Genomic DNA, 144179 nt, shown 5'->3' with positions numbered 1-144179 from the left:
CAGGGTATTAGCCTCTGGGGGGTCTGGCTCTTCACGTTGTGTATTAGGTTATATTAATTTGGAGAGTGGTATCTCTTGCAGGGGGGGGGGGGGGGGGGGGGGGGGCTTTCTTTGATGTGCTCTCCTCTGCGGTTTCCCTCTGAACCATTTTTCATGTAGGTGCTCCACTCCGTATTGATTAGGCCTCATAAATTGTGAAAGAGTATAGGGGCGATGGAGAGGCCTAAAAGCCGCCCTAAATAGGTTAATGCTGGGCAGCGAGAGCCAGCAGGGAGTAGAGCAGCAACTCATCTCAGAGCGGCTCATTTGAAGGCACTGCTGAGACCATGTATAATCCCCTTATGAAATTAACTAAACGCGCAACCAGCTCTTTATCCATGTCTGCCTTTGTCTCGTACAAATACAGACACGTGCACACTGCTGCTGAGAGTCTGCAAAGATTTCTGCTCTCAGATTTACTGCAGATTGGATGTTTAATCGTCAGTGTGAAAAGTGTTTGAGTTTTTCAATTCCACGCTGGAACAAATGAATGCAGGATCCCAACACACTGACACGTTTAGTCGAACCCTTAGGCTGTGTCCTAAATGGGCCGTTCTACAGAACTGGTTCAGTTTCAGAGTTGGAAACATCTTGAAATAAAAGTGTCTTTATATGTAAATTATTTAACATCCAAGGTGCATATTTCCAGTAATTGTACCATTAATTCTCTTCTAGACATTTCTAGAATATTTTTTTGTCATTCTGAAACATAATAATATATAACATAATAAGGGTTATATTGAGATATTAAGATTTTGTTCACATCTACCTTGTAAGATTTAAATTTTTAAAGTTTCACAAGTTTATTCATAAAAATTACAATTTAAACCATTTTATAAGCAGAATTTATTAGATTGATTGCACTATTTTAAAAAGGAGCTTTGAATCCAACTAAGGCTCTCAACTAAAACAAGTTTTGAGATTTAGTTGAGATTATTTACTTTTCTTTTTTCAGTTGAACTTGAGTCTTAGAGTTTAGAAATAGAAATACACAAAAATGTATTTCAAAAATATGTCACAGTGAACTTATTTGTCACTGTTTAGGTGATTAAACAATTAAATGGTTTTGATTGAAAATATTAAAACAGTAACCATTATTCTCTTTCACTTTAATGACTTTATACAATCATTTTTGAAATAGATTGTTTTTTGGAGTTTCTAGAGAACAAAAGTAAATTATCACAGCAAAAGACTAGCAGTTGGAAAAAACTTTTCAAAATAAAAAAGTCTGAGTTAGGCTCAAAAATCTATTGCAGTAAGCTGCCTTGAAATCTTGTGTTTTCTCAAACTTTTTTGTTTTTACAGTAAATCCAGATTTTCTTGATAGATTTACTGACACATGAACCAAACATATATATATATACTTTATTCTTCATAAAACAAGTTTCAGCTGTGACTGTTTCAGTATACTGACAGCTTTAAAAGTGTCATTTTTCAGCTCATATTCAAACAACAGAACTTTAAGTAAAATGGAGTTTATAATAAAATACTTACAATTTGCATAACGGCAAAAAAATTGTTTATTTTTACTCAAATAAAGGATTAAAAGTCATTTGTTCATAGAATTTTTATTTTTTAATTCTAGTATCATTGTCATAATTTGAAGTTTAGGGGTTAGGGTTTGGGACAGTCACCTCCTAATTAATGCTCTTTAGTGCTTAAACTTATTGCTACTTCAAACATTATTTTGGATTGATTTCACACTTTAAATAGTTTTCTGTTTGTGGGACAGCAGATGGCACCAATTTGATAGCGTGACCCAAATCACTCTCCTGTTCACTATTCCCTATTAAAAAGACACTCAGTAGTTTATTGAGCAGTAAACTGTGACCCTCATGGATCATGGTTGGCGGAAAGTACTGCATGTGCTGTGTGGACAATACTTTTTTGTTCTCCTGTGAGAGTTTTTTTAGGGCACTAAAATGTCAAATAATAAATATACTGCACTATATAGTAAGTAGGGAGTGGTTTTACACACAAGTGTGAGCTCACAGATGCCTTTTGCTAACTCAAACTGACATTTGGCAGTGTTACCATAGAAACAAGCAAATACCGTGGCATTTTTGTTGCTCGGGGTGCGAGTGTCTGTTTTAAAACTATATTTTGGTTATTTCTGGCAGTGTTTGTTCTGGGTCCATCTGTCCTCCTCTTCATCGATTTCATGTTAATCATTTGTCAGACTTGCTCTGTTTAATCTGAAAAAGAGACGTTAGATATATAGAATTTGATAAGGCACATCCACAGATTGTCTATGACGATTTGTGAGGTTGAACTTTAAAATTAGTAAAGAAACTAACACAATTTTGATAATACTGTCCTCAAGTTGTATAGAAATGGTTTCTCCTTTTAATGTTACAGGAGTCAACTAATTTTTGCCACAAGCAGGCAAAAATATTTTTGTTTTGTTTTTTTCTTGCACTGGTTAATTTTGAGATTTTGGGCTATTTGGCTTCCTTTGCATGTCTGCTTTCATTCTAGTGGGGAAAAAAATGTCCAAAATACACATTTAGTACTTTGCTGTATGTATAAAATGTAGGAAATGAGGCATAGAATCAGTGGAGGACTCTGAGTGAGGAGTGAATAAAGAAAAAAGGCATCAGCTGTATGTGGTGGGGCAAAAAATGTTGTGATGCATTCATGGTGAAATAGTTGCAATCCCTGGATTCATTATGTGACTTAAAGTGCAACAGCCTCTACACTTCTGTTATAAAAACATGCTGGGAGCTATTAGCTATTTAACCAACAAAGGCACCTATAGGCCAACTTATTTAATGAAAAGCAGCCTGTATGTTCTGTTCTGTTCTGATGTCTGTTACTTCAAAAATGAGGACCCAGCACCGCTTTTGAATCCAGTGTATAAGATGAGAGGGACTGATTAATTAGATACTGGGCCTGTAAATACTGAAAAGAAGAACAATCACCATTTCAGTAGCACTTACAGACACCAAACTTACAGACACCAAACTTTTTTCAAGTTCTACAGGGTTTCAGAAAGGGTTTTGTTCAAAATACAGATATACTATATATAAAGTATGTGTACCTTATCCTTGCCACATGCTAAAGATTTGATTTGAAGATAGATATTAATTTGTAAATAGTGGTTTCCAATGAAAATGTATAGAATAAGACAATACATATCTTTAAAGGCTGTATCTTTTTCAAAAGTCATTTTTTTGCCTCATACTTTAAGCTAGAAATCTCCACTTCAGTTGGACTTACATACATCAGACTCCATTACAGACTTTAGAGTTTTACAGGTTACAGGTTTGTTCATATATCATTCATAGCCTGATTTATATGAGACTTTACTCATCAAAACATGGCAAAAAAAATGTGGCTCTTGACAGTATTTCCTGATTTATGGAGTGATAAAAAGATATTTCCCAAACTGCTTCTGTAAAAACCTTCGACTCTCATATATCAACAAAATGAAACAAGCATTGAGAACCTGGCTTTATCAAATGTTTAGATTTCTGTGCTGGAAATATATGCAAAGCATCAAATTTCTGAAAATATGTAATACAAAAAATAATTATCTTAATGTAAATAATCAGCTGAGGAATGTCCACAGTTAGCTTATAATTTTTAGCCCACTCCCGTAGTGTCTCATCTCAATATAAGTCACTCTTTCACTGGTGGGTAGATTGCCTATCTTTCTCAAAATGATTGTGGAGCAGATATAGCCATAGCTATGAAATATTTAATCTACTGCTGGATTTCTTTTTTTTATTATTAAATTCTATTCACTAGAGACAATTATCATTTTGGTGGTCTGGTATTTGCCTACACCAGTGTTAGCACATGACAATAGAAAAAGAAGAAAAACCTTCAGTGCTTGAATGCAGTAAAAGCCTGTTATATCCACCTGCATGCCTCTTTTCAACATCATATAAAGCGGGCTACCTTGTTCAATAGAAAAATTCATTCATTCAGACCTGTCAGATATAAGCATCAGCTTGGAATTGAACCGCATACACACACATATATATATGTGTATATATATATATATATATATATATCAGTCATGTGTGCTACTGTATATCTCTCCTGCAGTTTATCTCATCTGTCAGAACTGAATATATGTTTACAGTCATGTGTTGTGATCCTGCAGATACTGACATATTTAGATTAAAAACACCTCTTTATCACACTAGACTGCAGGCTGTCACTGCTATGTGAGTGTGCAGAGGACAAAAAGATGAATGTCTGTGTTTATTTTGGTACAGTGTACAGCATATTAGAGCGCTGGCTGTATATGTTTCCCCATGTGTTTGTGGTGAATGTCCCACATGTGTGTACGTGCACGTGTGTGAGTCCTCCGCCTCGTCCCGTGCATGGAAATAAGGTGTGAGTAAAGGCGAAGCAGGGAGCCACAGTCATCTGTCTTTGTTCAACACTGATGTCCTGTTATATATCAGAGGCAAAGATGAATGCAGTTAATAGACTGTGACACAGCCATTAACTACAGCTGTAATAGAAGTGTAATGGAATCAAACAGCCATTTCTTCCCTCAGCATAGGCAGGCACAGGTAAATGTTTAAAGACCAGTCCCTGCCGAGGCACCTGTCTCTTCCTGTCTCACTCTCCTTCTTATGTTTCTCTTTTATCTCATCTGCTCCGTGCTCTTTCCTCATGCATACGTGCACTTTTTCTCCTTTCCCCCCCGCTCCGATGCATCAGCCCCACCTGTCCCACCCCTCCTCCATGGTGTTGCGGTTGTCCTTGAACCTCCATCACCAGCCTCCTCAACAACATCAAAGCCCGCAGATAAAAGTGTCCAGTTGTCCATTTTTCCTCCTGATACTCAACGCCGCCAGACATATCCACTGATGTCTGCTTTTATTCCCTGTGTCTTGGGGATAAAATGTGACATATCTCCCTGCACAGCCCCTCTATAACCCCATTTGCAACTTCTTGTATATTCCTGTATGAAATTACCGTATTGATTGGCGAAATTGTCGTTTATGGTCGAGCTCTTAAGTTTCAGCAGATAATGGAAGGCGTGTTATGCTCCAACCTGGACAGAAAATCATTGGAAAATGGAGAGCAGTTATATCTGCACAATGATAATATCCATGTATGAACAATTCTGAGGCTCTTTGTGAGCTTATATGGCTTTTTCCTCTCATATGAAAGCATAAAAAAATGCTCATTATTGATGGTGAATCCTTCTTTCACGTGATTCTGTCTTAATATTGTCTTAACTTTTGTGTGGCCTATTTGAGTTCAGTTTTAAGCTTGACTTGACGTCAACAAATCATGTGACATTTTCATTTAAAGCCAGAACATTAGCAGAACATTTTCTCGGAGTTCACACAGCGTTCTATATATAGTCTACTGTATCATGGAGACTTCACTGTTACTGTAGATACAGGAATACAGTTGCAGTAGATGACACAGCCTATGAAAATCCTTTTTTTATTTTTGCAATATGATTTACCATATTAGAGGGAATCATAATTTTTACATTACTATAATCATTTTAATTGAAAAACAAGGATGTTTTCTGAATTTTGCAGAATATGTGTGTAGGCCAAGACATCTCTGCACCACAACTGTATTAATTTTAAAACTAGACATGCATTTTGTCTTTAGCAAATATTGCAATGATTTGAAAATTGCAGGAGGCCATATTGTGATTTCAATTAAATTTAAATTAATTGTTCAGCCCTAAATGTAACTTACGTGCATTAAGTAAATGAAAAAGAAGTCAACGTATATACTATAACTCACTGTATAAATGTATAAACAAAAGTTTTCTTTAAATTCAGCGTGAAACCAATGCATACATGAGTCCTTGTGCGCACTCATGATAAAAACAACGCAAGGGCCTGTTTGTAAAAACATTATTTTGTAGTGCTACCAGTGGTCAAAACCTCCACATGTGTGTGTGTGTGTGTGTGTGTGTGTGTGTGTGTGTGTGTGTGTGTGTGTGTGTGTGTGTGTGTGTGTGTGTGTGTGTGTGCACATGTGTGTGCGCACATGTGTGTGTGTGTGAGAGAGAGAGACATTTCTGTGGTGAACAGCATCTAATTAAAAAACAAGACATTTTTGGAAGCACTTACGCTTTTGGACTTTTTTTCGTTTTTCATTGTTGGCATGTGTCATTAGTTCTGTACCAGAAATGAAAATTATGCACATTATCAGCTTTTTTCCAAATGAACAGACACACAGCACCTCATTAAGAAATGAGATGTGTGACAGGTTGCTTAATTTCCTGTGTCTAATCCTCAACTATCTTACTCTTGACATAAAAAGTCTGATTTGGTTTGCGGTGTAAATTGGAGAGATACTGAGCCGGCCAAAACACATACAGTAACTGTACCTCAACCATTATTCTGATCTGTGTTTGGGTATCTCACTGTGAACTCACTTTTACCCTTCCCTGTTTTCCCACCTTTTGCCATCACACCAATCGATTATGACCAAAACACTGTCATTTTCCTGACTGTCACCTGGCGTGCCTGTGTGTGCAACTCTCCATTACAGCGCAGGATCACTCGGAAATCACATCTCCTAAACATATTGATGTTAGCTCTGTAATCAGACACGCCTTTGGCCATTGACCACTGCCTCGGCTCTTGTCAGTTCATGGATAAACTGAGAAATATTTTTAAAATGAAACACTGTTGATACGTCATGTGGGCTGTCGTCCTTGGAGGCGTGCTAGAAATAACCTCAGCTTGAATCTGTATGTATCTCATTACAATATTAGAAGAAATGTGCTGAAAAGATAAGATTTGTGTGACTTTTGCAGGGCCATTGGCCTTGAAGAACAGTATCGGTTGTCAGTGGCTTGTGAAGCAGTTGATGAGATTTTTGTCAAAATCAACTTGCATGATGGGAAAATATTATCTGAACTGCTCCAAAGTGGCTGGAGTTACGCTTTAAAGGTAACGTTTCAGACAAAATACACAATCACTCTCCACAAGCACAACCTCTGAAAAGAGATTTTCGTCTTTGCATGCTAACAGGGACATATTTCAGCAATGATTGAGGGTGAATAAGCTCCATCCTATCCAGCTGAGAACAATCACGCAGTGATATATGAATTGTGTCTGCTTGGTGTTTACCAGAGCTGTGTAGCTGCCTCTTGATTAATCAGACTCACCTGTTTTCGGCCCTGTCTGGGACTGGACAAACCGAGCAGCACATCATTACCTGGTCTGATTAGACGTGAATGGCTGCAGACGGCCACCACGGGGCTCTGCACCTGCCTCATCTGCCAGGTAAAACTGCATCATAACTTTCTGCTTCTCCTTCATTTAGCTAGTTTTCTGATTGGTTTGTTCATTTTTCTTTTGCTCTTTTCTTCATTCTTTAAAACTTTTAATTTCACCACTGTCTCACTGTCAAACGTGTGCTCTGCATTTTCTGCAATGAATATTTGGTAACACTTTATTTGAAGGGGTGTGCATAAGACACTGTCATAACTGTGTAATGACACCTGTCATGACCATAAGGAAGTTTTTATGAATGTTTATATGTTTTTAATGCAAGGTTGACTTTGTTTGAGATGTCATTAATCAAGCCAATAATGTCTTTGTTATGACAATCTGCCAATAACCAAGACAATTTAGCCTGTTATTGTCTTTGTCATGGCAACTTGACATTGTCAGACTTAAAGAAACTGTTCAGTTTCATGTTTTAACCGACCAGTAGCCAGTTTGACAACAGGGAATACAGTACTGAGGTGGTTTTCTTGTTGGGCTGAGTCAGCTAATTATGCAGCTCGCTCCATGGCTACTGTGCTAGCTAATACCAGCTACAGATAACAGCAGCGCATACTTAGCCTACTTTAGCAACAAGTAAACCAGCTAACCATTATCTGTTCATCAGGAAACTCTGCAAGCTAAAGCACCTTGGTATTGTAAACTTTCATTAAATTGTCCTTATAACATTTAATGACATCACTGACTGAATGACACTTAATGACAACATTCATAAACATTAATAAAGATTCCCATGTTTATGATATCATGTAATTGACAACAAAGAACAGGGCCGAGGTGATTTAGCTTACAGAGTTACCTGATGAACAGATAATGGTTAGCTAGCTTACTTGTTGCTAAAGTAGGCTAACGACTGTCAGCTGGCTGGATCTGGAGCTGGCGTTAGTTCGTTAGCTCGGTTAGCCTTTGAGCTAACCAATTAATTAGCCAACTCAGCCCCATGGTGCCGAACCCGGCAAGAAAACCACCTTGGTACTGTATTCACTGTGGTCAAAAATTACACAACATAACACTAAATTGTTTCTTTAAGTTTGATAATGTGAAGTTGTCATGACAAAGACACTTACAGGTTATGTTGTCTTGGCTAATATCAAGTCATAACAAAGACATTATTAGCTTGATTAATGTCAAGTTGTCATAATAAAGACACTTCAGATAATGTCAACTTAGCATTAAAAATCACAAAAATGACCAAATGACACGTCATAAAAATGGCCGAAAACATTCATTAAGACTTCTTTATTTCCATGACAGGAAGCACGACATGGTTATGACAGTTTAATGGCAGTCTTATGCACACCCCTTCAAATAAAGTGTTACCGGCAGTTTAGATGGAAACAAGACTGAAACATGAACTGAAAACTGTTAACATCTCAGCAGGCAGAGCAGCTGCAATGTTGGCTGAGGAGTAAATCAAGCTCAACTTGTCCTTCCACCTACTGTCCCTCCCATCAGTGTTACGAGTCATTGCTCTCTGGAGCACAATCCACCATTCTGGCTGCTTATGTGGCTGCCTGCTCAGGATTTAGTGGACTTGTAAATGATGTCATCCATAGTACACACACATACACACTCAAGGCCTCTGTCGTTCCTCGTGTCGAAAAGTCCTGTTAGTCAGACAGATGGAGAATTACAGCCCCTGAAAACTGTGGATTGCTCACATTCTGCAAACAGTCACGCACACGAAAACACACTTCGACTCAGAGCAGAGAGCACAGGTGGAGTCAGATTGAGATGTTTTTGTGTCAAAAACATGAAGTCAAATGCAGGGTTAGAAATGACATGGGCACAAAAATACCCTTAACTAAGATCCTGTAAAAATTCTTACTTAAAGGTCCAGTGTGTAAGATTTATGGGTATCTATTGGCAGAATATGGCAAAAATGGAAAATAACATTCTTAAGTATGTTTTTGTGAGTATATAATTGCCTGAAAGTAAGTATCACATGATTTTGTTACCTTAGAATGAGACATTTTTTTACCTACAGACAGAGTAGACAGATCTTCAACTGCAAGCAGGCTCTCAGGAAGTGACATGATATGTGCTGAGCAGTGTGCCTGAAAAGATACATACTGCTCTTTATTTACGCAAAAGTATGTTGAACGATAGTACATAGCGCATAGTATATGATTTCAGCACAGCTTTAGAGAGAAACGTTTTCTGAGAATCTCATGGCCAAAATATGTTTACCTCCATGCTTGGAAGGGGAGGGTGTGACAAGTTGTTTGCAGTGTGCAAGCTCACCACGAGATGCCAAAAAATCCTACACACTGGTCCTTTAATATAAGGAATGATCTTTTTTCCATTACACCCTGTTCATATTTTATTCATTACACTGTCATTATTTACATCAGGTAATTCAGTCAAGCCTGTACAATCCAGGGCTTCCTCTTCCTCTACAGGCCGAGTACTTTTGTTCAGAACCAAACGAGTATGCAGTCTGAAGTGGTAGGAAATGCTGGCACCATTTCGGTGGGAGGGAAACGCACACTCAACACAAACCAATTTGCAAGCAAAAAATAACGAACCAGTGTGGTTATAACACTTAAAGAAGATAGTTGGTGCGAGAGAAAAACAACACCATCCTATCCTACTCAGCCTGCTGGGAGATGAGCTTTTATTTGCTTGTGCGCAATGCACATATGAATGAAACAAACCATATGGCATCAGGCAGAAATCATGTTCATAGATGAGGTATTTTCCTGGAAGTTATAACAACTATCTAGCAATGGCTAGCAGGAAAGGCACATTTACCTTGACTAAATTAAAGATTTCTCTGCATTTGAACATTGTTGGACACATTTGGGACAGCTAGATAACAAAATAGATAACAAAATATATAACATGTCTAGTGTTTTTAGACGTTTTACAGCAGAAATGTTACAGTATAGTTTTAAAGGTTATTGTGGAACTTTTGCCCCATGACACCAAAAATAAACTGCCTACCCCTGTGTTAATATTGCATAGTAGAAAGTAGCTCTTTTCTATTACACCTTGTTCATAATTTATTTATTAAACTTTCAATAATTACATCAGGTAATTCATTCAAGCCAATTTAATCCAGGGCTTCCTCTTCCTCTACAGGCTAGAGTACTTTTTTGATCAGAAAAAAACTGAGTATGCAGTCTGAAGTGGTGGGAAATGTTGGCACCGTTTCAGTGAGAAGAAAGTGCCAACTCCACACAATCCACTTCGCTAGCAAAAAATAACCAACCAGTATGGTTATAAAACTTAAAGAAGATAGCTGGTGGCAGAGAAAAACAACACCATCCTATTCTGCAAGGCCTGCTGGGAAGTGAACTTTTACTTGCTTATGTGCCATGCATACAAATTAAATCATACTGTAAAAAAAAGCCGCCTAAAAACCTGTTGCAGACATCTGCGTGCACAAACAAACGAAGAGAGGAGACATGCTGTATAATAAAGAATGAAAAGCGAGCGCACACTCACACACGTGCAGATGGAAGCAGTGAGGCAGGCAGGCTCACCTTGCTGTGTACTCTGTGAATGAGATGTAAATGTGCTGCTCACCTTGCCACCGCAGGATCCCGCTGTGATCAAAGCGTTTTAGAGACATGACTGCTCTGCTCGCTGTGAAAATCTGCTCAGAAGAATATCACTGCAGGTGGAGGCACAGGCATTTTAATTACATTGTTTGTGTGAATTATGAGTGTGTTTGTGCACGTGTTTTGTGCGCTCGCAATCTAGAATTTCTTATGTGTGTTTCCGTACAGTATGTGTGTGTGTGTCTGATGCAGAGAGTGTGTGTTTATGTGCATATGCTAGAGCAGGCTAAAGTGTGACTCCGGGCTGCCAATGATATCTCAAAGAGGCAGGTGGATCTCTTAGAAGCATCTTTTTTTTTTTCCTTGCCGCAGCAGCCACCGTGCTCAGAGGCTCAGCCACCTGCTGTTTACATTACAAGCCTCTGGACCATAAAGCATGTCATGCAGGTCTTTGTGTCAGCATATTTGACGATGTTTCATACTCCTCAAATGCAGCATTTTGGCCCCTTTGACATATTTTGTGGTTCACCTTTGCAAATTCATTTGAGTGTGAAAGGCTGGGCAAAATATATCTGGCCGGCGATGGATATTAGCAACTTCATAAATGGTTTATGACACCGACACAACAACAGTATATGAAGCCCATGACTCAGAGGGAGCCCAGAGAGAGAAAGAAAAAGAGCACTGCCACAAAACTCTGCGGTGTCTTGAAGATAGTCAAACAATTTTCAAGACCAGCAACTTTCAAGTCTATAAAAATTGATCTGTTTGTCATGAGAGGAGACCCATTTGGGATTCCTCAAGCGTGAAATCTTTGTGAAATGGGTGTATCAATCAGAAAAACAGAGACAGAGATTGAAAGATGATATAGGGAAAGAGCGAGATGAGAAAGAAAGAAAGGAGTGTGTGGAAGAGCCGGAGAGGGAAGAAAGAAAGACAGTAGCGCTTTAATTTAGTCATTGTTCCAGCTTTCCCAAATCCTCTCAAGAAGAAAGGCAGTTTTCCAGCCGTCTCTCTCAGAGCTAAGAAGAGCAGAATATCACTGCACTGTCACAGCATGAAAAGCATTCGGCTGCCGTTACATGTACAAGTGTATGATATCTTGTATCTTCTTTATGTTTCTAATAACGCAGAGCTACTGGGGTTCAGCATCCGATAGGGTGGGACCAAAGCATCTTCTCAGAAAACACTATTCACCGTCTGATTTTTAGTGAACTGTGGTGCATGAAAGCTCCAATCATGAGCTGCATTTACATCTCAGTTAACATGATTCAGCAAGAACTAATTAAATTAAACTGTAATTTAAGGGAACAGCATGTAACAAGTGTGCTTCCAAAAATGAGTTCTGCAGTCCAAGTGAATTAGAGACGTAGACATAGACACAGGGATATTAAACAGGTTGAAATCATATTCAGAATACAGTCTACTTGAGGCAGGCTGCAGGAACATTGCAGGAGTGCAAGAGTTGCTCAGTTTGACAGTTATAAATATCTACTTTTTCTAAACGATAATTAATAATTTCCTATGATTTATAAACAGACACTTACTAATCGGCATTAATTCAAGCTCTACAATACATGAAATGGGCAACAAATACAGACGTTCCACACCAGAATGTAAATTTCAGGATGTGTACAACCATTGCTACAAATACACACAGGATGCAAAGGGGTTCCCTTATTCTTTGATGAAATATCATGGTAATTTTATGATTTACTACAGTAAATATATTACAGATTTCTCCTTTAATTATATATGTTTTTTTCTCAGTAACTGTAATGGATTATTTTGAGATTTAACTAGTTAGTCCTGGGCTCAGAATGCAGCAATGGTGTGGCTGCAAAATACGAACGTGTTCGTGTTTTGGTGGAACATTTGTACTTCGGGAGGTGAGCTCTGACATTAAAATGACTACATCACTGGAAAAGAAAAGGTAACAGCTGTTGGCTTGTTTACATTTGTACTATTATTTATTTGCCGTTGTCAGTGTGTAGGTTGCAGCTCGGCACCTGTTCTTGTTTCCCAGGGACTTTGAAAATGTAGATAGCTGACACCACGATGCTGTTTGAAACAAGCGACCGATGGTAGACTTATACCTGCAGTGTGTATTTGGTGAGTCAGACTAATGTTAGAACAGATAAACACACTGTTATACTTTTCTTGTGTTTCTTGTGTCTTGGAAAGTCTGTTAAAAAAAAAAAACATCCAAAATTTAAATACAGAGACCATTACTCTTATTAGAGCTACATGCACAGCGCTTCAGCACGGGGAGTAAGGAGGAATGGAATAACTGTGGGTTTTAAGTGTAGTGGATTAAAACCATTACAAGTTTCTGACTTATTTAACATAATGTGCAAAAATTGGAAATTACATACAGCAACATTTTGAATTAAAGATACTGTAAAACAATACTAAATGTATGTACTGAATTTATCACACCACAGAAACAATCACCCAGCTAAATTTGAATGATTAAAAAATGCTAAGTATATAAAATTAGGTCTCAAAATCGTGTAAAAATGAGCTGTGTTTTTTTGTTCTGAACTGCTGGGTGTGTGTCCACTCTGCTGTCTGAATCAAACACCGCTACAACCTGAAGCATGGATGCTCAGCCTAGCAGCTAATGATGTCCAGACATGTTTGAGCCACCAGACCCAGAAGATGGTGACAGGATGTTATTTTTTTTTCTTCTGTGTTGGGTTGTTGGAATTGAAGTGAACTGAAGTGAACTGCTCCGGCACGACACCGAGCCATGTTTCAGGTCCGCCCAAAAAATCCTGAAAACAGGAATCACAAACAATATACTGGTCTAACAACTACATAGCTCTCTGTCTTTTCACATGTTTTCAGAACTATGTTCTCACTTGTATAATTAAACTTGCCACTAGTTTATATATTCAACAAGAAGCAGCTTGAGATATGAGCGACTCATGATCCCTACTGTTAACCTTATTCATATTTAATATATTTTGGATTTGTGGATGTTGATATTATTTTTTATATTGAATCTTTATTGCTTTTTTTTATATTCCTCTCCTACTTTACACTCCAACTGCTGCACAACAATTTCCCTGAGGATAAATAAAGTACTATCCTAGAAATCAAAGTATAGACACTTCTGTGTAGAATGAATAAAAATCCTTTATTATGCAAGCAAAGGACTAAAACACATAGGCATTCAACTGTTGATGTCTTCAGAACTTAAACACATCTTTTAACTGTCTGTCTTCTTTTTTTTATTGTTTTATGCACCCATCACCACCTGTCATGTTCAGTCAAGTCGATTTTATTTGCATAGCACAAAATTACAGGTTAGTCACAGAGGGAATTACAGTCTATACAACATGTGACACACTATCTTTTGATGCTCAGAAACAAGGAAAAACCGAACAAAATACCTTTAACCTAAAAAGGAAGTGGAAAAACCAGAACAGGACACCTCACCTGGCAGTTGCAAGTGTATTGTTTGAGACTGCATGGCAAACAGTGGCATGTAAACAATTTAATTCACCCACTTTTCATTTTCAGTTTCTGCACAAACCCCGGTGCACACAGCTTTAGACTGAGTGCATGTTCTTATTTTGTGATGTGATCTTGTACCAGATTGTTTGTTCTTCACTCCTTTGTCACTCCTGACACACCTGGAGTACTTCAGTAATCTATTCAAGTGCTGCTCAAAAACACCTTAAAAACTTCAAACTGCAGAACAGAGCAGCCAGATTTGTACTTCAGTGCTCTTTCTTTGCTAATGTGTGTGAGATGCATACTTGTTTATCTTGGCTCTAACTGTGGAGGCTAAATTACAACCTGGTCTAAAGTGTTTTTTTTATTATGGAAATCTGACACATAAACAAAAATTGTATGATAACTGTTCTTTGGAGGGTTTCCAGCATGAAATATGTCCCCACCAACAGTGGACAGATCAAAAACATGTTCCTTCAGAAAGTCACCACAACAAAACTTAATGAATCAGATTTTTCAATATGACCTCCTGGTTACTATTGTTTTGGTTACTTATTCTGTCTTGCTATCCACTTGCCGCTGTTACACTGCAAACCCTTTTTTAAAATTGACATTATGCGTTTGCCTTTTTTGAACCTTTTTCCTCAGTGACAACTTGGTTTTTGTTTCTTTTAGGTTACTGCTATTCATTGCTTTATGTGTAGAGTTATGTCAACTGTTTTGTGATCTGCATTTTAAGCTTATATTGCATTTTATTGTCTTGTTAATGTTTGATTTTTTATTGTCATATTGTTTTTATGTGGACCCATGGAAGACTACTTTGTGGAAGCTAATGGGTATCCAAATAAAGAATGATCTGTCATGGTACACTATTAATGACTTCAGTCAAGAAGTTTGCAGGCACACTCAGATTGGTTGAAAAGACCAAAAGAAACTTCAGGTTTTACAGAGGGCCTCTGTAACGGGCAAAGACTGAGACCAGCTGCAGCACACTGGACGTCGGGGACAGTTAGTAATAACCTTTATTTTTACACTTGCAAAACAGGACTTGGAGCTGGTAACGCAGCACAGAATAAAATTTGTCTCTCAGGCAAAGAGCCAATACAAAGTCTCTGTGGTTTCGATTAGTTTGACAAACTGAAATGTAGGGAATGTAAGCAGTGATCATCTTCTTTTGCAGGTGACGGTACCATAAGGGAGCGGGCAGGAGACGTGGTTGAGGCAGGGGATCCGGAACCAGGTGAGTAGACAAATGGAACAGACAGGCAAACGAGGAATCAGTCTGGAGACGCGGGAAAGTCCTGCATTGGTACAAGGAACAGTCTGGCAGAAAATGGCTAGGCAGGGGAGGCTATATACCGGCTGCAGCTGTGTGCATAGGTGAGTGGAGGTGAGCTGATGGGATGGGCGTGGCTGGCAGGTAGAGTGGAGCAGAGGTGGGGTGAGTGGAAAAATACTGAGGGAGATGGAGAGCAGGGGAAGCTCAATGCCTGGAGCTGTGACATCCTCATTCTTAAAGGTTTGCTGGCCTGCTGAAGAAAGAATGTGGTGAGTCTTGCTTGGCTCGCCACATATGCAACAGAAGAAAGCAAACAGGAAAATAACACTGGCAGGAGAACAAGGAAGAGTCAAATGTCGCGAAGCCTGAGAACTAGTTCAAGCAGTCAACTCAAACCACACTGCTAATGACATGTAACATGCTTCACACTCTGTAGTACAAACCAAATGCACCCTTTCAATCTGGTGGTCTAGTTAAAATGCTAAATCCTCCCATCTCTCCCTCTGCCTTTCAATGCCATTGCTGCCTTGCAGCAGCATCAGTGCCCGTTCTTTCAGCTCCACCACCGACACCACTGCATCATCCACCTGCAAACTCAGTCAGGGGGTTCAGCATATTTGTTCATCACTCCTCAATATCTCTGTGTAAACATAATCTGCATGGTTGTGATGAGGTCGGAGCCTAGATGCCAAACTCTAACTATGTTCCGCTGCTGCAATAAACATGCTAAAATGTGAGCTGTGTGACTGAACTTGTGTCGTGAACTATGTGTGGTCATCATTCCAACAGTCACGTAGTGTCACATAAATTCTTAGCTTTCTGCACCTTTGTAAGGATGGAAATAATTTCCATCGTATCATTAGCTGCATTTGCAAAGGCTGGCCTAATCAGGTCGAGAGGGGTGGTGTTTAATATCGTGCAATATTACATTTGATATCAGGTGCAATATTATGTTGATTATCAGTTGCAATATTACTTTTTAACATCACTGGCAGTATTACTTTTAATGTCATTGCCAGTGCTACTTTTGCTATTTTTGTTTATTTTAACTTTTTTTTTTTTTTTTTTACTTCTCTTGTGACTTTTATTGTTATTCTTTTAGGCACTGTTGTTTTGCATTCACCCCTATACACTTTATATTTTGTATTTCACTTCATATTTAATATTCTGTAGTTCTTTGTTCTGTGTTACTGTAATTTTGGAAACTTCTCTGGCACAATAGTTTCCTTAATAAAGTTCTTAATAAATAAAGTTAAAAATCTTAAACCTTTGATAATCAGTTCATTGTGACAACTTGAGCACATAATAATCATGTAAATGCTTAAACCAATTGCTTCTCTCTGGTTGGAATAATAATAATAGTAAATATATTTTCTCTGCACATGTTTGCCCTATGTGAGGGTAACATAGTCGAGGGTTATAAGTTGTGTCTACCTGTGAGGATGATAATAACACAGAGGCTCTGTAGTCTGAATTAGATGGCACAGTTTTTATTTGTTTCCACCATTGGCAGCACATTACAAATACCCTCCTTCCATTTTCTATCTTTCACAATAAAAGCTCTTGACATACAGGCTGTGCAACTGCTTATCAGAGGGAACTTAAACTCACTTAGAGCATTTCACTAAAGGGCGACTCAGTAAAATAGTTCACAGGATATATACATAGAATATTTTTTACAGCAACATTAGGTGAAGTGAAGGAGGTTGAACCACTTCTTCTTTTATATTTCTGACAGAGAGGCTCTTAACTGTGAGCTTTGTGAGGTCAACCACTTTGCACATATTAAAAAAGTTATATTCTGATTAAATGCTTTGGAAAATGAAACACACATCTTGTATGTGTAAGTGTAACAGCAGCTACTCAGACTTTGAATGTAGTTAAGCATTTTGTCTCAGCAAGCCAGAAGAAGCAACTAGATAACCTACAGAAAATGCTGTAAACCTGCTTTAATTTGTCTTAAGACAACAAGGCAGTAATTAATGTATCCCAATTGCTTGTAATCATTAGACCCATGGGCACTATGGTGCTTTCAGGAGACATTCTGAATGACTGGATTTTGGAGCCTTGACTGTTTTTTTTTTTTATATCAAGTATCAGATAATATCTTAATCCTAATATCTTTTTACATACAGCTGCAAGTCATCATCAAATCACACAGTATTTTCTTTTATTCAAGATTTTTACACCAGTCCATCAACATCTTGTCATGCATATGTAGAGGCTGAAGGCAGACAGAAAGACATGAGAATTTCTGTTCTTAATTGACACTGTTGCTTTCTGTTATTCATGAGGAGTGGCTGTGGTCCTCTGTGCTGACACAGCTTCACTTTGAATGTCTGTCATGCTCTCTCATGTCAGGATCAGCAGCGTGATGGTCATATCCTGCCTCTGTCTGAGAGGAACACTCAGTGGATAACAATACATCCACCTGGGGCAGACATGGAGACATAATGACAAGCCGTAACCACATTCTGCAGCCATTATGGTCACAGAAAGCACCATGGTGTCCGTGAGACCTCATATAGTTTCATGCAGATGGGTAAAACAATTGAACAACTGAGAAACTTGACCTTGAAAGGTATTAGGATTGTATGCGTCTGTTGTTAAAAAACATTATTACCACTACAATGATATCGCTGTTACAGCTATTATTGCATTATTATTGTTGACAGTAATATTAAATGGTCCATTCACTGTCAGAATATTATATACACCTCCAATACAATGGTGGTAAATGGAATAGAAAAATTACAATTAAATTTAAAACCTCATTGTGCAAGTGACAACTATTGATGTCATTGAGAGACTTCTGATTGTTAAGTTCTTTTGAAAGTTGAACTTGTCACTTTTTATGCAAAGAAAAATAAACAATATTGATGTTACAGCTATTGTGCATAATTACTGATGAACATGATGTTGTATAGCCTATGAATGTTTTTACAAGGATATTTCCTGTTTTTTCAATATACTGTTAGCAATTTAAAGTTTGTGACCTCACTTGGCAAAGTTAGCACTGATTCTTATGCGCTATTTTATTTTTTACTTTATTTTGACACCTTCTGAGTCATCAGTGTGCATCTGAGTCTCCTGCACACTGCTGTCTATACAAAGTAGAGTAGTATGCCTCTACCAACCAGACAAGTTGCATTTTACATCCACATCTGTCCAGTCTCATATAATATATAATGTGAATATTTTTGTTTCCAGTGAACAGTTTTACAGAGAAAAACACTTAACTTAGAGGCTAACAGAGGAGCACACAGTCACAGTGAAGATGATCTTTGACCTTTGACATCCCCCTCCCCATTTAACTGATTGAACATGTATTAAGTGATAATTAATCAATAGTCTAAAAATGGCATTAATTGTGCCTCATTTGATATTGTTTTGTCTGGTGGAGCCATTCATTGGATAAGGAAACTTAAAATCAAAACAAAAACAAAACAAAGAAAAAGCACAATAACACCTGATTTATTGTGATGAAAAGGTGAAGTCATCATTTTGTGTATAAATATGTAATTTACTACAGCTGTAAGGTGCTGGAAAAGACTGAAAATGCATCTTGAAAATGCTTGAAAAGTGCTTGAATTTGAATTTGGAAAAAGTGCACAAATCCTGAAATTACGATTCTAGTTGACATGAGCAAATCTGACTTTGAGGACCTCAGAAGAGACAGTGTCTTGGGGACCCCCTGTGATTTCTGGTGCCTCCCTAAGGGAGTCCCAGACCCCAGGTTGGGAACCAATTATCTAACCCATAGGCGATAACAGTGTAGCTTACAGGTAGGAATGCTAGTCCTTGCTGCCCTCTAATAATCAGGAGAATTAATTCCTATCAGTGATAAAGGGTATAATAATAGATCAAATTTCAACAGTTGTCACTAAAGTAATATGAGGCAGACATGTAAAAGTAACACAAACTAATTTCTCTTATATGTAGCAATTGGTAAAGTAATTCAGTTACTTTTGAGAGATGTAGCAAGTAACAGTAACTGATTTTTTTTATTATATGTCAGTAACTTACATAAAACTGGTCTTCACAAGGTTCAAATGTGGTGATGGCAAATAAGTAATTAATGTAATGAGTCACAAAGTAACATAGGAAGAGCTCAAATCACAGATGGGACTAAGCGGCAGCTCATAACTGTGAACAGCTGGTTAACTATCTGTGTGACTGTGCAAGTGATTCTAGTGAACTATATTTTAGTGCCGGCACAGATAGATATTGTACCAAATTACCCATACAGAAATTGTCAGTTGGTTGCAATAATTCAGGCCTTTCTGTAGGCATTTTGAGTAATGAATGTTTTGATGAAATGCTGTTAATTTTTATTTCAGTTTGACTGGGAATGTCAGATTTATCCAAACTGCTCTATAGGTAGTGTGCTGTGGAGGTAAGTGAGAAAATATGTTCTTTCGTGTTTTGGGTGAGCAGACCTTTTAACTGGTCTATTCATGGGTGCAGAGGCACTCGGTTACAGGGTCAGTTGCGGGATAGGAGAGGTGCACAGCTCAACCAGAAAAAGATCTCAGTCAGGAAGCAGAGTATGACGGCCGGCTCTGTAATGTAGCCATTAAGTCTGATTTCAGGAGTGAGGAGTGGCAGCTAAAAGCCTGAAAAACTGTCAGTGACTGTGGTCAACGCTGCTCCCCCACCATAACATGGGCTGAAATGAAGCATGATCTCCCTCCCCCCCCCCCCCCCCCCCCCCACCCACCACCATCACACCATCAGCACCTGCAGCTCTGCTCCTCTTCCTCCATTTGTCATCAGCCTGGAAGAACAGAGAGAGAGAGGGAGCACCTGAAAATGAGTGTGGTGGTAGAGATATAATTGCTTTCTTGTCTTTTTCGGTTCCCTCCCAAAAGGAGGAGGCATAGCTGTGAGTGACTGAGGTTATCTTCACCGCACTATCTGCTGAAGAAGCACATTAATGAATAGTGCATTAAAAGTTTGAGTCAGTGCTGTGCAGAAAAAAAACACACTATCCTGCAACTACTGTAATTTAAAAACCACAATAGCCACTATGCAATCTTGAAAATGAAAAATAAAGGCCTTCAGGCATTGTGCGCAGAATTTCTCCTTTTTATTCAAACAAAGCAAAGCAAAAGTAACATTCACCTATCTGTGGTTACAGCCTAATTGATTCATTTCACAGTTCTTCAGTTATTTCACAAGTACACACATTCCTCCGGAGAAAACACACCATATAAGCAAATATACATTCAGGTAAACACAGAGATTACCATAAGGAAGCGAGGCTTGGGAAAATATTTCAAACCACACAGGGCTGTGGTGTGGACACGGGTAAAAATAAATAAAACATGATAAAAAATGAATGCGAGAAATCCAAAAAGTGTGACTGGAGGTGCTGCAGTGGCCTGCACAGCACCTTGAACCACGAGTAGAAACTGGTTGGATGGCTTTCTGAACTAAAAACCCAATTACTGTAGCGTGAATGCTTGTTTAATTAGCCCTGTATGATGGGCTGCCCATCCATTACGTGGCTAATTGCCATCCTATCAGACCAAATAAAACACGCTATCACACTCTGGAGTCTGCATCATTGCGCCAGATGATATAATTTCCTTGTGAATCATCTGGATGGCGAAAGGAGCAGAGTGACTGACTGAGCAGGGGACTAAATGTGAATGTGTGTGCGGTTGTGTACGTGGATGTGCACGTGTAAGATGGACTGCAGAGGGAATCCAGAGCTATAATTCAAACCTTTGAGCCAGTTTGACAAAGTAGCCATAGCAACGGCCAGGGAGAAATGTTCATCTGTCTTAACCAAGGACGGGTTGTGTTCTCTGTGTGTTAGGCCCATAGACAATAGAGGAAGAGGTGGATGGAGCTTCCAAGTGTGAAAAGTGAAACCAATGCGGGAGTGCCTTAAAAGCTGTGTTCTTTCTAATGGCCAGCAAGGGGCAACTCCTCTGGTTGCAAAACGAGGTCAGATTGTACTGAGTCTTATAGGAAAATGGTCCGATCTCTAGGTTCACGTCTCCTTCTGTACAGCGTGATGTTAATTTTGTAAACAATGCTAATTTTCAGAGTAAAAAAGACACTACCGTTTGACTGTTAAGTTATTGTTAGTGAGTCAGCAATACAGCTACACCAAATGCTGTCTTGTGACACAGAAGAGCACTGCTTAAATACATCCATGTTCGCACCTTGTCCTCCTCAGAGAAATGGACAGTATTCAGAGAAGGAGATATTCAAGCAAATTTCAGATGTCCTGGAAAGAGCCTAAGTAACATACTCATGGAAAAGGATTTTCTGTGTTATTGTAATCAACTTTGAAAGTGGACCGCGTCAGGCTAAATGTTGAGGTCCCACTGTGTTTTCCAAATACTAAGTGTAAGTTATAGGTCATCTTAAGGCATCTTTTTAGAAAAAAATGTGTACTTGTCATTTTGTTATGTTCATTCTTTAAAAGTCACTAGAATGCAGGAAACCCAGTCTTTGAAACTCAGATTTTTCTTGCAGGTTTTTCTTGGTTTCAAAATCCTGTCTGTTTTTTGAGGTGTCTAGTTTGGTGAGTGTGCATCCAATGTAACACACATGGCTCACAAAACGTGGATCAAACTGTCAGACTAGAGAGCGCTGATCAGATATGGATCAGCTTTTCTCCCTCTCTAGAAGGGAAGCCAAGACTTGCAAAACTCTTGCGAGATTTGTATGCATTGTTTCTCCATTGTTCACATTGTACAAACTCATCATTTATTTTATAATGTAACAAGACTGGGGTTAAGATATGAGTATGTTTATGGGCAAAAAAAACCCCACCTGGTTACCATTAGGGAGAGACTGGTGTCTGGGTTAAAATGATCACTCTTGCAAAATCTCTCACAGGTCCCTTCTAGACATCACCAGGCCGCTGCCATCGTCTGTCCGGCTTCCAGCAGAACCTCCAAGATGGCAACTCTTGTAATGCCAAACTCAAAGCTTCAATTGTACAGTTGTACACAAACCAGTGGGTGACGTCAGAATGGTTCTGTCCACTAATCCTACTGTCAATGTTTAGGACTTCACCAGAAGGCCTGTCTCTCCTTTCTAATCTCCCCATGGATGCCAGTGTGAGTTTGCGCTCATCAGAGGATATATCTGCACCACACTAACCCTCGCTCTCAAACTTACTTTATCTCCACTGCAGCTGGCGTTACTGCTCAAACAGAGGAACTGAATATTCGTGTTCATTTACCCTCATGTAGATACAATCCAAAGTAACCTGCCCTCGATTCAGTTTACTTAGCCAAAAAAACTTCCCCTCCTTAAGCCCTGCAGTCATTTACTCCCATATTTGCTCTTTTAGGGCGCCGCCACAGTGTATTCTCCTGATGAAATTGAAGCAAAGAACGACTATGAGTAGATTTTCACATCGGCCGGCCCATGTGAAGTAGAAGAGACTGTCATTATGCTGTTCAGTGGAGCAGCAATATCTCTAGCTGCTTGGGGACATTGGGTGCCTGAGCATAGCCGGCCTGCCCTCCTGCCTGTCTGCCCGCCCGCCTCTGACTGACTGCCTGCATATCTACCTGTCTGTCTGCATGCTTGCATGTGTGAGTCGTTCTCTTGTGTGTAGTTGTGTGTTTTTACCCGTGCGTGTGCATGAGAGGCACAAGCTGTACCCCTGGGACGGGGCCCTCGGCTTGGAGACAGCGTGCCAGATAATAGGAGCTCCTCTGGAAGATTACTGGGCCTTGTTCTGTCCCCATCAGCCTCTCAGTTTCTCCTCCTCTCCCAGCTCCTGTTTTAAACCCGGCTGGTAAGGTTGTCGAAGCAATTAAACTGACTCCCTCTCTGTCACAGTCCCTGTCACCTTCTTTATTTTTATTTTTCCTTTCGCTCACTCTCCATCTTTTTCCTCATCTTCTCCACCTACTCCTATTTTTTATAAACTGGCAAAAGTTTCAGGAAGAGAGAAATTGGACATCAGCCACTCATCCTCGTCCTTCTCCTCATTCCTTCCTTATCATCCCTTCCTCTCTCCTCTATCACCCTATCCTTCTCCTTTATGTAAGACCTTGACAGCTGTCCTCATAGAGGAAGCTGCAGCTCAGACTGAGACAAATACAGATTCTGCCCTGTCCCATGATGCATTTTGTGGCAAAGACTTATTGCACTGAAGACCTGATGAATGATCACTCTATTTGAGTGTAATTTACGGCTCTTGTGTTGATCTGCTGCCTCTGTTTCAGCTTTGGAGAATTCTGTAAGAAAAGGGTGCCTTGTTTACAAGTAAAATTACAAAGATTAGCATATCAGGCAATAAATTCTATGGATCACATAACCAATTTCACATGAAATTAGTTGCTCATGGTAATGAACTCACGTTTTTACGGTTGACTCTACAGTTAGTCTGTTCTACAGACCTGACTTTCAGCGCATTGTTTTGGTTTTCAGGCCCACAACTTAACTGTTTGAGTTTGCTCTCACCATTCAATGTTTCAAGGCAACTGATTTACAAGCATTTAGCAGCTAAAGAGTCAGATATTTCCCTCAGGAGCTGGTGGAGACCAAAAACAGAGCTCAAAGAAGAACGATTCTCAGACTTACATTGATTTGGTGACCAGAAACACAAAATCCAATTAATGTTAATTCTGCTCTGCTGTGTGCGTTATTATGGATCCGACTTTGCTTTTCTTGCAAGACCTGCCCTACTCTGCCTCTGACTGGCTTGCTTTCATCAGCTGGGTTGGTTAGGTTTAGGCATGAGGAGTGAGAATTGGTAGGTATTTTCTAAGAATATCAGGGTAAGCCAATCAAAGGCATAGCAATGATGAAATAGAAGAGGAGTAGGGCAGGTCATGCCAAGACCACGCCATGGCACCTGGGAATGAGACTCAACAATCAACTATGTTTTTCCAGAATCACTTCCTAGCTTAGCTTAGCATAAAGACTGGAAGCAGGGGAAACAGCTACCCAGGCTCTGTCCAGTGTTAAAAACTGTATAATAACTGAAAATGTAAAAGATTTTTTAGATTTTAGTTTAATGAGGAGTTAAATGTTGCAACTATTTGTCAGGGACTAACAGCCAAATCCAGGAAGTCACTGCGCCCAGCTGCATAATAACTCCTAAAAACTGCAACTTGTCATTTTACATTTCTGTATGTGCACAGATTAGAACAAACAAGATATGTGTTAATTAATGAGCTTTGGAGTTGTTGGTAGGTGGATATATGGACATATTCATTCTGGATATATTATATTAGTTTACTGGAAAAGTTGTTGACTTCAGAGACATTCAGACACACATTAATGCAAGTATGAAAAAACATATGATTTTTCTGGTTTTGACAGGGCCAGCAGAGAAGGTCGTGATGGCCCTGACAGCCCACCACTGCGTGATAGAGATGAAGGCATTTTAAGTTCTTTGCTGCTGTCATGTGAAATATATTTGCATACTGTGCAAGAAAGAGAAAATGCTACATATTTGACATTATTAAATAAATATTCACCATGACTAAAAAAAACCTTCAATTAGACACTATTTGACAATTTAACATAACACCAGTTCATTTTGTGGACAGTTTTAAAGATTATTTTTTGCTTTTTTTCTGAGCAGTGTTACAGCCAGAAGTCATAGATGCACAAATGACAAAACAAAAAAGCAATATCAGGACAAATCAATTAACTTAACGATGTATCACCAACTCAATCATCCTAAAAAGGGGAATTACCAGTGCTGATCACTAAAAAGCAGAGGCCACAGATAATCGGATTACATTCACATCCTTCATTCCACCCAGACCTGTCAATTTCCTTTACTGTATATTAGAAACACTTAGTGAAATGAGGATTAGCTAATGAAACTAAAATTATGGAAAATCTGTGCCAGAGGCCTTCACAAAGTCAATTGTTTATCCACCAGGGCTAAGATTACATTTAACCGGATAAAGTGGTTTAAATACAGCTAATGGAGGTACTCTTAGTGAAATTAAAAACAGCTCTTTTAAACTTTAAATCATAGTTTTTTTTCCCCCTTTCTTCTACCCCCAGTGTTAATCCAGGCCCAGTGGTCCTCATCATGACAGCCAATGAAATCAAGCCTGGCACCCTCAGCCCAACACTATTAGCAAATGCACAAGAAACTCTGCCTTTGCCTGCTGGGTCTGTCTCTCCCTCCATCTTACTCTCACTCAACACACCAGGGCTGCAATTCCCACTGACAGGTTTCCAGCCCCAGTATGTGTGTGTGTGTGTGGGTGTGTGTATGTGTGTGTGTGGAGGAGGGTCTGGGTGTCATGTGTGCCATGATACTCCGAGCAGCTCTTTTGCTAATTGCAGCTATTAGGCCTCCAGAGACCGTCTCAGAGTCTAGCATGGTTAATGAGGAGAGCACAGTGAGATAAATGAGACATTGTATATCTCATGTTGGAACAATGATTGAGTGACATTAGATGTGCAGTCGAGGGGCACTTGGAGCAGTTATGTTCCTCATGACCCTCGTCCTAACAGCGCTGAAGAGGTATTACTTAAAAAATGATTCTGAATGGCAGTAATTAAGGTTATTATTTCATTTTTGGGGCACTGATTAGGTCTTTGTCCTAGAGATTGCTCAGAGGCTACAGTGATAAATACTGTTGTCTTCTAACTCCTTTTTTGCTGTGGTAACCATCTCCTGCATATATCCACAAAAAAACAGTGAACTGTTAATACATATCAGGGCTTCTGCGGGGCATTAAGAAGTCTAAAATCCAATAATAACTTATTTTTTTTTGTCTTAAATATCTTATATATGACTTTGACAGTTTTTCGAATTTGTAACTTTAAGGAGCCAAAGGGAACAAATCCATGTCCAAAAAGTGAGTACTACAGTCCAAATTGTGAGTTGGAGCCAAAAACTGTAGGCCATATTAAATAGGTTGTTAAAAGACGAGTGCAACAAACAAGCAATGATACACTGTAAGTTGATCAGCTGTTTACAACCATCAGTTGTTTGTCAATGTAAAGCTAAGCTCAAAAACAGAAGCCCACTGCTCTGAAAGCACAATCTGGAGATGGAGTTCAGTGATGATATTTCACCTTAGCATGTTTCATATCATGGTCATTATATAATTTATTACAGCAAAGAATTACAGATTTGTCCTTTGACATTACTCTCATACAGCTGCATTGATTTCATCCTCGCTTTTAAATATGTTTTTGAGAAAAAAAAATGTATTGATCAAGCTGTTAACTATGAAATGAAATCAACATGCAATGCAAACTGTGCTGTGCAGAATTTACTGGAGCACACCTCAAAACTGATTAAACTCTTCTAGTAAAAATCCTCCAGAAATATATAATTTCTGCAATGGAAGTCCCTGAACCAGACAGCGACTAGAGGAGCCCTTGGTTCCTACAAAAATTTGTCATTCAGATGTGAAGATATTCTGTTTCAGTGTTGTGATTTTCGCTAAATCATTGTTTCTTTCCCTGTTGCTTGGCACAATAAGCTAAGCTAACGTCAGGAGGGAGTGTTACCTCAACCTGTGCTAAAAAGTCTGTAAATTAATACTGACTTCAAAAAATCAGCTGTATTGGCTGCTAATATTTCAATCAGGAGAGACTAAGAGTAAAAGAAAAGTTTATTGACACAAGCATGAGATATGAAACATGACAGTCTTTGGTGGTTAGACCCCATCATGGTGAAAACAATATGCACATATATAATTGGGGGTGATGAAGCTGTAGTGAAGAGAACCCCTGGGGTCTGGACACTGGTGGTGGTGGTGAAGAGGTGCAAAGCAGAGACTGGTGAGGTGAAGTGGCTCCGGACTCCTGCTGCCTGGACCTGAAGTCTGGAGGAGAGGGCGTCAGGGAGGATCGAGGTGAACGACATCCGCTGCCTGGTTCCGATGTCTGGAGGAGAGGGGTGTGGAGGAGGGGGAGACTGACTGAATGACACTGATGGAGCAAAGACAGAGGTGATTTAAAGTTTGGCAGCAGCAACTGACTGGCTACTGAGACCATGGCAAAATCTAAATGGATAGTAGAGAGGAAGGTGAACGCCCACAATCCTGAGCTTCATTAGTCAGTTAATGTTTCCATGTTATTTTCTAAATAATTAAAAACTGTACAGTAAGGTGTCACTATATGAATCATCATCACCAGAGTTTATTCTGATTTTCCTTCATGGCCTCTGCACTTTTTTGCCAGTATGAAATAGGTCTTAAATTGCATTCATTAGGGTCTTAAAAAGTCCTACATTTAAATTGTTGAAAGCTGCAGAAACCCTGTGTACACTGTGTAGGTTATTGACAGGTTTTAAGGGCTGTATAAATTTCTGGATCCACAGGTGAGTGTGGAGTCCTTCAGTTAATGATAAAATATAGTCACTGTCAGGTGAAAAGAAAATCTCTTTTCAGGCAGTAAATATAACAGCTATTTTTTCTATCTTGAGCTGAAGATAAGAGGTCTCTTACCAGAGCCTGAAAGAGTTATTTAACCCAAGATAAAGCAGCATGTGGTCCTTCAGTTTACGTGAAAAGTGGCTGTACAAATCGCTCAGGTTTTCCCAGAACTTCAATAATATGACAGTGACAGAAATAGTGTGTAATTTGAATGTGAAGTCATATTGTACATCTTCACATGCGTACAATACATTTTTGGACTGATGGTACTGAAGATAATGAATGGGTGACCTTTTGAGGATTTCTCTGCACACACTGCAGCTCTACAGAAAACGAATGGGCTTTCAGTGACAAGGTGATCATGTTGCTCACCGTGTGAACATGCCGTAGACTATGTATAGGTGCAGGGTGTCAGGGGAGTGTAGGTGTGGACAAATATAGGTCTAATAAGCAGGGACAGACAGGTGGCTCTGGGGTAGTGGAATGCACAGTAAAACCCTCCGGAGCCGTTGTTGGTTTACTGTTAATTCAATGAAACATGGTGCCAGTTTGATAACCTTGTGATATGTCCACCTCATCCTTTCACCCAAACCCAGTGCCCAGTTGGGGCATTCAAATAACCTGGAGAGTGCCATATTGTATTGAGAAAAAATTTGAAACCTTGACAAATATAGATATTAAATTCCAACTGAAATTTGAATTAAATTTCTCATCTTTTAGTGAGAAATTTAATTCAGTGAATTGAGTAGTTAAGGGCAGATAAAATCATAAAATTACAGTCAGCCAACTGGCATTGTCGCTCTGTACCAAAAACATGCCCCACATGGAGCTCTATCATGGCAGAAAAATAAATATAACTTCTTATGTAACTACTAGGTCAACTACAGTATCAGTAATCAGCAATACCAGCACCCTTACAGTGATTCAAATACCAATAAAGTACTTCGATACCTTTTCTTTCATTTTAGTGGCATCTCACAGTGTGCTGTGTATTTTATGAAGCAGGCACTGAATGGCCAACTCCATCAAATATACCACACTGGCTGTAAGGAGTTGGTAGCTGGCAGCTGTAGCTGTAACAGTGGGCCAATCAGGTTGCATTAAATCAAAGAACACTTGCAATGATTGTCTGAGAGAAAAAACGTTCTTTTCCTAGATCTGGGTAAAAAAAGATGATTGAATGCAGGTATTGTTTGACTGGAAAAGTTTTACTGCTTGAATACCAATACCCAGCCCTACTATTTCCAATTTTACAAATTACAAACAAGCACATGAGACAAAGCAAACAACAAGGTTTCTTACAAAACATGAATTTTGATTAAAGCTGGACATTTTTTTTTCTTCTCAGCAGACAAGTTTTTCACTTGAAGGAAAATATGCCAGGGCCTTTCTATTCATTTTTTTTTCTTTGTCTTTTTCGTTGTATAAACAGCGTTGTCCCTCTGTCATACCACATCATACATTTCTGTCAGCACAATGTTTTCAAATGATGAGAAGGGAGGAAATAAAATTTGTTTTCCAAATGAGGCAGATGTTTCTTTCCAACTGCGAATCACAACCTATTAAGTGACGGATGGCAGCACATGCAACCCTACCTGCAAATCAAACGAGGAGACGTGACTGAAGTATTTAGATTGACGTCTTAGCATATGTATTTATATACATGCAAATTACTGGATGTACACAAGCGCTTAAAATGGATTTCTGGATATGTGGGAAATTGTCTGACAAATTACTCTCTGGGGACCAATTTGCAATCAGCACTCACATTAACACTGTGCAGCGGATGCTCTTCGATGATGGCTTCAGTGATGATGATAGCCACATAGTGAGACATGCCCGAGCCATTCATCCCCGTCTCTATTGTCAGTCATAATGAAGTTATACTCTTCATTGTGACCGCGGAGATTGAGAAACATCAAAGATCTGTTCTTTGTTCCTCCTTCAACTCCAGATGAATATATTCATTCCTCCGCTCTCAATCTGCTCCTTTTCTCTCCTGGCAGTTCCTCTCTGTTCTGCTTCTCTTTCAGGCCCTGAATCTCCTTGCTGTCGCTCTCTGCTTGCTAATGTTGCCATTTTTTCCCTCTGAAAGTCATCGCCATTTGGGATTTCTTGAACAAATCCGTCATTCTCATCAAAGAGCTTCTTCTTCTGTTTTTCTTTGCAAGACTAAATCAATACCTGGACACCGCAGGAGGCGAGGAAGCAACCAGCGGCAGCAACAGACAAAACTATTTGTATCTCTTAATTCAACCAAGAGGTCATCGGACTGGAGGCTTGATTTTTCATCCTCTGGACAAACAAACCGATCAGTTTAAAGGCTAGCTTGACAGACAGGGCTGCTGTTGATCAAAAGGCCTCATTAACATTTCAATCTGCCACTGCCCAGATAAGACAACGACGGCCATTTTGAGATGGGCGCCGTCTGTCAGCTGTGCCGGGTGGCAAATAATGATGGTGATATTTCATGTATGTTATCGCAATCTCCATGCGTCTATCTCTCAAATAACAGATGCCACGGGCTTAATGTGTCTACCTTCCATTTTAATGGAAACATTGGTTACCGTAGGTCCTGTGATCTGCAGACAGACTTTTTTGCAAATTCAGAAGATAAATTGAGTCATCACTGCTTTGAAGTGAAGGTGGAAATGCAAACATTTCCGCTGTGGTTTAGCTGGGTTTCACAGGCTTTTAAAATCTTGAATGTTTGTGGATTTGAGAAAACATAAATTAATTAATCAATGTCTGTCAGCTCTCTGGACTACTTTCTATCTGAGGATCAATAATCCACATCCTGAGAATAAAACCATAGAAGATATATCTCTTCAAATTTCTTTTTTACTGAAATGTATCCACTTGACAAGATCATAAGAAAAGCAAGGCTTTAAAGTTCAATTTCTTTCAAGACTCAGTGAATATGTTGCCAGATTTTTGTGTTAAATTGGTACTGTAAATGTTGTATGTGGTCATTTCAACAAACTATCATTTCTACTTTTCTATTTTATCCCTGCTCATTAAGTATAGGCTTGGTTACACCAAAACAGAAGCAAATGAATAATAAATAAATAAATATGAGTGCTATCCTAGTAAGCATAAAAGAGGGAAAGAACCATTAACTTTAAGGTGTTCTGTGTTCCTTAACAAAAGCTTGCATTTTTAGCTAGTCAGTGCAAAAGTAAAAAACAAAACAAACAAACAAACAAAAAAACCCAATGTTACATTGTTGGCTTGCATGCTAAAAAGTAAAAAAATAAAAACAAAAAACAAAACATAAACATTATATTGCTTGCGAGCAAGCTAAAATAAAACAAACAAACAAAACATAATATTGTTTTCTAGCTAGCTAAAAAGTAAGTTAGCCTAGTTAGCCTACTCATGATGGCTCAACAGAGAACCTCTTATTTCTCCTTCGTTGGCCAATTTATAAACTGGAAGGAAAGAAAGAGGAGACACATCATAAAACTCAGTGGGGTTTCAGTCAATCCCTTATGTTCCTTCTAGGAACTTGATTATTTTTCTCAGACCAGATCAAAAAGGCAGTTAAGCAGTTAAGCTGCATCTATTTTGAGTTTAAAGATTTGGTGCAACAACATTCAATTTAATCTAGGTTTTAAGTAAAAACTAAATTTAGGCTTAAAGAGAGGCTTAAATTGAGTCGTTCTAATTTTAACCTAATTTTAAAATTTGTTGCAACATAATTTTTAAATCTGCTTTAATGACACACTGATCAGTGGTCAGCGAATGAATGCATCGGTCAGTGCTTTTACAGTGACTCCTGAGCTACCCCCCCAAATAAATGGCCAAATGACAAGTGAACTTAGAAAACAGGGACTTTCAAAGCAGGTGGAAGGCAGAGTACCTGTTTGTCGACATCGGAGGTAAACCTGTGCGCCTTGTTCGTGGAGCAAATGTGGCCGTAATTAGAGAATATAACATAAGACGGCACTATGAGACATAACATCAGGACAAGTACAAAAACCTGGACACAGCAGAAGCTACAGAAGGCAGAAGAGTTTAAAAAGAGTCTGGTGTCTGGTGTCAAAGTGAAGCTGCTGTGAAAACCTAGTTTTATAGTAGCAGAAGAGATCAGCCAGATCAGCCAAATCAGTCCGGCCGTTTTTGAAGTGCCGCATTATTAAAGTGTGCGACATCTTGTGTGCAGACGAAAAGCAAGCATTCTCAAATGTAAGCCTCAGCAGAAATACTGTTGCTGATTGGATGTGTGAGCTTAATATATGAGCTTAAATATTCTATTTAAGTTATTGTTGAAAAAATATTTTAATTTAATAAAATTTTATTCATTTTATTGGGGAAAAATATGTTGCCGTCTGGCTGTTGAAATTCATATTTCTGAATAGCACATATCAGTTTTGGACTGTTCAATAAATGTTAATCCTGTTTGGCATTTTGGCCCCTTCTGTGATTGAGTTTGACACCCCTGATGTACAGCATCCCTCCAGCTGCACGGGGAAACGTGTCAACAGTCAGATCAAATGACCTATCGAGTCTCTTACCCTTTCAACACCAGATCACGCCCTTGTAATTGCGAGGAGGACAGAGAGAAGGCATGTCATAAATGGCAAAGAGAGGGAGAGAAGGCAGGATGTGGATGAGAGGAAACAGAGGAGAGATGTGAGACAGAGACAGTGTGAGGGGGAAAAAATCAAAGACAGAGAGGCTGGCAGATGAAAAAAGAAAAAAACAAACCAAAAAACTCTGAATGTGCTGAGCTTCGACTCAACAGCTCGACACTGTGAGTAATATAGATATGATTCCACCTTCATGTCAACCAGTGGAATTATGATTACTTGTTTCTCAAGGCCAGTGTGTTTGTGTGTGTGTGTGTGTGCACATGTTTCAATGCCTGGCTGCCGTCCAACTAAAATGAACAAGTCTGAGTCTCACTGGACAGAATACAAGCAGGCTGAGGACGGTTGATGCACGAGGAACCTGACTGCAGCTCAACTGGTCCGACCATTCAGTGTCACCTTCCCTGTACGCAATAATGAACAGGACGCGCTTGAGAAAATGAGAAAAACATACTGAAACCAGGCAGATCTATTATGCTGTGTGATGTTTTCCTGACATCATTTAGCTCTAGTTAAAAGGACCAACAAGTTAGACTTTTATTGCCCCATAGAACAAAATGACCTGATGGGGGTCGATAAGGGTTGTTGATCAATATCAGTGACTCAATGATTGCTCAACCACAGAGGCTAAAAAGCCTTTTTCTCCAGGGAAAAAGTAAAGCAGAGCAGTGTTATCATGCCTGTATTGTGCATGGCTATATATCAGTCCTTAACTAAATATTTCTGTTGTATTCTGGCTTTAATATTGTTATTCATGTCCACTATGTTCCCTCTGTGATTTGTTGTAATTCATAGTGAACCCTTTAGAAGAAGTCTGGCATCAATTCATCAATTATCTTAAATCTTGCAAAAAGGATTTTGTTTTTTTCATGTTACTATAAATCTGATCATTATGATGTTCTGTTGACAGTTTTGGTGACGGAGGAAAATACTGTCTTGCCACTGTTCAAGGTGTTGACTATGATTATCTGCTGATCATCTGCTGTCACAGTTTAAGAGGAGCTGTGAACCTTACACACAGTTTGTGTCTGACTGGGCGTATAGCGCAGTGTTTGGAGATGTTTATGGAGCATTCATGATCCAGGTCAATGAGGAGTATCATGGCTTCAGAGAAAAACACTTTGGATCTAAGACTACACTCTGATCTCAAAGCATGTGGAGGATTACGTGTCCCTCTTCCTGAGACACACTGGCAATTACATGTATGTCTGTCAAAAGATGCTGGAAAATAATTAAAGAAATGTATAACTTATTTTAAGTTTTTATTATTACAAAACTATGCCTTTTTTCAAGGACACACTGTACCAGAGACGATGCTGTCCCAGCATTATCCTCAGTGGTCAGAACACAAATTCACTGTCCCAGTATGCGGAGCCGCCCTTAAGACTCAGAATTGGTTTTCAGCAGCGAATGCTGGGAAATTGTCTTCAGTCTCTACTGTGAGTAGAGAGGTCTTTAGAGACAGTGAATCTGGCATTAGTCTATCCAACTTTTTTTTTAAAGACTGAATGCGCTTGTATGATTCTTCTTATAGAAGAATTGTTCATTTCCCCTGTAGTTATATCTGCATGTATAAGATCAAAGATGTTTGTGTGAAGACAATTTAACTGATTTGGTTTGGATGGGTACATTTTAAGCTGCTGCATTTTCAAAATCAGGTTTTAACCAAACTCCAGTAAACACATCAAACCTGGAATTGGCCTTGATTGCCCCCCCTTCACCACACAATCACTGAAATCAGTCCAATCAGGCCAATGTGCAGCGGTTAAGCAGGGAAGCCTGCATTTAGTGGGTTTTTCTCATTTAAATTATAGGAGCTGCTGTGGTGAAGTCTTAGCCATCGAATTCATTCAATATAAGTAATTTTCAAGTCTCTCTCTCTCACACACACACAAACACACACACAACCTGCTGTATCTTTCTAAACCTGCATCTAGATATCATGCTGCTATATTCAGGAGGCAGAATCTGCGAGATGCAAAGAAATCGACATATATCTCAGCATGCGAGAGTTTTATTGATCTCTGCAGTGTTGCATTTCATGCTAAAGGCAGGACTGTGGGGTAAACTAGGCAGCTGAGGGGGGATATATGTGTCTCAGTAGATGTGGTGATGTTGGTGGGTGTGAATTATGGGTGTCTGCCAAACTATTAGTGTTAGGAGCAACAAAAATATTAATTTCTCCACAGCAAAACCATTATGTTACTTGGCCCAGCTCCATCAGAGGTGCCTAAACATATTCTGTATTTGAAGGTTGAATAAGGGATTCTCGGGAAGGATAACTGATTGTTGAGTCTCATCCCCAGGTCATCAATCACCGGTACTTTGGTTGTTGGCTCAGACCAACGTGGGAATTACACTCAACAATCAACAATCTTTCTACAGCATTGATTAGTCCAGCTTTAAAGGTACAGAAATAGAAAACAACACACGTGTTTTAACAAACAGCCAGCCTACAGTTTAGAGGTATTGTATAACCTTCAACAGCTAGCTAGACAAGTTTTGTCCTCACAGTGAGGTACTGAGCTTCACATACCCTCCACACCCTGAACTAACGCAACCTGATTTCTGAATGTAGACTTAACAGTTATGAATGTTAGCAGGCCGGCTAAGATTACACAACAGAAGTTTGAAGCTACTGCTCTTCTCTTCACCAGTGAATGACAAACCAAACTGAAACCAACCCTCCAACCTAGTAAGACAACAAATAAGCTGACCTGCAAATTATCTGAGTAAAGGAGGGATTTACAAATGTACTGTAACTACTGAACTGTAATCAGTAATCCCTTTCAATACTCATTACTGAAAACAGTGATCATATTACTGTAACATGTCATTAAGTAATGTGCTACTGCCCAAGGCAGCATGACCAGACAGCTTCAAGTGGCAAGAATGCAATAACAGTAAATGCTTACATAGTAGCGCAAGTATGGTTGTGCTACTACCATTTTTACACTGAAATGATCGTATATACTTTTTAAAAATGTGAGTAAATGAGTTTGCCTTCCTGTTTTGTTTTTCTCTGTTTATTTTTTATGTGTCACATTCAGTGCCATGACTGGATTGGAAAACAAGTCAGTAAACAGTAGAAAGCAGTATGGAGGCTTACGGTGACTACTTTTAAAAGTATCTTTGACTCAAGTTTCTCTTTCAAACTCATCAGACTAGTTTGGAACAATGCTGGAGTGCTCCTTGAATGGAATTTGTGACTGAGATGACAAAGAGCTGAAGAAATTACCAAAGGAGGCAACAAATCTTTACAGCCTTGTGCCAGGCAAGATGTGTCCATCTGTATGTCGTGTTCCCCATCACTGCTGATCGGAGCTGGTGATAAATACCTGTGACTACTGCAGGGTCATTTGACCTGGAAATGAAGGGCTTAAGGGGAAGTTTGCCACCATTAGCTAAGATTAGCCATCATGAGGTACTGGTCACACCAAGAAAAGTTAGGCTGCAGTGACAAAACTCCTGAGTATAATGAATCAGCCAAGGTCGCAAGTTCAGGTTTCATTTTTAATTGAGTGAATGTGCTATTAGTTTAAAAGATACCTTGTCCCTGTTTAAATGTATTTTGTATATGTGTGTGTGTGTTTCAGGGGTGAACAGAGTTCAGAGGCTACTGTGTGTTTGTAGAGCTTAGAAGTGATTGGATGCATCAACTAAATCAGCTCCCAATCAATCCCACTTTGGATACTGCAGCAGCCCTCCAGATATTTCCTCAGGCTGGGGATCAATAGCAGGATTGAATGATTGAAGACTACTAATCCAATTTACTTTTTTAGCCCCATTTGACCACGACCATGCAGAGGCCCTGAATTGTTTTCCTTTGCTTTCCTTAATTTAAAGTGGACTAAATGACAGATAGAGACAGAGGGTATTAGTGTCTTTGGGCTTGATTGTGATCACTGGCTGCAGAGTGCATCTACGCTTGGTTTGAATTTGTCATTCAGACTCACACAGACTCTGCTTTTCAGTGGACGCGAGTGGTATCCATTTAGGCGAGTGCTGCTACAAATCAGCTGGCTTCCCGTCGTATTTACCTTGGCACAGCATCCATTGCTCTGAGATACGCTGGACGCTGTAGGCACTTCCTTTGAATTCAAGCCTCTTTGAAAGTCTGGGACAAGAAACACAACAGGGCCCTGACTCTATTATGTTCAGCAAACAAGCAACAAAAATGAGCCCTGCCGAGAACCATTTCAACCACATCCCTATTTTTGGGCGATTGCGAGAGTCGTCCATATCTGAAAGAGCTCTGTAGCCATTGTTATGTGCTACTATTCATATTTGGATGGACACACAATCATCCAAACAGTGGGAGTCACCTTGGTCTCAGTTGCGGCCCTCTTGGACCACTTGGGATTCAAAAGAGGACCCTGAATTTGTCCTTCCTTATGCAATCTTCAAGACCTTTGTGGCTCACAGTAACCCATCTGGCCCACCTCCGCTTCATCCTTCGCATTTTAGAGCTCCGGTTGGACCTTGTCTGTGAAAAACCATCAGTGGACAGAAATGAAATGCAGGGGGAGGTCTGAGAGAAAGCCTTTTACTGGTTTAAGATCAGCCACAGGTATTAAGCTCCTCTCGGGGCCCAACAAAGCTCCGGCAAAAAGCCCAGGCAGGCAAGTGGGAGCTCAGACAACACGGAATCAGATAGAGAGAAATCATTGAGATACACAAAGGCATGGTAATCTGGGGAAAACAGAAAACTGAGGCTTTAATGTTTGCTTGTGTTCAGAGAGAAATTAGTGTCGGACTGTGTTACCATTTGATGTCAGAAGAAAGGATCAGGCAATGCGGATACCGAATTCATATTTTTCATGTCCTCTCAAGCGCTGACATTGCTATGATCACGTCTATCTCTCAGCTTCATCTGACTCTATTCTCAGTCTGCCACCTTTAATCCTAACTCCATCCCCTCCCTCATACTGTCCTGTATCTCACATACTTCAGACGTTTTCCTTTTTTTTCTGGTAAAACCACTGGCAGGTGGCAGGAAACAAACCCTCTGCCTTTTTCTTCCCCTCTGGCGTTTCGACTTCGTCATCAGTCTAATGCAATCAAGGCCAGCCACCTGCCCTGGCCACCGCAAACCACCACCTATTACAACAGAGCTTTTGTCTTGACGCACAAAGACACAGGGCCTCTGTTTTTCCAAAGGATTGGGGTGAAGAAGTGGAAGGAATGAGAGATGGGAGGAAAGGTAGAGAGACAGAAACTGAATCCAGCCCAGGTTTGTGCGGCCTTTATGTTGAACCAAATGGGATTAAGTAAAACACACACACACATCATGAGCACAACGAATTCACTGGAGTTTCATTTCAAAGCTCTTTTACATTTTGCTGTTGTCATGTGTCTTATGTTTTAAATTCAATTGGAGGATTACATGGTTCTTGGTAGGTTTAGAGTGAATTCAACACCCTCCAGCATGTGAAACCATTTCAAAGAGAAAATAGCTGTTATCACACTGAGAAATTAACATTTTCTACATGTGGAGGGTTCACCTGACAGATGACGTGTCCTCTGGGTTAATAGGATGAAGCCAAAGGTGTGCTCCTGAGCGTGTTCATCTATTAAGGGTAACAGTTCAATATCTACAGCATGAGCAGAAGGAGCTTTAGTGGCTGCAGTCTTGAGGGAAATAAGACAGGAACGGTTTTGTGTAAAGCTAAATCAATACGTCCTTTGAATAGCAAGAACACAGACGGCACAGGTCTTACACACACTGTCCATTTGATAGTGTTAGCAGTAATGGAGTCTGATGTATATGTTTTAGGAGGCAATAATACTTCAAGGTTTGTCATATTTTACTTCAACTGATCATATGCACAGCCGCCTATATCACAGCAGATGTCATAAAGCAAAATGGTGTGAGCTGCAGTATAAAATCGCCAAGACAATAAAATTATGGATGCACAAAAGGCATGCATGTTTCATGGCTCACATCACCTGGCATTAGGGAGTACATTGGAACGTGTCCCTTACCTTGAACGGTATCAGTTTTTAATACACTTGCCGTCCCTAATGCATTTTGCATGGTGAGACTATTTCTGTAAAAGAAAAAGAGACCTGTTTGCTCACCAAGGTTGAGAAGTGTACGAGGGTCAGACTTTATCGCAATTTTGCTCGACATGTGATAAGGAAAGTTGAGGAGAAACAGCCGCCCTTCTTTCTCTCACTCCCCCGTTCAATAAAGCACCCATTGAAGGGAGGAAAACAGCAGACGCGTCTTTTCTTTTTACCCTGAAGCTAAAGTGCCTCACATTGAGGCTATCGCTGAAAGGTCAAGCCTCTCCGAATCTCATGGAAACACCATTCAGGATACACACTTCCTGTGCCATACTGGGCTCCGTCCAGCTATCATCTCTATTACAATAACATTTCCACGACCCGGTGGGGGGAATTGAGCTCCAGAGGTGTAGAGAATGTCAGAACAACGCTTTGACCTTTTGATCGTCGTTAATATAGATGGGCATCTAGCACTCTGTCGATGTCAGAAATGCAACCTGTGTCTTTCGCATTTACAGTGCCCTTTTGCTGTCACTGCTCTGTCTTTCTTTAACACGTCCAATTTTATCATTTAATATTTCATATTTTTATTTATATAGCACCTCTCAAAAATGGGATTACAAAGTGCCAGACAAAACAAAGGGAGCACAAGCAATATTGAAGAAATTTAATATAAACTAGGGAGCAAACATCCACCAGGGCTGATGCTTTCTTCAGCTTAATGTCATTTAATCCATACGTTATATGGACTTATTGACCTTGTAAGATGCGAAAATCAAAAACTTAATTTGTCCCATGGTATTCATGAAAAAATTGTCAGATGGAATACCTCCCACATCAGGATCAACATAATTGCTCCTTGAGGTTTTTAGCCAGACATGCAGCATGACTCAGGGGATGGTAATGGCATTGGCAATGTCTGTTAGTCAGTCCACCACTTCACTCCAGACTGAAATAACTACTAGACAGATTGGATTTTGTACAAACATTTATTGTCTCCACAGCATGTCTACTAATTAAGTCAAGTAATCCCCTTTGATTTGAGTAGAGTCAGGGTTTGCCTCCATATAGCCACATTGTCTATCTACAAAAAGTCAGTTGTCAGATGGCTACTGACATCTGTGTGCTTTGCTCTGCCATGCTAGGCTATATACACATGGATGTAAACAGCCACACTTGCTACTCCACCGTGGGTGCAAATAGTGTTGTTTGCTACTGACACCTGTGTGCAAATAGCATCTGCCTAAATATTATACTTGCTATCCCTTGGTAACATTAGCATGTTAGCAAGCATTGTCTTTTTGAGCATGTTAGCATACTGATGTTTGCATGAACAGACCGTGGTTAGAGTCCTGTGTAAAACCCAAAACGTCCCTTTATGAGATGATGAGGGGTGGTAACAAAGCTTCGGTATGTGACGAGTTGAAATTAGAACAGGTTGGTTTATACTTCATGTTGTCAGACCACACAACAAGTCAAATATATATCTGTTCTGATTGGTCACCCTTCGAGGTCAGTGAAAAAGCCAACCCTCACAGAGAAGGGGGAGACGCGTTATGAAAGGATAACAGCACACATTTTCAGTTTCTCCTGGAAGACGTTCAAAGTGTTGCACTCATTTGTTCACATAAAAAAAATGACAGAAGCAGTTATATCAAGAATGAGAAGAAGGAGTTCAAACCTCAGCTTGTTTTCTCACCTCTGCACAGCTGGCCAAACACTGAGGGAAGTGAGCGTGAATGTCAGATTGACCGTTTTGGAAAGTTAAAGAAATTGTCGAACACAGTCTACCTCCACAATTCCAGTGTCAGCACAGTGTTGGGGGAGGGGGTTTCCAAAGCTGTTCGGCCATCCACCAAGCACTTCTGATGGAGTATATGGGTGGCTTTACACTTGACTGTTGGACTGGAGTCAGATTTGTTGCTAGATCACTCTCCACTTAGTGTCCACACTACTGGTCTAGTGGCCTCGTCAATGACTGTAACAAAGACGGTAATGCTCCCTCTACTCCCATACTAGAGTTTCCTGCAACAAGGCACTCAAAGTTTATCTTGATACAACTGCGAGCCAACAGATAAAAATGTTGGCAGTAAGGCAGACGCTTGAATAAATGGTGCATTGTTGATCAATTCATCATTGATCATAGTACCGTTTGGTTGAACAGCCGTATCCTATAAAACAGATCATAAAAGGGGCTAGAATATAAAATTTTGTTAAGTGTTTTTGTATGGCTTTATGACCCAGAAGCACAATAACTCGCTGAAACAATATCCTTAAAATACTCTTTATCCAGTGAAAATCCCCCTAACTGCAGTTTTGTGGCTTTGCGGAAGCTTTGTGGTTAGGCACTGTGTGTGAGTCTACAGCCAGACCTGTACTTCCAGCAGAAAAACAAAGACAAGTGCCTCTTTCACTGTGTCACCGTGACTGGTTATCCTCCCACACAGTCATACGCATGCAAGTGCACCCACACACACACACACACACACACACACACACACACACACATGCACACACACGAGTGAAACACTGAGAAGCCAGGGCGGTGTTGCCAAGTAGAGCCCACTACCTCTTACCAACGTCATGTTTATGCAGACACTGTGTGTGTTTCTGGCTGTCGGTGATGGGACTTTGTTGACACACCAGGAAAAGCAGGGATGAGATAATATGAGGAAAAAGGGAAAAAAAAAAGAAATACACTGTAAAAAAAAAAAAGTACACTGGGATTTTGTGGAATCATCTAATATTTTATCATTAACAAATTTAATAAAGTTAAAACACAGGAGGGATGAAATCTGGCATTTTAAAGCTTTCAGAACTTGTAAACATGAGCTCTTCAACTCATTAAGTTAAGTTCTTAAAGAAACATGATCAGCATATTAGCAGACTTCCCAACATGCATTGTTTGAGAGTTAAAACTCTCCGGAGACCCTCCTTTTTGTAGTTTGAAGAAAACATGATGAAAACTTGATGTTTGTCTCTAATACACTCTCCAAGAAGTCATGGTTGCTGGGCAAATCGAATAAACTCAAAGAGTTTATTTTTACAGTGTAAGAACATAATGAGAGGAAAGGAGCCCCCTGACAGGTGTACTGTCGGGAGTGTTTTGAAAAGAGAAGACGGAAAAGATGAAGAGGTGGAGACAAACTAAGAGGAGGGAGGCCTGAGTTGCAAAGTCAGCAGTCAGGAGACAGGTGGGGTTGTGTGGGAGCTCCTCAGTGATCCGCTGGTATAGGCAAGTTAGTTAGTGTGTATGTCTGTGTGTGTGCGTGTGTGTGTGCATTGTCCACTTTGAGTAAAGATCCCGGATGGAATAGGTTCATATATCATCCTCCTAATGGTGTTGGCCCTGAGTCAAATCTTTGAGATATCTCTTTTTCTCTCTCATTATTACTTAACGACTTCAGGATCTGTCTCCATTTAGCTCTATTTTAGCTCAGCTGTCATAACTGTTGAGATTTACTGGAGAGCCATTCCTCCACTCCCACTGCATTTAGCAACCCAAACATGTCTCCGCTGAGCAGACAGCTGGATTAATAGTGAAGATTTCAGTGTTTTCAAGCCATCAGGATGTTAATATCCCTTTCAGGTCCCAACATGAGGCTTTGCTTTTGCAGCACACCCTCTGCTTGTGAAGGCGGTCTGCACTAAACCCATAAAATGTTGTAATATAAATGTTGATTTTGTGAGATGGTATCTATAAAAAGGGGCCATGTAAAAGCGCAGAGGGAGCAAAAATTTATTTAGCGAAAGGAGCATGTCACAAGATAAGAATGTTTTTGAGTCAAATGGTGGTCACAGTGATTAATTCAAATATTTGCATGAAATTGAATATGTGGGCATGTGGAAAAATAATGTTTAGAATGAAAGGTACGGCACAGAAAGAGTGAGAGTAAAGCAGGTTAGCAGGGATGGAAAAAAAGTACCATATCCCAAAATTGAAATGCAGTAGCTACTGATCATCTGCTAACTTTAAATTAAATTTCAAATTAAACTGAGCAGAATTGGTGCAAAAGCCTGCTTGGTTAAAAGTAAGAAACTCATTTAAAATGTGCTCATTTTAAAGAAAATGAGAAAAGTGTAACTCAGTACAGAAATTCAATGATATTTTGGTTAAGTTCCACTTCCTCAGTTAAATACAATAATTACTGAAAGTTTGGCTCCAGCTCATGATTATTTTTACTATAGATTAATCTACATGCATTAAACAAATTAAAAATTAAAAAGCACCCCTTAATTGTTGCCAAAATGTAAGCTGACATCTTCAAATTGCCTGTTTTTTCCAACCAACTGTTCAAAGCCCTGAAGGTATTCAGTTTGTCATGATATTCAACTGCAACAAATCCTCACATACTGAAGCTGGAACCAGGATATGTGTTGCATTTCTGCTTAATGAATTGCCTTAATGATAAATCGATTGTCAAAATCTTTAATTTTTTTGTTGATCATATTATTGCTTGACCAGCCAAGCTTTTTATTGAACTGCTGCTCAAATTTGGGTTATTTTTTTTGTCTAAAGTTGGATGAAGTTTGATACCACCATCGTATCTGTCCATTAAATATGAAACTACAGTCAGGAGACAGGAAGCCTAAACCAGCTTAGCTTAAAGCAAAAAAAAAAAAAAAAAAAAAAAAAACATTTCAAGACTTTATGCCTTGATAAAAACAATAACATTCATTTGCTTTCCTGCTGAGAGTAACAATAACGCTTTCATGTCTGTATGATAAATATGAAGCTGCAGCTAGGCTCTGTTCAAACTGTCTACTACCATCTTGAAGCTCTGTAATTAACTTTGATTGTTTATTGTTTTATTGTTTTTTATCATTATTTTATATTGTTAAATGTTAACTCACAAAGAAAACTTTTTCCTCTAGTCTGTAGTTGACTCCAAATCAATGATAAGCCGAAAAAGTAGTTCAGCACATAACCTCCAGCAAAACCACAACTTGGTGTTTTTTCACTTTGCTTTTTTGACCAGAGTAAAGAGCCAACATGTAACTTGTTCTAGTGAGCTTTAGAGATCGACATAGATAGATTCTGTTATATTTGGACAGAAGCAGTGTAGTCTTATGCTAAGCCAAGCTAACCAGCTGCTAGTGCTATATAAGTCCTCCTCCCCTTGTCCCGCTGGAGTCTTACATGTTTCGGCTTGGAACACGGTCTACCCATGAAGTGCAACGTTTTGATCCGAGATGTTGAGGAACAGATGTGGCACAACTCTCTCTGGTTTTCTGTAGCTTATTTAGCCTGAACATTAGCCAGAGGCAGCCTTAAGTCCAAGCTGGGTTGGCCCTGCTGTTATGCCGGCTGTCCTCCACTCCTCCTGGGGTGGTCCACAGCGCTGCGTCCAGCTAATGTGGCCGAGTGGTCGAAAGATGCCTTGCTCATTGTTGATCATCTCAAGGTCCGCTGCTCTTCAATCCAGACCCCACACTTTCTTTTTTTTTCCAGTACCTATTAGTGTATCAAAACAAATTAAAACAAAAATGTAGTGAGATTTGAAGAAGCTACCGGCTGAAGCTGTTACCATGCCTCCAACAAGATAATGAATATGTGTATTTCCAAAAATGTTGAATCATTCTTTAAAATGCACTTGTCTGGTCATGATGCAGCATAATTTCAAAGGTTAGCCTTTGGGTCAGGGAGCAATTCAGACAATCAGAGTGAAAGTTAACAAACAAATTTACCACAGATGACTGTTATTTGCCAAGAATCAGGGAGGGTGCTGGGTGTTGCAGCTATATCAGGACCTGAGAAGCAAGTGCCATGCTGGGGAGGCCTGGCGGTCAATGGAGCCACGCTAAAATAAACACACGCTCGTACCAAAATGATCCAAACAGGAACACTCATCCATCCAAGCCAACCTTCATTAAAGTGGTCCACCCAACCTCTAATTATAGGATTACAGGGCAGCCAGCAGGACAAACACAGCAAGAGCCTCTGGTTGGATGCAGCTGCCCCAAAACACACTGATCACTGTACCTAGTGACCCAGGTATCCACCCACAGGCGTACACTCACACTCCTGCACAAACCCCAAATACTAATTTGCACAGTGCTCGTCTTTCTCTCCCTCTCTGCAGGACGCTGTACACACTCAGAGTTTGAACTAACACCCCATCACACACAAGGCAAACACGACATATACCTGGGTAAGTATAGTGCTGACCGTGTGCCTCCCAAACAGACTTAAAAATAACCCCAAGGTGGAGCAGCAAGGAGAGTCAGACCCACAGTCTGATAGCAGAGGAAGGCAGACAGGGTCAGAGGAACTCTTCTCAATAACATCTTATTATAGCCACAGACAGTCTGGGCTTTTAAGATGTTTTAAGAGATGACCCTGGGGAGTCTGTATCACCACTTAAGAGTCCTGATTCAGGAGGAAACATGCACCTTCCTTTTCTGCTTTCTAGATATTTGGTATAATGCAGATAGCTTGAGCACACAGAACCTGCTTCTGTTTTAGTTTCTTCATTCTTTTCAGTCCTTCATTCCTTCCTTCGGCAGATGGACCAGTAAATCATTTTCCTGGATGCTGAAATGAAGAATGATTGAACCTGCTCCAAGTCCAGGTTGGCGTGCAGGAGACCTGGAAGTCAAACCAGGGACTGTTTCTTCAATTTTAAAGATGGGGGAATCACTTCTGGAGAAAGATAACTGATAGTTGAGCCTCATTCCCAGGTAGTCAAATACCAGTGCTTTAGGTTGGGTTGATTGTTCAGTGTTACTGTTTTCATTATGAAGTTTAACATTAAATTCCATAAGCAGCAAATTCACATATTTGCAGATCATTCATAAGGCAGATCACTGTATCTGTTCCCCGAGTGATAATTAATCCATTTTTTCTGAACCTCAACCAAACAGTTTCCGTCATGGCTTTTCCATCTCACTTCCACATTAAACACTAGCACTGATGACAGAACAAAGTCCTGTGAATCTCATGAGGTGCCAATGGTTGCCATGCAACCAGTAGCTTTCTTATCATCCCTCAACTGACAGATGAATGGGTGCAGTTTGACACAGTAAAGAAGTAGTGTATTGAATGTACGCTATTGAAAGCGAAAGCATTGAAATGGAATGATTAAAAATATAATACATCTATTTCATGTCACATTTGGGGGCCGCACAAAATCTTTCAAAGGGCCACCAGTGGGGCGGCACTTTGAAAAGTCTAAATTTCAATTTGCCTAAAACTAACGTCTGAACTAATGTCATTCCCATCAGCCTCAGGTGCACACTGTATTTGGTGTTAATTGGCAAAGTTAGCATGCTAACATGCTTAACTAAGATGATGAACGTGGTAAACATTGTACCTCCTTAGCATCTGCGTCTTAGCATTGTTGAGTTGCTTTATTCAAAGCAGCACTATGCCTAACTAGTCTTACAAAGGCCACTAAAAGGCATTAATTGCGGGTTTCTGCATTTCACGATAGTTTCATTTTTGCATTTTATTCATCATTCTTTTTGTGTGAAAGTATCTGCCATTTATATTGTGCTGGCATAAAAAATGGGCTACAGGTAGCTTTAGTTGTCAACTCACTGATTGTGATTATACTAATGAGAACAAAACAGGCCACTTTAATTTAGTGTTTTGTTATGATTATTCATGAAGGAATACGTTGTGGATACACGAATACTGGTGTAGAGCCACTGATCTGTAAAGAGCTGCCAAGATGTGTTTTTTAAGCCCTCAGGCATCATCTTGAGGAACAATGAATTCTCTATGAATATTACATTTCCTCTAAATGAGATGCCAATTATTTTTATCAACAACTTCCATCCTTGTGTAAGTAAGAACAAAGTAATGATCACAAAGAAAACACACATCTCTCTCACACACACATCCCTAATATGCAATCAAGCAGAATGTCAACCTTGTTTTGTGCTGACACCCACAAGTGATAATTGTGTAAACAAAAGGCGCATCATTCATTCAAACTTTATAAGGAAATAGATGAAAAGGGGTAGCGAAAGAATACAAACAGTATCAAGAACAGTCGCAGTGTGAAAATAAAAGAAGATTTGGTTGAGAGCAATCCAGAAACAAGTCTGATTTCAAAATGTCACTGGGTCTCCTGTGATCGCGGCTGTTTGGACAGAAGTGATTATCATGACAGTTTAAATGTGGCTGTGTTTACACATCTGGCTTCTGAACCAAGCAACTGTAAATGGTGAGGAGGGGCTGAAGGAGGAGGAGGAGGAGGAGGAGGGTCGAGGAGACGAAGGAGCAGCTAGAGAGGCGTGAGGCTTATTGGGGCCAACAGAGGGCATTGTTATCTGTAATATCCATTCAAATGTGCCGTATCAGATGCAGTGAGTGCGGCGCTGCTCAGGGATGGAAATTAGTCTTGTTCCCCACTCAGGCCTGGTCACGCCAAGGGCAAATTCAGACAAATGAATTTACTCAGACAATACATATGGAACGCTGGCGATACAGAGGGATGTATGAATAGCAGAACCCGTGGAGAGATGTGAAGCAGAGACGTCTACGCCTCAGTACGCCGTCCAACACTACCCTCACTTTCTTTTCTTACGGTAATAAACAACTGTCAGCATTTTATTTCCACACAGCTTCAGGGTGACTTTCACATCTCATTTTAACTTCATGTACATTTCTCACAATCATCTCACGTTTATTGCCAAGTAGGTTTTTCACATGAACTGTGGGGAATTTTGTTGCATAACAATATATATAGTTAGCAAGCAAGATTAATGAATACAGAAGAACCTTTTCTGTTATTAAAGTAAACATTAGTGCAGTATTATAATATTAGCACCACTGATTTTATGGTTAAAGTTGGAGTTCATTCCATATTTTGTTTTTCCATATTCTGTTTTGCCACTTACGCTTATATGCCTGCATGAAGGGAGGGTGACACAAGAGTTGTTTGCAGTTTCCAAGCTTACCATTGGATGCCACTAAAACCTGCACAATGACTGCATTTAGACTGCATTTTATATAGTGCATCTCTAGTATATCAAAACACACTGACAGGACAGCCATCAAGGGGCAACGTGGGATTTAGTATCCTGTTAAAGGATATTTTGACATGGATTGGAGGACTCGAGGACTGAATCACCAATCTTCTGATTACGGCTGGACAATATGGCTTACAAATAAATATCTTGATATTTTTAGGCTATTCTGTGAAACATATCTCAATATACACATTTTCTCTAAAATAACAAACCATTAAAAAGAAAAAAATCTAAAGCACCCCGAATCAATTGGGATATTTTGACCAAATTTGTTGATATTGATATTGCGACTATATTGTAGAGATGACTGGCGCTTTCATAAAATTTTAACACAATAAAAATTAGATAAATTATCATCAGTAATGGGGATATTATGATGAAGTGGGTAAGAGCAAATAATAGAACAGCTTGAACAGAACGGTACGTTCAAAAAATGATATCTCTTTACTGTTATGTGGCCTCTGAAACCAGGAAAAGACAACAATGCCATACCATGATAGACTCCTAAAGATATCCAAAATCTAATATATCTAGTCTCATATCACAATATCGATCTATTATTGATATATTGCCCAGCCCTACTTCTGACTAGTGGATGACCCGCCCATTGCCCCCGCACAGCTGAACCTGACGTGATAACAAATCAGACCAGCTGCTTGTGGTTATTATAATACATTTTCATTTAAAAAAGAAAAACTTGCAGTATACACCCTTGCTTGAAACAGGAATTTAAAGTGAAGCATAATCCAGTAGGGGACAAAAGTTTTTACAAGTCAAAAAATGCAGTGAGGTGTAACAACTTCCTCTTTCTTCTAAATGAATTAACTCACACCACTGGGATGGAACCAAACCAGTTTGTATTAGTAATTTAATCTAGTCGGCCACAAAGTCAAATTTAAAATGCAGGAAAAAAAACAGCAACAAGAAAAATAATGGTATTTTGATGCAGAACTACAAAGGGAAAACTGTTTGTCATTCATTTTTTGCACTAAATAGAGGTATGTTATGATATCAGCAAACAAAATGAAAATGTCATTTTTCATTTGGACTTGAATCACCTCTTGCTGCAGACTTTGTACAGCGGAGAACCTCAGCCCTTCACTGTGATAGCGTAGATAGGAACACGGATAGTGCTATCTTGCTATCCCCAGTGCTATCTCACCGAGAGACACTGTGAGGTGTAGAGGACATAAATCTTGTGTATTTACGACCTGTGCTGTAGTCAGCTATCTGTTAGGATGCCCTACCCTCCTCCTCCTCTTGATCTTGTCTGTGCAAGGTCTGGGCGCTTTTAATACTGTTGTCACATGGGATATCAGAGGATGGTGTTTCTCAATCAGCCTGTTATGTAACAGATTGTTATCAGAAGGAGCTCTGTCACAAAATCTTGGTCATAGAAATATGAATGCTGCAGACAAAACAGAAATTTGACACTGGACAGTTGGATCCTTTTGTCCATGGATTTGTTGTTTTCTTGCACTGTCATGATAGCTTGCGTTTCTGCTCAGTAATAGACTGAGATTATTAATTTGGAGATGCAAATTGTCATCTCACAACAGTCCACTTCTATTACCAGATCTGAAGCACTAATGCCATTTGACAGCACATAAAATGAGAGTTAAAAAAAAAAAAATTCTCTTGACGTTTGAGCCGAACGGCAAGAGAATCAAGCAGTCTGTCTGTTGATTCCCCATGAAAAAAGCCCAGCCACGACTGCACAAGACAGGCCTTGTGAGGAACCATTGACCCATCGACTGCTGTGATCCATGTCTGACTGACATCAATACACATTCATCTGTGCTTGTTTCACCTCAGGCTAGTGGGCCACAGGCTACAGTGGCTGGCGTGAGATCTGGACGGGACAAGCATCACTTTGTCTCCCACGCTCACGCTATCACTGACATCAAACACCAGAGGAGGAGATCTGATGGACCTTTTTGCTTTGTTTGGAATTAGTCACTGTTAAAGGGCCCAGAAATGTCAGTGGTCAGTGTATTTATGCACTGTAAAAAAAATCATACAGGGATGTAGTGGAATCATCTAATATTTTCTCATTAAAGCTATTACAAGGAGATTATAAGTGGTTATGAAACTGTCTCAGTTTAATACTGATTCGTGAGTTAATGTGACCATCCATGAGAAGATTGGCTTTTTCTATGTCGTTGTTCTTGTTGTCTGCCATCAGGTCGGATTCGGACAGTCACAGTGAGTAGTACGTTAGCCAGTTAAAAAGAAGCAGGAGATTTTTTATCAGATAATTTTCTTTTTACATTTTGTTGTTATTGAGGTGGAGACAGGGGCTTTTGTCCACAGCAGCCTCCAAAATCAACAAATCATGAATGTTCCTTGTGGTATTTTTTTATTTAACACTTCAGAACTTATAAACATGAGTTCTTCTAACTTGAAGTCTTTTGACTTGACCTGATGAGTTGAATACTGTAGAGTTCAGTCAACTCATAAAATTACGTTTATGAAGGAACAGGACCAGAATATTAGCAAACTTCCCAGCATGCATTATTTGTGAGTTGAAACTCTCCTGAGACCTTCCATTTTTACAGTTTGAAGAAAACATATATGATTAAAACATGCAGTGTGTAATACACTTTGTCATTGTTACTTTTGAGTTGTTGGCTGAACTTAATATATTAAGCTTATTGAACATGTTTTCTCAAGTACAACTGAATTAACATCAAGTGTGTTTGGCCAGATAACAAAAGACAGAGCTTGATGATGATGTGAAGTGGTGCGGAATCATGGGAGTTGTTGTCTTTGCTTTTAAACAACCACCATTGCCAATGAGAATCTGTCTGACATGACTCAGGCAGAAATCATGTTCATGGATGAGGTAGTATTAAGTTTGATTCATGTTATGTTTAGTCATGCATGCTGACTTCCTTCTTTGCTCTGACAAATCTGACAGATCCAATTATAGCATCTAGCAACTAGCTTGAAATGACTAGCAGGAAACGGACTGTTACCTTGAATAAATTACAGATTTCTCTGGATTTGAACGTAAGAACACAACAAAACAACATATATAACATCTAGCATTTTTACACATTTTAATGTGGAAATGTTACATACAACACACGTGTTACATACAGCAGATTTAATATCAAGGTTATTTAACTAGAAAAGTGCAGAACTGTTTTGAATCATGGCAAAATTACCTGTACCTTCCATTTCAAATTTGAGCAACTTAAAATTTTTACAACAGCTGAGACACTAACTTTTTTAAGTTAAAACAAATTATGTTTTACAGTGTGTATGTAAAGTCATCACTGCAGAGCAATTCATGTAAGTGGGGGAATACTACATTAGAAATACAACAATCTTATCTTTATGTTCTTTATGTCTAATACAATGGACAATGCGGTGGTTTCCTGATTCAATTGTTAGTCGCCTGACACCTGATGCTTCCTTCTAGAATAAACCAATCAGCTCCTGCTCACTGTACCAACACACACACACGCAATTTAGAGCTTCAGATTAGCACAGATCTCTCTGCTGCTGTTTTAATTTTCCCTCTATATCAGCTTCATTAACATTCACAACTAATATTTTGTTCCACTGGGTAAATCCCCCCATAGAGCCTATCTTAAGCCATCTCCACTCTTCTCTCTTATGAATCTATTCTGTGTTAGTACAACCGCCATCTCCCTCCCCCCTCCACCCCTTCCTCTCTCTCTCTCTGGGCTCTTTTTAATTATAAACTAATCTAGGGAGGTAATCACAGACAGCATGATCAGTTACTCATGCATATATGCCATACTACGAAATGCAAGCAGTTTATTACTCTGTCTCTCCTGCCTATTTACAGCCCCTAGGAAGCATGGATGCAGCCATAATGCTGTGGCAATTAGCCGTAAAAAAGAAACATTAGTGCACTGACTGGATATAGGATTTGGTAGGCTATGGCTGGGGTGCACCAACAAGGACTCATTTCTAACCCCAGTAAAAATCATGGTTTAACTTTAATTTATGTTGCACCAAACTTTTAAAATTAAGATTAAATTTAAACCTTTCTTTAAACCTCTTTGATTTTAACTTTTATACTAAACTGAGATTAAATTCAATTCCAATGCACCAAAACGCTGAACTCAGGCTGCCATTGTAAATAAGAATTTGTTCTTAATGACTTGCCAAGTTAAATAAAGGTAAAATAAAAATAAACAAAAAAAAATCTTCTAATTTAAACTGTGATACAGTATTAACTTTCAACTTGCACTTAAGAAGGTGTAACTTTGAAAATGGCTGCTTTGTTGAGATGGATTGAGCAAAAATAATTCTCTGCTGCACCATCATGAATAGGCTAACTAGGCTAACCAACTTTTTAGCCAGCATGCATACTGTGAAGTTTTCATGGATGTGTATGGGGAACAGCTTTGGAAGCGGGCTTTTATTCATGACAGCTGCTCAGTGGCCTATGGAGCATACGTCCATGTCGAGCTTTTGCACTGTACAGCCAATAGAAGAAATGCAGTAGAGACCTCCTTTAGCTGAGCAGCTAATGACTGGTTTAACCTCAACTTGAGCAGGGATAAAATGATTTTATTGTGCAGCTTTTCTAAACACGTTATAGGACTGAGTGGATCTAATTCTGATCGTGAGCCAAGTCATTTCAGGGGGCTGTGACACACGAAAAATGCATTTAACAATGGGAGGAAAATCTTTTTGGGTCACAGAGCATCATGTGATGGGCTTGGCTGCTATTGACCCTGCACTTTCTTTTTGGGTTTGAAAGTTTTGTTAACTTTTTTTTATTAAGGAATAGAGCAGGGAAAAGAATGGTTTCCCCCTCTTTTTCATTATAGGCCCCAGCAGCACTCAAAAACTGCTTAACTTTAAATTAAATTAATCTGGTTTACATCACTTAACATGGATTTACTAAATGAAGATCAGTTTTGAATATAGCAGCATAGCTCTGTTCAAATCTGGATTTAATCATTTATTTAATAACTTTTAAACTAGTTTTGCTAATTATTTATTTTTGTTGGTGCAACTTAGTGTGTATGTGCTCCATGTGGTATAAATCAGAGATCAGAAAAGCAGAAAACCGTGGAGTCAGTTTATTTCTCTATTGCCTAAGTCCTTTTTTCTTTTTAAAAAGCACAGCGCTGAAAGGTGCTTTGTGGTTTTCATTTCATGCAGCCTTTCAACATTATTGAAGATGTGATTGCGGCTGAGTGGCAGCAGTGCAGGATGGAAGTGGATCCTCAGACTGATGAGCGGTCTAATAGGCCTGTCTAATGTATCATCGATGGATTGACTGCCGTCTCGGAGGAGACATTTCTGAGGGATTCCAGCAGATGAATTTCAGAAGAGAGAAAAAAGAAGCCCGCTCTGCTGCTGCTGCGAGGCTGAGTATTGGCCTGTGGAAAGACGCCCTCTTCTTGCGCAGCCGGGATGTGCAGGGAGGATTTATTCCAAGTGGAATACAGACGAACAGTTATATGCTTCACATGGTCGCAGTGTCTCTCTCACTATCCCTCTCTCTCTCTCTCTCCCGTCAGCCAATCTGCGCACAGTGACGCTGCGCAAAGGCTGGATCTAGTCTTGGCTTCATCATCATATTTAACACACCCACCCAGATTCACACATGCTACAAGAGGTGCATTCTCTTCTTATCCCGCTGTACTCCTGGAGGGAGGATTCCTGTTTCCTGTTACCTGTGCGATTTATTCCGTTGGGTCGCCGCGGGTGATTTCTCGGGACTGACAGAATTACGCACTCTGGATCCAAGAGGTGGATGAGAGCACACGCGTCGACAGCTACTTTTCGGGGACTTTCCCTTAAAAACATTTAAATGTGAAGAGCTGTACTCGCCGTGCATCCCCCCCCCACCCCCGCCAGCTGATCCGCGGCTGCTGTAGGATCGAGGCTGGATGGTGAGCCCGATGCGCGCCCTCGAACCTCTTGGACACGCACGTTTAACGGATCGTGTCACAGCTGCTTTTGGATCGGCTGCTGCTCTGATTTTCTTCTGAAATACCAGGTGGTCGAAGGGAGAAGGGGAAAGCGTGAGGAGGATGTGGCTTGCGCAAACCGGCCGCTGGTCTGAGCCGACTCGACCTGCTCTACCTGGACGCTTGCGGATGATTTTGCGCTTCTGAAATCTCGCCAGGACACCCGTGCGCATAAAGCAGGACTCTGATGTTGAAAACACAAAAGGCTGAACACTGAATCCTTTACTCAAGACGGCAAGTGAAGATGGCTCCTACGTGTTTAATGTATATTTCATTAGATTGGCGTCCAGTCTGATCAACATCATCAGCGATGTAGTCAGCCTGTTCATCTGCGTGCTCATCATTTGCAGTAAATACTCACATCTGCTCAAAAGGGAGACCATGAAGATGATCCTCCTGCGCAAATTTCGCTTTCTGATCCTCATGGTGTTCCTTATCGCATGCTCCATGCACATAATGATAGACTTGTTACCCAAACTGGAGAGGCACAGCAACAGCGGCTGCTCCTGCTCCCACACGCCGAGCGAGGAGCCTCAGAGCTGGGGAGGGAAGCAGCAGCAGGGCTGGCCTAACAAGCACACCCTGCGGATCCTCCAGGACTTCAGCAACGAGCCCAGCTCCAACGTTTCCTCCCACTCCCTGGAGAGGGTCCCGGTCACTGGCGACAAGACGCAGGCGTTCAGGAGGCTGGAGCATCCCGGTCAGCGCGGTGGTGACAGGAAGAGGCAGTTCATCCAGGACGCCGCGGTGACCAAGAACGCGCCGGTGAAGGGTTCAAGGTTGTCGGCTCTCTACGAGCATCCCTTATATAAAAGATCCGTGCCACCTCTGACAGACGAGGACACGCTGTTCAACGTCAACACGGACATCAGATTTGACCCCAAAGCAGCAGAGGATCAGGCATGGTAAAGTGTCAATAATTTATCTAAAGATGACTTTAAAGGGCTTGGTTTTCATTGTCAATTAATCTGTTGATTATTTTCTCAAATAATCGATTAGTTGTTTGGTCCATAAAATGTCAGAAAATTGTTGATGATTTTTTTCCAAAGATGCCCTCACATATGTCACTTGCCCACAACTCAGAAATATTCAGTTTATCGTCAGATAGGGTTGTAAGAAAATATTGATACAGTTGAATATTGCAATATCGTGTTTTGTGATACTGAACGGTATTGTGACATTGTGATACATGCAAAGATTCATGGTGGTGGTTTATTTTGTGTTATCTATTTTCACTCTTCTGACTGCAAAAACTTTTTAAACTCAGATTCAGTTTTCCTAAAATTAGATTAAAAAAAGCAATTTATCTCCTTGCTTACAGTACAGCAATATATGGCAATAATGAATCTCAATCCTTGTACTGTGATACGTATCATATCACCAGATTCTTGCCAATACACAGCCATAATAGATAGACAGATAGAACTCAAATATATTGTGTTGACTGTAAAATACGGGTGTAAGAAAAAATTTATGCAATTGAGTTTCGCGATATTTCGTGACACTGTATTGATTGTCAAAAACACTGTATCTGGATATTGTGATAAATGCAAAGATTTGTTACATGTGGTTCAATTAGTGTTGTGTTTAAACCCTGATATCAGTGTTGGTATTTATCTTCACTGTTCTGACTGCATAGAGAAGTAAACTTTTTAAACTCAGATTTTATGTTTTCTTAAAGTTAATTTAAAAAAATAGTGGTATATCACCTTGCTTACAGTATCGCAGTATATTGAATCACAACTCATGTATCGTGATAGGTATCGTATCGCCAAATTCTCGCCAATACACAATAGCTAAATATATGGATAGAATAAAGGCCTTATACTTTAGTTCTGTACACTCACATTGCTCTAACTCTGCCTCTGTGTTGCACAACACCTGCCACTTTTCACATCAAAACCTGATAATCCACTCTCTCCTATTCCCTTTACCTCCCCCTCTCTTCCCCTCCCCTCACCCAGGAATACTGAAGGAGGCAACATGGATGAGTTCAGCCCAACAGGGGAGCTGACAGCTGATTCCTACCCCAACTGGTTGCGCTTCCACATTGGGATTAATCGATACGAGCTGTACTCCAGACACAACCCGGTCATCGACGCTCTCCTCAAGGACCTTGTCACCCAGAGGATCACCAGCGTCGGTGAGTCATAATAAAGCAGGAGGAGAAGGAAGACGAGGAGGAGGAGGGAGGGCTTCAGTGCAGAGATGGAGGGTTCAGAAATATACTTTACTCTGAGGACACCGAGCTGGTTTTGCAGGAAATAGTTTTCACCACTTTTAGACTCACATAAGTCATCATGACATACATTTTTTGAGGTGTGTTGTGCACATATTGACAAAAGCTGGTGGTTGAATAGTTTACCTACTTTTCAGGTATCAGCACCACATCCTTGGTGATTTATTGCAAATAAGCCAGTAGGGAGTCCAGTGTCTTGAACCAAAAATACTTTTTTGTAGATCATAGACCCTTGAATATAACATGATTCGCTGAAATCGACTGGCAAATAAAATCGTTACAGTGCTTTTTATCCAGAAAAATGGCAGGTTCTCCATTTTCATGTATTTGATCATAGGCCAGTCTTGCCGTTATCAATGCGCATGTGTATATATGTTTATTAAACCTGGCCATTTTGGCTCAGCATCTCTATGAGCTGTGCAGAGTTTAAAGAGTCTCCTGTATAAGAAACAGTGTCAGATTTGTTGTGAGATCTGACTGACGCAAAGTAGCCTCATCGGAGTCGGGTGTGTGATATTACTTTCATTCAGTTTTTTCATTAATTAACAAGTCCCACATGTCCCAAGTAGCTGCATCTAGATAACAGTGAACATTTCTGGATAGGAATAGGAATTAGACCCCTCAGATCCTCCCTGATATGGTCTGCAGCTGAATCCAAGTGAAAAAACATACATAGACTGTTTTTATTAGTTTAAAACTGGGGTAGGCACATTTTTAGTGTCACTGGATATAGGAGTGTATCATATTGTATCTCTCATGATAATTTTCTTTATAACAGAAACATTGTTATACTATAATAATGGCAACATTATGACAGAATGATGTCATACGGTTACACACAGCAACAACAAGCATAAATACCATTGTCACAGGCTCCACAGCAGAGTGATTTCATCAGTGTGGAAGTGGTTTGGTTACAAAAGATCACATATAAAACAAAAACCGTAATTGTATGTAAGAAGTGCAAGAAGACTATCACAGCAAAAGGGAACAATACAGCAAACCAATGTCACCAGTTCAAGCAGAAGCACCTGGCTGAGTCCAAGGAAATCAAAAAAATCCTGCTCAACAGCTTCTGTGAGTTCTTAAACCAAAAGCATTTTTCGGTTCTTTGTCATATCATCAAGAATATTGTTAGTGCAGAAATACCCTAAATATTATTCTACTCTTGATATTATTTTAGGGCCATATCACCCACCCGTAATGGGACAAAAGTTCCATAACATTTGAGTGCTCCTCCTCTTGGCTCTGTTTTCAGGCTTCAGAAAATCTAGCCAACAAGAGACTGTGTCCAATCACAGGTCGGTAAGATAGTTGATTGTTGAATCTCATTCATAAAACTTCAGTATCTGAAAGAAACTCAACAATCAAAAATCTTTCTCCACAGTTGCTGTGCCAAAAGGTGAAACCAAAACCATGGTTACAATAATTAAAATCAAATCTCCACTGACTGGATATTGTTTTATTTTATATGAGCGGTTATGAACAGACATAAGCTTTTATAAGGCTTCTATTACAGAGCCATGACTTTGTGACTGATAGCAAAAAAAGTCAAACTCAAAATACATTTGGTTTTATTAATCATGAATGCTTGATGAACATATTGAACCCAGGGGGTCTCACATCAGGGACCAATGCCCGGATCCAAGTGCACTTTACCACTGGTTCATTAATCAGTGCCCAGGTCCACTTGAAAATGTGGTCGTGAGTGTGGTTCATGTGTACTCAGGTATGGTTCAGGTACGAAAACTAACCGTACCAAAACAAGGAAGTGGACTGGATTGCAATTTGGATGTTGCAACTGGCAGGCTTTTCTTCACCATAGTAATAACATAAACAAATGCTGCGTAGGTGATGATGAAAATGTAATCTGTTACGGAACAACATTACTAATGAGACAGCTGACTGGCAGGGGAGTGGAGGGGGGGGGGCAATTGTATTCAGGCACAGTACAAAGCAATTGTACCTAATGTGAAAACACTATAAGTGTCCTGTCAGAGTAAACCAAATCACCTTAAGAGGAGAAACGGCTGTATTTATATGTTTTTCATCCCTCAAATGGTTCAAAAAGTATTCCAAATGATTACATGCCATCTAAATCAGCCCAGTAGGACTGCAACTATGATTAATGTGTGGATTATTTTCATAATAACTGATAAAGTTTGGTGTTTAGTTTAGTGTTGCTTCTTTTGTCTAGCCAACAATCTAAAGTCCAAAGACTCCAAATTTACTATCATAAATGACAAAGAAAAGCAGCAAATCCTTATATTTAAGAAGCTGGAACCAGCAAATGTTTGACATAACACTGTGTGAGTGTCAGTTTTAACAGTGAGCCATAGGGGATTTTGTGGTTCTACCGGTTAGGAATGAGAGGAGGTGCTGCATAGCGATGGACGATTGTGCTCCTCGCCGCCACAGGCACTGATGACGTGAACACACACACAAGTATGCATGGAGATAGAAGTCAGCTGCAGGCCATGGTACGCCAGCGCTGAATCTGATCAGCCTGTGCTCTTCTGCCTTACAAGGGAAGCAGAAGGAATAAAAAAGCAGCCCAATCTTCTCTTGTGTGTTCCCACAAAGTGTCACAGTGGAATTCATCAAGCCTGAGAGAGCACCTGGTCTTGATGCAGCTACACATCACGGTTTGATTCAAATCAAACGCTGTGGCTTTTTTTTTTTTTTTTTTGATTGACATGTGCACTGCAAATCTTGCTTTCTATGGAAAGCTACAAAGCCTTCGCTGCAAGTGCAAGTAGATACCTGACAGAGGCGATAATCCATGCTGGAGCAGTTATATGGAGTCTATTTCTGCTGTTTTTTCTTCCTTTTTCGACGGATTGTCTTTCTTTTTGGCTCAGTCCAGCTCCCACATTCCAAGAGTGCTTGTCGACTCAAGGTCGCCCATCTTGCGCTCGTTGTAAAAAGTGATTGCAGATTTCAGGTTCGTCTGCCAATGACAAAACTGTAACTGGCCTATAGCAAAGATTAAATACTTATCTGGGAGTCGGATTAGCTGTTTATAAAACTAGCATCCCTGCCTAGTCACTGAAGGAAGAATTTCTTTCTTTCTGTCTTTCTACTCCAGATGTTCTCTCATTTTCTCAGATTTTCTCCCTTTTGCTTTCTGTCTCTAAGGCTGGGTGGATAGAGGAAGCAGTTCTCAGCGTCTCTAGCCAGCTAAATACATGGTGGCTCAGTAATTACAGAGCCTTAACACAGGCCTGGGGCAGAATACCAATAGAAGCCAATAGCAGTCCGTTATTATCTAAACTTAAGGATAGGAGTGCTTGGATGTATTATACACTACAACCTCTTTTGAGGAGCATTCATCAATGAAGACATAGCGTGCAAAAGCAGCCGATATGATAGATGTTATTACAGATGATAGTGAAAGTCTGTGTCTTTGATGGCTGCAGCTCAGAAATGGAGAGCTGAACATTTTTGCAACATGAAGTCTCGATAAATACAGTTTGCTTACTGCGAGTGTAGGCCAAAATTAAATGTTAGATTCATGGTCCCTGTGTACAGTTGCATAGGGCATGATGGTATGTTTTTTTTTTGTGACCTCGGTGAAAAAGCAACATATTCTTGCAGAATGGCGGTTTACCGTGACTGCCTAAATAATTACATTTTAACGAAGGTTGTAAGCATTAGGTGTGTGTTGATACATAGATTTGGACTTATATATTGATTCAAGGTTCAGTGATCCAAGATGATTGATGCAAAGTGAAATTATCAATCTATATCGTCATCTTTAAGATACGCCTTTATTTGAAATTCCCTTGTCATGTCTGTGTCAGAAATGTCTGTGAGAAATTAGTCATAAACTTGTCGAATCATAATTTAGTTGCTTTTTGTGAGTTGACATAAATGTGAAATGGACATATGATATTGTCTGATATTGATTGCTGACCCCCGAGTTAAAAATTTAAATTGTATCGTGACTTCATGATACCAGCTAATATCGTATCCCTGTCCTAAGAATCAATAAAATATAATATCATGATGAAACTTGTGATCTAAACCCCTAATAAGTAGACTTGCACCGATTTCAACTTTCTTAGCCGATTCTGATTTCCGATTTTTGAGGGGTCTGACCTACCGATTCCGATTTTGGCCGGTTCTGATTTTCAGTCTTTCTAAGAACTTTAATTGACAGCATTCATAAACATTTTTGCAACTTTTCTTGTAAATATGTTCATAATAAGACACTGACTATTAAATATTCATGTACTACTTTCTCCAAAATCATCCAGATTACAAATAGGCCTTATTATAATTTTATATTAAGATTAGGAATTGGGTGAACGTGATCTCGCGAGATCGCGGGATTTCGTGGGACGCGATTTCACGTGATCTTTTGTGGAAGCGGATGTAAACAAACCGGAGACTAACACAGTGCAACAGTTTGAAGTAAAACTTTGCCCTGAGAAAAACAAACACAGAAGTTAAAGGAGTCTGGATGAGAAAATGTTTGAGGAGACACATCAACACAGGTTGTTTATTCTTCAGCCAGAACAGGAGGTGAGATTTTAACTGTCCCTCTGTGAACAGCAGTCTGCTGCTAGCTTGCTAGCATTAGCCTGAAGTGCGAGAGAGTTTACGGCTGTTCTGCGTCATTGTCAGCTGCTCTGTCTCGTTGTAGACTGTCTGTCTTCTCTTTATCCAGTTCTTGGAATCTGTCTCTGACACCAGCTTCAAGCAGACGTGTGTCAGAGTGTGTAGCTGTTATCAGCGCTGTGTTGACGTCACGGTCAGTTTGTCTGCTGCGCGCATGACTTGACCATCGTGCAGAACATGTGTGTGACAATGACGGGCACTGAACCGGATTTGTGACGCTGACCGACCGGTCACCGGTCAAGGCCAGTCACGTGAAAACCGGCCCGATTCCGAGCATTGCCTCGGTGCAAGTCTACTAGTGCAGCTCCTTTAAGCAATAGAGCAGTGTGTAATATGTGTGTGTGGCATGCAAGTGAAGGAAAGCCAGTGGCAGACGAGTGATGGTGCCGCTCATAGTGGAGCAGAAATTTTAATTTAGCAGCGAGTTGTCAGTGTGGCAGTAAATGTACAGTACAGGTTACAGAGTGACAGTTCATACAAGCTGCAGCTTTTCAAAACTCAAAAAAATCTTGTCTTTTTATTTCCCAACTGCTAGAAAAGTGCAGGCACTTAGCCACGAAGTATGCTGAGCTGGAAAAGCTAATGTTAGGCTAAAGCTAAAGCTAGCATTGTACCTTTACAACTGGTGTGATTATGTCCCTTTCTGAAGCTTCATTGTCCAGCTTTGAACTGCAGCGCCTTTTTTGGAGATGCAATAAAATAAATCCATAATGACAACTTCAACATTGATAGTCCTATCTAGTTATTTATGTTTTTTTCTGACTTAAAAACATTTGTTGTTGTTATTAATCGTCCACTGGCAATCCCAAGATGCCTTGGATTGCGTCTGTCAACCAATCAGAGGCTGTGTTCCTGACTTGTGTGTGACAGCTGTGATCCACAGGCGTATTAAAAGATTCAATGTGATAATCTTATTAGATTGATCCCCCGACATAAAATTTGCGGTGATGATGGTAATAAGCTCAACCCTGCGGTAGGCATTGTGTGACTGCGGTATTGTGGTAATGCTTTATTTTCACAGCCTATGTCATATTGGCACAAAATGTGTACACAATCCACAAAAAAATGCTGCCGTATATTTCCCATTTAAACTTGGTATCATCTCAAAAATGCCATCCCAAATGTCCTTGTATACAGTTGCTCTACATGCTTGAGTTCCTAGTAATTACAGTTACCTTTATTTAAAATGTCTCCAACATATGCAGTTTCACACAGCAGCAGCAGGTGAGGTCAGACAGACATTGATCTTTTCACTTGTAATTCTTTTCTCTGTAAACGTTTTTCTTGTCCTCATGATTCCCATATGTAAAAATAAATGAGAGCATTGATTGAGAAGGTTGTTCTTTGGCAAAAGGCCACCAAAACACTGCTTTCAATCGATCAGTGGAAAAAAAAAAAGAGCAGGCACAGCTGCTGCTCTGCTCTTTATTTTGTGCGAATTTTGTTGTATTTTAGCCCTGTATAGTCCTTGCACCAGCACCGAGCCCAGTCCCACAAGAGCCTTTAGACTGCATTATCATGTACAAAAAGGGAGAAAACATGAAGGATAGGAGGATGAATAGAAACACAAAGAGACAGAGGCAGAGAGAGAGATGGACCCTCCAGAGAATACACAGAGAGAGTAAACAGCGGAGGAACAGAGAGCGTCGGCCGAGCACTGGCTGTCCTTCACCCCCTCACTCACTCTCCCTTCCCATCAAACACTGTGACATCATCACTCAAAGCACACACACAAAAATGCACAAACACACATCTACGCTCATATGCAAGCTTACATACCCAACGGTGCACCTCACCAACATGGCAGAGGAAATTGATGTTTCAGGCTTCGATGACATGTCTCTAAAATGGAAAATCAAATCAGACAGTCAGATCTACATGGTCACAGAATATAGTCTCATGTATATATGGCATATACATATCTGAGCTCTATGTTTTTTTGTTCTCCTTTGTTTTATATGACACTCTAAACTGCGGATGTCATTTAGCCATTGCAAACGGCATGGAACAAAATTCACTAAACAGCAATGTCAGCTGTCTCAATCAAGGGTAATGTTAACCTGTGTATTTAATGATAAGAATAACAAGGATAGTCCTTTGGATATGTTGATAATGTAACATTAAAATGGATTGAAACTCACTCACCATCTGGATGAGTGTGTCTTTGCTAAGTTGGAAGTGTTTTGTCCTTTTGTCTGAACGTTCGATGGCACTGTTACTTTTACAGTATCCCAAATGATTTCCAACAAACACAGAGAAATCTGTAATTTATTCACGGTCAGGGTGTGTTTCCTGTCTTCCTTGCTCTCTAGTTGCTTTAACTTCTAAGAAAAACATGGGATACATCAGATATGTCAGAGTGAGGACAGAAGTTAGCACAGAAGACTAAATGTAACGTGAATTATGGTAGTTGTTTAAAAGTGAATATAACCACTCCCATGATCCCACGGCACTTCACGAACTTATCAAACTATGTCAACTTAATTAGCTTAAAAACAATACTTTGGTAGGCTAACTAGCTAATACTACACTAATCTGTAGCTAGCCAAATTGGCTAATTTCTTTGTGTCACTAAAACTAAAGTCTGGTGAATGAATTTATGTCAAAGCACAAAAGACTTTAAGCTCATTTTTACGGCTCATTTCTTTGGTAAAATATTTAGCTTTAAGTTAAGTGTTGTCTGTTTTTCCTTCAACAGCGATGAAGTCTGGAGGCACTCAGCTCAAGCTCATCATGACCTTCCAGAACTACGGCCAGGCTCTCTTTAAACCCATGAAGTAAGTTATTTTGCTTTCAGCAAAAATGCATTTTATTTGTTGTGTTTAAAAAACAGTTGCTGCCAGCCCAGTTGTTCCTTTGGTTAAACCGCCCTCTCATCTCTCCTCGTCTGCTGCTCAGTGTCGGGTCCACTCTCTTTAAGAAAAAGCAATCTCTTTCATATCGTGTTAAAGCTTGAGTGCCATTTCAGCATAAAACATCAACTATGCAGCTTTCTACCTCGACTGACTTCCTTCTCGCATCCCGCCACCTACTCATTCTCCTCACAACATCAATCTCATTTCCTCATTCTCCTCTCTGGCTATATCAAATTGCTTTCATTTCAGCACAACCTTGGTATTCGATTGAAGGCCGACATCATTCTGCTGTGTCAGAGCCAAATGTTGAGTAGGCATTTCACCTCATAGGGCTGTCAGGTGACACGGCACATCCTTTAGAGGCCATGTTGGAGGTCCTCCGCCCTCAGGCAGCACCGGCTGTGTCATTTTAGGACTCATTCATCTAATCAGTTTTCCATGTTTGAGGAAATTCAAACCATCTAGTTCAGCTAAAGGTCACGGTCTTGTTGTCAACATGGGATTTTGCATAGAGTTTCAATGTGGAACTTTTTAGCTGTGTGCTGGCAGTGTGGCTCGAGAGATGGAAATGTAAGTCTTTTAGACAATCAGTCTGCCCACTACTTTGGTCCAAACTGAAATGTCTCCACAACTTTTTATATGGAGTATCATGAAATTTGGTACATATATCTATGGTGCCCAGAAGATGAATTCTGATGACTTTGGTGATCCCCTTTCTTCTCATATTGCACCACAATGAGGTTGATATTTGTGGTTTTGTGTTAAATGTCAAAAGGAGGGTTGTTCTGATATCTATACAGTATTAGACATGGCTCTGATACTGCCTAAAATGCTGGATTGGGTATTGGCAAACATGCAAGTCTATGCACTGATCTGATGTCACTTAATTTATTACTCATGAAACAGAATCCTGCTACTTCCCAGAAACACCCTGTGCTCCATTTTTTAAAAAAACTTGAGTTAGGCCATATGACAATTAGAGCAACCATATCACATCGATACAGGGTTAATTGTATACAGTGGTAATTGTTTTATGCACTTGTATCAGATCAGTACTCAATATCGGTAGTGGGAAAGACAAAATTAAATCTGAACATCTCTACACATTTATAGGTTAGGTAATCATGAAATTTGGTACAAATGTCCTCTTCAGAATAAACTGTAATAACTTTGTTGATCTCCTTGACTTTGTCACCATTAGGCCAAATTCTTAATTTGTCCATTCCTTTTGTTCCAAACCAAATATCTGCAAAACTAATGACACTGTATGTAGTGCTAATTAACAGATATTAGGAGGCTAACATGCTAAACTAAGATGGTGAAACTGGTAAATATACCCACTAAACATCAACATGTTATCTACTAAACATCAGTGTGTTAACTTTGCCAGCATGTTAGCGTGATGACATTAGCATTCAGCTTGTAGAGTTGTTGTGTCGTGCCTGAAACAGCCATTATAGCTGAATTTTTTCAAGATTAGGTTCGGTTTGTGGTTATGTCATCATGCAGTCCAATGTGATGTCTAATTTAACAGCTGAGGTTGGGGTATGTATTTTTGGTTTAGTGCGCAGTTGTAGGCTTTGCTGAAGGCAGCAGCCTCTCAGATATCACTCATGCTAGCCCAGAGGCTACATATTTTGTCATTTTTTTCATAGCTGGCTCTCTTTAATGGTGCCAGACATAATTGCCATGAGCTTTGTGATCCAAGCCTCTGTTCCTCATCTCATCTCCCTCTGAATCCTCTTCCACTTGTGATTTGAGAACATCCTACCAGTGAAATGCGGCATATCATAAACATCTCACATAGAGAGGTGAAGAGGAGCGAAAGCAACACTTTTTCCCCCTTTTGAACCTAAGCTTACCTCTGCACACCCTGTAATACACTTTGGCTTAACTTGTAGAGGAGATAAGTCTAACCACAACTACCCCGCTGGGAGATACTGTGTAGTATTTGATTAATTCACATTTCCTTTATCCTCACTGTCATATTTAGACGATAACACATCCCAAGAGAAGTGCTCTTTGCTCCTAATCCCTCCTCGATTGGTGGATTTAAATGTCACCCGTCCTTTGTTATGGTGATTGTAATTTAATTGTGGGTTAATGGTTTTCTACACAGCACAAACTGTTGTCTGGCCCCTACATGTCAGCGTGGAGAGCAGGGTTAAGCCTTTGGATGATAGGTAGCGAGCTTTTCCGTGGGAGGAAAAGCTATTCAGAGACTGTTGTAATTACTGCTTCAATCGTACCACGCTAAGTCAGGCCAGACGCAACAAGCCTGAAATCATCCTGACAGGCCAGGAAGAAGAGAGATGAGAACGAGGTGAAAGGAGGGAAACGGATCGGAGATGAGAAGTGTGGAGTGCAGGAGGAGAAGGAGGAGAGGTGAGGGGGTAAGGACTAGAGGAGATAGGAGTGTAAGGAAGAGGAGAGGTGGGCTGAGAGTGTTGTCAATACACGGCGAGTCCAAATCCACAGATTATCTCGGTGCGCTGCCTCGAATTTTAACCCGGACGGGAATGTGAAATGACATTTTCCGAGAAAAGCATGGGGTGATGGGGTTGGGATGTAAATCTGTTGCTTGACAGTTGTGGTTGTCGGAGCCGCCGTGATGTTTGATAATCCTGAAGAGTGAAGGGGGGCTTTTTCATTCCCTCCTGCTTGAATGCACTTGACTTTAATAAAACAGGGCAACCCATGCTGGCATGTGTGTGTGTGCGTGTTCATTTGGACTGCAATCAAGGTCTTGACACATTTGCACAGTCATTCCTGCGATATACATCATTTCCCTCGCAGAGATCACACATGCACATACCCGCGCACACATCCACTTAACACCCAACATCATCTCCTAGTTCCCAAATCTGCTGGTGTGTTTCCACATGGTGCATCAAAGAGACAGAGGCTGAGAGATCAAAGACTTCTCCGGCTGTGCTCTTCTGCTCGGCTCCTCTCAACTCTAATGCAAATGTGTACCAGGCAATCAGGCAGCGGAGGCAGGCAGGCAGGCATGCATGCGGTGTCTGGGTAACGATCGACCCTCCAACCATCCATATCTGTGGAAACCTGCACTCTAGCTGCTCTGCTCTCCCTGTTTATTGGCCCTTCTGTCTCTTTCTTATTCTTAGCATTCTCCATCATTCTCTGCAGCTCTGTCTGTGTGCTGTTTGTTTTTCTCTCGCGCACGTTCCTTAATGAACGGCACAGATGAAGAAATCCATTAACAGGTTTGCCATATCGATCTTTTTGGTATTCTTCTTTTCTTTTTTCTCAGAGAGAGAGAGAGAATGATCAGATACTATGGTCAGTGCTTCTTTTGTGGTGGCAGTGTTCCTCTAAGGGCTGCCCCCAACGAAAGTTTTTCCTAGTCGACTAGCAGTTATTAGTTCAAGCCATGAGTTGGCTTCTTGTTGCATGTTTATGATATTAATTGAATTATTTCAACACATGTTTTGAGGGACAAAGCGAGCTGCCCTTATTATTGGCAAAAATGGTAATGATGTGAATGTGCTGGAAACACATCTGTTCAGACCGCAGGAATAAATAACTTCCATCTCGCTAAGTTACATACATGCTTTCAACTGCTTCACACCTCCTGTCCTCGCCTGAACACACTGCATCTTCATCATCCCCAGAGTCAGAGTCCTGGCCAGAGCCGCTGTGATGTTAAATCGCCTTGGTACTGTAGTCCTGGTAGTCAGACTGGCCTCCGTCGATCCCTGAAGCTGTGTCCCAGCCTAATAAGACTGCTAATTGAGCTAACTAGCTAATGGCAGCAATTCTAGTTGACTAGTCGTCACACATTTATAATACTGAACATTTCGACACAGTATAACCTTGTTGTTCAACACATGGGAATAAAGAACTTCAAACTTCAGAAAAACAAGTTTGTTGTGATGATAAAAATGAACAAAATAATTAATTAACTTACAAATCCGCTTCTCAACCGCTTCACGCCTCCTGTTTGCGGCTGAACTTGTGAACGTGTCTTAATGGTCTCCAGAGTTAGAGTCCTGGTCGGAGCAGCTATAATGCTGTAACACCTGGGTACTGTATTCCCTTTTGTTAAAGCGGACCCTGTGCTCTTTGATGTGTCCCACTCTGATAGGTCTGCTAACTGAGCTAGATAGCTAACAATCCTGGGCAGTTCAAGGTGGGTTGTTTTTTTTTTGTATGTTGAAAACTAGTTTTAGTTGAGATCTAGTTCCTCTTTGTGTGGAGATCAAGTAAGACACACCCTAGCATCATTTCACAATTTACATGATACAGGTTTAATGAGTGTGGTGAGACACCACAAAATGACTTACAGTACCTGTTCACTATGATGTAACACAGGAATCAGCCCACTGTGCTGCTGTCTGCGGTCCAGTTTTCCAGACATGGAATAAACCAACTCTTAACTAGTGTAATCTAACTCTGGGCTTGTTTTGCAATATTTGTTGAGCTGAAATCTGAGTGGCTTCAAGGGATGGCACTAAAAATCCCTGCTGATGCCCAGCGCTGTGTAAGTAGACAGATGAAAACCTCAGAGTTGCCTACCCTCTGTCACAACAACTGCATTGTAACCTGAATAAAGCTGAGTTTGATGACTAAGCTCAATTATCATCTTCGTCATCCTCTGCATCCTGTTATGCCTGTGGCCTGGACTGAAATAACCCGAATTGAGGCATTTCCATAATTTCTGCTTTTGTTCCCATAAACAAACACTTTTTGCTGTCATGTTGGGAGCATCTACTTAACATACTGTGTGTGGGCAAAAACATTTTTCACATAGCCCTCAAAATATACATCAAATGGGCCTTTTGAAGACAAAGTATAGGGACTTGCCCTGAAATTTCTACTGCAAATGGAAAAAATGCACATTGATGCTTTGGTAGAACAAGAACACAATAGTCCCAACTGGTCTCCGTGATGAATATGTTAAAATACTGCTGCTAAATAAAGTGGCAGGATGAAACAAATACTTACTACAAATATATTTTTTATGTTTGCTACTGAGCTGCATACAGGAGAATCCAGAGACAACACGTTTTTATTCCTCACCAAGAACTAAAAGTTCCCAAAAATCTGACTACAGAAAAACAATAAGAAAACAAATGCAAAGTACATGTGGAACATAATTCAAGACTGACGTGCAAAAAATGCAGGTTCGGTTTCAAAAGACGGGGGTGATGCAGTGAAGTCTTACAACAAAAATAAAAATAATACAATATGAATGCTGTTTAATGACATACATTTAGCTTAACCTAAGCAATACAGGAGAGGTCTAACAACACAGGTGTAAAAATATGTCCTGATTTCCATTTTATTAACACCTAAAATTATGTTAGAGGACTGAGAATCACACCTAAATATCTGACACATGGAATGTCCTGTGCCCACTGTTATTTTTTCTGTAATATCAGAAGTAGAAAAGTCATATCTTACGAATTTTAGATAAATTAAACATGTAAGTCAATGAATATTCTGTTTTCTTCATAGGTAAGCAAAGATGCAGCTTACTATTTAGAATTAGCATGTACATAAATGACTGTGTCATCTTCATACATTTGGATATTAACTTGCGGACAGATTGATGGTTTATAACTTCAACAATTAGTTATTAAATCGATTAGTCGCCCAAAAGAAAGTCAGTTGCGTTTTGATAATCAAATGATCGTTTCATCATTTATCATTATAAATGAAGAGTCTTTGGGTTTCAGACAACAAACAAACAACTAATTGATGAAGATGGTTGATCATCAATACTAAATAAAAAGGGGACTTAAACTATAACCTGAGGAACACCGAATGAGCATCCAGAAAATGGTGATGTTTTTCCTTTAATTCTTGTACATTAATTCTTGTGTGTTGAGCAGTGTTCCCAAGTTTTTCCTGTCAGGCTGTATAGGACAGCGTAAGGACAGTGCTGTGCTGCCTGACAGGTGAAACTGGACAGAAGAAAAACCCTCTGCTTATGAGGCTTAATATTGCTGTGAGTGCATAATGATAATTTATTCACTTAGCTTTTTGATTGACAATACTGTAAGCACTGTTCAATCATAAATCCCATTAGCTGGCTTAATGCTACATTGCCAGAAGCATCACTAATTATGACCGGTCTGACCGGCAGCTATGAGAAAATGACAACAGCTGGAGACCGGACCGGTAGCCAATGGCGGCGCTCTGTGCTGCTGTAAAAAAAAAAAAAACATAGTCTTTGAAAAGGTACAGTCCCTTTGGGAGGACTGCTCAGGCAGTAAAACATTTTGTACCTTCAAAAGCTTACCTTCAAGTTCAAATAATACTAATACATATAATGTGCCTTTTGCTGTCAAAAATGTCCATGTACCTTTTAGTGCAATAAAAAGGTATGCATATAATACCATAAGGACCACAAGGGACTTTTTGATACAAGTACCTCTGCATACTGAAATAGACCTGTGCTGTATTGTGTGTTTGAGTCCCAGCTGTAGCGTTGCACTTTAAAGTACTTTGAACCTGGGTGTCTGGGTGGATTTTATTTTTGTATTTTCTTTGTCTTTTTTAGTCTTTCCCTTTTTCTGTTGTAACAACTTTGTGCTGGCATGAACCAGAAAGGCTTGATTGTAATATTTACAGTGAAATTTGTATCACAGCGCACAAAGCTCATTAGATCATGAGCGCAGATGATCGACGAAGGAAGGGCTGATGATTGATATAATGATAGTCTTCCGTTCCTTCTCGCTTCCACTTAATTGTATTGCTTGTCAATCAGCCGATGGTTGGCTCAGTCACACACAAATCAATCCGAGTATTCCTAGAAGAGATATCTGCACTTTTCCGCTGCTCCTCCCCACTGAGCGATCTATATCTGCGCCGAGTCGGGTCCATGAGTAATTTTTGATTGACACATCGGGGAGACAAGAGACGGGAGCCACATAATGTCACCTCGTTTGTGTCAATAACATATTGACAGCAGCACAAATAACAGCCTGGAGGAAATGTCTGTGTTAAATATGAAATATTAGCAGAAAATTGGCCGCATATAAGAGTTGATGTTGTATCATCAAGCTGTATCAGCCGTGGGAGGTGAAAGAAAAAGATTGAGGGAGCTTTGTCTGAAGATGGGGAGGGCATGTCTCAACAAAAACCCTTTATTATCCGTGCTTAAAGCTGCCCAGATTTGTCCTCGAACAAGGCAAAGACTGAACACAGAGAGGCTGATAAAAGAGACAGGACAATTCAGCGATTGTTCCTGTATGTTGCTGAACAAAAGCATGTCAAACAAACTGACTTCTTTGTGGACCAACATCCGCTCTTGCCCCTCATTTTTTTTTTTATATATATTTTGTTGATTTGCTTGTTTGTTTGTCAGCGTGTGTGCATGTGCACTTGTTTACTGTGTTATATTGTATTCACAAGGTCTTCTGTGCCTGTGCTCTGACTTTGAGTCAGGAAATAAAGGGATGAACCGCCTCAGGACAAGTCATTCAGAACACAGATGATGAGGGCAGCTCCGTTTGGAAATAGAGGAAATTCACAGCAGCACAGTGGCAACGCAAGAGCTGGGAGGTTTACACAGCATCACATTAACCCTCAAACTGCTGGCCCACATTTCTGGTAATGGTGCAACTTACACGTCGGCAGCTGCACTGAAGCATTACGTAAAGCATGTAAAAATTATGAAAAGAATAATTGGATGTAGTACAGTAGGGGATACTGGGGGCAATTTTAACATTTCTTACATTTTCCTTCATTACTCACAGACTAATTGAAATACTCTAGTGATCTTATATTATAAGAAACATATATGTGCACTAATTTATAATACAAATTATGTATTCTCATGAACAAGGACAGGACGATAGTATTAAATTTAATATGAGAAGTCAGAGTGTTGCAATTGCCCTCTTGGTGGGGCAAACTGAGAACACAGAAATGCTGAAAAAAGAAGTCACATTAACCCACTGTATCTCAGATAAAGGCAAACCTCAAAGTATTCCATTATTGCTGTAGTATTTAATAATATTACTTAAAGGAGCAATCTGTAGAGTATTTGCTGTAATAAATCATAAAATGCTACAGCTGCAGTGTCATTGAAATTTCTGTTTTGATCTGTAACTTGTGTTATTGTTTCCCCACTTCATGTATATAGAGTTGAAATTAATGCTGAATGTTTTCTGAATGAATTAGTGCCTCTTGATGAGTCGTAAGAAATCATTAATAACCTTTTAGAAGGACTAGATGTTTATAGTGGTTAAATTGAGCAATATGTTAATGCAGTGTGGCAGGCAGAAGGCACTGTATGCATTCAAAGCCAAAGTCTATTTCTTTCAACTGACCCTGGTTTCCCCTACACACAGTAATTAATATTGTACAAACTTGTGGTATACATTAAGAAGCACATCAATGAAATCCACTGTGAATGTATTTGCATGCATAACCTGCTTTTAATTCCAGTGAAGGTTATATCTTACGTAAGCAGTTTACAATCACTATTATCCCTGCATACACAAATAAACATCACATTCAGACTATAATGAAAAAGAATTAACTGCACTTGTATGGCTTTGTATCTCCCAGCTATCACATTCAAGTTTCTCATAAGCAGAATATGAGTCTACCTGGACTGTAAATGCAATACGGCGGCACATGCTCCACATCTTAACAGAGCACTCGGGAATCATGAATAATAGCGGAATATTATGATCGCTTGTAAAACGTCCTGGTTGACCTCAGGAAATATCTGCGTTCTATTCATTTCTACTGTACCGCCGGTTCTTTTGCTGGAGAAAACAGTTGAATAATTAATCTAAAATTACAGCCACTGTGAGACGTGTGATTTAGCAGCACTTAAGGCACTGCGCTGCTCCCTGCTTAATGTTTTGACTGTTCCCCCTATGTTATAATTGTTCCACCAGGGTATTATTGTGCAGTTTGAGCTGAAGTAGAAATTAAAGTGTTCATGGTAAAAAAAAAAATTGGAGGAAAAGAAGAAATGAGTGTTCAAGTATACAGTTTAAAGAAATCAGTACAGTAGAGAGACACACACACACATCCACACAGTCTCACTCACAGACACACACACACACACACACACACACACACCAGTCAGCACGTATACTGCACTGTAGATGAAATTTGCAGTAGCTGAACGCATTTTTCAGAGTGCAGCAGAGTGGTACATATGATCAAATGGAGCCCTCAGGCTTAGTAATCTGACCCCCTTACTGTCCTCCCTGCAGAGACCGTGACACACTGCAGGCCATTGGTGCACCAGGATCATGTAGAGCGCAGCCACACTGTGTTTTCCCAAATACATATGTTTCTGTTCTTAGCACGTGTAGAGAGATGAAGGAAAAATGATGGTGGAAAAAAACGTAAAATTCACCCTGATGCTACAGGGCCTTAGAAACTAGGGCTTCCCTCAACTTAAGATTTCCCTCGTCAAATAGTAGGCGTTCATGCCAGGAGTCAACTAGTTGGTGCACTTTTATTATATTAATTTGTAATTATTTCAATCTATATTAGGGAACAAAGAGAGCCACCTATTAAACACACATTAAGTAAATTTTGCAGGTCTCTGGCATTAAAGCAGTAGCAAAAGACAGTTTGATTATGTCATGAAGTAGTGTGGGATCATGGGAGTTGTTGTCTTCACTTTTTAACAACTACTATAGCTGATGAAAATCTATCTGACATGACTCCAGCAGAAAATATGTGGATAAAGTAATATTAATGTTTTAATTTAGGTTACATTTAATCACGTTTACTGACTTCCTTCCTCACTCTTTGATGTATCTAGCGTATATTGTGTTTTCCCTGCAAGTTGTAGCTACTAGCAACTAGCTAGCAACAGCCAGCAGGAAATTACCTTGAAGAAATTCAGAATTTCTTGGGATAATTTAAACTCAACAAAATATACAATATATTTTTAATGTTTTTAGGCATTTTACAATTTTTTTTCAACAAAGTATAACCTTCCCAACCGATTCGCTCTTCTCCTGTCCTGGCCTGAACCTGCTATGTCCCTGGAGTCAGAGTCCTGGTCATAGCCACTGTAAATTACTTTGGTACTGTATTCCCTGTTGTTCCCAATTGGCCTCTGTCACTTTCTGAGGTTGTGTCCCAGTCTAATATGACCACTAACTAGGCTAACTAGCTAATGATGGCTTCACAACAGTTAGCAGCAGTGCACCGGTGACAGGAAAAGGTCTGTGTTGCAACAATCCGAGGCCTAATGGCAAGGTGCAGCTTCTGGATGGAGCTTGAGGTGTTATTATTTTTCTGCAAGTAATGGAAAAATGAAAACTTTTCTCACCAAATATAAGTTTACCTTTTATTGACACTGGATATTAGGCTAATACATCTGTATTCATCCCAGATGTTGTTGGAAGATGCTAAAAGGACTTTATATCATAAAAATGTTTCTGATATGATTTGCAATACAAGATATAGATCAATGAAGCTGCTATCTCACCAGATTCACATGGTTCAAATCTGCTCATTTTTATTCTCTTCATTTTTTTTGATAGAAAGTAGCACAACTGAAACAATCAATATTGGACGAGGCAGTGCCATGGGGCAGTGATGCAAACTGTGTTATTCAGTGGTCTGGTTCTAATAAATCATTGCTTTTTATTCAACCAGATGGTCAAGGCCCAAAACAGACTAGTGCACATTTTCTTTAAAAATAGAGAGGATCTTTATGGATAGATTGTGTGTGTTTCAGTGCACGTTGGTCAAAGACTGGCCCGCAGTACATGGAAAGGCTTTTTAGCCCACTGACTCTTAGAGACTACAAAATGAACCACACTCCTGTACATGGGGAACACATTTTTAACAGGACGAAAATAACTCCTTTAAGCTTGATGTGTTAATGGAATTTTATATTCTGACGCCTGTCTTCTAGAAGTTATATATATTATTAAGTAGGGATGCACAGAAACCATTTTTCTTCAGAAGTACAGTATACACATTTGGGTACTTGCAAATACTGAGCACTAATGCCAGGACAGTTCTTACAACTATTAGAACCGTGTTTTCTTTTCATCAGATGTTCCTCACTTTCTTAATATAACAAATTATTGTTGCTGTTTCCTGCATTCTGCGTTGTGTTGGTTCTTAAGATGTTTTATCAAGTTGCTTGCGTTGCCAGAGCTGCTTTTCATAAAGTGGTACGGTATGGTGGTATCGGAGAAGTTTTATGAGTATGAGTACAGGGGCACAGTATTGGACCAATACCAGTACTGGTGCTGTTTTTTTAAAGGCCTGATCTAAAAAGAAAAAAAATGAATGTTTCCAAAGGGTTAGGTTTCTCAGTGTCATGTTACAGCCTTTTAATAAAAATCTAAGATTTTGTGCCTTCAATTTTGTGTCATTTTATCAAGGTACTGTATCAAGTATTGTAATAGTAGATGGCAAATACTCAAAGTGTATTTTCTGTTGCTGAGGACCTATATAGCAAGCAACTGCAGCTGTGAAATACCCTGTAATTAAAGATAAGTGGTAAACTGGCATACTCTGATAATAAGATCTTAATACGGGGCTGAACTTGTCATGCTAATGGACAAAAAGCAGTGCAGACCTATGGCCCTACATACTGCAGAAAAACATGCTATGAGCACTCAGTAACAGAAGCTTATGCAACTAATCTATGGTCTAGTGGGGATGGGGGAAAAAGCTGCACATGAGCAAGTAGCCCACTGTAATAATCTGTTAATGTACTGCTGGCATCCTGCCATCTACAGTAATCAGCCATCATGATTTATGTAGAATGTAGATATTAGTAAACCAGTGATGTTTTTCTCCGTAATGCATTCTAACACACAGTGCCAGTTTTAATCACTGGAGTTGATTAGCATAATCGTTAATTTTGACATGTCTGTTAGATGCTAAAATTCACTCCCTTTCCCCTAGTGCTGAATAATATATAAATATTAAATTGATATTGTTGTGAGACTAGATATCATCTTACATGTTGGATGTTGTTATATTTTCATTTCTTTAAAGGCTGCAAGTGTGGTAATTTTCTGAACTTACCAGACTGTTCTAGCCTTTACCCACTTTAAACCCACATTACTGATCATAATTTATAAAAAATCTCATTGTATTAATATTTTGTGCCAGCGCCAGTCATCCCTACAATATTGTCACAATATTGATAAATATCAATATTGGATATTTGTTTAAAAAATATTGTAATATTTGATTTTGTCCATATGACCCAGCCCAACTGATGTCTAGTTTAATTCCGTGGTTCTCAACCTAGGGGTCGGGTCCCCCAACTGGGCTGCAAGATCATTGCTGGGGACTGTAAGATGGTAGTGGAGAATTAAATAAAATAACACATTGTGGCAGCAAGCAAGGAATAAGAGCCAGGAAACAGCCTTTTATATTATATAGACTGTACTCATGATGTAATGTGACTGAGTTTGTTCAGTTTGTTGTTAGCTTTAGCTAAACATTCTTGGGCAGAGTTTGGGGTCATTAACACCAACCTTGAAAATGTTGAGAATCGTTGTTTCAATCTACAGTATTACATTAAATTCTATAAGAGTACACTATTTAATAATTTACAGTAATTTATAGAAAATGTATGTACCGAGATCTATACTGTATATTGCAGCATAACCTAATAATATTGTAATATTATTTATAAGCCATATCAGCCAGCCCTGTTTTTCTCTGTTTTATACCTTATTCCTGCACTTTCTTAAAACTCATCATCAGCATCCAGTCACGGCCTCTTCAGTCTGCACCACTGTCACTGCAGTTGAAATCTCAGTGTGTGTGTGTGTGTGTGTGTGTGTGTGTGTGTGTGTGTGTGTGTGTGTGTATGTGTGTATTTGAGTGTCACAGTCTTACTACCCCCTCTGATGACTTTGGACATACAGCGCTCCAAACTGTCATAGTGTTCATACTGTAGTTGCCTAGGAGACAGAGAGTGGTCATATTTCTTTGTCTTTGTGTGTTGATCTGTGTGTATGTGTGCATATGAGCGCTGCTCTGCAGTGATACTGTTATGGCAAATTCCACGCAGAGCTGGCTCAGGCCTTCCAGGAGCAGAAATGTCTTGACGATATTATCAGTCAACTGCCCCCTTCAGGTAAATGTTATCAGCTCTAATGTTGTGCTGAAGGAACGATAACACAGTGTTGCAGCCAGCAGAAATGACAAGCCAGCATCCAATCTGCATATCAAAGCCTCGGCTAAATTCCTCTGCCATCTGTGTGTGCGCGCGTGTGTGCACAGTCGTGTGTGTGTGTGTGTGCCAGAGCACGCGCACACACTCGCGTGCGCTTCAAATGCGTGCTGTGCTGCCATTTCTCCGCAGTCTCAGAGGCAAGTTGTTCCTGGCCCACCACAATCGCAGTTCATCCCTGATACACTCCCTCATTGTTTCTTAGAAATAATAAAAAGAAGCTTAATTACTCGCCCATAAACATCTCAGAAAACCTGATCCGGCTCTGTGTTTCTGTGGGAACGCAGGCTTCGATACCATCTGTCATCTTGTCTCTTTGCTTTGAAGGAGCTGTCACTCAAAGGCAGGCTCCACTCTCTGTCTGGACACAGTACACCTCAACAGCTGATGTGACAATCGCAGCAGACATTGATTCATCTGGCGTGGGCCCGGCCCACCGCGCTGCTGTCCTCATTGAGGACCAGATGCTGAAAGCAGAGGCACAGAGGCTGTTTCACGACTTTGAAATGAGCCTTTTATGTCTTCCCATGAATCAATGAACAAAGGACGAGCAGGACAGTGTCATGTGTCCTGTTTTTGGTGTTGGACGCTTGAGTTAAGTAAGAAACACCCGCATTTTTAATCGCTCAGATTACAAACTGAATATTCATGAGGCTAAAAATGAGCCTTATTAAAAAAATATGTGAAGCTTTGATTGTTGTTCTTTACACTTTTAATGGTGTAATCACACCATAAGCTGCTTTTGTGAGCCCAATCCCTGTTATAACTTTTCTACATTTTTGTATTTGGATTATTTAGTCTCAGGCTGCATGATTACAAGAAAACCAGGTCTTATAAACAAAAGTCAAACTGACTCACAACATGCTCGTTTACTGGACAGAGTTTTGGAAACCTGTCATCTTATGAGGTTAGAAATTTTGGCAGGAGGATGAATCTAAATAAATCTAACTCGAGTCCCTTTAACTTTAGCCAACAGTCAGGGATTCATTTACTTTCTGTGCTGTTTCTACCACTTTAGAACTGAGCATGAGCTTCACTCCTGACTGCAGTTTGTTTTGTTCGGCTGTTTCCTGCAGTTGGCCTAGATACACTTATAAGAAACAGCACCACACTCCTCTTGGAAGAAGCATTTCCACCTGTCTTGGGTCGGTTGTTTGAGCCTGAATGTTCTGGCCAAATATACTTGAGAATGCTGCCAGAGTCTGAGTTTGGTGAAACTGCTCCAAATGTGTTTTTGGTGGAAATGCCATCTGAAAATTCCTGAACTAGACTAACTAGCTAGCATGTAATGCAGGATGACAGGAGTGCAGCCAAACAGACACCAGCATGGCCAGCAGCTGAAGCCAGTTGGAACTACATTAAACCTACAACAACTGTTTTTTTGTTTGTTTTTTGTCACTTTTTTTTATATTCACGCTCTTTTAGCTCTGTTTTAGTCTCCGCACCAGAGATGAAAATGTGGAAAACACCGATCTGTAAATGCAATACATATTATCATTAATATCATCAAGCTGACATAATGAACTTGATGGCGAACAGTTGCCTATTTACATATACAAAAGATACAAAGAAACGTTAGCATTCATTTGGAGTTGTGTTTCTGGCCAAATCACCTCTTTTTAGCTCTGTTTTGGTCTCCACCAGTTCCTAAGGGAACATGGGGCTCTTTCGCTGGTTCGCCACCGAGTTGTCTGGCATTTGCCGCTCTGCAGGGAGCGTACAGTGGGTTTGTCAGAGCTTTTTCTACTGAAAGCAGATCTTTTTCTCCCTGAAGGACGTTAAAACTGCTGAATCAAGTACTTTGTGGGACTGTCACCAGGAGCGACACCTTACACATCACAGTAAACCACTGTCAATACAAAAACTAGTTACTAGTGTAGCTTTAAATGTCGCTCAGTCAATCATGTAGAATCGCAGATCACCTACACTAAAATATTGGCATATCAATAATATCTTTGAAACAACCCACTTCATGAGAATGATCAGCTGAAAGAAGTACAAAAATGACAGTAGGTATATTTGAATGACTGGTTCGTTTACTTTCTGTGCTGTTTTATACCACTTAATAGTATGTAAAGAAATAACTGAGCATCACTCCAGACTGCAGTTTGTTTTGCTCGGCTGGCAGCTATCAAATGTCAGTATCTGTCTTTGTGTACCACTCAAACGTTGCATTTTTGGGTCGTTTCCTGCAGTTGGCCTAGATACACTTCTAAGAAACAGCACCACACTCCTCTTGGAAGAAGCATTTCCACCTGTCTTGGGTCGCTTATTCGAGCCTGAATGTTCTGGCAAAATATACTTGTAATCGCTCCCAGAGTTTGGTGAAACCGCTCCAAATATGTTTTGTATGAAAGTGCCGTTAGTCTCATTAATTATAGATGAAGAAAACGCTTTGATTTAGATGAAGAGAGGTGTTCTGAATGGGGGGAAACATACCTACAAAAAAGTGAGCAAAAAAGTTCACTGCTTTAACTTTTTTTCTCTGAGAGCTGCGATAGCCCAGAGAAACAGCCGCGCTCTGTGGTTCATATAAAACACACAGTATCTGTTCTCTTGCCACGGGGCGAGACAGCTCCAGTTTTACAGAAGCATCCAACGTTTTATAAGAGTAGTGGAGCTTCATTCTGGTCTGCGGGGCTCAAGGTTTCTCCTGTGATCTTCCTCCTTGCTTTCTGTCCTCACCTTCACTCGCCATTAAAGCTTCCCGTCTCTTCACACTGTCCCGGCGGCAGTAACTGATCCTTTTTATAAGCTGTAGTTAGTGTCAGGGAAAACACCTTCTGGGGATCATTAGACTGTAATGAAGCAGGAGGCAAAATACCATGTTCACCCATCGCTCTCCAACATTCCTGATTGTCAGGTTTAATTATAGCCCCATGAGGTCTTTTGGGCATCACGTTTTTTTTTTTTTTTTTTTTTTAACTGCATTTATCTCATTTCTTCAACTCACCCTCCACCTCTCCCTTTCAGCAGATGGACACTTGGTCTAATTAGGCTTTCTCTTCCCCATGAAGAGTGGCCCTCTGAGGGAGGCGTTCAGGAGCGTGGCATTATGAGGGCATGTTGTGATACGTAATTAGCAAACAGCAGAGCGGCGACTAAGGTTACGGTGGGAAAGAGGTTGTGTGAACCACAGCTGTCAGCGCTCTGGCAGTGGTATAGATGTGGATTAAACAACATCTGTTTCACACTGCCGCATACTGTATGAGCCTGATTAAAGTAGTCTGTGCTTACAATTCAATATCTGCATATCCCCCCGAGCTCCACCGCTGACGTCCTCTTCAGAGGAAGAGAAGGAGGTTGGATAGTCAAAACAAGTGATGCAACCAACCTCAGATGGAGAGATTAAAAAGCCATCCATAACATCCAAGTCCCAACATGAATGGCTGCCTCACATGAAACAGGGTGGAAAAGGTTGCATGTGCTGCATGTACTGTACCCTACCAGCCTGTCTCTCTAAAGCTCCGGTTGTCTTGGAAATGAGCGTAATTTAAAAGTGATGACAGCATGTAATTTGTTTCACCAGGGATGTGCTGCTTAAGTGGGGCAATAATATACTCAGACTGAGGTGCCTATTTTTTATTGGCACATTTTAATTTGAACTGTTTTGAAGAATTCAGTGTCATTAAAGTTTATAGGTGTTCCACTGGCACGAAGTGCAAATTGGACTGATTGCTCTGACAAAACTATCAAATAACAGATTGACTGAAACAGCAACCATTATTTAATCTGACAGACATGACAAAAAGTATGACCTTATCTTCGTCCATTACAAAATGACTATGACTGCTGAAGGTTGATCAAAATATTGATCTTTTTTCAGTATGAATGCCTCTCCTGTCTGAAGTTTGAATAGTCTGAAGGATAGATTATTGCTAAGATATTTTTTTAATATCCAAACTGTTATTAAATCCATTTTTCTTGATTTATTTGGCCACTAGGGGGCAGTGCAACAAGCTATAAAGACAAGATTTACATATTATCACCTTGTAGAGAAGATAGGGCTAACATGTTAGCAAAATTTTACGCATCCAGCAGACAAAGATTAACATAAGCATTCATTTTGACTTTTCTTTCTGCCCCCATACAAATTTAACCTACAAATAACATGAGAATTAGTATTAAAAATCCCTCCCTCTGAGTCATAACTCATAACTCAGACTTTAAAAACTCCTGATCTAACTAGCTAACTTGGCTAACTAGCTAACCTACAATGCAGTATGACTAGTTTGCAGCCAAACAACCAACAGCATGGTCAGCTGGAACTACCTTATTCCTTTTTTGGCCACTATCACTAACTGTATTACAATGTTATCATGTTTAATGTTGATATGGGTAACTTTTTAGCAGTTCTTTATACAGTTGCTTATTTACTCATTCAGCAGATATAGAGTAAAGATAGCATTCATTTGTCACCAGCTGATCAATATAAGTCTAATATTCATACTCCTTTTAGCTCTGTTTTGGTCTCCACCAACTCCTGAAGGAACTATGTGGTTCTTTAGCTCCACTCATGCGCTGCAGGTAGCATACAGTGGGTTTGTCCGAGCTTTGTTCACTGAAACTAGACCTTTTTTCACCCAGAAAAAAAAAGTTAAAACTGCAGAGTCAGATTCATTTCCCTATAAGAGCGACAAACACAATTTAAACCACCATTATTACAAAAACAAATGATTAGTGCAGCTTTAAATGTCAGTTGTGTGGAGTCCAACTCTGTAATATTTTCCCCATTATTAGAACACTGCCATATCAACAATCTTTAAAACAATCAGCTTTAGTGAGAATGTCAGTTTCAGCTAAAAGAAGTACAAAAATGACAGCAGGATTATTTGAATGTTGGGAGTGTTTTTGGCCCCATACCATCTCCCCAGTCCTACAGATTATTAATGTCAGTGGGGTGTGGATAAAGAAAGGATAAAGAAAAGACCATATGGTTGGGCTCACCAAAGGATTATGATTTGTTGTTGTTCGCAAAAAAAAGAAAGAGAGAGGGAGGAAAAGTGACTTCAGCATTGTTAGCGAGGCCCGGCGAGGAGAAAGCAGCTTGGCAAAATGGCATGGATTAGCGTGCTGCGAGAGGGAGCGCTTTCCTACCAACTGTGATGCTGTGCTGTGTTCTCAGTTAACTCAGCGCAGCGCTGGGGTGGGAGGGGGACTGGGACGGGGGGCGTTTATGGTGTTTGTCGAGCGCTTATTCAAATATGAGCTTTGGAGTCTCAGTTCTTGTCCAAGCACGAGCTAAGTTTAGAGGAGGCGTGGCTGTCTCGTCATTCAAAGTAATGATCCAGTAAAATCAAAAGCCCCAGCGTCTGGAACAGGGCAGGGCTTTCACCTTTAATTCCACATGTCCTCCCCTAATTCACCACTCATGAACAACTCAAGCAGGCAGAGCACTTAAACATGCAGGATCCACTATCCAACACACTCCCACTCTTAAATAAGAGTACAACACATAATTTATTAGTCAGTCTGAAGAAGGGCTTTCACATCTGTCATGTCGTGTAAGGAAACATTAAAAGCAGTTTGTTTGAGCTCTCAGCCAATATTCACTCCTTTATTCTGCAGCGCAGTAATGGAAGAGCTGCAGTTAAGGGCAACAGACTCGAGGAGAGACTGTATATAAATTTTTCTACCATGTCTTTTTATGTTCTAAATGAAATGTGCATGCATCTGTCATGGTGTGTACATCATTAGCAACTGTTGCTAGCTGCATCTCAGATATTTTCTCAAGGCAGAAGAGAAACTGGCATGTTGTGTGAGGATTTACTGCTTGGTTCTCTTGTTGGAAAATGTGTGACAGCACAGAAGGAACTAAGCGGCAGTTTTAAGTCTTGATGGCCAGTTGGCTGCAGCGTTTTTCTCCCTCTTTACTCGCACAGTTTCTTTGCTAATGTAGGGGATACAGCGCTGCCACTGATCTGTGCACAGAACTGTTCATACACATAAAACACCTGATAAATATTTGTGGATTTTCTCAAACACCTCTATCTTGTTTAAAGAATAGATTCACAGTTTTCTGTCACCCATCTCTTTGTTTCAGTACTTCTCATGGTGGGTACAGACAGGATAAATGTTTAAAACGACCAGAAACTGTTTCAGTGTTCATTTGGTTATTGTTTTAAAGTCCATGTGAAACGGAAATCAGAGTGCTATTTTCTTCCCCATGTTTCCTGTAAAAACAGACAGACAGGGAGCAACTTGTCGCAATCACCAGTATTACTGCATGAGCGATAATGCAACATTCCTCCAGCCATACAGCTGCAAACAGCAGTCTTTTAATCTAGTTGACTTTTTCCCGGATTGGAGCTCCCACTGAACACAGTTTGACTCCTGACACCATGGGACTGAGTCAGCTAAGTTAGCTGCATGGTAACAGCTGTTAGCGATTACCTATTTTAGCAACAAGTAAAGTTATTTTTCCATCAGGAAACCCGGTAAATGATCTTGGCACTGCATTCCCGTAGCCTGGGAGGCTGTGTTTGGTTCTGGTCCAGTCATGTTCACTGGGAAGCTGGTAAGGTTCTGTTGCTCACTAACAGCAGCTAAATTAGCACAAACTCTAGTGTTGAAGCTGAGCAGCCAGAGGACATCAGAGGGAAAATCAGAAAGCGTTTTCTCTGGGAAAATATGATCCGCTTTCATCCAAATCAGTGAACAGAGTCATTAGGTTGTGTTTTTGTACAAATTACACACTTGTGCTTCTGTACTGTAAGGCCTGGTCCCTACACCAATGTATGCACCATGTAGCTAAAATTAGCTAGAAGTCCGCTGTAAAATGACCACAATCTTGATACCACCATCCTCAAAGTGAATAAATTCTAGCCAGCAGGCCGTAACCACAGTATTTTGGGGAAACAGAACTAAGTTTGAGGTCATGAACTTTGAAGACATACTGATGTAGCATACTGCTAATGAAATTTAGCTGTGGCTCTACACTGCCAAGTTGAAGACTGATTGACAGGTGGATGTCCTGATGTTATTGGTTGGTTCTAGATAACGTAAGCATGTGTCATATTTTGTTTTACAGAAAGAAAACATGATTTGATTTTGATATAAAAACACTTGACTTTTTATACTTTTCGGTATATCTTGTTAAATTGTGGCACAATACAGCAGGATATGTGATCTGAAAGGGTTAGAAAAGACATTTTTCCTTTCATCTTGACTTTAAAACAGACTTGGAATAAAAACTGTGAACCCATCTTTTTATATATTTGGTATGGTATGGCTGTCTGCATGATCTTATATCTCACAAAGTCACACTCTGCTCATTTAATCAGCACCTTTTATCTTCTTTTTCTTCTCACCCTCATTCTTTTTCTTGCTTTTTTACTGTTTTATGTCTTAATTCACATCTCTGCCTCTTTCGTATCCCTCCCTGGGCCATTTCCTGTTTTTTTTCTCTGTCCCTTTTCTCTCCCCGTCACTCCTTTTCACCATCACTCCTTTTTCCTCGGGCCACACCTCTCAATCTCTGGTCTTGGGAGAATAGAAAGCGAGAGGAGAGCGCTGCTCTCGCTCCCTCCGACAACACCTCCGTCCTCTCATTTTCTCCTGATATGATATGAGTGATTCAGCTGGGAGAAACAGGCTCACTTTGCTGCTCACTGTGCCTTTTCCTCCTCTCCTGTGAGTTTCTCTCGTCTACTTACTCTCGCACCCTCTCTCACAACCCTGGAAAATCTGAATCTGTCTTTTATTGCTCCACCTCTCACAAAACTTGTTTTTCCCTGCTCATAAAGCCTCCCAGACAGTCCTTATAAATGCTTAACAAGGTCAGTTTGGATTGTACTTTCCAGCAGCGTCCATCCATTCAGCTTCCTGTTGTATTTGTGGGCCTATAATGGGGGTGAAATAAAAAAGAGGCTGGTTCCTCTGAGGTTGGAGGAGTAAGACGCAGACTTTTCCCTTTGTTTACTGCTCTTATGTAACAGAAGAACTCATGACTCATGGTGTTGATGAAATCTGATAAAGTTTATAGCTTGTATGTTTTTTGTAGTTACATGTCCTGGATACCTTCCTCATTCCATCTGATTTATAGTCTTAGGCTGGCTTGTACCAACAGGAGTTCAACAAGGGTTCATTAAACAATTAAACCATCTTAAAATTAAGAAAGAGTAAGTTTAAACTGCAGTGTAGTTTTCACTCTGAATCTAGATTAAATTTAACTTTTTGAAATTGACTAAGCAAAAATAATCAAGTTCTTTGAAAAAAGTTTTTCTCAAAAGAGGAGAAATTAGAGTTTATCTGTTGAGCCTTTAACCAGCTAGCAAACAAGGCAATGTTTTGTTAACCTGCTAGCTACATTATATTGTATATTTGTTAAGGAATGCATAGGTTCATGGTTTTCCCCAAACTTTTATACTTATTAGATCCTGACATTTTTTTTTCTTATTTTAGTTTGGTTAAGCAAGCATCTCCACATTTATAAAACTCTATTTAATTTTGGTTTCTATCAATAAACTTGGATCTATTAAATTGACTTACTCATTGTAAATGTAGTTTTGCTAAACTCTGACTAGAACTAATCTTAGATTAAATTAAACCCCTCCCACCCCAACCTGAGTTAAATCATTTAAATGAATCATTGTTGATGCAAGCCACTATTGGTGTTTTTGTTTCTATATCATCAGTTTCTCCTGCTCCCTCTTTGACCTCTGTCCATCTCTCTTCCAGCTCCATCTCTATTTCCCCTGAATATTTTTGCAGCACAACTCTCCAGCTCCAGCTCGGAGCCTCCCCTCCCACCCTCTGCACTCTTGCCATGCTAGCCCCATGGCTCCAGGGTTTCCCTATGTGTATTTATAGAGTATTTATAGGCGCTGAGCCCTGTTTTCTATCTGCTTATCAACAGCCACCGTGTACCCCACCCACCAATTTACCAGACACAGCCCTGGGATTTCAGGACACCACAGGCTCTGGCTGCAGTCACTCACAGCTCACCAGACCTTGATGCCTGTCCTCCCCTCTCTCATTCACTGCTTTTTACTAAAGTGATCCCAAATCCCTTGATTTGTGTCCTGCTGATTCCTGTTTTTTTTCTTTCACCACCACCCAGCTTTTATTATTCCTTTCTTTTACCGCCTCTCTCTGCTAACCCAGTTTTTGGGGTTTCTCTCTCGACAGTCAGTGCTCTCTCTCTCGTTGCTCTGAGACTCTCGAGTCCCTCGCTGCCCCTCTCTGGTTCTCTCCAGACACAAGAACACCAGCTTAAATGCTCCTCTCTCCTGTTCTTGTCATGTGTGTATTACTTTAGCTACGAGGCGCCAACTATGATCCGCAGAGATTTGTGTGTCATAAATCAGACACGGTAGTCGCCTACCGGAGCATGTTGCCAAATCACATCAGTGCATGTTTTTACACAATCTCTATGTTGCTGCTTTTGCAACAACATGTGAGGCAAAAGTGGAGACGCACAGAAGCACACAAGTCAGATCCTGTTGCAGTGGCATGCCACCGCCTTCTCAGCTAGGCAGCAAACAGTATAATTAGACTAATTGTCTCTGCAATAAATTTCAATCCAGACATGAAAGAATTTAGGGGGTGGGGGTTTACATAGCTAATTACTCACATAGTTTGCGGCCCGTGTTCAAGACGCAGGTTCTGTGCCAGAGACTGGCACCAGTGGATGGTGTGTAATTTTAAGCCAGGGTTGATTAAAGTAAATCTCACAAGTTGAGACGCAGTTAAATGAAACTATGCGCAGCAGCCACATGATAAAGAATAAAAAGGCATCTTGGTAGTTTGTAGTGTGGTGTATGACTCAGAGATAGAGGAAGAGAGGGATAGAGACAACGTGGGAGGCAGACAAGATGAAGCGCTGCCTGGCAGAATGGGCCACTTCAACTGGATTTAATGGGACGTTGCTAACGGATGTATGAATGGTTTATCTTCTCATGTCTAATTCAGCTCCACTCTGTCCTCATTGTCAGCCCTTCTGAATGAAGCGAGCCACTTCAGGCAATAACAGGGAAGAGGTCCTTTCATCCCACCCTAATGACATTCATATATAGGTTAAATACAGTCAGGTACCTGGCGTATTATACTGCGTATTTGTAAAAAAAAATATCAATGAGATTTATAATAATACAGCAGGTATTTGACACCTTTTTCACAGCAGTCATTTTGACATGAAACAGGGTAAAGACAGGTATTACCAATGATACTAATTAAGGTCCTGTTTAGTGTAGCAGAGTCTTTGCAGTAAGCAGCACACTGAGGTTCTGCTTCATTCAGGTCAAATGAGTCAAAGAGTCAGGGTGCTGTTATTGTGCGTGTTGGCTAACCGGAAAGGCTCTGCTACACTGACTAGAACAGGACATTATACACACAATATGTAAATTCTGCCACTAGAGGTCTCTCTCTCACATTAAAACAATCAGAAAAGACGTAGTTTGATGATGTCATGAAGTGGCGTGGGATTGTGGGAGTTGTTATGGCAGAACCCACATTCTGCACATTCACATCACATTTGTTAACCTCTTTCCTCACTGTGTGGCGTATGCCGTGTTTTCCCAGAAGTTATAGCAACTAGTTAGCAATGGCTAGCAGGAAACACACCATTACATAGAATGAGTTATGGATTTCTCTGCGTTTTAACATTGTTGGGCACATTTGAGACAATGTAAGTACACAACTCAAAAAATATATTACATATGTCCAGTGTTTCTAGACATTTTAATATGGAAATGCTGCATATAATAACTTTAATTGGTATACTTGGTAACGGCCGCATTTACCCTTCTATATTCGTATCAACATGGCTGAAAAAGTTTTGTCATTCACTTTCTTGCTGAGAGTTAGTTGAGAAGGGTGATAGCAATCTAATCCCTGTATGTTGCATATAAAGCTAATGCAAGTAAGCTATTAGATTAGCTTAGTTTAGTTTAAAGACTCCAAACAGGGGGAAACAGCTCGCCTGGCTTCGTCTGCAAGAAAAAACAAACAAACAAAAAAAACTTTCTAAGTTGAGGTTAGGTTTTAAGTGTTTCGAGGGTTATTTTTTACATTTGATTATTTGTGCTAAGCTAAACTAACCATCTCCTGGCTGTAGTTTCATAGTTAGCACACAGACTTGAGAGTGGTATCCATATTCTCATCAAACTCTCAGCAAGAACGAAAATAAGCATTTAAGTTATTCAAAGATTTGACAGTTTTGTTTTTCTTAATATTCAAGAACAGAAAATGATGAATTTACCAGAAAAGTTCAATCCAGGCAAATTCTAAAGTTTTATTGGTGTTGTTTCATATTTATCATTCATTTATAATACAGACTTGAAGGTTTAATTATGCTGCAGACATTCAGCACCTTTCTGTAGCTGAACTTGGGCTCCCACATTAAAACGCAATCAGCCGTGGTCTAAGATGGGCTGCTGCATTAAACATTTATGATTAAAAGATTGCCCCTTTACTCTCTAAATTAGCGCTCTTAACAAATCACTACTTTTTCCATCAACAGCATCTTTGTATTTTTTTCTTTCTTTCAAGTCCAAAGCCACAGGAAATGAGGAAAATCCATTAGCTGGGTGGGTTTTAGCCATCTTCCACCCCTCACACACACACACACACACACACACACACACACACACACGCACCGCACACACACACATACACACTGTACTTGAGTCCAGTGGATGCGTAGTCTTGCCCTGCGGGCCTGCATGACAAGGGCAGAGGAAATGGCCAGGCATTAATGGCAGCTTTGATTACTCTCCTGTCACTAATGTAGCCAACATGAAAGACAAGAAGAGGAGAGGGATGACTTCAGCCCCAATCAGAGGCAATCTGATGGCATCTACATTCATCCAGGCCATTTGGAACACATGGGAAGGCTCTTGGGGGCACACGTGCATTATTCAATCACCACATACCTCCAAGCAAACACCTCACATCTGTATATCTGGATGATAAGTTACTCTGGAGGTTACAGGCTCTTTGCTCTCATCTCTGTCCTTCATCCGCCCTTTAAAGTCAGGAGGGTCGCTGCCGTAGAGTTTTCTGCTGCTGGGATTAGATATTTCAGTAGCAGTGGGTGTGGCAGGTAGGTTATACAACCCGCTCTGTAAGACATGGTGTAATGTTACAAAACTGAACAGGTGGAGTGAAATGTGTGTGCATTGTGTACAAAATCTGGGTTTGTTTGATTTTGTGAACATGTGTGCTCGCTGCTGAAAGAGTTTCCATTGTACACCGGTGTTCATATGCATTATGTAAACAAGACAAGGGACATCTCAAGTATCTTTTCAGACCATAATACCTTGTAGAAATAGAATATTTGACTATATTTTATATTAGTTGGAGCCATATATGAATATCATGTTATGACTGAATGAAAAGAAACATAATCACTTGCATTTTTCTTTTCTTATTTTTTTCAATTAGGGTTCTTTCTCTGCTTGAAGTTATAAACCCAACAACTTGTCCACCAGGGTTAGTTTAAGCCAATGAGATAAGCCCTGCCTGCAGAGAACAGAAGCTCTGGCTCCTTTAAATGTTTGGATAACTGAATTTCCAATTTGCAATATGCATGTCCCCAAGGGCATTGGTGTGTCATATAAAACCTGATCATGTGCTCAGAGCGCAGACATGTTGTTATCCATCCAGCTCACAATGAGAGTCTGTGCCCAGTGGAGCCGTTTGTGTGTCGACCTGAGTAATATAATGGCAGCCTGCACTGTCCCTGCCTGCACAGACACACATATAGAGGTACAGAGAGGTGCTTCTTTACAGCAGAAAGACTGAAGTGTTAACGGATTCAATTTAAAGGAAATGACTGCATTTAAATTCAAATGGTTTCACTCAATCAATTTTTGAAAAAAAAAAAAAACAGATAATAGCATATCTTGAAATTGCACTAGGCTTAATTTGTGTGTGAAAATATTCCCATCTTATCAGTCACAAATGATGGCTGCAGTGGAGAAGAACACGCTGTCCCTCTCTAATTGCGATGCTGTAATTTGCCTTATTTGCCCAATAAAATTGATGCTGGGTCCTGAGCGCTGAGAAGCGAGAGCAAAACACAAAGCTGTCTTCTAAATAGCAGCGAGTGAGCACTTTGCAGAGTGGCGCTGGACTCAGCAAAGATGTCTGAACCTGCTGTGAAGTGAATTTTTTCCTTTTGAGTCTAATTTACATGCCAGCAGTCATTTCTGTGATGAGGGGCATTTGTGAATTCTCATTTCACACCAAAACTCAGATGATAATAAGACATAAGTGATTTTTTTTGCACCTTAAATCCTTTCTTTAATTTGACTTTTTTAATTTTTATGATGGGATTATCAATGTTTTGAATCCAAACCCATTTAAGAAACGGGCATTTTGAAACCCTATACATGGCGTAAATGCTTTTTAAATGACCTTAAGCACTTCATGACAAAGTTAATAATGTGAGACAGGGCCCTAGAGCATTATAAACTATTAAAGCACATTGTGTCACGCTGCTGAGCTGATTGACCCCGGTGTGAGGTTGTGTGCTGCGTACCAGCGTTCATCGGCCATGTCCAGCTGTTTCCAGATAGTTTGGCCTCAGCTTCTCTCCAGGGGAAACACACACTCTTCACAACCATCACTGTACAATGATGGTGTATGTGTGTGGAGGACAGCTGGTATGTGTGTGTGTATGTGTACCATTTGAAATTCTACTTTCCCACCTGCTCGCTCAGCATCTGAACCTCACTGGAAACAGCATTGCCTGCAGTTCACATCTCTGCCTCTCTTGCCTGCTCCCCAATCACAGATGTGGATGGCGGGACTCCCCTGGGTGCTCTTACTCCGTGCCTGGGAGTTCATTTAGTGTCAGCCCCAGCCTTATTGACTGGAGTCTGCACAATGGCTCCAACACATGTCCACGAGACCGTCTCGCCTCCTTCTGGAAATGAATCCGCTCTCGACAGAAACATCGCTGCCATTCTCTTCCCCTTTCACTCCCGCCTCATAATTCTATTAGCGCGTCCTATTCAGGAATGGCCTGATAAGTCTGCGGCACAATGAGCCGGGCGATGCAGAGGTTCTTCTGGGGTTTGGATGGCGCTGGCCTGTGTGATGTTTCAGAGAGCCGTGGCTTTGTTCTCAGTAGTGTAGCCTCCAGCAGCCACTGCTGCTGGTACTGTAAGCTGCAGTCTATCAGCTCCGAGAGGCGCTTGATGAGCTTAGGAAACGCCCGTGTCTTTGCCGGAGCTTTCATGCTCTGTTTCTGATGCCACAAATGGCACGATATAGCATCTTAAGTGTGTGCGAGTGTGTCACTAATATGCACTTGCATACACATAAATGAACACATCCAGAGACATATATGCAAATGCATGAGCACATCTGTGTTTCTGCTGCCTAAGGGAATAGCCTGTGTGCATGTGTGTGTGTGTGTGTGACTGAGCCACTCTCTCAATGGAAGATTAATATTGCTAGTGCCCGTCTGCAGTGTGTGTTTGTGCCATTAAGCTGTGTCAAACAGAGAGCCATAATCTGGATTGAACAGTCTCTGGCTTGGAGACATTCTGACTGGGTCATCATTAATGTTCTGGCTAGATTTAGAAAAGTCAGCTCTGTCAGCAACACATGTATCATGGAAGTGTGTTCATGTGTTTCTGTGAGTGTGTCCAGCCAGGGGCTCCACCCTATGTGGAGGGTAAAGTGATTACCGTAATAAACCGTGCTAAAATTTCATATTATTGGTATTATAGTTAAAATTTTTAATTATCATTGAAGCCAGGTTTGATTACCACACTTTGAAAAACTCATGGTGATACTGTTCAGCATCAACCAAAGTTAGCAACAAAATTCTCTCAGACACAGCATGCAACATGGATTTGTTTTGCATAAATGAAAACATCAACGGTGTGCAGGACATTATGTCATTTCAGATTGTTGAGAAGTTTTCAATATAACACTGAAATGATTTTAGTGTTAGTATCAGTACATTTTGAACTTTTTTTGAATTTTCAGCACATTGTAACAACCAGTGCAGTACCCATACATTGTGTCATCTTCTGAACAAGTGCAGTTGCTTTGCTTCTGGTATTGCTGCTTGCAGTGTTGTGGTGGCCGGTTGCAGCACATGGCCATTCAGAACACATGCCTGTTCAGAGATGGGCCAGTAGCTTTGCCGCTGTAGCATTCTCAAGAACCACACATCTGATCAACTTCACATTTGACAATACACTGCCTTGGATCTTCAGTGATAAACCTGCCAAGCATGAAGTTGATCAGGTGAACGGTTCTCGAGATATGCAAAGGAAATACATAGAGGTATACGAAAAGAGATTACTTCCTTTATAGTTAGATACCACAGTAATACTGAATGTGAGTTTTGGTCATTATAATCATGATATGAATAAACTGTTTCATCTCGACTCCTAGTAATGAGGGACACCTGCATTAAAGGTTTGATGGAAGGAAAGGATTAAATGTCAGAGGGAAAAGCGAAGGCCAAAACTTGTTAATACAAAACACAGCTTTAGTGAAAACTCACAGCATCATTAAAACATAACTGTATCTTGTTGCAGGAGCAGATGATAAAAAATGTATTTTAAAGAACACACTCCTTGTCTTTCCCATGTCTTCTCATGAGTGTTTGTGTTGCCTCTTATGTTTCTGTCTCCCATGTTTGCTCCACCTCCTGTCCAGGCATTTTTCCTCTTCTCCCTCCTCCTCTCCTCTCCTCCCTGCATTGTGTCCATCAGGATGTAAGCATAGTAACACCGGGCCTTCTTGGTAATACCTTCTAATAAATCCATTGCACGCTGCGAGAGCAAAAGGGCGGATGAGGGGATTGAGGGAAGGGAGAAGAGAAAGTGCGGCGAGGAGGAGGGCGGGCATGAATAATGAAAAGCGCCAGAACTCATGCTGTCCCATCAGGCCCGGCGACACCCCGGCATCCTCCTGTGCTGTTTTGGTTACCGGCAGATGAAGGCCCGTGCGTGCAGAGGGAGCAGGAGATAGGAGCAGAGAAGAATGGCCAGTGAAGTGAGCGGATGGATGTGTGCTACGTGCTTCGAGTGTTAAGAGCCGGAGCTGAGGAGGGCAGAGCAGCTGATAATTAGCAGTAAATGTTGTTCAGGGAGGGGGAAAAAAGGCAATTGGTTTGGGTTTCATCACCGGCGCTTCTCTGTTTGTGTCGGAGAGTTTCTCCTGTTCTCTGCTCTGTTTGTTTTAAACGATATTATATTATGTTTCATGTAACCCCAGCAGCATGGAGAAAGTCAGTGTGCAAATATTATTAGAACTGGAACTATCATTGATTTTTTATTATCATCTAATCTGCTGATTATAATTGATTAATCAATTCACATTAAACAGTAAATATTGAACAGTAATATAGTTAAAAACTATCCCAGTATGATGTCATCAAATGTCTTATTTAGTCCAAAAAGTTTAGGCAGTTGCTATTTGCACCCAGGGTGGAATTGCCAATGTAGCTATTTACACCCGACTGTATATAGCTTGGGTGGCACGGTGGTGCAGTGTTTAGCAGTGCCGCCTCACAGCAAGAAGGTCCTGAGTTTGCATGTTCTCCCCGTGTCTGCGTGGGTTCTCTCCGGGTTCTCCAGCTTCCTCCCACAGTCCAAAGACGTGCATGCTAGGTTAATTAGTGACTCTAAATTGCCCGTAGGTGTGAGTGGTTGTCCGTCTCTATGTGTCATTTTTCACAATTATTTGATATTTTTTAGATTAAATCATTATTTAATTCATTGTAAGAAATATCAGCAAATTTATCAATAATGAAAATAATTGTTAGTTGCAGCACTATTATTTTTCTGCCAATTGACTAATCAATTAATCAGGCCGTTGTTCCAACTCTATTATCTGTCATGCCTTTCATGCCATCACCTTTCATTCATGATATATACCAAATGCCCCTCAGGTATAGTATAAAAGGGGCAGTGTGAGCAGCAGTTGATAGATCATGACATGACAGATGTGAAAATAAGACACGAAGACCCCCCCCAACTTGTATCTCTCAGATTTTCAGCCAAGTTCCACCTATGCTGCAGCAGTTGGCTTGAAAAAAATGAACTCTAAATCTTAAACTAGCATTTTCATGAGGCCAATCACTTAAATCCTTGATCCCAGTTGATTTAAGTCAGGTCCTCAGGATTTGACTCTCTTGATTGCTGAAAAGTGGGCCTGACTTAGCAAATGCAAAGCTATAAAGACTAGTAAGAAACGGGGCTGTGAAAGACCGTTGGCCTTCACCTGTACCTTCCTCACTTGCTTCATTAGATTGAGAGAAGGACGTGGGAGAAATAGATAAATTTGACCTGAACCACATTTTTTGTAATAAAAAGCACTCATTCTGCCATGATGTTGCTCTGCTGGCTGCTGTCACCCACAGTCAAGCATGGTCTGTGATGTGGCAATAATTTTGCCCAAAATGACATTTAATTGCATGAAGTATATGTAGAGATAACTGCATAATTGAAGGCAAAGTTTGCAGGATTTTCCCCAAAAACAATGCATAGACGCGTGCATAAATAATCTGCCCATACCTTCTTTATTTTCTCATTATTTTTGTTGTGTTCTGAACGCTTTGCCAACCCAAATTATTATTAATATATATTTGATATCCTGGGAGACTCAGCAATCAATTATGTCTCTGTTGGGTTTACAAACAGCAACTTAACTGATAGAATCTACATGTGCTACCTTTAACATACAAAGATACGGGGTTAAAACTTTGAAGTGTCATTTTTGTTTCACTTTGTCTTGCAGTAAAGGGCTCCAAAGATATTACATTTTAGAGACAGCTGAAGGCAGCAAGGTTGTCAACGTAGCGGAGCAAAGTACAACCTGACAGCCAAACTGCCTGCAGTGAACTCTGGCATTATTACACAATGACCAGCAAACTGTAGATCATGGTCCTGTGAAGATTTGAATGTTCATTTGCATTTAATAGCAGGGTTAAAGGGACGCAGTCAAAGCAGCCTTAAAACACATACCACACATAAGACCTGAAGACAAAATGTCATATGAGGAAATAATGTGACCTGACCGACAAAGTGCAGAATGAAGACCTGCGCTCCTGACACGTGTGCACTGTAAATACAGAGCTGTAAAAGCAGACTTCCCTTCCGCACAGTTGACTGCCCTGCAGGGGATGGGAGAGGGAGAGAGGGTGAAATGCAGACATAAAACGAGAGCAGGAACGGCCATGACAGAGCTATAAAGGCTCAGTCCTGTATGTAGTTACATAGAGGCCGGGGCTGTAAACTTTTGTTGCTGCACACTGGAGAGGAAAGCTCCGAGTAGGTGACTGAGCCCACAGATGATGGAGAAAATTGCTGCTGAGCGTTGAACAGAGAAGGCCCATTACACAAAGTAAGGAAAGCTTTCAATAAGGACTGAAACTTAAGAGTCTTTATTCCTCTTTTTTTTTTGGATTACGGTTCTTTAAGGGATAGTTCAGATTATTTGATGTTGGCTTGTATGAGGTACTTAACCATAGTAAGTGTAATACCTACAGTAGATGGCAGTCGACACGCCTCCGGTTTGGAGAAGCAGAGAGAGGCACCAGAACCGCTGTGGACAGGGTTAGCAGCAGAGGGTATTTTAGCCACATAAGAATGGTCCAACTAAAAAAACAACATCACGTTAAATGTACGCTATATTTTGAATACTTTCACTGTTTTACTTTGCCGTAAGACATCCTTTTCTGATGGGAAACCACTGTTATATTAGCCAGATAGCATTCTCTCCAAACCAACCAAACTCCATTGGCAAAATCAGTAATCTTACCCTGCAGAGAGCACCAGAGTGGCTAGTCTATCACCGCCTCTATCTGTTAGTTTGTTTGTGTTATTGTACGACTTCAGTGTTTTAAAAGGATAGTTCTGATTAACTTAAATCACACAATAACGAAACAAACTAACAGATTGAGCAGCAGTAGACTAGCTACTTCTATGATCTGCTAGGTAAAATAACTGATTTTACACATGGAGTTTGGTTGGTTTGGAGAGAGCGATATTTGACTTGAGTAATGGAGGTTTCCCATTAGAAAAGCCTGTGTGACGGCAAAGTAAAGCTGTGAAAATGCAACCTATCTTCAAATAATCTGAACTATTCCTTTAAAATGTCATAATAACTTTATTTAAAAAGGAAATGCGTATAAATACCTTTTGATAGAATATAATAAGCATCAAATAGCATTAGCCTCTACTGCTGAATCAAATTTTTATTTCAATTACTTGAAAGGTTTAATTTGGTCATTCTTAGAGGGGCTTACAGTGATTTTTCTGCCATGAATATGGTGATGTCTTCTATAACTAACCTTTCACCCTGAGGTATCAACCTGCATCTCATTATAGCAGACAATAGCAATCGTTTTCCTAACCCTACCTACAGTTACATGGATGAGCTGCTCAATTCCAATTACACTGCAGTGATTGCAATGCTGTCACAAAGCCTACAAAGGCTGTTAAATGGCGCACGACCACACAAACACACGCACACACACAATCACGCACACCGGAGAGCAAGAGTGGCTGGCTATTGTTGACGCAAGGAGAATTCAGAGAGGCTCCATCAATCTTGTCATCAAAAATCAACATGCTTGTTAGTCTGTGTCTCTGTGTTTGTGTGTGTGTGTCTGCATGGGCCTGCCTGTGTCAGTGTGTGTGTGGCTGTTGTTGTGTGTGTTTAGAAATGAGATTCACCTTTTGGTCTGAGCGAGGTTTTACTGGACTGTGGGTCGATAGATCAATGTTGAGTGGAAGGCACACACTCAGCAGAGCCAGAATAGCTCTGGAAAGGCCACGGCAATCAGTCTTAGCCCAGCCTGTCCCCTAATCATCCAGTGGAGATTCTCTTTCTGAATGGAGGCTATTTTTACAAACTGGCACTTGAAGCACTTCCAATAAAGTCAAATATGCACCAATTACAGATATGGATAATTGAATGTGATGACGCACTCACTGTGTATCTCAAACCTGCTGCTTTTTGATGCTCTTTCTGTTATTTACCAGCAAAATGTATCACATGCTCGACTTGATATTACAGCAGCGGGTCAGACTTTAAGTTAATCTCACAATACTCAGAGGCAGAGGGCAGCAGATATAATTGCACTGCTTGAGTTAAACCTAAACGGGCAGAGCCAAAACCACAGATTGCTAGCTGGCAAGCTTGAATGGCAAATAAATAACCCTGATCAAAAATGGCCAGCATTAATCAAGAAAGCAGGGTTTTTAATAATACTGTAGCTGCTTTCTCTCCACCATTGAGGTTGAACTCAGCCAGTGAAATTGTTTCTGCCTCAGAGAAAAAGCTTGTTTAACCAATCTGCAGTATAGAAAAGCCTTACTGACTGTACTTCCTTTTCTACTGCAATAAAAATCAGTCATCTGTATTTGTTTTTATTGCAGCTGAAACTTTCGTATAATTTAATTTAAGATCATTTAGCATATGTTGGTTGGTGGTTATTGTTACAAATTGCAGGGGAAAACGATATTAAGTTATTAAGTTTCATTTCAGTTCAGTTTGATTTTAGCCATGTTAATAGCATGGCTTAATGAATGGTCAGTAGATCCACCACTTTTGATAATAATTTTAGAACTAGTTAGTGCTAATTCATAAAAAATAACATTCTTATGCGTTAAACTCAGACAGTGAACATATTAAACATTAAACCTCCTTAAAATCAGCATGTTAACATGATCATTCTGAACGTGTTAGCATGTTAGCAATTCCTTCAAACTTGGCACAAATGTATACTTGGACTCATTGATGAACTGATTTGATTTTGGGGGTCAAAAGTCAAGGTCATTGGAACCTCAAGTCTGTTTCATTCTCACGAGTGTGATATCTCAGGAAAGTCTTGGTGGAATTTCTTCAAATTTGGTACAAATGTCCACTTGGATTTAAGTATGGTCTGAAGCGAAGACAGCATGTTTTTCACCGGAAATTATTCACTGAATGTCATGTCATTTTAAATTTTACAAACATCTTTTTATGATGAGTCTAGACAGGCATTAATGTAAACTTCAAATTGACTCTTTGGCAGAGGCACAAAATTTAAGGTGGCAATTCTGTTTATCTATTATTTTTAAAGAAATGCAGTTGTAGCTGTTTTTTTAAAGGAATTGAAAAGGAATTAAAAATCTTTTGAGGTAGTGGTTCTCCTGCACTGTAGAGCCGTTGACCCACAAAATAAAATCACAGTGAAAATGTGGTTTATTCACACTGTGCAAACCATAAGTATCTAACTGTATTCTCTCATTTTCTCCCCTCGACATAATTAAAGTCTAGAAAGTTGTACCCCTGTATCACAAAACATATCTCAAAGGCACAATTGAATTCTCTGTGCATTCATGGTCCATACAATTGTGTAGCACAATGTGATTACTTGGTCAATATGCAGCCCTGCGTGCTGCACTCCTGAGCAGCTCTGTGCGAGCCGACTGATGGTGGCACCGCTTCATTGATGTCGCTCGTTTGAAAACTGAATGAATGGTGCAGATTAAGGATCATCTTTTCTGCCATACAGGGAAATTCATCATCTCCCCTTCCCACTCACTGAGACACACGCATGTGTAATCCACCTCTGCTTTAGAAATGGAGATTAGAAGAACAGTTCAGTTGTCCTCTTATGTAGCTTATATGGGAATTCAATGATGCATGTTTACATTTCTGTTGAGAGATTCAGTTTAAATCTTCAGCACATTTTATCATGCCTTCATGTTTCATTTCTTGAATTGCTGCATGGAAAATTGGATTTCTTCTCACTGTTGGATACTCAGATATACTTGAATTGCAAAAAGAAATGTTCTTGTCTCTTAACATCTATCTGTCTACTGGAAAAATAAAGCATTTGCCTTAATCTTGCTGTAAATGCCTGCCTTAAGTGCCTTAAATTATTATTTTGAATTAATTTGAAAATACAAGTTGAGGTAATTTTGTAATGATTTAAAACAGCTAAACATTTCTAGTTATATAAACTTGACATTATTTCAATTGTACTTGAGAAACAGTAACCTTAAGATATTAACTTTTATTATTACTTTTATTTTATTTCTTAACAAATTTGATGGAGTTCTGAAGTGTTCTGAAAATATATACTAGAAATTTTAAGTTGAATTAACTTACGAATAAATAAAGCTTGATATACTTGATATGTATAATATTTACGTACATTAATGAGAAAATAATTGCTGATTCCACTAAAACATATGATTTTTACAGTGTTACCTACCTACATATCTACCTACCTATGTATGTACCTAACTATCTATTGTTCTTAAAAATAACGAAATTAAATATTTGTTTCAACTTAAAGTGGTTAGTGTCCAGACTGCCATAAAATTTTAAGTTCATTGAATTTGAAAAGACAAGTTGAGGTAATTTTTAAAATAATAATAATAACTTGAATAAATAAAACACATCCATCCATCCATCCATCCATCCATCCATCCATCCATTTCTGTCTCAATCCAACCCTTCCTTTCCTCCTTCGAAGGTGTAAGGAACAGGATCAGGCGTTTTGGAGTGCTTAATTGCATTCCCAAGCTGAATTTTTAATCCAAGGCAATTTAATTAACTTGGAGCCCTTCCTGATTTCCTGCTGGCTTTGATGCATTTGAAACGACATAAAAAATGATTGGATATTTCCTGGAATATTCCAGCAATAGAAGGACGACTCCTGGAAGCATCCCGCTGGTTGTGTGTGTGTGTGTGCTCGCTCAGTCAAACCACGAAAAACATCCCCCCAAAAAAGGTAAAAAGCATTAGGCCAGGGATGATTCTATTTTCTGCAAGCAGTGGATCCAGATGGAGAGAGAAGCTGACAGTCAGAGGTACTAGGGTTGATGTTTTATTTTTTTTCTTGCAAAGAAAGACTTACAGAGACAGTAAGGAAGATAGAGGTGCAGAGATGAGAGGTGGTACTGTGTAAGGAGGTGTACAGTTGGGAGGACGCATCCCGCTGTCAGAGGCGGCGGTATATCTGTCTCAGATTATGTTGAGATGATGGCTTCATCTTTATGGCCTGTTTATCTGTTCAGGATATTTACAGGATGACATGACAACAGCTCAAGCGGCAGGAAAGGAAGAGTAGGCTGGGTGGAGCACTGTAGCTCCTGTGTGTGTTTACGTGCTTGTTTGCGTGCCTCTGCATAAAAGATTAAAGGCAAAGAGAATGCAAATCCTTGTAGATTTAAAGAGGCTGTTTAGAGATTATTTGAAGTGGGGTTGTATGAGGCACTTATCAATAGTCAAGTGTTTTAGCTATAGTAGATGGTGGTCGGCACACCTCCACTTCGGAGAAACAGAGAGGAGTACCAGCAGAGAAGCTAAGCACTGATTCACTGTTTACAAATACGCAATATTTAGAATATTTTCATGGCTTTACGTTGCCATCAGACAGTCTTTTCTGATGCCAAATATGACTCTCTCCAAACCAACCAAACTCCACAGGCAAAATCTGTAATTTTACCTCACAGAACACTGTAGTTGCTGCTCTTCTGCTGCCTTGATCTTTTAGCTTGTCAGATTTAGTGTTATGGTGTGACAGTGGGATAGGGTACAATCTGCCTTCACTCCCAGGTCAAATGACTCTGCAGTAGTAGTATTTATTGTCTCCAGCTCCGATCAGCACTGATGTAAATATGACACCTGGGTGTGCATGCTAATTTCCGCCCCGTTTCAGCAGAGGCAAGGAAGGCTTGTTGTCTCTGTCTGTAACGTCTGTGATTCCTTTCCCTGCTTTTTATACACGCACGCTAGCTAAGTTTGCATCTGCTTGAAGGTGCATATTTCCAGCAGACTTCTTTGCCATCATTTTGGTGCAAAAATGGTATAACAGATTGAGGCAGTGCTAGACCAGCGACTCTGTGTTCTAGGAGGTAAAATTACAGATTTTTCCAATGGAGTTTGGTTGGTTTGAAGACAGACAGACAGCGATATTTGGATAATTTTACATCAGTCTGACCACAAAACCAAAGCTGTGAAAAATATTCCAAACATTGCATACACTTAAACTGATATTGAATTTTTTTCTGTGGGCCTTTTTTAAGTGGCTGAAATATGTTTTGTTGTTGACTCTGTCCACAGCAGTTCATTGCTTAGCTTCCTTGCTGGTAACAAACTGGGGGCGCACTGATCACCATCTACTGTGGCTAATATATTATCACTAAGTATCTCGTACAGCCCTACATAAAATGATCCGAACTGTGACTTTAATGCAAAGAGAATGCAAACACTCGTTTCACCTTTCTGTCCCTTGTCTCTAACCGTCATCTAAAAAGCCTCTCAATAACAATCTAGTTGAACATCCTTCCTGCAGCATCCCCCTCCTCCTCCTCCTCCTCCTCCTCTCTCACAGCTAACACTCTTCATGGTGTCTTGCCACGCGTTAAACCCCTAATAGCTGTGTTTTGCTCAGTGATTTTCATTTAGGACTATTCTTTGCTAAAGCACAGGCCTCTTTGAAGTGTCTCCAGATTGAAAAAAAACCAATCTGTTGTGTTGTGAAGGAGTTGGCTATTTATTCAGGATGGCATCATTTACATGGCGCTGGCACCCCGAGGACTCAGAGGCTAAACTTGAAACAGGATGTAGTTTCTTTTAAAATCATCTCTATTGCATAATTCATTAAATTGACATTATCTTTATTCATACGCATTGTGATGTATGTGAATCATGCTTGTGTGTATGAATTGGTCTCAGAAGGAGGGTTCTTTTAACATGAATACATCGCTGTTTTTCATGGAGAAAAGCTAATTTCTAGATAGGAGGAAGGCTGTAACGCTGCTTTTTTTTGCGCTAAGTGTGTATGTGTGTGTTATCCTAGTTGTCAGTGCGCTGGGTTTCTATACTTTCATCACTTGCCAGTGTGTGTGAGTGCGTCTTTTTTTGTGTAGCCTATATATGTCTATTTGTGGCTCTTCCCTGCTCTTTCTCTGTGTCTATGCTAATCTGGCTCTCCCAAATGTGTGTGTGTATGTGTGTGTGTGTGTGTGTGTGTGTGTGTGTGTGTGTGTGTGTGTATGCACCTACCTGTGTGTGCGTGTCAATGTGTCAAAGTGTGTGTGTGTGTGTGTGAGACAGAGAGAAAGAGAGAGAGAGCTTTGCTGGAAGGAAACAGCTGTCTCTCTGTATGTCAGGCCCGGGATCTGAAGGGGTAAGGGAGTAAAGAAGGAGGAGGAAGAGGAGGAGGAGGAGGAGGCAGGATGAAGAGCACTGCAGTGCCGGGGGAGCTATGACAGCCATCACACTTAGAAAACTGCGACACACAGAACCCAAACCGCACACAAAGGCACACACACCTTGATGACAGTGTGAAGGTTGTTTGGAGAGCCCTTGGGTGTTTGCGGTGTGCTAGTTAAAAATCCTTGAGTGAAATCTTTTACTATCCGACTCATTACGTCTGCACACACGCGACAGCTTGACTTTGTGGGCTTCTGAAGGCTGATGATGATATTTCAAGACTGAAACAGCTCAACTCATCAGAGTTGTTACATCTGACCGTTTTCATTTTCAGTGTTCAGGGTTTTTCTTTCAAATGTTCAAACTCAAACTGTCAGTGTGGAAAAAAAGCCTTTGAAACATCATTCATTTATCATTCAAATGCTCCATTGTGTTTAATGGTGGAGGATAATACTACTGGGAGACTGTTAGTGATGAATTAAAATCTATTTAAATGAGTAAATAAAGAAACGCAGTTACATGATGGCAGAAAACAGAACTGGCTGATATCCACATCAAAAGAAACAACTGGTTGATATTGACTGTAAGGTTTCTACACCTTTATTTATCTTTCTTTTCCTACTTTTTCCTTCTTTCTCTCCTGTGTTTTATCTTTTTCTTTACAAAATTCAGTCTTGCTTTCTTATTTTCCCTCCTTCTTTCTGTCTCTTTTCTTCTTCCCATACTTTCATCTTCATTTCCTTCTTTTCTTTTACTTTCTTGCCTTCCCTCCATCTGTCCTTCTCTCTTTTGTTCTTTCACCCCTTCCTTCCCTTCCTTGCTTCTTTCCTTCTTTCCGTCTCTCTGTCATTCTGTCAACATCTTTTTTCTTTCTTTATTTCCTTCTTTCTGTGTTTCCTTATTTCTTGGCTTCCTTCCTTATTTCCTAACTCATTTCTCCTTTTTTTTCACAATGTCTGCCCCCTTTTCTTTCAGTCTCTGTTTTTCTTTCTTTCCTTTCATTCCTCCTTCCTTACTTTGATTTTTATTAATTGTTCCTACCTTCCTTCCATCTGTCCTTCTTTTCTTTTTATTTGTCTCCCCTTACTTTCTTCCCTCCTTTTCCACTCCTTGATTTCCATCTTTATTTTTTTTTTATAATTTTCTTTTGTGTTTCCCACCTTCCTTCCATCTCTCCGTTATTTTTTGGCTCTCCTTCCTTACCTCTTTCCTTTTTTTTTCTTTCTTTCCTTCCTTCCTTCTGTCTTCCTTTCTTCCTGTCTGTCTCTTTGTCCTTCTCTCTGTCTTTCACTTCATGTCTTCTCACTGTCAAACACTAAATGTGTACCACCTCTGTGTACCACCCACAGAGCTCTCACTCATAGAAAATAACCTGTCACGCAGCCTCCATTTGAGCACCATATCCTGACATAAGATTACATTGGAAGGTTATAGCAGCTACACCAGCGCACAGCAACACGTATCGTCAGATGCAAACGTGCAGGTATGCCTGTCTCATTTGCTGGTGAAAGGCTTTTTTCTCAATTTATCAAATGTCATTGCTCTAAAGGTCAGCCTTCACATGTGTTATGCTTGAGATAAAACAATGTACCGCCTCCTCTCATCTCCACTCTCCCTGTGTGGTAGTGATGTTGTGTTTTTTTTTTTTTTTTTCTGTTGACCCTTAGATGGGATTCACTATCTTACCCTCTCATGCATTAAAGCTTACCTGTGTCCTCGCAGCTCAACACCTCCCTCTTGAGGTTTAAAAAAATCTGCGTGTGCGTGAGCCTATATTTGTGTATGGGTGAGTATGGTGTAAGTTTTGTGTGTGTGCGAGCGTGCACTCGCTTCGCTGTGCTCGTGGGTTTGACGGATGATGTGTGACAAGTGTGTGGAGTCAGCCCTTTGGTGGGAACCCGCTGGGGCTAGAAGATGCCCTTGTCCTTTTATATTTTACAGCATATCTTTTCACTCCTCTGCTCTGTTTCCCCTTTACGCTGTGGCCTATATGGCCATTGCTGTGGGTTTATGGTGATCGATTGGCAGTTTGACTTTGAAATCACATAAAAGATCCTCTGTGACACTGTGATATTTTGGGTATTATATGTTACTTTGCATAAGATATCCATTCTCATTGTAAAGTCAAAGGAAACAACATTTTAATGATGTTTTGTTTCCATAATTCAGTTCAGCGTCGGATGAAACTGAATACTGGAGATGGATACTGGAGCATGAGCAAGGATTGTTCAAAAGTGAGCAGGTCGAACCATGAAAAACTTGAAAAGAGAAGAAAAATAAAGTCCACTGTGCATTCAGTTGTGTGGAAGGAATTCACAGTGAAATGCTTCATGCATAATGCTGAGCTGTCACAACTTTTGGATTCCTCATAATGAATAGCTTGTAACCACTGAGATGCAACACTGATGTCTTAAAAGTAGAAAAAAAAAACATGGATTCGGGCTGTGAGCAGCCAGAAGTGCTCAACTAAAGGAGCATTTTGTGCATATTTATAATTTTAACACAACATGGTTGCTCTAAACAAGCTTCAATTTTGACCATTCCTTTTTTCAATCTGTATCTTGATAGCCGTCCAGCTTTCTGGAAAAGCAATAGTAAATTGCTAAAAGAACTGAGTTTAAAATTGCTTTCATTATCAATTAATCTGTAGATCATTTTCTTGATTAACTGATTAGTTATTTGGTCCATAAAATGTCAGAAAATGGTGAAAAATGTTGATCAGGGTTTCCCAAGGCCAAAAGTAATGTCCCCAAATGTCTTGTTTTGTCCACAACCCAAGCATCTGCAGTTGAAGATACTTCAAAATGATTTATTCGTTATCAAAATTGTGCTGATTTGCATTTCCACTACCACTTTTAATGTGTTCAACTGTGCTGAATCCAACTCTCTGGAGTTAGGTCAAAGCGTGCCCAACCTGCCTCCAGACGGGTTGCAGAGACGTCTTGTCCACTACAGCCGAGTTGTCGTGACCCCTCTTCTCCCCCTCAAACAAGCTGTGTTGTGAAACTCAACTTATGTGTGTGCAAGAAAGCAGAGAGAAAACCCATGTCGGGCCGAGGTGCCGAATCAAAATGAGTCAAGCCAAGCCAGCGCATGTGTCTGGTAAAGGTGAACATGAATCCCAGATATCCGGGAACAGTGTATCAGCCAGCTACACGCAGCAGACTCATGATACAGGTTTACCATCCCGGTCGGTGTGTGATGGTTTTATACCACAGGGACGAGACAGTCAGTGTTCAGCTGTGCTGTGTAGGAGTATGCCTCTCACTTTCAACTGATCGCTGAGGGCAGGAGCGGGACCAACACCAGAATTTTATTTGGACAGAGTGAATCTGATGAGTGTATTTTTATTTACAGCTCGAGGCAAAATAGCTTTTTTCTGACTTGATGTCAATAACAGGGCAAAAGGAAATGCCTCTTCCTTCCTCTGTGTCTCCTGCTGGTGTTGCAGAGGTCAGTGGTGTCCTGCACACACAGGTAGATTTTCCAGATGCAGCGCTCTCGTTCACCTTTACATTCTCACTCTGCTGTGTGTTTGCTGCTAGACCTCCGTTGCCCCGCTGGCTGCCGGGGCCCCTCGCTCGGAGCGAAGAGGGGAGCGGAGCCAAGAAGCTGTCTGGCCACCCAGTGTAAACTATGTGTTTACAGCAAGGCCAGGGTCACACTGGGCGTGCTCGGCTCAGTACGTCTCACCTGCTGCTGCCGATGATAAAAGATCTGATGGCTGGGGAGACAGACGCCTACAGTGGCGCCACCAAATCCAACACTCTCAGAAATAAATACTCCAAAAGGGTTCTTCCTGAAGGGCTGAGGTTCTACACTTAACCAACTGCCTCTGAAACTTTTTTAAAAACGAAAAGGGTTCATCGAGGGTTCTTTGTAAGACTAGGGGTTCCATTAAGAACCCTTTTCAGCCAAAGAAGCCATTTTAGAAGAAAGAGTTCGAGGATTGTTTGAAAGCTGTTCATTTTTGCATCATTTATAGAATATAATGTGGTTCTTCTTAGAACTCTCAGAGACGAAAGGGTTATAGATGAACCCCTTAAATATATTTTTGGATCCCCATGGGTGGGTTCTACATGAGACCCTTGGAATATAAAAGGGTTCTTGATAAAACCCCCAGAGAGGGTTCTGGGTGGAACCATTACACCATAGGAGTTTTGGATGCAATCTTTTACAGAGGCTTCCAGGTATGACCCTTTATGTTGGATTCAAGGTAGAACTGTCTGAATAGGTTCCATATGGAACCTTTATAAAATGTCTTACCAGGAACCAAACAGAGTTCTCCAATGGGGACAAGCCAAAGAACGCTCTATGGTTCTACTACTACTAAAACTTAAACTTCAAACTTGCAAACCTTGTATTCATCAAATGCCAATGTTAGAGAATCCCCTGGGTGGGTTAGATGAAACCTTTGGAATATAAAAGAGTACTAGTTGTTCTACTTGTGAGCAGCCTTAGAAGTTTGAAAGGTTCTGGATAGAACCCACAGAAAGGGTTCTAAATTGAACTGTTACACTATAAAAGGATTCTCAGTAGAACCTCTCAGGGGGTTTCTGGGTGGAAGTTTTCACAGACATTTATAGGTGTAACCCTTTGTGTTTGGTTCTAGGTAGAACCCTCTGGATGGGGACATATCAAAGAACCCCATCTGCTTTTAGTTAGAACTTTAATTTCTAAGAATGAAAACCTTGTATTTGGCAAATGTCAACTTTAAATGAAGAAAGAGTTCACTAGAACCCCCTGGGTGGGTTCTTGTTAGCACCCTTAGAAGGTGGACCATTATACCAGTAAAGTATAAAAGTTGTAAAGGGTTCTGCAGGGACCAAAAACAGTTTTCCTGTGAGGTCAAGCCAAAGAACCCTATATGGTACATGAAAAATATACTGCTGCCCCTACAGAGCAGAATCTGGCAGTTGTACCATGCCTCGCTGTGGAGGAAAAGAAATGTATTCTGCCTTCTTCTGGCAGTCTGGTGCAAGATATCTACTTATCATTCAGCATAAATCCGCTGTGGATTTGTAAATATTTTAAAGGTTAAGCTCAACCAGGCAGCCCAAAGTGAAGAGGGCGAGTGGCTCTTGAGCAAGCAACATCTCTGCCCTCCTCTCTGTTTTCTCTGAGCTCAGTGCATACTGTGTTCTCAAACATTTATAGACTTTATTATGTGGTCATGCATTTATGTATGTTTCCTCTGCCGTACGTTGACGGCACAGCTTCCCTGAGACAACATGCCCCTAATGGTTTGCTTGATCAGAACACGCTCAGATTTGCCTGAACACAGGTGCTCCTGTTAGAGGATTCAAACATAATGTTACGTAACGCGTAACAGCTGCATATTTGTTAGTTCAAAGAACACTGAGAGACATCTACTGTAGTTTGTCACTAGATATTCTCCTCATTTAACTCCGCTGCCTTTGTCACAGTTAATCTCTTCTCCTTTCTCTACTTCTTCCTCTCTCTTCAGTGTCCTCCTCTCCCTCGGTCAGCGGGGGTGGGGGGGGGGGGGGGGGGCGTCATGCCATGCTCTAAATAACTTTATTGACATTTGAATTGGATGTGGATCACGGTAATTATCCAGCCTTCCTGCTTCCTGGCTGGCATTCAGCGAGAGGAGAGCATCAGTGCAGCCACATCTCAAGCCGGGCCACAGGCAGAGAAATTTGTCTCAGATGCAAACATGCTCATATTCAGTTGCTGTTAGCATTCACATATCCATAGAAAAGCAGTGACACAAAACGTGCACCTCATCGAGCATATTGGAGCATTTGAATAGAAGCATGAATAAAGCAGCATATTGTGGTACCTTCCCCTATAGAGACAGCAATGTAGCAGGGCTATGTGAAGTATGCCTGTGGATTTCTTTAAGGCTGAATGACCATGAATCATTGCACGACACTGTTTGCTTATCCACCAAGAAATCTCCATGACCCCTGTATAGTCAGCACAGTCTTGAAATAGTGGCAGGTTAGAATTATACAATCTTCTACTCAGACTGTTTTTGTCTGTGATACTTACATTCAACTGCATGTTATTATCTGTTAAATAGATTTATTTAACAAGATATGATTATGTGAAGCAGTGCTAGAAATGAAACTTTCTTGCTGTTTTGCCAAGTGATTGTTCAAACAAGCATTCGAGGCATTTTTGATGCCATGTCTTGTTGTAAAAACACAGCATCCTCAGAATGTGTGCTTTTAAGAAGCAGTTTTTTTGTAGGGTGAAACTGATCTGTGACCTGTTGAATTCAACAGATTTTTTCTCAAGATTTACATGCAATCATGGGGTTTCTAAAAATGTATTTTTAACACTTTTTTTTATTAGAGTTGAGTATGAGTTAAATGAGAAGATTGATACCAAACTCGTATGTATCTGTTAAATATAAGCTACAGCTAGCCCTTAGCATAGTTTAGCAGGGAAAACAAGGGGAAACAGCTAGCCTGGCTCGGTCATAAGGTCCAAAATCTGTTGTCTAGCACGTCGAAAGCTCTCTAATTAAAATATCATCACTTAACATCATCACCTCAGGGCGAATATAAGATGTAAGGAAGTTGCTGCGCTTGGCTAAGTTATAGCCCAATACATAACCCCTCAAAATATTTTTTTCCCAGGATGTTGAAGGCCTGACCTGCCATACTCTGCCTCTGATTGGCTTACCCTGATATTCTTATCTTAACCCTAACCAATCACTGCTCATGCCTAAACCTAACCAACCCAAACGACCCAAACCAACGAAGGCAACAAGGACTAGCCTGTCAGAGTCAGAGGAGGGCGGGACTTAGCTCTTTTTTGTTAACCCCCTTATAAAATAAAAATTTTAAAGTCTATTTTTGTAATGTACTAATGGTGTTGGGTCGCACATAAATTTTATCAGGAATTTCTTGAGTCTACACCTGTCAGTGATTACTTAATATATGGATGGATTTAAAAAAGGAAAAACTAGAGATGGGATCACACCAGCCATGATGCGTCAACATGTTGACATTCCAACCAATGAGTATTCAGTAGTCATTATTATATTATTAAATGACTACTCAGTACTCATGAGTTGGACCATAAACTCTGCCTTTTATTTTGATCTCAACTGTAAAGTTTCACAACTGTATTTTGCACGTTTGTGACACTATCACGTTGACAAAATCTTTCCACGGACAGACAGACATATATGAACGACTGCCAAAGTGCCTCTGTTGTAGTTGATGTAACAGTTGGTGTCTCCCGGACCACATTTTGGCATGACACAGACTCTCAAGGTGAAAACAATACCAGCCACATATTGTTGCCACTTCTAGTCATGACTTCTGGTTGTCGGTACTTCTGATTATATGTTCACTGAAAACCATGTCGCCATTTTATGCAGTAAATGGAAAATACACTATTCAAAGTAAATGAAAACAGGTTGTCATTTTCAGTTTTTGTGTCAAGTAAATAAACAGGATATATATAACACATTAAGTGATGAGCTTTAGGGGCGTTAGTTGGTGGATTTGTTACCTTTGGCTGCCTTATATATAGCACACACACATGGGAGTGGTATCGATCTTCTCCTCTCACTCTTGGCAATAAAGTGAATAAGTGTACTTCCCAAAATGGTGACCAGTTTCTTTACAGTTCCCATCGACTGGCCATTGTCATCTGGACCAAAAAAAGAACAGATCAATATTTCTCAATGGAGAATGGAGAGCTTCTCAAACATGTTGTTTTTAGCCGCTCATGAAGCTCCACCAGATGATTTCTGTGGATGTTATTTCTAATCCCTATAAAAACACAAGTTTATCCCAAAATGTATGTATTACAGTCTCCAAAAACATCGCTGATTTATTCCCTTCCTGACATCTGGTGGAAAATAAATCCAAGACCTGACTTAGCACAACTGTCCCCATCGATAAAACAGTTGTAGTCGTCTCACATGCTGGACTGAATGATGCTGTCCTGTTGCGGGGCTGAGCAGCACTGGTGTAAATAGACACTGCTCTCTGCTTTCAAAGTCAGTATCATTTTTCATTGATGTAGAGTGAGAACCGTGTCCCTGAAGCAAGGCTATCCAGAAGACGAGAGCGATACAATCAACAGACGGTGTTTGGCCTTTACTGGCAGAGAAGTGAGGGATGAGCAGGAGAAGGGAGGACACTGGGATTGAGAAATGTAAAAAGGAGGAATAGGTTATCGTGACATACTGCATATGTTCCATTCTGATGCTGATCATAGCAGCCAGCTGTGAAAGTGGGAGTTTAACATGTCAGAACAGTATTTAAGGCTATTTTAACACAACATATCATACCACATTATTTTCAATTTTTAATTTTCAGTTCACTTGTAACCCAAAGAGTCTCTGGCTACTTAAAAGTCATTAAAAAAACAACAGAAAAGAAAAACATGTTGCATTGCATACTCAAGTACACACACTCTTATTACTATAACAGGGCTGGAATAGCTACTTGTCAAGAAGGAAGAACAGTCAGTGATTTGGGTTCCAGCCAGTGAAATTAGGAAAGATCATAACAAACAGAAAAAACATGTGTTTTCAGCCTGGATTTGAACGCATCAACAGACCTTATCTCCCAAATGGGCAGTGGCAGTTTATTTCAGAGGAGTGGGGATTGGTGGGCAAAGGCTCAACCACCTAAAGAGTTCTTATGAAATCAAAGAATAGTTAAGCAATGTAAGTAGTACACTGTCAAGGGAATGCAAAGGATGTGTTGGAGTATATGGGGAAATCATGTTGGCAGTCCATTTATACCCTGTAGGTAACAATTCAGACACATCAGTATTATGTTATAGTGTTTTATGGTCAAACTCTTATGAAGAAGGCAACTGCGTTCTGGACCAACTGGAATCCTTTTCTTACGATTTTAGATAGGCCAGAGAAGAGTGTCTATTCTAGATGTTATGGCGTGTATGAAAATTTCTGTATCTGATTTTGACATTATTGGGTTTGAATCTAGCTGGACCAACAAGCAAAATTTCAGTCTATGCTGATGTGTGTCATCAGCATAGCAATGCATGATGGTGCACTTTTTTTGAAAATGTGACCCAAGGACGGCGAGCAAACAGGACAAGAGTGGGTCGAATACTGATCCCTGAGGATCATCGAATTTGACTGTAGAGCAGCAAGGCATAGTATCATTGGATGCAACTTGTGTGCAATCACACAGTCATGAAGAGAACCATGGAAGTGCCACCCCCTTGAGCTCAAAGGTTCTCAAGATGCTGTAGGAGGATATCGTGTCCACAGTGTCAAAGGCACTTAAATCAAGTAACAGCGAGACAGACGAGAGATTGCAAGTCCATTGCAGATAATAGATCATAAGTTTCCTGAGTTAGTGCAGTTTCGGTTAAGTGTTTGGGTCTGAAAACTAACTGAAACTCATCAAGAAAGTTATCACTTGATAGACGGGCGGTGAGTTGGCTAGCAGCCATCTTTTCTGACAGTTTGGACATGAGGGGGCAATTTGAGTTTTTATGTTTACTTTGGTCAAACTCAGCAACCCATCGGCATGTGGCTGTCTGTCAAACACTTGCAGGGTGATGGAGGAGGGAGAAGGATGTGAGAGTAACAGAACAAGCGATAAAGAGAGGAGGAAATTGAGGAATTTTTAGTGGATGAGTGTGTTTCTGGGCTCCATGTTGGGTTGGTTAATGACTGGTGCATATGTCAGCCACGCAGCTGTGGAGTTACAATCAGCCAGCCAGCTGAGGAAGGGAGCGACGGATGGAGCGGAGAGAGAAAAAGACAGAAAGGGAGGCAGACAGACATAAAGTATTAAGCCATGGACGAGGAGGAGAAAAAAAGCAGAGAAAACAGTTCTGCGTGAGGAAGAGCGGAGAAACAGAGGAGGTGAGATAGAGGATTTTGAGCGAAATAAACACAGAGGCATCCGGAGGGAATAGAGAGAGGAGAGAGAGAGAAGTTGCCAAGATAGTTTCCATTCTTCTCATCCTCCCTCAACTAGCTGAAGCAGAAATGGCAGAGGCTGCAGTCCAAATCATTACACTCAGCTGCCTTCCTGGAAAGTATTTACTGTTGTCAATAAAAAAGCAAAGAGAAAGCAGCGTGTATAAAAGGAAAAATAGCTTAAATGTGCAGCTTTTCTCTTGAAAGGTTACAATTTTCTTGTATTTTTCAGAGCCATTAACATATTTTCTATAGCCGGCACCTTCTCAGGGTGTCTTTTCACCTCCACTTCCTTTGCCTTCGCCTTTTTACCCCGGCCGTCCTGTCTGTCCTGCCCCATCCTGGCCCATGTTCCATCAGCTCTGGGATTTAAGCCTTTAAGAGCCTCTTTTCCCTCCAGTAAGAGCTTTAAGGCAGAATGTGTGTGGAAAGCAGTTTTTTGGGGAAGGATCAGAGCCGGACAGAAATAGGTACAGATCGAGAACAGGAGTGGATGCTTCAGGAGGAAGTCTCTGACCTTCAGTTGTCCCCGCTTCTTGTCGCCCCACAAAACACCCACAGTAGTAGCTCTGACGGGAGCCTTTTTGTGAGGCAAGGACACTCGTTTATTGCGCCTTGGTTATTGCTCGCAAACGCTGTTCGCAGTATTAGGTACACAGGTGTAAAGGCAGAGTGTTTTATTACGGAGTGGGCTGTTCTGGAGTGAGACATCTTTGGAAGTTGTCTAGACGATGTCTGAATAACACATGGATTGATTTGCATTCAACGCACTAATGTCAATGTGCAGTACACTAGGTGAATACTGTAATATTGACTTGCCGTTTGCATGTTGTATGTTGTGCCCCCTAACCCTAACCCAAAAAAAGGGACAAAAAATTACTTGTTTAATCATATAAGTCATGTCAAGCAAAAATAACTAAAATTCACTAATTCCAGCTTCTCAAATATGAGCATTTTCAGTCTTTCGTAATCTTTTATGAAAGTAAATAGAATATTGTTGGCTTTTGGACTGTTGGCCAGACAACACAAATCATTTTGGGACGACTGGGATCTTGCGATGGACAGTTTTTGCTGACATTTCACAAACAAAACCATTAAATAGAGAAAATAATGTCTGCTTGTAGGTCCAGTATTAACATGCTGCATTGTCAGGTTAACACTGGGCCGTTTGCATATTGCTGACTGTCAAAAACCACGGCTTTGCGTGACAGTTATACCTGACCTCTATTCCTTTTTCCTTGTGTCTCTGCAGGCAGACCCGCGAGCAGGAGACCCCACCAGATTTCTTCTATTTCTCTGACTTTGAAAGACACAATGCTGAGATTGCTGCCTTTCATCTAGACAAGTAAGCGAAAATTAGCCAATCTCAGGGGTGTGTGTTTGTGTGTATGGTGTATGCTATTTGAGACACAACAATGTCATGTTCATCAGTCTGTCTTTTCTGATGTTTGAAACTACATGAACCCTTCTATAAAACAGACTTTTCAGCTTTTTGCTATATTTTTGAGCATAGGTAAGCTAGGCTGCAGCTTAAGGTGCCACCAGCTAAAGGGGCAGCAAAGTAGATGTAGAGGTTTTTAAAAATTACTTTAGACACCCAATAATAACTTTAAATGTATGAATCCCAAAACACTACTTTGGTTGTTTTGCATCTTTTTCAGTGACATTTTGCAGGTGAACAAGTATTTTAGCACTCCACAGACTTAGCATTGCATTCATATAACACTGTCAGACTCACGATGAAGCATTTTCTTTTAAAAAGGAAGAAAATATGATGCTGGAGAACCAGAGATACCATCTTTTTATTTCATCCAGTCATGTCTATAATACCGATGTCCGGTCTAGACATGACTCCATTGCTATGAACATTTTCAAGGAAAAAACTGATGTCCTTGAATCTGTTGTAACTCCTTTAGGATTGGGTGATATGTTAACATTTGTCAGCTGGAAAGAGAGAAAGGAAATATTCTTTCCTAATTTCCTTATTAAATGGAAAAGTAGTTTCACTCTTACAGACCTCAGATTAGTTTAATTGCCTTATTAACTCATTGTAAAACACTTCATTCAAACAGAAAAACAAAACAAAACTCACAAAAACCATCTTGGTCAGTCTTTCCACTCACCAACTCTGGTTTGGTCAAAAAAAAAAAAAAATCTTTGATTCTCTGTGTTAGATGGAAGAATATTCTGTCTTTCCCTGAACAGCAGCTCTTGGTCTTTCTTTGGATGCACGCAATTAAATTAGCAAAATAAAAATGACAAATATATGCCAAAAATATTTAAAATATATTTGTCCAATCACCCAAGCCTAGTATGTGTGTGTAGCTCTCTCTACAGCTCTCACAGACAGAGAGCGGCGTAGGTTGATATCCAGAAATGTCCTTAACACAGCAAAATAATGAGAAAATAAGAACATGCAGGCTGAGGGCAGGGTCTCTGCAGATACAGACACCCACTTCTTGTAGGTCGAAAGTGATAATTTAGAGGGATTATTTTTGTATATGCCCATACATTGTTTTTTAAGAAAATCCTGCAGAGTATGCCTTTTCGTTGCAGTAGAACTAGAGATTCTTTATTCCACACGTTCTTCCTTTTTGTCAAAGCCAGATGCCAGTATCACCCTCAGAGGCAGCGCTGGATGTCCGGTCCACAAACGGCTCCGTTGCCACGAAAATTTTCAACTAAATAAGGAAAAAGTCTGATATTCTTGGATCTGCTCTGACTCCTTCAAGCCCAGCTACTTCTTTCCATACTTGAGGGCCAACGTCCTGCAGGGTTTGTTCCTCCCTGATTGCTAATTTGTCTCTCATTGTGTCAGCTCATTAACCACCTGGGGGAACAAAAACCTGCAGAACGAGAGCTGAGGGGAGAGAACTGGGTACCTGTTCTTTCACAGCAAAGCTGTAAGATATGTGTTCATAAGGTCCCTCCCAAGTGTACACTTTTAGAAATAAAAGTGCTTACTAGAACCAGAAAGGGTTCTTTTTGGGTCCACTTGGAAGCCTTTCAGAGAGTTCTACCTACAACCCAACATAAAGGGTTATACCTAGAACAAGGTTTCACCCAGAACCTCCCATAAGAGGTTCTACAGAGAACCCTTTTATGATATAATGGTTCCTCTCAGGACCCTCTCTGAGAGCTCTGTTGTGAACCTTTCCATCTTCGAGCAGTGCCAACAAGAACCCATTCTACTGAGGGCTTTTTTATATTAGAGAACCCACCCTGGAGGTTCTAACAAGACTTTTTTTTATATCCCAAGAGTTTTATCTAAAACCCACCAAGACAGTTCTAACCTCAACCTTTGTATATTCCAAGGGTTTAATCTCGAACCTCTCCACTTTCTAAGGGTGCAAACAAGAGCCCACCCAGGGAGTTCGACTGAGAACCTTTTTATATCCCAAGGGTTTTATCTAGAACCCACCCTGGAGGTTCTATTAATAACCCTTTAATTTTCCAAGGATTTTATCTAAAACCCAGCCGAGTGATGCTACCAAGAACACTTATATTATGGTAAGAAAGAAGTTCCTCAAGGATTTCAGTAATCCTTGAAGAACTCTTTCTTCCAAAAAGGGTTCTTTGGATGAAAAGGTTCTTAATGGAACCCTTAGCCTTACAAAGCACCCTTTAAATACACTTTCTTCAAAAAGTGTTCCTCAGAAGCAAATTGTTCTGTGTAGAACTCTGGTCCTTCAAGAAGAATCCTTTTGTAACCCTTAATTCTAAGTGTGTGGAAACACAGATCCATGTGTGTCTGTGTGAAGGCAGGCCCTTTTCTCTTCCATGTACTCCAGATTTTCTTTAACAGTTATTTGTACATTTGCTTCTCCTTTTCACCGTTTCACTCCCTCAGAAACTTGTATTTTTTTTTTTTCCAAACACAGCGAGCGGTGTGAGCCTTGCCCTGTACAGTAGAGGCTCCGAGAGGCCATGAGTCATAGAGAATGAATGCCGCCCTCCCGCAGCTAGCATCTGACTGAACAATGACTGCAGCCTCCTTGCTTAGCTAACCACCACACTCTCTGACTTCACTGCCTTTACAAGGTTAACACTTTACGGCCGGCCTGCTGGAGAGACTTTAATGAAAAGAGAAAACCTCATGAGGGTCTCTGACGGACCAGAGAAAACGATGAGTTTCAGCGGCGGCGTTGCTATTAAAGTCCAGCTGACGTCACTGTGGCTTTATGTTATTATGAGTGGAATGATTGTGTTGTTGTAGTGTGTGACTGCTGGTGATACAAGATGATACCGAGGTCACACACACACACACGCACCCACATGTCCATTCACACATACACAATGGGGCCACGGAGGGTGAAGGTGATGTTGAATCTGCTTTTCCTTCAGGCACGATGACACAGTTGAGCAGCAATTGCATTAGCAGCAGCTTTCTTCACCAGTCTGCTACACATCTGGTCCTACACACACTCATGAAAATACGCTCACACACTCCCGGCATATGTGTGGGTTAAGGGGAAGAGGAGGAAACCAAAGGCATGAAAGGCCCTGTGCCCATTCTAAATATAAGCCAGGGAGGGTTTGCCAAAAGCAGCGCTTTATTTTTTTTCCTTATTTTGTCTGTTCTAAATTAGAGCCTGGCTACAGAGCTGCTGCTGCTGCTGCTGCTGCTGCTGCTGGTGCAGAGACTGAGGCTACACTGCCTCCCAGGGGGCCCACAGACACACACACGGGCTCCTTTAAAAGCAGCACTCTCACACACACACAGCCACTTGTCTTTTCTTATATGGGCTACACTGCTTTAAGGATCATTAATTATGTGATTGGATTTAAATGGGAAGTGCACCGCTATTGCTGCATTAGGTGGGAAAAAGAGAGCAAGCAGCCAGCAGATCAAGATATTCTCTACCTGCACAATGAAGTGTGACGTAAATCCGTTTTACGAGCTGCATGTCTGTTTACTTCCTGTTACACACTACCCTCGCCTCCAAACTTGGTGATTTTTCATCCTTAAACCAACATTTCCAACATTTTTGCATTAAAATTTCAAATTAAAATGCGAGACACAGTTGTGTATTTTGTTGAGTTGTGTACTTATATTATCCCAAATGTTTCCAAAAATGTTCAAACACAGAGAAATAATGTAATTTATTCAAGGTCATTGCTAGCTATTTGCGAGTCATTATAACTTACGGGAAAACACATGAAACTTTTGAAATGTCAGGTGTGAGGAAGGAAGTTGGCAAATGTGCAACCACACCAGAGCTAGTGATTGTTGGAGCCGTGGAAAATACGAACCTAGATGTTTTTTGCCTGGTTTTATTTAGTGTCTGTTGAGTTTGAGTCAGAATGCTCAAATACACTATATACAAAATGAATGATAAATATTATAAACCTTATGAAACAAGCTAACAATGAAAAGTGAGGCAACTAACTTGAGGATGAAAAATCACTACGTTTGCAGGTGAAAGTAACATTCCTATAGCGCTGACAGGAAGTAAACAGACGTGTAGCTTGTAATAGTCCTGCACGGGTCCAGTTTTGCAAACCTGACTACCAGAATCAACTCTTTACCTGCTATTATATTGATGTCACATCTGGACCTGCCCAAAACCGTTAATGTCAGTCCTGCGACCCGAACGTGATTAAACACACACACGCAGTCACTTATTTATCACTCGTTTGTGTTCTCAGTCGGCGCAGCAGCTGTGCTCCTGCAGCTGTCCATGTGTTTCCTCAGCAGCGATGTGCCTAGCGTGCTTCCATCAAAAGTTAATACTTTGTGGCACTTTTTACAAGCAGCAAAGCCACTGACAATATTGTTCTCACAGCCTCTGATCACACCAAATTTCTCGCAGAAGTCAGACTTGGCCTTCAACAATGTGTTGTCCACAGTTTGGTATTCCCCATGGACTATTTTTGCATTTCACAATAAAAGCTATGACAATAAGGCTTGATATCATTAGCAGATATTAAAGTCAAATTCTGTGCAATAATTTTCATTTTTGATTTCATATGATATTGTATGTGTGTAATATTGTTCTCATTTGCTACCTGAATGCAATTATTTCATATTTATCTGTGCCTGTAATTTCTATAAATATATTTCTTCATGTGTCACACAAGTTTTTTGCTCAACCTGGTGCAGGACTCCAGCTCCTAAAACAGATAACTCTAAACTCTACATTACATTATATTGTGCAAGTAGAGAATAAAGAATATGAACTTAAAATATTAAACTATATCGCTCCAAATTCATGAGGCCCAGTGGTGTCTTAAACATTTTTCAGCTGGGAATACGTGAAATAATTATTCCTGCTCTGTTGTTCATGCAGAGCTTTTTAGTTGGCTTCTCAATCCCACACAAGTTCAAAATGGCCACTGTGGGAATGAGGTTTATCAAAGGGACAAGGACTGAAGAAAGAAGCACGAGTGAGGAACAGAACTGAAGTCGGCTCGAGCTGTTCCCTTCAACATGGCAGCAGGCCCGGGCCCAGCAGGCCAGACGGTGCCGCGCGGTGCCTCATCCTGTGTCCGGGGAAAGAGACATGACTGCCACCGCGCTGCTTGATGGCATCATTTGCGTGTCCGTTAAACAGCCCTCCCTTTTTCTCCACCTGGTCCTCCTGTGTCTCTCCACCTCTTTGCCTGTGTCTCTCTGCCCTCGGGCCTCGGCCATTAGGTGTTGTCAGGGATATCAATATTTAAAGAGCCCCTGCTGATGTTGTGGTCGGGGAGGTATTGACGACAGGAGTCACACATGCATGAAATAGGCGTGTGGCACGCACACAGGAAGACAGCCACGCCATCTCTCTTCAAAAGACAGCTTTATTAAACCTGTCTCCCTCCATCTGACATGCACACACACAGACACCGACAGACAGTTTCCTGTTAAATGAAGCAAAGACACAAAATCTCGATGGCCTCACAAGATGGAATAGAGATATCGGTTCCCTATATGTCGAAATATATTACACCAGATATCTGTGTGCGAGTAAAAATGTGTTTGATGTAGAATGATAGCCACATAAAAACCACAGGGAGGTTTACCGCCATGTGGTGGAGCTGTCAGCTCATTACTTATGTCACAGTGCCCCCTGTTGGCAGTGATGTAAAATTACATGAGTATTGTGTGATGGACAGGTTGTCTGCCCCAGTGGCCTAATGGATAAGGCACTGGCCTCCTAAGCCAGGGATTGTGGGTTCGAGTCCCATCTGGGGTGAGGTCTGTTTTCTCTTTAAATGTACAAACAGCTCATCCTTGTTGCCTTTTCCAGACACTTGTTCAGTACATATGGAGCTCTTTCAGAAGGAAATCTTAACAGCCTCTTAAAACTTCGCCAAATATATTGAAAAAGCAACACTTTGAAATCCTTTCAAACCAGGGATATTAATCATTAATAATTAATCACTGTTAAAAATGTATCAGCCAGTAATGTTTATTTAGTTTTCTGGAGCTCGCAGGTTTTCTCACAGCTTGGTGTCGTCTGCCGTGTTTTGTTAGTCTAGAGATGGCAGTAACTTCATCCTATTTGACACTGTTTTGTTTGGCAGAGACGTTTGTTAAATAAGGACAGATGGACAGCGGCAGCTGTTTTGAGCAAGAACCTTATTGTTTTATTATTCTCTTTGTTTAAATTGTTTGTACTTCATGAATTAATATTTCATATAACTAATGTGCTGCTAGAATTGTTGAAATAAAACTTACGATGACAAAAAGAGGTGTTTTTCTTATATTATTAATAATTAATGATTCATCAGTTGTTCTCAACTATCAGTTATAATAATGTACAAAATTTGCAATCTTGTTTCAAACAGTTTGCATTCATGACTTTGTTGACCATGATGCACATTCTATATCTAAATGAGCTGCTATATTCCAGCTAGGGTTGCACAGTTAATTGAAATATTATCAAAATTAAATGCTACATCCCAATTGCAGAAGCTTTATAATGACATGTAATGAGATGATTTGGCCTGTAAATCTTCTTCTCCAGATGTAAGAAAACATGTTTGTTTGGAATAGACCCAAACAAAAGCTACATCGTTATGATTTTTACAATTTATTTTTGAAAGAAAATATCCTAATATTATCATTCCAGCTAATCATGAATCATACTGAATATCTATCAAAATAACCTCAATATGATTTTTTTAATCATACAGAGGGTTTTCAAATTCTGACACTTGACCCCATTTTTAACCCAAATTATCTTTACATTTTGGCAAATCAGAACCACAAAAAATGTACCAAATGAACTAGTTGTTGCTGTTTGTGATGTACTCAGTGCCGTACAGACAACTATAGCTGGATTACTTTAATACTAAAGAAAACTTAAAAAACATCTTGAGTTCTGGAGTTATAAGGAGTGTATTTTTTTATCATTTATTTGTGATGGATATTGGTAATAGTAATATCCTGGGAAAGTGTAAGAGTCTCTCTGAATCTAAAAATGTGTGCCGTGTCTGTGTGTTCAGGCTGGACTTAATTATGACTCAGAAAGAGGGCGATTATTGGCGCAAATTGCAGCAATTTGGTTTGTTAATTGCTGGATGTCAAAGCCGCTCCCGCATCGGCTGACTGTGTTGGCTGCAATCACTATATTCCTGTAGTTTTAAAGCATCTGCATCTGTCCCTTTTACCTCATGCAGTACCTTCGTCTCTCCCTCTCTGCCCCCCTTCCGATCTCCAATCTCTGTTTGAAAACGTCAACCGTATTCTGAAAGCAGAATGTAACCCCTCAGTGTGTGTCTCTGTCCTGTAGGGTCCTGGACTTTCGTCGCGTCCCTCCTGTGGCCGGCAGGCTTGTCAACATGACGAAGGAGATCCGAGATGTCACACGAGACAAAAAGCTCTGGAGGACCTTCTTCATTTCACCAGGTACATCCTGAAAAGGGGCAGAATTAGTGGTTTTCAGAGACACATCTAATGCTTTAACTAAGATTCCACAAGATTGATTTTGTTACATCTAGAGAATTAATAAAAAATACTTGTAGTTCATGTAATGTATACCTCAAAACTGTTTTATAACCATCAATTAAATCTATGTGGTGATCTCAGAAGGAAAAAATGCCATTAGTGCAGTTTTCACCAATATTTTTCATCATGCAAAATTTAAAGCCAAGCAAAAAAAAAAGTTTCCGTCTTCATAATGTAGAGCAAAGCAAGTAGTGTGGCCTGAATTACTGGGATATTCATTTGCATGGGATTAGCATTATCAGGGGACTTTAGCTGGTGCCAAGCGCGACAGTTAATTAGTGATGCAACTTTTACTTTACATATTATACACATGGAAGATTTTTACTGGATTAAAATTACTGACAGTCTCAGCAATTAATACAACTCACTGACTGTCTCCAGGTCATTTAGTCTTACAAAAACGTTTCTTTAAGTATATGTGGTGTGTTTTTCAAAAGAGAGTACTATAATACACAGTCACTGCTGTTATAAACAATGGTTTAACAAAGCGTCCACGACATGTGTTCTTTTTCCAATTCTCAGCCAACAACGTGTGTTTCTACGGAGAGTGTTCATACTACTGCTCCACTGAGCACGCCCTGTGCGGTAAACCAGACCAAATTGAAGGATCCCTGGCCGCCTTCCTCCCAGACCTGGCACTCGCCAAACGCAAGACCTGGAGGAACCCGTGGAGACGCTCCTACCACAAACGCAAGAAGGCAGAGTAAGAAATCGATCCCGCACCCACACAGCGCTGCACTCACTAAGGGAAGCAGACACTGAGGGATTCACTGTAGAGTCCTGTAGGTGCAGCTATCATAGGATATTTATACTCTTGCTGTCAGTTAGCAGAGGCGATAATTAATGAGATGTGTGGTTAGATATCATGTAAACCATGCGTCAAAGCTGACTGACATCCAAACAGAATAAAGCAAACTGTGGAAGAAAAAACTTAGACTCAGTTGCACTGACAAGAATTAAATTAATCTAAGATCTAGATTCTAAGATTAGTTCTAATCAGAGTTTAGGAAAACCAGGTTTCAAATGAGTGGCCTACATCCAGGTCTAACATTAAACCAGCCCTCTGTTATACAATTTAAAACTATTCGCAGATTACTGAAGTTTATTGATGTAAAATAAAATTAAGTTTAATCAGTATGGAGATACTTGCCCAAATTCAATAAATAAGAAATTCATTTTTAGTGCTGTCATGGTCTAGTATGTACAAAAGAGGGAGGAAAACCATTTGGCTGCTATTCTTTAACATGTTGCATTGTTTGCTTGCTAGATAAAATGTTAGACAATTGTATTGTTTGGTAGCTGGCTAAAAAGTTAACAAAACCTTACACTGTTTGTAGCATGATATAAAGTGAACAAAAGTTGCTCTGATTTCTCTTTCTTTGAGAACTTTTTGTCTGGATTGAAAGGAAGAAGAGAGTGAGGCACATACAACTCAATTGGGTTGAACTTTCTTGACTAACTTGATTATATTTCTCAATCCATTTAAAAAAAAAAAAACTGCTATTTTAAAAGTTAAGTAGGAAGCAACAAACTATTTCTAAACAAATATATAAAAAAGACAGAAATGTGAAGAAGATATTGTTTGTTTGATATATTTAAGGTGGGAGGTGGACCCAGACTATTGTGAAGAAGTCAAACAGACTCCACCTTACGACAGTGGGACACGACTGCTGGACATCATGGACATGACGATATTTGACTTCCTCATGGGTGAGTTGACATGTCTGACACAACACAAACAATAACAGGTTTTCTTCTTTTGGGTTCGAAGGCTAGTTCACCCAAACAAATGTTATATATATGGGATTTCACTTGTTTCACTCTTTGCTGAATTGTTTACTTGTTTTCCCGCACAGGAAACATGGATCGCCACCATTATGAAACATTTGAAAAGTTTGGAAATGAGACTTTCATCATCCACCTGGACAATGGCAGAGGGTGAGTCACAGAGGTTGAAATGAAGAGATTGTTTAACTGCTTGTCATTCAGGAATTGCACTTGTTGGTTGTAGTGTGTGTTGGTTGAGAAAATTTCAAAAACAAATACATAATTTGTTAGTGTCTTGGACATAAACTTGAAATAATTTGTAAAATGGTCAGCAGCGGTTCCCAAACTTTTTAGGCCACACAACCTCTTCTACATCCCAGCCAGGTTGACACACCCTTAATCCCCCACACCTTCAAAAAAAAAAAAGAAAGAAAGAAAGAAACCTAACCTATTTATAGCTGTTACCATGGTGATGGTGGCACATTAGGATGCTGCAGCTGTAGCTCTTTCAAACTGCCCTACATCTTTTCTTTTAATCTGCTATTTTTTCCACGTTTATTGCTGAAACAAGTATTCTTTAAAAAAGTACTAAAGAGACAGAGAGAGAGAGAGAGAGAAATAAATGTGTGAGTAGGCCCAGTACCAAAACACCATTGCACCGTCATTATATTTGTCCTCTTCTGCACCCCCTAGAGACAGCTGGTGCAACCTAAGGGGTAACCGTTCCACACTTTGGGCAACCCTTTGTGAGAGTATACAACTGTATGTGTCATCATATTGAGCTCATGTACAGTTGATCAGTGTGTAATACTGAGCATTTTGAAATTTGAGTTTTTTATCACAATACAATAGATGTCTATGGGGACTGTCTTTAAAAAAAATAAACTGTTTGCAAGACAACACAAGTGAATAAGCTGCTGCACAGGGATCACAACTGATAAAAAACTTCAACAAGCTGTGGCGAAACGAGCAAATTGCACTCCAGAATAGGAGGAAAATTTAAATGCCTTCAAAACCACCATTCTCTCTTTCACTCCAGCTTCGGAAAGCACTCCCACGATGAGATGTCCATCTTGGTGCCATTGACCCAGTGCTGCAGGTAAGACATCTTTGTTGGTGGTTTTACATGCGAAGGGTGTGATAGCATTATTGACCCCAGTGCAAAATGTTAGCAGCGTTTTCACATGTGATTAGCTGTCAGCATTGCCGAGCATGTGCTGCATATAAGTACATTATGTGAGTGTAAGTGTGCGTGAAGCCTCACTGACTCTTTCTCCCCCGGCTGCTCTCTTTCCATCTTTCTGCAGGGTAAGGAAGTCGACCCACTTGCGTCTGCAGCTGCTGGCGAAGGAAGAATACAAGCTGTCCATGCTCATGGCAGAATCCCTGGTGAGGGACCGCCTCAGTCCCATCCTCATCCAGCCACACCTGGACGCCATGGACAGACGACTACGCCAGGTCAGTGCTGCATGCTCATTTTATACAGTGCGACTCATTCGGTTTTCATGTGTGTTTACTTTCTTTCTGAGAATTGGGTAAGAAGATCAATACTACCATTTGTGTCTGTCAAATATTAACCCATATATGAGGGGATGAACTGGAGATCTTGTGCAACGTTCGCTAAAGAAGAAAAACCAGTACAGAACACTGGGGACATTCCTACAGTGTCCTCTTTGGGTTAAGAAAGTCATGTTGCAACATTACAAAGAGGATATTTGAGACGTAAACAGAACTTTGCCATATTGTCCTCTTTTCGTGGCACAATGGGATTTTTAAAAGCTGCCTCTTGCTATTGACTTCCATACATAGTTCTTCCAAGATAAGGTCCAATGTGGGATAACAAAAGGCGGGTATATGTTGCTGGTGAGCTTTCCAACCCTTATACATATGTTTCCACCAAGCCACCGCAGTTAAACTGCTGATGTTTAACAAAACATCCATTACATCCCCACAAATAAAATGCCCTGATGTTTAGGCCTGACGGGGGTCCACCTTGCAATACACCAGGGGGAAACCCTGGACCTAGATGAAATGTCCTATAGTAAAGGTCTCCTTCACATCCTGAATGTTCTCTGAAAGTTTGCCAAATAATGCCCCCCTACTCCCTAAAGAACCCCACATTGTGACAGTCCAGGAACATTCAGGGAACGTTACAGAGCAACATCCTTAACACCAGCAGGGACATTCTGAGGACATTCTGGAAATGTAAGATTTTTGCTGGGATGGTGCCCTAAACATTCCCAGAACTTTCCTGAATATTCCTTGACAGGACGCCAAGCTTGGATCTGTCCAGAGGATTTGCCCCCGTTTCCAGTCTAAGCTAAGCTAATCAGCTGCTGGCAGCACTTTAAAGAGTAGTATTGATCTTCTCATTGAACTCTTGGTAAGAAAGTGAATTAACGTATGACCCAAAATATTACACTACTACTTTAAACATCAAAGGAACACTGTCGCTCAATGTGTCTTCTTAAACGGCCCTTAAATATTTTGACCTCATTTGACCTGCAATAGTGACTACAAAGAATAACAAGAGCTGCTTATCTCAGATAATCAAACCTTTCAGCTTGTCTTTTATCTTGTTTCACTGTCACCAGGTGCTGAACGTGCTGTCGGAATGCATTGAAAAGGAGGGCTACAGTTATGTTGTAGAGGACGACCTCCAGGGGCACCAAGGGACAGACCACGCCCACACCGGCCCACGACGGAGGTAGCTGTCTGGGGACGCTGGCAGCTGGATAGTTGAATCCCAGGAGACAGGACATCCAGTCCCTCTCTCTTAAAAAACTGAACCGGCATCCTACAACACAGATGAGCTCCATCTGTGCTGAATTTCTCAGAGGGCTTGAAGATTTTTGGCTGAACTCAGAATTAAGCCCACCCGTCTGAGGTTAATATAAGCTGTGTGGAGGACATGGACGCCTGCTGGATAGGACTGGTCTTTTTGACAAACCGTGCGACGACTGGACCACGCGCTGACGCTCGAGACGCAGGTGATGTCGAAGATGGATCTGGGGTTTGGGTCACAGACTTAAAACGGAACCCACCCCGACATCACCCAGACTCCTTAAAATATCTGACTCTAGTGTAGGATAGTGTCACCGCAGCTACACCCACCGACCCACCGCAGCACTACCAAACCATGAAAGTCTTGCAAGAGACGCCTTCTCTTCTGTCTTGTTCAGGACCCTTTTTTGAATTCAGTGAATTCTGAGGGACTTGTAAAGAACCTCTTTACCCGATCCCCTTACCCTTGCCCCCACCCTTGCCCCCTCCCCCTCTCTTCACAAGCTGAATTATGTGTTTATACGTATTGTTGGTATTGCAAGTGTTTCAGTTGAACTTTTCACGGTGGACGAGGAGGAGGCGGAGGCTCCTGTTGTCTTAATTATCAAAAATGATGTTTTATTGATTTGCTGAAAAATGTTTTATTGCATAGTGTTTTTTTTTATTATTATTTCTGCTGAGCTGATTCAGCTTCTATCATTGGTATTCAAGAGATGGGGATACTTGATTGGAGTGCAGGTTTACTCCTGGATTTGTCATTTAATTTTTGCCCATAAATGTTACTTGTACTTGAGAGAGTATTTATTAAATTTCATATTTATTGTTTAAAAATGAACGCCAATCAGTAACATCACTTTTTTCTGTTCAAATGAACCATTGGATTTTTACATCACAGTGGTGTACTTCCTCGTTCGTCCAATAGAGGGCAAACTGAGCATGTGCAAAAGTAGCTGCCAGGTCCGTGCCTCTCAGTAAATCCAGATTTCACCCCATTCCAAGCATCCAGCTCGCTTTAAAATTGGTTTATAGCCGCCACAAGTATTCAAATGAGCAAGTCTCCGCCTGTGTTTACAACATTTAATCCAACTACTGTTTTTATTTCTTTCAGTGCAACACATATGAGGTTAGATTTATGGTACCAAAAGCCAAATGTGACACTAATAGTTTTATATTATTGTTTTCTTTGTAATATATTTGATGTCCAGATGTTGCTGTTGTGGAGAGATTATTTTTCAGGATGTATATTTCATTCATAAACCAACAGCTGATAGCTTAAACTGTTGGTGTCAACGATTCAGTCACTGGCTGAAAGTTAATATATACAGTAGGAAAATCTAGTGCCTGTGCAATGATAGAAATACTTGAATGTCTGGTTTCATAGCGGAAAGGTTTCAACTCCTCCCGGGTTCGAACTATAGATAAGATACGGAGGTCTACATATACGTGTGTGCTGACTCCATCTGTTCCATTAAGGGTTTTCTTATACAGTCTAAGTTTCCATAGTCCTGTGTCAGGTCAGTACAGTGTGTATGGATGGACGTGTGGGTGGATCCATGGAGAACCTTTAGATGATGTGTTCTTAAAGTGAAAATGCTTCTTTTTTAATTCAACTCATTGTTTCTGTGGATTTTTATTTTCATTTCTTTGCATCATGGTAAAAGTGCAATAAAACAAAATAAGCAGAATGTTAGAGTGATTCTTTGTTTCCTTCAACAGTGATATGTTCTGAGTGGGTCTATGTTTAATAAAAATGTATTCATACTATTTAAGAGAAGTGTAATATACTTCAACAATAGTCCATTTAATAGCTTGTAAAACCCCTGTGATCTTTCACGATTATAAAAGGTGAATCTCCTTTCCATGAATGTAAAAACACAGCAGGCATCCAGCCAGCTGAATTTTTTTAGGGAACTGCTGAGCTCCTTAAGGTGGAATGTGCAGCAAGAAAACGAGCAAGAAAAATGACCATCCAACAAAGTAATATAAATAAAAATTAAACGTGTAGCATTAAAACCTAGTTTCCATCACTGCAAGCTTACAAGGCTTTTTCTCTTCACTATTTTTCCGTGCTAATCAAAATAAAATTATAATAAGATACAGTGGTTAAAGAGACATAAATCACACAAGCAGTGGTAGAAAAGGCACTCATGAGTATTAACAGCAAAATGTATGAAAGTAATAGAACTTGTTGGGCAGAATTGTCCCTTTCAGAGAATTATATTATTATGTACAGCAAAATTATTACTGAAGTCTTTACATTTAAGTAGCATTGTGATGTTACAGCTGGTGGACGTGGGATGGCGTGCAGCAAAGGGCCACATCTTTTAATCGAACCCACGGCTGCTGCAGAGGACTCGGTGTCAGTACATGGAGGGCATGCTCTACCAACTGAGCCACCAGGGTGCACATTGTTTATTGAACCTTTAACCCTTTAACCTGGGGACCTAAATGGAGATTAAGAATCTCTTTTTCCACACAGACCTGGACAAGACAGTCAGCAGCAATAAAAAAAAATGACAGACAGAAAACACAGAAGGAAAAAAAAAAAATACATTAAACAAGCAAAACAAGAAACTCACATTTCAAACAGGAGTCAGTTGTGTAAACATTGACATCTTAAGGAATCTCCCTCTTCTTTCAATTTGGATTTAAGATTTATAATTGCTAAATATGTAAGTTGTCAGGCAAATGTAGTGGGAAAAAACATTACTTACAGTATTTGCCTCTGAAATGTAGTGGAGTAGAAGTGTAAAGTAGCAGAAAAGATTAATGAAACTGATTATAGTACATGAGTACTAGAGTAAATGTACTCAGTTACTTGTTACCACTTTCTACAAGTCACAGGAGACAACATATTAAAGTCTTAGTGTCACAACAACAGTAAAGCTAACACACAAACTAAAGAGGACATTATTGCAAGGAGCCTGGCGAGCCACTAAATAAAATAGCATTAAAAACAACTGAATCACTGATATAAAAAAAGGCGGATTGTGAGTGAAGAGCCTGAAAACTGTCCCATAAAACAGGCAACGAATATGAAATGAGATCTTTAAAATTAACAATTGTAGAAACAATATGTATGAGACAAAACCTGTAAAATTTTAGCTTAATTAAGGATAAAAAAAACTAACTTGGATCAACTACTCTGTGTGCCCATCATAATGTCTAAAGGTCAATAATACTGTTTGAAAAAAGCAAATAAGAAGTATTCCATCAGTAATCTTTTTAAACTAGTCCAGTGTTTAATGAGTTATTTTATGTCAAGCAGTAGTTATATCAAATTCCATTTTTTTTTTTTTTTAACTGAAAAGCTTGCCAAAGGAAAAAAATAGTTCACATCAGTCACTGCATAATTTAAACCAACAGACATGCAGCTCATAAAGTTCAGGTCATGCAACAGTGATGGGAAATCAGTTTTGGGAGTTGTACTGAAGGTGTAACTTTAATTTTTAAAACTTGGACAGATGCAAAAATTTAACATTAACAGGCTTGACCAAATTTCTGATTTCTTATAAGTTTTTGGTAATTTGTTGTTATTTTTTTTTTTTTTACAATCCTTCACAATCTAATTACAATTCCACTTTAAATAAATAAGTTCCTCTGTTGTGGAAAATGCTGCTATTAGCCCCGGTCCAGATAAACACAGTAGCCGTCATGAGTCCGACAGTCAGTCCAGGTGAACACAGGCCTGTTGTGGAGCTCTTATCTGCTGCTCTGTGTGTAATTTGACAGTGAATGGTGGCGGTGAGGATGGCTGCACAGTGCAGTGCAAAGGAAAATGGCCCTCAGCCCCAGATCTGTGCACAAGCATGTTTACAGTTCCCAGTGCACTGTTGTGTTTTGATAACCTTTCCTCACAGAACAGCCCCCGGAAAAGCTACTTGGTTGGTTTACATAAATGCATGTACACACACACACACACACACACACACACACACACACACACGGGGGCAGACAGAACTATGAATGGAGGAAGCAGAGTCTGAGACAACCATCAGAGGGACAGAGAGTGACCAGAGGAGAACACAGGACTGTAATCAGCGCGGCTGGCCGCAGACAGGACGCCAGAGGAAGCCTCGTCATGGGAGTGAACCATGAGGTGCTTATCAGATCTCAGTTCAAACCAACCTGATACGGTGACCTCCTCCTCCTCCTCCTCTCCTCCACACTGCTCCTCTCTGTCGCTCTATTTACAGCGCCGCATGAATCAGTCTGGTTTTCTGGTCTGGAGAGAAGACAAGACAGTCGAATGAGCTCGCTTGCTTGTTCAGTGGAGTCAGTTATGTAGCTTTGGGGTGAAGTTTACGAGGAAAACAAGTGGAATAGATTAACCCAGTGACATGTGTAGTACTCAGAGGTGATGGAAGCATTCAGATCTGTTAATGAAACTAAAAGCAGGAATTCCCTGCTGTAAAAATACAAAAGTTAGTACATTTACAAGCAGAAACTCTGTTACATAAGTAAAAGTACATAAGGATCACTATAAAAATGTGCTTAAAGTATCAAGAAAAAGAGGAGTAAAAGGAGTGTTACATCATTATATACAACAGCCAAATCCAGTCCTTTAACAATCTCAGTCTGGCCCTGTGATCATTCATCAATATAGAAAAGTTTATCACCTTTACTTTTGCTAACACTCCAGGTTTATGGCTGTTTAAATTAGTCGGTTAACTAGCTAATTCAGTAGATGTGTCTGTTGTCAAGCACATAGACATATTAATTTAAAAAGTATTAACTGTTAAAGCAGAGGGAATTTAGGAGACTGAAAGAATGAAAAAAATATGTTTCACACCACGCTGTGTCTACTGAAACAAAAAATTAATCTAATCTAGGATTACAAAGGTGCACTGTTTCTTTTCCAACTGTGAAGTGGAAAGATAAATAAATAAAATAGTGCAGTGTTTCATACATTTAACTTGACAGATCAGATGAAGGAAGAGTAAACGTCGGGCCCCATGACACTTAACTTTTTTAAACCTAGCCTGTCTAAAAAGTAATAGAATACACCTATAGTACAGTAAAATATTAGATTGTCTCTCCTGATCAATCAGTGTGTAAGCAGCATTCTGTTGGTGTAGTTGATGAAGGTGGAGCTAATTCAAACTATTTTTTATACTATTTGGTAGTTTAAGTTGGAAATACATTATATTTAATAGGCTCATTATATTTTTGCATGTAAAAGGTTAATTTGTAAAGTAAGTAGTTGCAGTAGCTGTCAAATGAATTTGGTTGTCTGTACTAAATCAATGTAACAATATACTGAAAGCCACAATATCGTGATTATATGGTTATATTTATTTTTATAAAAGGACAGCTTCTGGCTGCTGTTGTTTTTTTATTTTTTTTTACAGAATTCAAAAATTGCCAAACACAATTCATAACAATTATTGCGCAGGTTTAGGTCATGGCTGGCTACTTTTATTTTATTTTATTAAACAAGGAAAGCAGAAGCAGAAAAACAAGTCATCATATTTTCTTCTATTTAATATCGCAATAAATTCCTAGTGTGAAGTTTTTATTGTGGTGTTACTGTACCTTAGTATCATTACCTTTCTAAAATCAGTGTATATGGACATCAAGACATGGTGACATAGTAATACTCAAGTTGTACAGTATCTGAGTAAATGTAGCTTATTAGTCAAATTCCAGCGAAAAACATTACAAGAGAACAAATTATTCTCAGAAAACTCTCATCTGAACATGAGGGTTTTGTTTAATGCAGTGTACAAATGTACTAAACTGAAAGTCTGCTACATGCAGAGATATTTTGGTGTAGCTCAGCTGAAGATTTAAAGATTAAAAGATTTTAAAAAAAGACAGAAAATTCTGTGACAAAACTGAAACAGAATTTCAGTAAACAACTCAACAAAACAGAACACATGATATCATTACGCAAATAATATGTTACAACCTGGAAAACAAGAGTACAAACACATTTTCTCAGTTCCAGCTGTAATTGGAAAGAAGGTCTATTCAAATTCTTTCCTTACTAAAAACATTCTCTCTTTTTTATCTTCTTGGATTTGGATTAAACAGAGAAAAGCGTATGATGATGCTGCAACCTTGATGTGTACAGCCAGTGAAAAAACTGTAACTATTCTGTTATATTACCTGAAAAAGTAAATACCTGTAAATGTCTTTACAGGTATTTATGTATTTATTCGTATGCTTAAAATGAGAAGAATTTATAGAATAAATGAATGAATAAAAATACTGGAATCAGCATGTATTGTGTGACTCTGGTGTCCTCAGCTATGGCTCTGCATTATACCTCCACTTATGGGATTTATTCTACCTGTACATCAAAACCAAAATTTAATTTTTAAAGAGAAGAAGAAATAAACTGTTCAGAGATCAGTTATTCCTTTGAATGTGTCGAGATAAAAAGATTTTTATGAAGCCACTTAAATAAATCTAGGCCTGCACTTATAATTGATCACAGCATTGACCTTTTAGCTGCTTCATTAGCCAATCAGAACGAAGAGAGAATTGCTTTAATGTCTCTGGGCCGACTGATACAGAGCGTATAGGCCTGTCCTGCACCAGCGGGGCCACACACAGAGGCCTGGCAGACCTCAGGCTGTTTTCCCGGCCCCTGTCGCCTCACGGGAGACCTCCAATTGCCCCGTTAAGAGCCCTTCAAAATACACATCCCCCTGTTTTATAGACACGGAAACAATTTATGGCCATTATAGAGCATTATAGATAGCATCTACAAAACTTCCCGTTGTTGACTAAACGTCTGCCAGAGTGGACACACACACACCCCAAAGAGTTAACGGAGAGAAAAAGAAAACAAAGATGCAAAGGATCTTGTTTGTTGGTTTGGGGTTAGCTGTTTTAAGTACGGTTGGAGAGATTAGGCTATAAAAAGAAGCAAAATAAAACATGAAGGCCTTCTACATGTTCAGCGGACCACCCAGAATCTCGCTGGAGGTGGAGGAGAGGAGCAGATTGTCCAGCACACTCGCTCCGGATTCAGACGACCAGGCTGCTTCTGTGAGACGCCCTGGATCGGAAAAGTTGAGTCAGAGTTTAAGGACACACCACTGACTTGACATGTCACAGAATATGTGAAAAAAGTTATGTGAGCTCATCAGACCTTTGTAGATTATACATCATGTCTTGAGGTTAACAGCCCGAGGCTACATTAACTGCCACTAGCGTGACGCCCGAATGTCAGACCAAAATTTCAGTCAGGTAGTGTCACTGGTTAGGCTCCAAATTCCTAGACGGAAGAAGAAGGAAAAAATTATCTCTTGTTCTGCTGCATTGATTTTTAAGCTGTTGTCAATTGCAAATCTGACCACTGTAATGAACTGTAATGTTAAATCGGTGCAGTATCACTGTAAAAAAAAAAAAAAAGGAAAAAGAAAAGAAAAAAAAAGTTGAGAAAACTTAGCAGAGCAACCAGCTACAAAAGACTTCTTGACTTTACTCAACAAAGTTCCCTCAAAGTGCTATCTTAAGTTTATCAAATTTAACATTTTTACTTACGTACAGTGTTACAGTGTTATGTTAATTATAGCAAACTTAACATTACTATGAAAATGAATTTATGTATTTAAGCAAACTTAAATTATAACATTATTAAATTATTACACATGATGAACTTGAAACTCTATGTTGTTTAAAAAAAATCTATATTTGGGGATATTTTGGGTTTGAGTCCAGTAGGTGTCTGAACAACTTGCTATACTTTGAAATGTAAGAGGTATTAATATACTGCTTTGAGACATACATTACTCGACATATGGTACAAGTCTAATAGAAGCATACTCTTTTCGTTTCATCAAATATAATAAATTGATTTTCTTAATTTAAGTACACAAATAGATCTGAATATATCGTTTGATAAACTTAAGATAGCACTTTGAGGAAACTTCTTAACCTAAACTGACACAACAAATTTGACCTTGGTTGAGTAAACTCAAAAAGGCTTTGCAGCTGGTTATTATCTAAAAATTTCCTGAAATTTCTTCTGTTTCCCTCAGTGTGCTCTTTTAAAAAGATGATCTGATTCCTCCCGTTGTCATTCCCACCTCGCCAGATAACCAATGTTTTGGCACCACCCCTCAGGGACTCATACTGAGAGATTTTAGGCTGTCAACCTAATATAAAGAGGGGGAAGTATATGTAGGACGTGGGTGGATGGACGGCTCAAACACGTCCCATGTCCCACGTTACATGTCCCATGTCAAAAACTAAAACACTAAATTGTAACCCAAAACATTATCCTAAAGCTACCCATGTAGTTTGTGTCTAAACCCAACCAAACTGTTTCACAGCTTGAACCACGTGTTAAAAGAGACTTGTGGCTACATCTGAAACAGCAGCTGAGTTGGGATGAGAATGGATTGTCTGATTTAGAGCAAATTCTGGACCAAAGATAGATTCATTACTCAACAAAGGCCAACAGATCAGGTTGTAATGCACACAAATATAGACAGAAACAAAGCATCCTGCTCATACAGCTATGGGACCTAAAAGCAGTTCTGGGGAGCTGAAGCCCACCGGCTCTGCACACGTCAGCATTTCCTGTTTGTAAGACTTGTCGGACATTTTTACTCCACACTTCAGAGGGAAAAACACCCTTCTATTTGACTAAATTCATTGAACAGCTGTAGGGGTGGTTGTAACGTTACTGAATTAAGTTCAGATTTCAAAAACATAAGCTACTCAGATGCAAAGCAAGGCCATCCACAATATTTAAAGAAATCTCTCAGACAATAATTTAAAGCAAACACTTTTTTTTTTCCTGGAATGATTTCTTTTTGTGGGCTATATTTGAGTTTTTTCATATAATAAAAATCTAAGTGCAGGAGTCTTTAATGGAAATTCAAGCTTATTTAAGTCTTAAATACTTTCTAGTGCAGAATTGTCTGCACAAAGATTGGTTAATTGGATGTGGGCCATCTTGAATATCCTAGAAAGAGATAAATACTTCAACGGTGCTCAAGACCAGAAAAAGGGTTCTCAGAGCTCAGAGAGGTGGTCTTGAGCGCGGAGACCTGCAGCCGTTCCTGGAGAGCTGCTGTGGCCGAGGAGGGGGGAGAGGGGCGGAGGGGGGGCTGGAGGCAGCCGTCATCAGGAGCAGAGCTCAGAGTGAGTGTCAGCTGGCTGAGCAGAGCATGGTGGCAGAGCAGAGCAGCAGGACAGGACAGGGTGAAGCTGCTGCTGGGCTGCTGAGGCCAGGAGAGTCAGAGGAGCCAGACACTTGTGATCACGCAGCCGACTCCCTCAAGGCGTAGAAATGTTTGATAACTCCAACTACCCCTTCAACTGCTTCAACTACGATGGAGACGGATACCCCTCCTCAAGCACAGACGAAGAGAAGAAAATGTGTAGACCCGCATACAGGTAGGGACAATTTTTAATTCTTCTTCTAATTTTTCTTTTACTTTTGGGAAAACATTTTAACATCACTTCATCTATTAGTATGTCATATATACATTTATTTAGTGGGCTTTAAAATTTGATATGGAGAATTAGAAAGATAATATTCATAATTTATTATAATGTAAAATTAAAAAAAAAAGTGCCTGAATAATATTTGGCCTTTAATGTACACCATTTCCTAATCACTGGTTTTCCTTTAAAAGGTGTAAAATAAACTTTGCTTTCCATGGGATTTTAGCTTTTTTTCATTATTATCATCAAGTTTGTCAGTTTGCAAAAATATAACAAAAAGATTTTTTTCTACAGCATCCTCATTCAGTTTTACTAATGTACACAAAAAATATATAACATCTTTTAAAATATATAACTAACCAAAAATAACCTCGCTTTAAGAGGCACAGTTAGATAGAATAGTCGACTCTTTTACAGACATTTAAGTTGTATGCGTCATACATTGCAGATCATTTTCTGATAATATTCAGTTGATTTTCTCTCATGGACTTAAAATGAAATGAAATTAAAAACAACATTCATAACCTTCCATTTGTTCCTCACTAAGTTAACCATAATGTGGTTTGATCCTCTTCACAAGCTCAAAAACATACTTCAACATTGTTTTTTCAGCTTGATACTTACATTTATGCTTCTTAATTTTATGAGAATTCCTCATGAAAATAATGTTGAACTGATGACAAAGGTCCACTATAAGAAAAGACATGTTACTCCACTGCCGTACAAGTTAAAGGTGTAATGTGCAACATATTCCTTAAAAAAAAAAAAAAAAAGAAAAAACAATGTATAGGCTCATATTAACATGATCCCTTTCAATCATCACTTATGACCCACTAGAAGTGCTTGTTTTTCCTGATTTCTCATTATTTTGCTGTGCTCAGAACACTTTACCAGCCCTAAACATCAGTGTTTGACATCCTGCGAGTGAGATTCAACAATCAACGATCGTTCTGGTGCCGGCAGCTCAGATAAATCCCTCTGATTCTACCTTTAAAGACAGTGGATTTTCTTATGGTTTATATCTTGGTGTTTTTGTGAAGCATAACTACGCCCAAAACCCAAATAAGTCCATTTAGATTTCTGTTATAGAGTCTTTATAACAGTTTGTACTGTAACATCACTACGTAAGATATCAGCCTGTATAACCTCTTCTGTCTTTTATGGCAAAAAAGAAAAAAAAAATATAGAACTTAAAATATATTTTTATTTGCTGTAATAACAATGCATTTTGTCATGTGAAAAAGATGCTTTTTTTTTTTTTTTTTTTTTTTTTCAGGTTGTTGCAATGGAAAAAGTTATGTTTCCCTACTTTTCTATATATTGGGTTTTAATACAGTAAAGAAATTTGGCAGTTACTATTACTATGTGTGCACATATAGCAGTGTGGTGCGAGTAAAGAGAATGTCAGCAAAACACATGATTTACATATGACAGGTTTTGTTATTTGCTGTCGATTGAAGTGTGTGTCTGTGTGTCAGTTATATCGCTCTGATAGCCATGGCCATCCAGCAGAGCCCCGAGCAGCGGGTCACTCTGTCCGGCATCTATGAGTTCATCATGAAGAGATTTCCTTACTACCGCTCCAACCAGAGAGCCTGGCAGAACTCCATCAGACACAACCTGTCTCTCAACAGCTGCTTCATCAAGGTACACTACAAAAAATCAGACAGGAGTTCAGTGGAATCGACTCATCTTTTCTCATTACTTTAATGTAGATGTACAAGTTTTATTTGCTCAAGTTCAGTGAACTTGAAATTTCTGGCATGCATCTGCAGAACTTCGGGATTTACAAACATGAGTTCTTCTAACTTTAAGGCTTTTGACTTGAAGTTATGAGCTGAATGAATGTAATGTACAGATTTCAATCAACTCATTAAATCAAGTCCGTCAGTGTGACTGAAGAGTTGTGGATTCAGCTCAAGTAAAGTGTATTTGTTTGGAAAATTACCTCAACTTGTCTTTTCAAATTCAGTCAACTTCAAATTTTAAGGCAACCCAGACACTACCTTTTTTTTTAAATTCAAACAAAGTTTTATTCATGTCATTATATTTATATTTGCAGTTTCCATTACATTATAATATGTGTTTTTTGTGCCTGTTAAAAGGAATTTGCCTTAAATATTGTTTTTATTTTTGTTTTATTCTTTGTGTCTTTTTGAATCATTGCAAATTACTTAAACTTGATATTTTAATAAGATATTTAAGTGTTTTGTGCCTCTTAAAGGGAATTTAAGATTTTTAAAAAACATCTTTGTTATTCTTTTGTTCTTTTGTTATGTCTTTTTTTTTTATCTTGTCTCAGTTTAGTATTCTTTTTTCCTCTCCCCAGTAGTAATATTGTGTTTCATCTGATTACTATTGGTTGTGTAATATTTTTAATCATAATCAAGACTTTGTCATATTTCTCACAGGTTCCTCGGACAGAGGGCAACGAGAAGGGGAAAGGAAACTACTGGACTTTTGCCACCGGCTGTGAGTCGATGCTCGACCTGTTTGAAAACGGCAATTTTCGGCGTCGCCGGCGCAGAAGGAATATGAAAATTGGCTTCCGCGATTCAGGAGAAACCCCTTTCCACCCTCTCGAGAGCCACAGCAATCAGCACGTGCCCACAACTCGCCGCCCTGAACCTGACTCCACCCTCTGCCCTTTGAACCCTGAGAGGCCGAGGGGTCCGGGCCCCCAGCCGAGCCACCTCATCCCAAACCCCACCCAGCAGCAGCAGCAGCAGCAGGGGAAACCCGAGTCAGAGATCAAGTTTAGCATTGACTACATCCTATCCACGCCTGATCCGCCCCTGCCTGGGTTCAGATCCTCTCACGGCCCAGTTCACATAGGGCCCACGGGGCCGCCCATTCACGTTCTGGAACCCCAACATCTGAACCTCCACTTCTGGACTCTGTGAGAGGAGAGGGAAGCAGAAACTGAACTTAAATCCCTTACTGTCATCTGTGTCCAAAACTGGGAAGTACTGTGAGGACGTCCAAAGACAGAAGAGGAATTTTACTGACTTGAAAATGTAAATGGAACAAAATATTGAGGTACAGTATTATGAGATGGATTCTAGATGGAAAAAAGTAACGTAAAGAAAATGTCGGACCGTCTAAAAATTCATCCAAAAAACGAAATGTGAAGAATATAGAACAGCAAAACATTCATGTTGTCATTATTATGTGCAGTGTGGAGTGCTGACATAGACTAGGTTTACACTGTTCTCTATATGTATCTATACACAGGAGCTGTGAGCACACGTATGATTCAACAGTGATTTCAAAGTAAGATTAAGTAAATTTTATCTTCACATCAGAAGTTGATTTCTTCATAAAAGAAGCATTTATTCAGAATTGCCTGTTTCCCCCCTTTTTGTCATTCTTTTAACTAGACAATCTGTTAAAACTAAATATAGATTTATATCGATTAATGGCAGATTTGGTCATATTATTTCTTTAGTGAATGTCAAGTCCAACATATTTGACAGAGAGCACTATAAGCTGGCCAAAACTTTCAGTTTTAAGGATCCTCTCTGAACACATTTTAAAACTTAAAAATATTTTTTGTCTGATATGGTTTCTCCCCCCAAACAAACAGCAATCCAGAACCTATGTGAAAATACTTTCATTTCAAAAGTTTAACTGCTGGACATAAGATGTGTGCCCTAAAGTCAGTTCTCATTGTGTGTACATGTGCTCGAGACTTCAAGTGTCGCTCCGAACCACTTGTGATGTCATCAGCAAATCATTATCATACGTTCACATCTTTTGTTCAGCTTTAAGGTGAGGAACCTCCCTCCTCCAGAAGATGAAAACGTTTGCTGAAAACAACTTTCTTTCTGCACAGTGAAGCTCAAATATTCATGTAACGTAACAATAAGGAAAACAAATTTCAGAGTGGAGGGGGACTTTAAAATTTTAACTTTTCTGACAAGTGGAAACAATACCAACAAAAAATGACCAATTATTCACCACGGTTTAGCTCAACTCCACCTTTTCAAAAAAGTATAAAGTAGCAGCATGTAACAATAATCACATTTTTTTCTGCAATGACATCTTACAAAGCTGGTAACAGGCCTTTTTCACAGAAAACGTTTACACAAGAGTAAATAATAAAAATCAACGATGGCTGAATTCCATTTAGCTGCTTCAGTTTCAGGGTCCTGTGCATGCTGGCCCACTGTTGGTGTGTCCCAATCAGTATACAGTATATTAAAATGAATGCATACATTATAATTCCATACTAGAAGGAAATTATACAATTTGTGCGATGTTGGACATCAGTCAAACTGTCTCTTTGCAATGTGTCACTGCAAATTAGGTTCAACAAAGAGAGTAGATGTGTCCCAAATCCATGCTACATGAACAAGTGACAAAATGAGTATGCAGTTGAGTAAACGTACATGATTCTCCCACAGTGCAGTGCACAGAGGTGCTCAGAAACAAAAAAAAATTAACACAACTGTGGCTCGTTAATTTCGTTCTGCGAACACCTCAGAAAACAAAAAAATAACTTTAGACCTCTAAAATTAAGTTTAAAAGACCTTTTTCACAGCAGCCATTTTGACATGAACTAGTAGAGTAAACACAGGTGTCACCAGTGATACTAATTAAGGACCAGTTCCATTCAGGTCAAACAGAGTCAGGGACAGGACTTAATTAGTACCTTGGGTACACTTTCTATTTAATAACAAGAAAAAGGTCTATTAACAGTGTCAGTCTTAAGTCACACTTTGACTGCCTTTGCACAGCGCACATGATGTCTCACTTCCTGTTTTCCTTCTGATTACTAGAACGCTAACTGCGAGAAAACATAGTATAATGATTAATATACAGTAAATATAAGGGATGCACTGGAATCTGAATACGTTATTTGGGAAAGAAATTAGTTTATTATTTGGGACAAAAATAATTTCCAAAATTTTACACTAAAATTAAATTTGAATATCATAATATTATAATGTATTATAATAATATAGTAGAAAGAGAAAGATGAAAGTACAGTAATAATGCTCGATTTGATGTGATTTCTGATATAAACCGGCCAGTCTTTTCTCTGAATACAGATACAGATAATTTTGTTGGCAGAACAGATACAGATAAGATGCAGCCAAATATTGTGCACCTCTAGTAAACACTGTATACATTATCATGTAGCATGTAATTCCTTACTTTACAATGTGTTTCTGAAGGTGTCTCACCACTGCTCACAATTTATTTTAATCTTTTCCAGCTGAGTAACTGCTCCATTTTCTTTGTGCGTTGCATTGTGGGAGAAAAGTGTCCATCAACAGCATATTAAAATGAATCTATTGTATTTAGTGAACATATTGTCTAGTTTGAGTATATTCACTTTATTGTATTTTCCCTTTTCAATGTGAGCACACTAAATACAAAAATGGCTTAGAATCAGTATGAAGTGTGGATTTGGGACGAGCTGACATCATCGTGGCTTAATGAGACATTTGAACAGAACACTTAATATTATTATTATCAACACTGTTCTTAGTATGACATTAGTGTGCCTGCTGTATAAAAAAAAGGCCCACAGACCATTTTCGCAGCAGCCATTTTGAAACAGTGGGGTAAACATGGGTGTTACCAATGATACTTACTGCTACTGGAGAGACTCTGCTACCCTAAATGGAACAGGATCTTAATCAGTATCACTGGTAAAACCTGTGTTTACTATTTCAGAGCAGAGAAAAAAAGTCTATATGGACTGAGCTCCTCCTCCTTCTGCAAATTTAGCTAATTTTTTCATTGACCTTTTGAGATCCTGATTGATTGACACTTAAATTCTAATCCAGTCACTCCTTTATTATTATAACACACTGTATTCACGCACTTAAAAGAGGCCTAACGAAACAGAGGTCTGCCTAACATTTCTTGCCCGTACAAGGGAGATCAATCATGGCGTGTTGCTGTACTGTTGAAGGGACATTTTTCAATTTAACCTTTATATTATGTCTTGACTACATCAGAGGAGGGTTTCAACACACTTAACATGAGTGGCATTTAATATAGCATAACACTTGCAAGGTGAGGCCGAGATGTGACCCTATTTAAATACAGAGGCCCCTGCCTGAGCCTCACCAGCAGCACCTCCCCCAACAAACACACACAAACACACACACACCCCGTGACGCAATTATAATTAAACACACCTTATGCCTCCTTTGCAAATGCCCCTCATCGATCTGTGGGTTTTTAACATTCATATGTGAACTGCCCCCCAGCAAACGTCTGCGGCGGCGCAAGCGTTTATGGATCAGCAAGTTTCCATTAACAAAGTTGTTGATGTTGAATAGCGGGGGCTGCTGCTGCCGCGATGCCGCCGATATATTTGGGTAAATTAACTTAGCATAAAGCGCTCCGAGGCGGCGGGGGTCTTCTGAGGCAGCTAAAGAGAAAGCAAAGCAGCAGTCAGGCCCGAAAAGTCAATGCACATATTATGTTGTGAGTGAATACGTGAAACTGTAGCTATTGGCACGGCGTCCCAATGAATGGCCTCTATTAAATAACTACTCTAAATGCATCCCTTTTGTTTCCTTCCCAGTTAATCCTTCTAACATCTCGAGCCAGTTGTTTATAATTACCCGCACAGTCATATTTCTCATTTATACGAGTGAGGAAATCTGTTTGAGACTTCATTATGTGTTTGATGCCAGGTAAAATGAGCAGCTCTGGGGCAAGAAACAGCAGGATCGCAGGTAGAGGAAATTGGGAAAGCGTTGATCTGCAACGTTAATATAAAGTAAATCATAAACACAAATAGGTCATTTAATCTTGAGTGGTTGTTTGGCAATTAGATTTCACTGAGGCTGTGGTGAGGATTATGGGGCTGAAGATAAATATGAGTGTATTGTTTTCTTAGAGCACATCTGTTTAAGCTGGGTTTCACCAACAATGAGTCATTTTTAAACCAGTGGCTGTGGGTTTGACTCCCACCTATGGCTCTATGCTGCATGTCCTCCCCCCACTGTCTCTCCCCCTTTCCTATCATATCCTCACATAGCTGTCCTATCATGTTAAAGCCATAAAATCCCCCAAAAATATTGAAATAAAAAAGTTTAGCTCAGCATTTAAAGTTAAACCGTAGCTTAATCGTGCGCTAAACTATCTCAAAATAAGAAAGATTACATTTTAAACTCTTGGTAAGTTTAGTCTTTACTCTAAACCTAGATTAAGCTTATTTCTGTTGTAGCAAAATATTAACTCCAATTTAACTTCCAACTTTTTCTCAAAGGAGGAAAAATTTGAGCTTCTCTGCCGAGTTATCATGAGTAGGCTAGCTAGGCTAACTAGCTTTTTAGTAACAAAGTAACAATATAACGTATTAGTAGCTAGTACACAATATAAAGTTTTGTTAGCTTTTCAGCTAGCTAGCAAGCACACAGTGTATTGTTATATTACTTTTTAGCCAGCTAGCAAACAATGTGATTTTTTTTTGTTAGCCTTTTAGCTAGCTGGCACATAAGGTAACATTTTAACTTTTTAGCTGGCTAGCATCAATGCCAAGTTTTGTTAAGGAACACAGGTCAACCAAAAGATAAAGATACTTTAATTAATAATTAATTGGTTTGGGAAAGCAAGGATTTCCATATTGATAAAATTAATTAATTTCAGTTTACATCAATACATTTTTATTTACTTTTTTTATTGTGCAACAGAGGTCTGCTTAATTTAAAATCTGGATTTGCTCATTTTAAATCTATCTTTGCTAAACTCTGATTAGAACTAATCTTCTCTGTTCTTAATGGTTTCTGTTAGCAGTGGTTGGGGGAGTATGAATTGTCTACACTGGAAAAGACATTAGTTTGAGCTGCCAGCTAATGAAGATCAGTGAAATAGCCCGAGGACTTTGACATATCTCTGCCCTTTGCCATTTTAAGGCATGTGCAGAGGTGCTGCAGGTACAGCCGCTCCGCACTTTAAGGCTGGAATATGCTATTATTTTTAAATGGCTTCAAGTGTATATGCGTGTGTCAGTAATGAGAAAATCAACTCAGCATGTCAATCAGTGGCAGTTGGGAGACGTGTTTACATTTTGACTGTTGGAGGGATGTCCCTGCCAGGAATAAAACAGAGGTGGCTGACTCGAGGTGACCAGAAGGGCTTTTTTTTCCCAGAAAGAAAATGGAAAATAGGCAATTTAATAAATGAAAGGGCTTGACATTCAGATGAAAAGTCAGCAATCTGCCAGATATCTGTTTGAATTTGTCAGTTCGCATTTGATAAACACTTCACCCATGGTAACGTTACAGACAAGGTTTGATGCCAAAATCTGCGTTGAATTCTTAATGGAAGACTTGAACTAGACAAAGACGACAGGCTGAAGTAGTGACCTTTTTCACAGCAGACATTTTGGCATGAATCAGGAGGGTAAACACAGTGATATTATTGCCATTTTGAATTAACTGCCCTCTGACAAAGTCCCAGTAACTTACAAGCAAAAATCTAATTCAGTAAACTTTATAAGTAAAAGTATTCATTATGCAAAAGGGCCCATTTCAAAATAATATATAACTGGATTAAAGCATCTATGCATTAATAACATTACTTTCCATCAGGTGGGATTTTATATCCTTAATATACAGCTAGGTTGCTTATGAAATTACCCCTGGAAATTAATTAATAATAATAATAATAACAGTGGATCATAATTACATTCTGAATCATTTCATTGAGGTACTAGAGACTTAAGTTGTCATATAAATGTAGGTAAGTAAAAAATACAATATTTCCATCTGAATTCTAGCTGAGAAGTATAAAGCAGCAGAAAATAAATACTCAAGTAACTTTCTAGCCCAGTACTTGAGCATGTAGTTACTCTCCACCACTGAAAAATGGAACTAGAACAGTGTCAAATATAAAAATAAAACATGCTACTGTATCGCCTCACTGTAGATAAACTATATTGTCTTCTGATTATTTGATAGATACTTGTGACTGCTTGAAGTGTCAGTTTAAACAGTTTCATGTGATCTATATTTCTATAAGATATAAAAATGAATGGGGTACCCTGGTGGCCTCAGGGTTAATAAAAGTCCCTAGTTTGAATCTGGCCAGGGTTCTCTCTTTCCTCTTGTGTTCTGTCATCTCTCTACTTTAAACTATCTAATAAAAGCCATTAAATGCTCACAACATTATATTAACAAAGTATTAATACCTACATTCAATGTGGTAAATAAATAATTGTATTAATCTAGTTAAAAAGAGTAAGAACGTGGGGAAATTTGAATATTCCCTCAAACTGCAACAGAAAAAACACAATTTTGATGTAACTGTTTAAGAGGACCTTTGATGATATGACCAAGTTCTGTGTTGCAGAGCAGATCCATTGCACTGTGTTAACAAAACATGCAATGCAACTACAATGCACCACAGCTCTGGGCAGTCTGGTTAATCCAGGGGTTGTTATGGAGGTTCCTGTTCTTTTTTGACTGTAGTTACGCTGCCTTATGAGGGGCACAGGTGTCTATTCAGTTTTTATTGATGTTAGTGATGATTTTCTGATCCTTTTCACTCAATCTGACCCCTGACACGTGTGTCATCATGCTCCGTAGTCCAACCACCGCGGAGTGCTAACCAGCTTCTTGTGGAGAGGGGAGAAAAAAAAAATCACAAATCCAGAGTTGGGTATCAGTCATAGGAGCAAAAATAGATCCTCTGTAGTTCTGCTCTTCATGGAAGAGTCCAACAAGCTCCATACACCCATCCTGCATCTGCAACAGATGTTATGAAGTTTGGGTTAATGTGATGCTTGTCAAAATATGACCAACATGTTTACATTTTATTTGTCGTGGCGGTGTTGAACCATCATTTCACTACGAGCACAGACCTTATAGTAGTAGCTGTGGCAGCACGTGTTCATACAAACAGCAACATTACACAATCTTACACTAACAAGCAGCACATGGCACCTCGGCTACTGATAAAACATGATTCGTACCTTGAATTACCACCATAATTTACTGT

At 39.9% G+C, this 144179-nt stretch overlaps 2 protein-coding genes and 1 non-coding gene across 3 annotated transcripts; all 3 read left to right on the top strand.

Annotated features, from left to right (window-relative positions):
• The first annotated feature begins 53288 nt into the window (after positions 1-53288).
• Positions 53289-126484, top strand: fam20cb (FAM20C golgi associated secretory pathway kinase b). Its single transcript, XM_084740758.1, has 11 exons — positions 53289-54310; positions 55370-55548; positions 62966-63044; positions 112566-112658; positions 120034-120149; positions 120771-120951; positions 121849-121958; positions 122105-122186; positions 123055-123114; positions 123323-123473; positions 124610-126484. The coding sequence occupies exons 1-11, from the start codon at positions 53787-53789 to the stop codon at positions 124724-124726; spliced, it is 1692 nt and encodes a 563-aa protein (XP_084596884.1). The 5' UTR covers positions 53289-53786; the 3' UTR covers positions 124727-126484.
• trnar-ccu (transfer RNA arginine (anticodon CCU)) lies at positions 118419-118491 on the top strand. The gene has a single exon. It is a non-coding gene; the product is annotated as a tRNA-Arg (tRNA).
• Positions 126485-133873: 7389 nt separating the features above from the next.
• Positions 133874-137552, top strand: foxl3 (forkhead box L3). The gene is made up of 3 exons (XM_084741153.1): positions 133874-134159; positions 135689-135857; positions 136622-137552. Exons 1-3 carry the CDS (start codon positions 134053-134055, stop codon positions 137111-137113), a joined length of 768 nt encoding a protein of 255 aa, XP_084597279.1. The 5' UTR covers positions 133874-134052; the 3' UTR covers positions 137114-137552.
• The last annotated feature ends 6627 nt before the right edge of the window (positions 137553-144179 follow it).

Source organism: Lutjanus erythropterus, chromosome 17 (assembly GCF_056507025.1).
Source record: "Lutjanus erythropterus isolate fLutEry1 chromosome 17, fLutEry1.hap2, whole genome shotgun sequence".
Lineage (NCBI taxonomy): Eukaryota > Metazoa > Chordata > Actinopteri > Lutjaniformes > Lutjanidae > Lutjanus > Lutjanus erythropterus.
This window is presented reverse-complemented; position numbering and strand designations above follow the sequence as displayed.

What these genes read in the sequence shown, in the direction of transcription:
- foxl3 (XM_084741153.1), top strand. Translation starts at nt 134,053, where the DNA reads ATGTTTGATAACTCCAACTACCCCTTCAACTGCTTCAACTACGATGGA. An exon ending in ATGTGTAGACCCGCATACAG is followed by an intron (nt 134,160 to 135,688) that starts GTAGGGACAATT and finishes TCTGTGTGTCAG; the next exon opens with TTATATCGCTCTGATAGCCA. An exon ending in TCAACAGCTGCTTCATCAAG is followed by an intron (nt 135,858 to 136,621) that starts GTACACTACAAA and finishes TATTTCTCACAG; the next exon opens with GTTCCTCGGACAGAGGGCAA.
- fam20cb (XM_084740758.1), top strand. Translation starts at nt 53,787, where the DNA reads ATGAAGATGATCCTCCTGCGCAAATTTCGCTTTCTGATCCTCATGGTG. An exon ending in GCAGCAGAGGATCAGGCATG is followed by an intron (nt 54,311 to 55,369) that starts GTAAAGTGTCAA and finishes CCCCTCACCCAG; the next exon opens with GAATACTGAAGGAGGCAACA. An exon ending in GACCTTCTTCATTTCACCAG is followed by an intron (nt 120,150 to 120,770) that starts GTACATCCTGAA and finishes TCCAATTCTCAG; the next exon opens with CCAACAACGTGTGTTTCTAC.